The sequence below is a fragment of the Balaenoptera physalus genome (genome assembly GCF_965194825.1).
Source record: "Balaenoptera physalus genome assembly, chromosome: 5".
In the NCBI taxonomy this organism is placed as follows: domain Eukaryota; kingdom Metazoa; phylum Chordata; class Mammalia; order Artiodactyla; family Balaenopteridae; genus Balaenoptera; species Balaenoptera physalus.
This window is the reverse complement of record NC_138884.1, coordinates 63,552,614-63,679,015: the sequence shown is the minus strand read 5'-3', so window position 1 is coordinate 63,679,015 and position 126,402 is coordinate 63,552,614. Positions and strand designations below refer to the sequence as shown.

The 126,402-nt window shown below is 37.0% G+C and overlaps 2 protein-coding genes across 9 annotated transcripts; one reads left to right on the top strand and one right to left on the bottom strand.

The window, feature by feature from the left end:
- The first annotated feature begins 58,602 nt into the window (after window positions 1-58,602).
- Window positions 58,603-93,428, top strand: YTHDC1 (YTH N6-methyladenosine RNA binding protein C1). Of its 8 annotated transcripts, none has more exons than XM_082463765.1 (18): window positions 63,725-63,759; window positions 67,792-67,823; window positions 68,656-68,757; window positions 69,126-69,454; window positions 69,574-70,006; window positions 74,381-74,470; window positions 74,937-74,990; window positions 75,561-75,655; window positions 77,167-77,275; window positions 77,357-77,474; window positions 83,748-83,832; window positions 84,826-84,992; window positions 87,511-87,593; window positions 88,841-88,877; window positions 88,950-89,013; window positions 89,122-89,184; window positions 90,693-90,827; window positions 92,427-93,428. In XM_082463765.1, exons 1-18 carry the CDS (start codon window positions 63,740-63,742, stop codon window positions 92,649-92,651), a joined length of 2,241 nt encoding a protein of 746 aa, XP_082319891.1. In that variant the 5' UTR covers window positions 63,725-63,739; the 3' UTR covers window positions 92,652-93,428. The 8 variants fall into 8 exon arrangements, with proteins under 8 accessions (XP_082319894.1, XP_082319897.1, XP_082319896.1 ...); XM_082463764.1 differs by lacking the exon at window positions 63,725-63,759 and adding an exon at window positions 63,990-64,412; XM_082463766.1 differs by lacking the exon at window positions 63,725-63,759 and adding an exon at window positions 63,994-64,412 and having other exon boundaries at window positions 88,974-89,013.
- On the bottom strand, window positions 93,155-124,056 carry LOC309661817 (UDP-glucuronosyltransferase 2B4-like). The gene is given in 4 exon segments (XM_082463937.1): window positions 93,155-100,889; window positions 121,484-121,632; window positions 122,245-122,857; window positions 122,861-124,056. Coding segments are annotated over 3 exon segments (852 nt in total). The 5' UTR covers window positions 122,975-124,056; the 3' UTR covers window positions 93,155-100,889; window positions 121,484-121,507.
- Window positions 124,057-126,402: the final 2,346 nt, after the last annotated feature.

Below are 126,402 nucleotides of genomic sequence, written 5' to 3'. Positions count from 1 at the left end.
AAATAGGGCAGCATGCTAGAGGGCTGGTGACACTGAGAGGAACGAGGAGCACTCCTAACCCAGAAGACCTTCCTCAAGTCTTTCTGGTTGTAACCTCCAGGCATAACACCCTTCAGCAGATTTAGAGAGAATGTGGTAGAAGAAATATTTCAAGCGGTAACAACCTAGCATTCTCCAAACCTTTGCAGAGACAGGAGACTTCAAAAGGGCCACGAGTGCCACACAAAATTAGAAACACAAAGACTAGATGATGAAATCTTAGATATCAAGTTAAAGAGGCAAGTCTTGAGGCCACTAGAGAGAAAAGACAGATTCCTTACAGGATAATAGAAACAGATTTCATCAGCATACTGCTTGCAATGACACAACAGAACAAAACACTGAGTGAAAAAAACTTTGAACCTGAAATTCTATACCTGGTCCAATTAACGGGTAAGCAAAGCCATTTTCAGAGAAAACAGTAATTGAGAATTTGATGCTCTTGTTTTCCAATTCTGTATGAGTTTAGTTTAACCTTAAATATGTAAATAAGTTTATATATTTCAGATATAGTATATAGCTGATCCTACCGTTAGGCCTCCTGCCAATTGCCTACTATATGTGCATGTATATGTTTGTTTCTTTGCAACTAAATTGATTCTTTGGGAGCTACACTCAGTTTGTTCCTTCGGCTCATATGCTGATTTTCTACCCATTCCCCTGTGCCTCCCCACCAACTTACAAACAATGATCTAAGTTTTAACTTTACGTGAAGGCTAATGTCTCTGGCCTGAATCTCCTGTCTGTAAAGCCCATCCTTCTGCAATCTCACATGTCTGCCAGACTTGAGTCTCCACCTCTCCCAATTTGGTTCATTCAAATACCACTTAAACCTTGGTTAGGACAGATTGAAACTTTTAGTAAAACACACAAGATTATATGTTCTTTTAGAGTTTTAGGCTATAATGTGTCAATAATAAATCAGAAGAAATAAAAGAATCCTTAATTTCTTTAAATTTAAATGTTAACCTTGCAATTTATTAGTTGTGTGACTCAGGGCAAGTTTTACTAAACGTGCCTAACCTGTTTTTATAAAATGAGAAGAATACCTTTTTTTTTTTTTTTAATTTATTATTATTATTTTAAATTAATTTATTTAATTATTTTTGTCTGTGTTGGGTCTTCGTTTCTGTGCGAGGGCTTTCTCCAGTTGCGGCAAGCGGGGACCACTCTTCATCGCGGTGCGCGGGCCTCTCATTATCGCGGCCTCTCTTGTCGCGGAGCACAGGCTCCAGACGCGCAGGCTCAGTAGTTGTGGCTCACGGGCCTAGCTGCTCCGCGGCATGTGGGATCTTCCCAGACCAGGGCTCGAACCCGTGTCCCCTGCATTAGCAGGCAGATTCTCAACCATTGTGCCACCAGGGAAGCCCCAAGAATACCTTTTTTACCCAAGCGTTATTGTGCAGAATAAATGACATAATATACTTAATGACATAATATATTTAAGGAGCCAGACAATACTAGGCTGTCAATAAATGTGAATTTTCTCCAATTCCTCCCTCTTAACAGCAGTGCAAATTCTGCTCATAGAGAAATGTGAATTTATTTATCCTTGAAAAATAATTTGAGAAACAGAAATAAAATTTCATTTTTCAAGTCCATGAATAAAGAAAAGTTTAAAACGAATACACAAGATGATATTTAATTTACCCATGTTGCCATCTGTGAATGCCTATTTAAAATCAAATTATCAAATATTTGAGTATGTAACATACATAAAACACTCCCAATATGTTTATACATATAGTTATATAATATAGTTGTGTAACTAAAGTATTTAATCAGAACACTTGTTTGTTAATTTACAATGAGAAATATTGTCAATCTAGTTAAGTGGGACATATTTTTCAGTTTGGCCTGACCAGCACATTCTCTTCTGGGAGGCAAATCTACTGGGAAAATCAAAGTATCAGAATATTCTCTAGTGAGCCTGAAATCAGAACAAAAGGCATTAGTTATGGAGTTCCAATGTACCCAGTTTTTATCCCCTACAATAGATATCTATAGCTGGCTTATCCAAAAACTAGAGGCGACCTCTCACCTTCTCCTTAGCGTCATGCTGTGTTTTTACTATGGGAGGTCAACTTTGGGACTCTACTTGTTTCTGCTTCTGTGGCTGAATTGTTCTTTCTCTACTTTTGTTTTGCCTTCAATCAAGTTTCTGGAACTATCTAATGAAGAGTGAACTTTAAATTTTGAAGCAGGAGAAACTTCCAATTAGAAAGTGGCATTCTGATGTGGGAAGTTGGGTGGGCCCTTTACACTTGTACACAAGTAGCTTTCCAATATTCTTGAGGAGAGTCCTGAATGTGGGGAAGCAGCCCCCATCAGAGGTCTGACACTGGGCTTAAGTGTATATAAATATAAAGATAAAATTGTATAAATTTGGTTTACTAGCAAGACAGCTTCCGCAGAGCTGAAGATAGTTTCTCTTAAATCTGGATTCAGCCTATCCTCTACCAGAAAATTATTATTTTGGTCTTAGAAGTTGTGTTTATAATTTTTGTTTAAGAATTTGTTCCTGGGGACTTCCCTGGTGGTCCAGTGGCTAAGACTCCATGCTCCCAATTCAGGGGGCCTGGGTTCAATCCCTTGTCAGGGAACTAGATCCCACATGCGGCAACTAAGAGTTCGCATGCTGCAACTAAAGATTCCACATACCGCAACTAAAAGATCCTGCAAGCCACAGTGACGATCCTGCATGCCACAACTAAGACCCGGCATAGCCAAATAAATAAATAAATTTTTTTTTTTTAAATGAATTTGTTCCCACTCAGGCGGGTGATGAAATCATATTATATGTGCAGTTGAAACTTTCCTTTGCCTCACCTTGAGGGCAAGACTGGAAGCAAACTGTATTGAATTTGGTGCATTGACATCTGGACTATAATGCAGCCCTTTCACATAAAGTATTATTTGAGATGGAGTTGGGCAAACACCATGACTGTTTCAAGTAGTTGGTGGAACCAGATCCCATTAGTGTAAAGGATGTGGATTATCCCGTGTTAAGAACGGAATTCTCACTCACAGGCACTGTTTGTGTATATGTGTGTGTGTTGACACATGCCCCACGGAAGTCTGATGGTTGCAATGCAGGGACTTGGATGTATAGTTGGGCTTTGGGTTCTAAGAGTAGCTACTTATGATGGCAGCTGTTAGTAAATGATTATAAACTAGTGGCCCATAGTCCCATTGAAACCCATAAAAAAGTTTGATTTGGCCATGGCAGTGTCATTAAAAAAAAAAAAAAGAATCAGGTACCAGTGTTGAAAAATAAAGTTTCATTTAAAAATATGACTTTCAGACTTTTCTTGCAAAATCAGATCTGGCAAAACTAAGTCTGTTCCCACAGGTCAACAATCAGTTGGCTCTAAATAGCAGCTTCTCCCTTTAAATTGGGCGTGTACTAACCAGTTCACCACCACTCTCGCCCATATTATTCCTGATATTGCAGCCAAATGTCATGGCCACTTTTCTTACACCACACAGCCTTCACACCTTTCCATTACCAGCCAGACCTCTGTTGACATTTGAGTTCACAACTGCTACGCCACCCAAACCTTGCAAAGGTCCTAGCAGGGTCTCAACCATCTTATGGAGAATTACAAGAACAGTGTCCCCTCCTAGGAGCTGGGCAGTTAGGGGCAGAGTGGCAGTCTGATCAACTTCACTAGCAGCAAAGGTAACAAATATCCCCTTGGCCAGCAGGATGGGAAGGCTGCAGAGGTGGACCAGACTGCAGCAAAGCTCCTAGTCACATGCGAGGCAGGATCCTGGAAACTCTCCAAACAGTGTGGTAGATAAGTGGGTGCTAATATCTGGCAAGTGGATAGACAGTCTTTTCCCGTAATTATCTGGACACAAAAATAAAAGGTAACCTCAGTTTGTAGTGACAAGCTAATGAAGCGGCACAAGTTGGGGGAGGAGGTGGGGAGGTCATCTCACAGTCACCTCTTCACATTTACCTACAACCATTTTCTCACTTGTTTTTCACTCAGTCTTAACTTCTTGAGAAGGCATGTTGCCAGGCTTTGGCTTTAAAAAGAACAGAAATCAAGCAGTTTTCCTTTGGAGTCAGTACATAAGGAAAAAATAAAAACAGTAACAAAATTAATGGCTACAGGGTATCACCGATTCAGATATGGGTCACACCTTCTCACAGAGAACACATCTTAAAACTTATACTTTCCTCTGTTGTCATGAATGTTTAATCTGTATGAATATTTTGCACACATGTATAATAGAATTGTATAGAAGAGAATTCTGGGACTTCCCTGGCAGTCCAGTGGTTAAGACTCCGCTCTCCCAACGCAGGGGGCATGGATTTGATCCCTCGTCTGGGAAGATCCTGCATGCTGCATGGCGCAGCCAAAAAAGAAGAGAATTCTGTATGTTAAAAAATTGACAATGTATAAGTCTGTATGTTTGTATTTGCATTTGGAAGGATCTGCTGCCCTGCAGTTCCAGACTGAGCATTTTGACAGGAGGGGAAGTATCTGGATTGGCTGTAATGTGGAAGTGGGGTGGGTATCCTCTGTTTGGAAGGAACTGCTTAAACACAAGAGGTGAAGCTCCAGCTGAACATCATTATCCAAGGAGAAGTAGTATTTCAGTTTTGATGGAAAGTCACTAAAGAGTCATTGTGAACTCAAGCTGTGCAATGTCGTACAGACTACAACGTGTCAGAAAAGAACAAGCAAAGGATAACAAGGCTTCTGTGGGTTGGGTTATTTTTAATAAATTCATTCTATTGATGTGACTAGTTTTTAATTCATTTTATAATTATGAAAAGTACCTATACAAAATGTCTACTGATTATAAATTTTGTGTAATCTATAAGTATATGGTAAATGAAAGTGCAGCACATGCAGAGAAACAAGTACTTTTATAAGTGTAAACAGAAAGAGGAAATAGCTGGATAATAGAAAGTGTCCATGTGCAGCTTTACAAAATAGTGTCAAATTGCTCCCCAATGTACTTTATCAATTTACATTCCCATCAGTAGTATGTGAGAGTTCCTGTGTCCATCCATGGTTATTTCTGTCATTATATCTCAAGTACCTAGCACAATGCTGAACACATAGTAGGAGGATAAGTGATGTCTGATGAATGAATGAATGAATGAGGACTACGGTTTGTTTACCATTGGGATAGTCGAAAACACAGGTCCAGCACCAGCTCCAACAAAAGGCAAGTAGGGGCAGAGCCAGCATTACACAAGTGTCTGCTCAGAGAAGCAAAGTAGAACATACTACCTGGAAAGTATAGTGGCAAGAGAACAATCAAATCCCAGGTGAGAAAAATGTAACAGAAGATGGCCAAGGCATGACAGGCAGGCAGTCTGTCAGTATGCAATGTGCAGAGATCCAGGCAGCAATGTGACTACCTCTGTGAGTTCTTACCAGTGGGAACCTTAACTCTGAAGGCAAGACCCCAGTTTCTGGAAGGCAGTATCAGAGAAACTATGGGCTTTTAGGGGGGAAAGAGAGTAGGATGCAAAGGACTTTAAGGAGGATGGGGCATTGAGTGGAACCGGAAAAAATCCCAGAACTAGAATTCAGAGTGGGTCTGCCAGACCATCTATGCCTTTATTCTCAGCCTTAGACCCACAGTGTTCACAGATGTCAATATATTTCTGGCTGTAGTTCAAGATCCATGGTGTCAATCTTAAAATATTTCTTTCCTGTTCATAATTCATTTTACCCTGGCCACCTTCTCACTGATGGCCATCATTTGTATTCCATTCCTTTCTCTGTCTAATCTTTCCTGCTTTGTAATTCAGTCATGTACTCCTGGTTGCCATCTTTAATACCAAATTGTGGCTTCCCAATTTTAGCTCAATCCACCGATGTGGTTATTCCAAGTTAATCTGCTAGTATTTACTGTCCTCCTCACACACTTTATTGTCTATGGGATATTTCTGTATCACCTTCCTTGTATTACTCACTTCAGGAAGGATTATTTTCCAGTACAGTGGCAGGGGAAAGGGAAACCAAATGATGATCAGATATTGGGAACACAAAAGAATTCTAAATTTATCTAAAGTTCTGAGAGAAAGAATACCTACAGTAGTGGCTCGACATTCATTGACTTCAACAGTGCTAGGACTATGTTTTCCAAAGAAGTAGGCACACAGTATCAGGAAGTCAAAACACAGTCACAGAATATTATGATGGTGAAACAATGCAAATGATAACATTGTCCACAGTCTTCCGTCTTTGTTCTATGCGTCCTATAATAAGGATATAACATAACATTGTTTCTTTGTGTTTCCCTAGTGTCCCTATATAATGAAGAGATAGGGTTAAATTTTATTCTTTAATTGGATCACATTAATTTTTAATTTGATGGTTAAAAAGTTCAAAGAATGTGCAATGCATAACCATATTTAATAGGCACATAAATATCAATTAATGAAGGGAGAAATTTTACTTATGTCTGAAAGCATTGCTGATTTAACTGAGGGACTTGAACTTTAGCTATACTCAGAGATATGTACTTCATTGGTCTACTGTATGACTGGACACTATGAGCTCTTTCACAAATTTCCCTAAATCAATAGTTTCTTGGAATATTGACAAATGAAATATTCACTACCTTCACTCCTTTCCTGGCACTCATAGGGCATATCTGAAATATTGCACAAGCATTTGTACCACCAATACAATGTAACAGATCTCAAACATTAAGTACATAGAATGCAGAATTAAATTGAGAATTTTTGATCAGTCCTATTCTACAAAATCCAAGCTCATGCCTACTACCATGCAGTAGGCACTGGTTGGGGTTCAGGTCTCACAGTCTCTCCTTGGTCTGTAGAATCTATGAGCTGGGTCTCACCATGAGGTCAACAAGTGTCTCTTTAACACGCTACGTTTCCCATCCTTTTCACTGTTGGAACCCAATGAGATTATCCATTAAAAGAATGACACTGAACCTGGCACACAGTAAGCCATTGGTTCATTCCTTTTTTCATGCAACAAATATTTATTCCCACAAGTATTCCTAATGCGGGAACCTAACACTATGGTCTGTGCTGGAACTCAATCTAGAATATGTTATACATGTATCTTAAAAATTTGCGTGCTACCATGTGGATATACAGATCTATCTATTGAGAGAGAGAGAGACAGAGAGACAGAGACAGAGAGAGAGAGGGAGAGAGAGAGAGAATGTATATTCTTCTTAGTCAGGAGTAGAATATTTTGTAACTGCATAGCCTTGCCCTTGGATATCTTAGAAATTACTTAAAGGAAGGGAAAGAAGAAATATAAGGAGGAGGAGGAAGTGAGAAAAAGAAAGAGGAAGAGGATGAGGAGAAGAAAACACTAATCCAATGGTATTTTGAAATGCTTCCTTTCTGTTTTTATTTTCTTTACAGTCTGTTTTTTTTTTTTTTAACTAATTGATATACATTCTAGTTTTCTTGTTTTTATCTTCTCAAATTTTTCCAATTATCGTGTATAACTTTAGAGAGTATGCAAAAAATATATTTACACTGGAAAAACTGAAGAAACAAGATAACTTTGAAGTTACCAGTTATCACCAGAGCCCAGCTGGGCCCTTAGATACACTTGGTGTATGGGCCTAGAAGAGCCACCCTCTTTGGCAAACTGTAGTCTGCTGACCTTGGCAGCTGAAGTGAGGGTTGCTGCCTGAGGCACAGGCATTATGAGGTAATAACAACAGGTAAAATTAAATGAGGGTGATGACAACCAAGAAATAGATTAAAACCATCCCAGGATACTTTCAATCTACTAAAAAAGGAGTAGGATGACCGGAAAGCATTAATAGTCAAAGGCAAGATGTCCTCTGCTCTCAAATCAACCACAGCGAGGAACCAGACAAATAGTTCATAAATCTTGTCCAAAGAAAAGAAATAAGGAATTCAGATCTTCCTTATCTGAAAACTCTCATCTGTTCTCCACTATTTATTCATCAATTTACATCCTTACTTGGATTTTAAAATAATTTAAGATATCTCTTTCCTCTGGAAAGGGATATGCATTAATAATTTATGCCTTGCCTCCCTTTTTTTTGAAAAGCAGTATAGCAATGTTTTTAATGGATTAATTGCCAAATGGTCCTGACACAGCCACCTGTGTATACACAAGCTCACATTAGGCGTGACAAATGCAGAATGATATGTAGAAACTAACTTCGGCAAAAATCCTGACGTGTGACATGTGCCATTATAGGAAACTTGCCTAACACAGCACGTATGCAACTAGAGAGTTTGCCTTAAGAAAAGTGCTATAGGTACATATATTTTGCTATTTCTTCTGAAAAGTGCTTTGAAAATATTCATTTACGTCACACAACACAGACTTGTATCCAGAGAGGTATGTCAAAGTAAATTATGCATTAGAAATATTTGCCAAAATCATTGTTGCTTTTGTTGTGGTCATCCATGTACAATGCTTGGTGTCAGTCTATTTATCTCTTGTAAAAATAAAATACAGTGTGTGTGTGTGAAAAAAAAAAAAAAAAAAGAAATATTTGCCAAAAGAATAAATCACTTTTCTTAGATCAGCCTACTATCTAAAAGTTTCTCCCTCACATTGCAGAAGGATAAATATTACAAGGTGAAAAGGAATATATACTTTCTATAATGCTTGTATACAGTCTTCCTAGAAGAGAAAGCTGAGACATTTGGGGGATCTTTCTATAACCTTTTTTAATACTGGTTATATAAATGCATATATTTCAACTAAATTATGGCCAATGTTCAAACTAAGGATGAAATAATCAGTAAGATTTGTAACATTGTTTTTCTGCCTCCAAGTCTCAAAATTAAGTTTTCCCTTGATTAGACCTCTTAGTTCAATAAGTATTTATTGTTTTATTACTGAAAAATGATATATATAAGATCTTATGCTAAAAGGTAACACAGGAAATGCAAATACAAAAAATAAGCAGATGTCTTTCCTTGTAAACTAGCACTCAGTTGGAGTTTCTATAAATATTGCAAACCAGAGTGGCAGACTTTTCTATATTAATATCTCTCACGGGGGTGGGGGGAGTAGAGGGTTGGAAAGCCTTAGCTTAAACCATTTAAGTACTCCAAACAAGGCATGATTTTCCACTTAAGCAATACTTCATTTTCAATGGAGACAATGAAACCTGCTTAATCCATACTACCACCGGAGAGTTTTAAAAAAAGATGTTGTTTAAGAATCGGAACCTGCTGTATAAAAAAATAAATAAAATAAAATTCAAAAATTAAAAAAAAAAAAGAATTGGAGACAATCTGAAACAGAAAAATAGAATTGACTGATTCCTATAGAAAAGTTGTTATCTTGCCAGGGTTGCTTTTCTTAAAAGGAAATACATTTCCCTTACTTCTGTAAATGATATTTAGGGAAAGAGGGTTAGCAAATAGGCCCCCTAAACCTTGGAGCTCATAGCTGGCCTCTAGTTTTGCATTTCTGGTATTAAATTCCTCATTCTGAAAGCCGTACATATGTTCATAGGTTGTTGGTTGAATAATAGAAGGTGGAGAGGAAATCCTTCCTCCTCTTTTTAAAACTCTTCAATTCTAGAATTATTGTCTCTCCAACTACTCCTCTCTTTTCTACATGATGTCAAGGCCAAATGCTTTCCACCTGGAGGCCTTTGTTAACATCCTCATAATCCCAAGGAGAGGTTCCTCCTTATTCAAATCTCAGATGGCAAGGAAGAAGACAGAACTCCTGGTGACCCAACTCTATTGCAATTCAAGAGTAGAAATATAGGTCAAGAGGAAGACAGCATCCTGCCTTCAGATGCATCTTGCAGGGAGGCAAGGGTGTGGAGCACAGAGAAAAGCACCTCACCCACGTAAACAAAGCTGATGAGGGTGCGCTCAGCAGCTCAGGAACTTCCGCAGCCAACATCTGCTATGACACCTATGTTTATAGCTATAGCAATGGCACCATGTCAAAAAGAATTAGTTCACTGTCACAATTCATTAAAGGCCAGCCTTGTTATGAAAAAATGTAAGCTAGGACTTTTTTTTGCCACCTTTATTGAAGTGTAATATTTATCTTGCATAACTGAAAAACAAAGAACACTTGACAAATGTATGTGTCGTCCTTGGTATAGGCTATGCTAATCTCCGTCTGCTTCCAATTTTAGTATATTTGCTGTGGAAACAAGCACTAGGCTTGCTCAGATTTTTATTTGGGGTGTTTGTATTTTTTAAATTATTATTTTGATATTATTTAGATCTGAAAAATCATCAAGTCCCAAATTAACACACACACACACACACACACACACACACACACACACACACACACAGAGAGAGAAAAACAAAACAAAACACAAATAAGAATATAATAGTGGCTATCTTTACATGACTTCTAAATTTTTAACTTATTTTGATTATCAGTATTGTCTGAAGTTTCTGTAATGAGCATTTATTTACTATCTAGAGGTTAAGAACAAACACAAAATTTCTTTTTCCTCCAAAAAATTTGATTATCCCATATCAAGTGATTTTCTTCTTCTTTCTATTTTAATGTAATTTTTCAAATGTTTACAATAGATACATAGAATAAGAAAAAAGTGATAATTATTTTATTTCTAAAAAGACTTTGGTGATGAAATTGTTTATTTTTTTAGCCTGAATGCTGGGAGCATAAAAAGATGGAATTTAGGAGACCAGCACAATAAAAAGGCTTAAATACTCTATTAAAAATGATGAATCAGCAAAGGCAGAAGTATTACCTTACCAGTGTAGAAGGATGTTCTGGGCCCAGCTGGGTAAGCTATAGTTCACACTTAGGCAAATTCACCACTTGTACTAAAGTGAGCTGCTAGACCAAGTCCTACCCTCCATCTGGCCAGAAAGACGGACAGCTAGAAAGCATTTGAAATGGAGATAGCAAGCCCAATTTATTCGTAGTATCAAGCACTGTTCCATGAACTGTCTGATCACTTATATAATGTTAATTTGAGTTAGAAATTAAGGTAAAAGGCCCAGAAATAACTTAAGGAAATTTGCAGGCCCTACACCACCAGAATGTGCAAATCACTTCATCTCCTGGACCAAACTGTTTATTCATTAGTAAAATAAATATTTCTATGGTCTTTCTCAATTCTAATAGTCTATGATGTGTATTGTTTCATAATAAATGAACTTACTCATATGCAGGAAATTCCTGTCCTCTAATTTCATTCTGGGAAATATTTGACCAAAGTGAAATTGATTTCGGAGAGGCAGCAGTGAGCGGTGGCGTGAAGCGAGATCTTAGCTCCCTGCCCAGGAATTGAACCTGGGTGGCCTGGATGAAAACCAGGAATCCTAACCGCTAGACCAGCAAGGGCTAAAGGCTAGAAGCAAATTTTCCCTGGCTCTTGCCCCCCATGAAAAATGTATTTCTCGAGGATGCAAAAACTGTAAAAAATAGGTACAAAGTTTATTATTAGAGACAGTACAACAACAAGTGGGAGAGCACACAGAGAAACAGATGGTTTAGCTAAAACAGAAGCAAGGCAGAGATGCACACCCAGAGAGACAGAGTGTGTCTCATTTATACAGGGCAGTTCTTTCAGGTCTTTGTTTACCTTTGGCCAATTATCTGGTTTCTTTTTCCACACCTGACCTGCCCTAGGACCCTTCCCAACATGGGTGTGCCACTTTTTCCAAGATGGATTCCAGCCCAGATACCTATGGGGGGGCCCTTGGCATCACATATTATGGGATGGTGCCCCTTACTTTTTGACCCCCAAGGAGCCTTTCTGTGCATGTGTAGTGTCCCTTGCCCCAGGATGGGAAATATATGACCTCTTGATCCTTTACTCAAACAAGGTTTAGCCCCTCTCTGTTCCTGCCATGACTGTTATCTTAAAGTGTCATCAGAAGACAAAGCCTGGCTATTTACCCTGTTTCTGTTGTTACTTCTATTTCGAAGTGTAAACAAGAGGCTGGTTGTAAATATCTAACCTGGAGCCCACCTGTCTCCTGTCTCAGGAAATGCAAACAGGAGGCTAGTTGTAAGTGTCCGGCCTGAAGCCCACCTTTTTCTCGCCCCAAGAAATGTAAGCAGGAGGCCAGTTTTAAATGCCTAGCCAGAGCCCATGGATCTGCTGCCTCAAAATTAATAGAGAAAAACTTGTTGATGAATAGTTATCATATAGACATAATAAAGCAGCTATCAGAATGTAATTTTAGTTGTGGTTCTTAAAGGAAAAATTCTTTAATGTCCACCCAAAATACTGCACAATGTTCTTTATGAGGGAAAACCCCAAAGTAGGCATCATTCAGCTAAGGCAGCAACCCTTAGAAATTCCTTTATTTTTGTTCTGAAGTGCCAAGCCAATAACATCATGTTGATGAAATCTTCAAACTTTGTCCCTCGGTGCCATCATGACAACATGCAAACATTTTAACAGTGTGTACATTAATAACTGTTGTCACCTGCATAATTTCTCTAGGAGTTTGCCTACTAATCTTACCACTCACTTAAGCAGTTGTGAAACTGTTGATGTATGTAGTTATTTTTTAAAAGCCCCAAGAGAGTAATTATACTATAAGGGTAGGTGGATACATATAATTCGGAATTTTGACTCAGAGATCCCTACCTAGAAACTCCCTGACAATGAAACTTTGTCAGAGAGACAAATGCTCTTATATATACAGGAGAGACCACAGTGCCTGGAGAAGAGAGGGTGTAGTCACCCCAAAAAGAAGCGGTGGTGCTTTGGTTGCAAAGCCCTGGGGCAAATGCCAAAAGCTGGTGTTTTTCTGCAGCTTTCTTCCCTTTGCTTGTAGCCTTCCAAATGCTGCGCACACTCACCCACAATAAAGTCTGAAATTATGAAAATCCCTGGGAATGAAATTGAGAATTTAACAGTTTCTCATTTTCAAAGAGCAAAGAATCTTTTTTATAGAGAAAAGGCAGGCATTTTTCAGTGGATTAATAAATCCTTTCATTCTTATCTGGAAAAAGGCCTCTTAGAAGTTGTTTGATCTTTCATATTCTTTTAGCTAAACTAGTCAATTGAACGTTGATGTGTGATTTAGACATCTTTTTCTCCTGCCATTGGAGCTAATGCTGTTGACTCATTTTGTTGCCAAAGGTAAGTTCATATGCCTGATGCACAGTGAGGCCAAATAAACCCAAACGTCAGAATATGGAGCAGAGAAAGGACCATGCAAGGGGAACAGGTGGCTGGTGCTCAAAAGACCTGAACTCTCCTATGGGTTTCAGGGAAGAGTTTTTGTAAGCAGAATTTTGGGGGAGGGCTGCAGGGTGTGTGACTTTCTTCTGGTTGGTTGGTGGTGAGGTAACAGGGCAGTGTTCCCACAACCTCAATCATGAGCCTTCTGCTTCAAATTGGTCTGGAGTCTCTGCATGTACTTACCATCCTCCACCTGGATGGGGGGCCTTAGTTCTAGAAGAACTCAAATGTGTATTGTTATGTGCATTCCTTGAGGGGGGAACTAGGATTCTGCTTTCTTGCTGCACTATTGTTTCTTGACTGCTTTTCCTTTGTTTCTGCATTCTCTCATTTCCCTAATCACAAACTGTTTGAATCTGCCCTTTGGAGCTCAGGGAAGTTCTAGGAGGCTGAAGCCTTTCTCCTGCAAACAAGAAGTGGGGGGTAGGGGAGGTGGGGGCAATGACACAACAAGGCTTTTGTACCTGGGAGGGTCCCACAGGGTCCTGCTCAGTTTCAATTTAAGGAAACCACCATGAGACCCTCAGGGGAGGAACCACTGGTTGTTATTACTAAGTTGAGCAAGTTTTAAAACTAGTAACATGGAGAGAAAATGTCTAAAGTGTGAGTCAATCCTCTTCTTTTTCCTGAATAAGGACTTAAACTGTATAATAATTATAAGTGTGATCTAAAAAGGGGAGGGGATTATAAACCAAGTTGTAAGCATTAAGCTGGATATAATACAGCTGCTTCAAGTCAGATCTAGCTATTCATTTAAGACCCCAACAGGCATAAATATACTCATCTGGGAGGGAGTCATGCTCTGAATGATGAGTTCATGCTAAAGGATTCATCCAGATTATACACTCTAAAAACTGACACGTCAGTAAAGTTTCTCAAATATGATTTGATACACATATCTCCTCCTTGGTCTGCAAAGTCCAGCTCTTATGAGATTCTTCTCCAGTCTGAGACTAAATTAGCCTTTTCCTTCTCCTTGCCCCCATAGTACATCATAGATTTGAAATCAAGCAGGACCCTGTGGAGTCATCCTGGGTACAAAAGCCTTTCCTTTTCTAGTTTGTAGGAAAAAGGCTTCAGTCTCCTAGACCTTCCCTGAATTCCAAAGGGCAGTTTCAAACAGTTGCAAGTCAGGGAAGTAAGGGAATGCAGAAACAAAGGAAAAGCAGTCAAGAAACAATAGTGCAGCAAGAAAGCAGAATCTTAGTTCCTCCTCAAGGAATATACATAACAATATACCTTTGAGTTCGTCTACCGGAACTAAGGCCCCCACCCAGCTGGAGGATGGTAACTGGATGCTGAGACCCCAGACTGGTTGGAACCAGAAGGCTCAAGATTGAGATTCCTAGAACACTGCCCTGTTACCTCACCACCAACCAACCAGAAGAAAGTCACATACTCTGCAGCCCTCCCCCCAGATTTTGCCTATAAAATCTCTTCCCCAGGGGCTTCCCTGGTGGTGCAGTGGTTGAGAGTCTGCCTGCCAATGCAGGGGACACGGGTTCGAGCCCTGGTCTGGGAAGATCCCACCTGCCGCGGAGCAACTGGGCCCGTGAGCCACAACTACTGAGCCTGCGCGTCTGGAGCCTGTGCTCCGCAACAAGAGAGGCCGCGATGGTGAGAGGCCTGCGCACCGCGATGAAGAGTGGCCCCCGCTTGCCGCAACTAGAGAAAACCCTCGCACAGAAACGAGAACCCAGCACAGTCATAAATAAATAAATAAATAAATAAAATTAAAAAAAAAAATGCCACACAACATACTGTCCTTACAGAAATTGAACTATAAAAAAAAAAAGAAAAAAATCTCTTCCTCGACAATCATTAGGGAGTTTGGGTTTTTTGAGCATGAGCCACCTGTTCTCCTTGCTTGGCCCTGCAATATACCTTTCTCTGCTCCAAACTCCAATGTTTCCATTTGTCTGGCCTCCCTGTGCATTGGGCACACAAACTTGGGTTTGGTAACAGATTCTGTTGCCAAAATCTTGGCTTTCTGTGCACCGATGCCAAACAGAAATACGAGACAAAGTTATGGAGGAGAAAGAAAGAGTGGCTTTATTTCTTTACCAGGAAAAGAGGGAACACAACTAGCAACTCAAGAACTGTGCCCACTTCACTGAGGAATAGGGAGATGTTATAGAGTCAGGACTCGTGGTCAGAGGTATGTGATAAGGATCAAGGGAGTAAGAGTCTTGTGTTCGTCTTTCTTCCACAAAGTTTCAAAAGGGTGGGGTTGCTGGCAAGATTAGGGGGTGTGCAGGGTCTCAAGTGGTCGGGTCTTCTAATCTTGACGAGCTTCCCTGGTCCCTTTAATCTGACCTCAGGTGGTTTCCTGGCTGCTCCTCCCTTGATTAGCAACTGTTCGAATCCGCCCTTTGGAACTCAGGAAAAGTCATGGAAGCTGGAGTCTTGCCTACGAGAAAAGGGGGACAAAAAGGCCCCTGTGCCCAGGAGCCGCACAGGGCCCTGCTTGGCATCAATTCTTCTGTTATAATCATAGTTAATACATATAGTGTTTACTATGTGCTAGACATTGTTCTAGGTTCTTTAGATAAAAGAACCTATTAAATCACTTAAACTTCAAAGTAACTCTATGAGGAAGGTTCTATTATTTTCCCCATTGAGCAAATAAATGTTAAGTAACTCTTCAAAGGCCATGCACCCAGTAAATGAAATAACTGATTTGGAACCCAGGCAATTTGGATTAAAAGTCTATGCTCTTAACCACTATGCTAACTATTTCACTGGATTTTAACAGTCTCTTTACATTGTAGGTAATTGTGATATTATGATTTATAATAAGAAATATATAGTTGGTCTTCATCCCCATTTCTGGTACAGAGATCTTAAAACCCTAGGAATTTCCTAAGTGACTAGTGCCATAAAAGTGTCTTTTGTTATGTTAATGAGTGGCTTTTGGGAAGCCCTTAGATCACCTAAGGGTGGGGTCTGGTTGCCAGGGGAACCAACCACATGATTAGAAGTTTGGATCCTTTAATCCCACCTCCTGACTTCCAAGGAGAGGAGAGAGGCTGGAGATAGAGTTCAACCATCCTAGGCCGGCGATTTAATCATTCAAGCCTGTTGTGATGAAAAGGAAAGGGTTCCGAGAGCTTCCATGAACCAAAACACTTCCACATCGTCTGTGCCAGGTCCCAAACTCCATGAGGACAGAAGCTACTTTGTTTAGGACCTTGCCCTATGTATCTCTTCTTCTGGCTGTTACTGCATATTTTAAAAAATATCCTTTGTAACAAACTGGCAATCTAGTGAGTAAACTCATTTCCTGAGTTCTGTGAGCTGCTCTAACAAATCAGTCAAACCCAAGGGGGGTGGGCATGGAAACCTCTGATTTATAGCCAGCAGGTCAGAAGCACAGGGGACAACCTGGACTTGCAATTGGCATATGAAGTGGAGGGCAATCTTGTTGGACTGAACTGTTAATCTGATGCTATCTCTGGATAGATAGTGTCAGAATTGAATTGAATCATGGGATACCCAGCTGGTGACAGAAAATTGCTGGATGGTGTGGGGAAAAAACCCACACAATGGAATTGGGTAAAGAATAATAGTCCTCCTTAAGAACTGACTGTTCATTCCTTCAGGGTAGGTATTATAACTTTCTCATCCTTATATCTTCACTGCTGAGCTTAATAGATTTTGTTAAAATGAATTGCAAACTCCTTACAGACTAGGATCTTTATTCTTTTTACACTCAGAGTATTCAGTGTACTTTGAATGCTCTGCACACTAGGAATGATAAATAAACATAGATAAAGAAATGAACTTATCTCCTTATGAATAGGGTAAATTTTAAAGAGAAGGGTAGCAAGTGCTGTAAAATATAAAAATATAAATGGAATTTATTTCAGAAACTGTTAAGGATTAAAAAGTCAGCAAATCTGACTCCTTTCCAAAAATTCAATTCTTCTTTCTCCTTAACAAACTCTCCAATAATTCACTTCTCTTAAAACCATATTTCCATCATCTTATAAACTTTTTCCTTGGCGTTCTTAAACATTCATGGCTTAGATGAGCAATTCTGAGCCTTTTATCCTCCTGGGCACTGAAGCTGTTCCTTGGGTAAGGCGAACACATAATTCCCATCCATAGGGCTCACTAAAAGTACCTTAACCTCCACAAAAAATTTTTAAGTCACTTACGTGACTCCCCATCTCCTCCTCTCATCCCATCCCCAGTCCTGGGAATCACTATCTAAGACCACTTCGTATCTTCCCCTTGCTTGTTACTGGCTTTTATTCTGTTTTGAAGAGCTAATAACCTTTTTCCATTTTTCTATTCTGTTAATTGAAAAAACAATGTACAACCTTAAATTTGAGAGTTATGTTTTATTTGGGGACATTACTGAGGACTATAGCATGGGAAGGCAGCCACTCAGATAGCTCTGAGGAAACTGCTCCAAAGAGGTAAGGAAAGAGCCAGGATATATAGGAGTTTTTGCTGGAAAAAAATATGTAGTCAAACATCAAAAGATTACTGCTAATTACCAAAAAAACCACCTCAAGTTAATGATTTTAGTGCTTTTCCATATATGCGAAGATGAAAGAGTCTGGGCTTATTGAAATTATTCCTTTGATATGCATCTTAACTATGTAGCGCCAGTAGCCTGTTTTTCTCCATCCTGAATTCCCCTCAGCGTGCATTGTCGGGGGCAACTGCAGTGGCTTATGGCTTGATGGAGGGCAACATTCATTCTTTACCAGAATGGCAGGCAATATTCTTTGTCCATGTATCTACTTCTTCACTAACGATCCTTTCTGTGCTTAGAATATACTCTGCTATATTCCAAAGAATCCAAGAATTCCCTGTAATAAGATCCCCTTTCTTTTCTAACATTCCAACAGATAAAATTCAGACTTGTGCTTACATAATTTCTTCTGTATTGTATCTTTGAATGTGACAGTTACTGTATTTGCCATATCAAAATCTTAATGATTTGACAAAGCCACAATCCAAAGTTGGTCTGGCAGCTCTCTTCAGCAGCTATCTTCCAAATGTTGATTCAGGGAAGCTCCACTCTCTCAGAATCCTTCACTTACAGTCTTAGGGCAATGAAGAGAGTGCACAGAAAATTATGAAGGACATTTAAGGAGCCAGGTCTGGAAGTAGCACAAATGGCTTCTGTCCACAGTCTCTTTACCAGTCTGTCAACCTAAATAAAACTAGGAAACAATAATCAAGCAAAAAGTGTTTATTTGGGATCAAAGGATTACAATTCCCGGCACACAGATACACAGACTCAATTCAAACAGTGTCAGCCAGAGAGTAAAAGTCAGGAGCTTTTAAAGGCAAAGAAGGGAGGTTTGCATTACAAACAATTTTAATTGGAGCTAGAGACAGAAGCTAGTCTTGGCTAAACATGACTGAGCTCTCAGGCTATCCCTAGGGAGAAGGGAAAGTCTGTTACTGTGACAAGTTGCAAGTATTCTTGCTGGGTCCTTGGAATATTTGTGGTTTGGCCTAGTTCAAAAGTTCATGGCTGGGGGGAGGAGAGAAGATGGCGGAAGAGTAAGACGCGGAGATCACCTTCCTTCCCACAGATACAGTAGAAATACATCTACACATGGAACTGCTCCTACAGAACACCCACTGAACGCTGGCAGAAAACGTCCGACCTCCAAAAAGGCAAGAAACTCCCCCCGTACTTGGGTAGGGCAAAAGAAAAAAGAAATAACAGAGACAAAAGAATAGGGACGGCACCTGCACCAGTGGGAGGGAGCTGTGAAGGAGGAAAGATTTCCACGCACTAGGAAGCCCCTTCGCGGGCAGAGACTGCGGGTGGCAGAGGGGGGAAGCATTGGAGCCACGGAGGAGAGCGCAGCCACAGGGGTGCGGAGGGCAAAGCGGAGAGATTCCCGCACGGAGGATCAGTGCTGACCAGCACTCACCAGCCCGAGAGGCTTGTCTGCTCCCCCGCCGGGGTGGGCGGGGCTGGGAGCTGAGGCTCGGGCTTCGGAGGTTGGATCCCAGGGAGAGGACTGGGGTTGGCGGTGTGAACACAGCCTGAAGGGGTTAGTGCACCACAGCTAGCCGGGAGGGAGTCCGGGGAAAAAGTCTGCAGCTGCCAAAGAGGCAAGAGATTTTTTCTTGCCTCTTTGTTTCGCGGTGCGCAAGGAGAGGGGATTCAGAGCGCCGCCTAAATGAGCTCCAGAGACGGGCGCGAGCCGCGGCGATCAGCGCGGACCCCAGAGACCGGCGTGAGACGCTGGGGCTGCTGCTGCCGCCACCAAGAAGCCTGTGTGCGAGCACAGGTCACTCTCCACACCGCCCCTCCCGGTAGCCTGTGCAGCCCGCCACTGCCAGGGTCCCGTGATCCGGGGACAACTTCCCTGGGAGAATGCACTGCGCGCCTTGGGCTGGTGCAACGTCACGCTGGCCTCTGCTGCCGCAGGCTCGCCCCGCCTCCTCTGTACCCCTCCCTCCCCGCGGCCTGAGTGAGCCAGAGCCCCCGAAGCAGCTGCTTCTTTAACCCCGTCCTGTCTGGGCGGGGAATAGACGCCCTCAGGCGACCTACACGCAGAGGCGGGTCCAAATCCAAAGCTGAACCCCAGGAGCTGTGCGAACAGGGAAGAGAAGGGGAAATCTCTCCCAGCAGCCTCAGAAGCAGCGGATTAAAACTCCACAAACAACTTGATGTGCCTGCATCTGTTGAATACCTGAATAGACAACGAATCATCCCAAATTCAGGAGGAGGACTTTGGGAGCAGGATATATTAATTTTTCCCCTTTTCCTTTTTTTTGTGAGTGTATATGTATATGCTTCTGGGTGAGATTTTGTCTGTATAGCTTTGCTTTATAATAGCTTTATTTTACTTCACTATATTATAGCCTCTTTCTTTCTTTCTTTCTATTTTTTCTCCCTTTTACTCTGAGCCGTGTGGACGAAAGGCTCTTGGTGCTCCAGCCAGGCATCAGGGCCGTGCCTCTGAGGTGGGAGAGCCAACTTCAGGACACTGGTCCACAAGAGACCTCCCACCTCCACGTAATACCAAACGGCAAAAATCTCTCAGAGATTTCCATCTCAACATCAAGACCCAGCTTCACTCAACGACCAGCAAGCTACAGTGCTGGACACCCTATGCCAAACAACTAGCAAGACAGGAACACAGCCCCATCCATTAGCAGAGAGGCTGCCTAAAATCATAATAAGGCCACAGACACCCCAAAATACACCACCAGACGTGGACGTGCCCACCAGAAAGACAAGATCCAGCCTCATACACCAGAGCTCAGGCACTAGTTCCCTCCACCAGGAAGCCTACACAACCCACTGAACCAACCTTAGCCACTGGGGACAGATACCAAAAACAACGGGAACTACGAACCTGCAGCCTGTGAAAAGGAGACCCCAAACACAGTAAGAGAAGCAAAATGAGACGACAGAAAAACACACAGCAGATGAAGGAGCAGGGTCAAAACACACCAGACTTAACAAATGAAGAGGAAATAGGTAGTCTACCTGAAAAAGAATTCAGAATAATGATAGTAAGGATGATCCAAAATCTTGGAAATAGAATAGACAAAATGCAAGAAACATTTAACAAGGATGTAGAAGAACTAAAGAGGAACCAAGCAATGATGAAAAACACAATAAATGAAATTAAAAATACTCTAGATGGGATCAATAGCAGAATAACTGAGGCAGAAGAAAGGATAAGTGACCTGGAAGATAAAATGGTGGAAATAACTACTACAGAGCAGGATAAAGAAAAAAGAATGAAAAGAACTGAGGACAGTCTCAGAGACCTCTGGGACAACATTAAACGCACCAACATTCTAATTATAGGGGTCCCAGAAGAAGAAGAGAAAAAGGAAGGGACTGAGAAAATATTTGAAGAGATTATAGTTGAAAACTTCCCTAATATGGGAAAGGAAATAGTTAATCAAGTCCTGGAAGCACAGAGAGTCCCATACAGGATAAACCCAAGGAGAAACACGCCAAGACACATATTAATCAAACTGTCAAAAATTAAATATAAGGAAAACATATTAAAGGCAGCAAGGGAAAAACAGCAAATAACACACAAGGGAATCCCCATAAGGTTAACATCTGATCTTTCAGCAGAAACTCTGCAAGCCAGAAGGGAGTGGCAGGATATACTTAAAGTGATGAAGGAGAAAAACCTACAACCAAGATTACTCTACCCAGCAAGGATCTCATTCAGATTCGATGGAGAAATTAAAACCTTTACAGACAAGCAAAAGCTGAGAGAGTTCAGCACCACCAAACCAGCTTTACAACAAATGCTAAAGGAACTTCTCTAGGCAAGAAACACAAGAGAAGGAAAACACCTACAATAACAAACCCAAAACATTTAAGAAAATGGGAATAGGAACATACATATCGATAATTACCTTGAATGTAAATGGATTAAATGCTCCCACCAAAAGACACAGGCTGGCTGAATGGATACAAAAACAAGACCCATATATATGCTGTCTACAAGAGACCCACTTCAGACCTAGAGACACATACAGACTGAAAGTGAGGGGATGGAAAAAGATATTCCATGCAAATGGAAATCAAAAGAAAGCTGGAGTAGCAATTCTCATATCAGACAAAATAGACTTTAAAATAAAGACTATTACAAGAGACAAAGAAGGACACTATATAATGATCAAGGGATCGATCCAAGAGGAAGGTATAACAATTGTAAATATTTATGCACCCAACATAGGAGCACCTGAATACATAAGGCAAATACTAACAGCCATAAAAGGGGAAATCGACAGCAACACAATCATAGTAGGGGACTTTAACACCCCACTTTCACCAATGGACAGATCATCCAAAATGAAAATAAATAAGGAAACACAAGCTTTAAATGATACATTAAACAATATGGACTTAATGGATATTTATAGGACATTCCACCCAAAAACAACAGAATACACATTTTTCTCAAGTGCTCATGGAACATTCTCCAGGATAGATCATATCTTGGGTCACAAATCAAGCCTTGGTAAATTTAAGAAAATTGAAATCGTATCAAGTATCTTTTCCGACCACAACGCTATGAGACTAGATATCAATTACAGGAAAAGATCTGTAAAAAATACAAACACATGGAGGCTACACAATACATTACTTAATAACGAAGTGATTACTGAAGAAATCAAAGGGGAAATCAAAAAATACCTAGAAACAAATGACAATGGAGATACGACGACCCAAAACCTATGGGACGCAGCAAAAGCAGTGCTAAGAGGGAAGTTTATAGCAATACAAGCCTACCTCAAGAAACAGGAAACATCTCGAATAAACAACCTAACCTTGCACCTAAAGCAATTAGAGAAAGAAGAACAAAAAAACCCCAAAGCCAGCAGAAGGAAAGAAATTATAAAGATCAGGTCAGAAATAAATGAAAAAGAAATGAAGGAAACAAAAGCAAAAATCAATGAAACTAAAAGCTGGTTCTTTGAGAAGATAAACAAAATTGATAAACCATTAGCCAGACTCATCAAGAGAAAAAGGGAGAAGACTCAGATCAATAGAATTAGAAATGAAAAAGGAGAAGTAACCACTGACACTGCAGAAATACAAAATATCATGAGAGATTACCACAAGCAACTCTATGCCAATAAAATGGACAACCTGGAAGAAATGGACAGATTCTTAGAAATGCACAAACTGCCGAGACTGAACCAGGAAGAAATAGAAAATATGAACAGACCAATCACAAGCACTGAAATTGAAACTGTGATTAAAAACCTTCCAACAAACAAAAGCCCAGGACCAGATGGCTTCACAGGTGAATTCTATCAAACATTTAGAGAAGAGCTAACACCTATCCTTCTCAAACTCTTCCAAAATATTGCAGAGGGAGGAACACTCCCAAACTCATTCTATGAGGCCACCATCACCCTGATACCAAAACCAGACAAAGATGTCACAAAGAAAGAAAACTACAGGCCAATATCACTGATGAACATAGATGCAAAAATCCTCAACAAAATACTAGCAAACAGAATCCAACAGCACATTAAAAGGATCATACACCATGATCAAGTGGGGTTTATCCCAGGAATGCAAGGATTCTTCAATATACGCAAATCAATCAATGTGATACACCATATTAACAAATTGAAGGAGAAAAACTATATGATCATCTCAATAGATGCAGAGAAAGCTTTCGACAAAATTCAACACCCATTTATGATAAAAGCCCTGCAGAAAGTAGGCATAGAGGGAACTTTCCTCAACATAATAAAGGCCATATATGACAAACCCACAGCCAACATTGTCCTCAATGGTGAAAAACTGAAACCATTTCCACTAAGATCAGGAACAAGACAAGGTTGCCCACTCTCACCACTATTATTCAACATAGTTTTGGAAGTGTTAGCCACAGCAATCAGAGAAGACAAAGAAATAAAAGGAATCCAAATCGGAAAAGAAGAAGTAAAGCTGTCACTATTTGCAGATGACATGATACTATACATAGAGAATCCTAAAGATGCTACCAGAAAACTCCTAGAGCTAATCAATGAATTTGGTAAAGTAGCAGGATACAAAATTAATGCACAGAAATCTCTTGCATTTCTATACACTAATGACGAAAAATCTGAAAGTGAAATTAAGAAAACACTCCCCTTTACCATTGCAACAAAAAGAATAAAATATCTAGGAATAAACCTACCTAAGGAGACAAAAGACCTGTATGCAGAAAATTATAAGACACTGATGAAAGAAATTAAAGATGATACAAATAGATGGAGAGATATACCATGTTCCTGGATTGGAAGAATCAACATTGTGAAAATGACTCTACTACCCAAAGCAATCTACAGATTCAATGCAATCCCTATCAAACTACCACTGGCATTTTTCACAGAACTAGAACAAAAAATTTCACAATTTGTATGGAAACACAAAAGACCCCGAATAGCCAAAGCAATCTTGAGAACGAAAAATGGAGCTGGGGGAATCAGGCTCCCTGACTTCAGACTATATTACAAAGCTACAGTAATCAAGACAGTTTGGTACTGGCACAAAAACAGAAATATAGATCAATGGAACAGGATAGAAAGCCCAGAGATAAACCCACACACATATGGTCACCTTATCTTTGATAAAGGAGGCAAGCATATACAGTGGAGAAAAGACAGGCTCTTCAATAAGTGGTGCTGGGAAAATTGGACAGATATATGTAAAAGTATGAAATTAGAACACTCCCTGACACCATGCACAAAAATAAACTCAAAATGGATTAAAGACCTAAGTGTAAGGCCAGACACTATCAAACTCTTAGAGGAAAACATAGGCAGAACACTCTATGTCATACATCACAGCAAGATTCTTTTTGACCCAGCTCCCAGAGAAATGGAAATAAGAACACAAATAAACAAATGGGACCTAATGAAACTTAAAAGCTTTTGCACAGCAAAGGAAACCATAAACAAGACCAAAAGACAACCCTCAGAATGGGAGAAAATATTTGCAAATGAAGCAACTGACAAAGGATTAATCTCCAAGATCTACAAGCAGCTCATGCAGCTCAATAACAAAAAAACGAACAACCCAATCCAAAAATGGGCAGAAGACCTAAATGGACATTTCTCCAAAGAAGATATACAGATTGCCAACGGACACATGAAAGAATGCTCAACATCATTAATCATTAGAGAAATGCAAATCAAAACTACAATGAGATATCATCTCACACCGGTCAGAATGGCCATCATCAAAAAATCTAGAAACAATAAATGCTGGAGAGGGTGTGGAGGAAAGGGAACCCTCTTGCACTGTTGGTGGGAATGTGAATTGATACAGCCACTATGGAGAACGGTATGGAGGTTCCTTAAAAAACTACAAATAGAACTACCATACGACCCAGCAATCCCACTACTGGGCATATACCCTGAGAAAACCATACTTCAAAAAGAGTCATGTACCAAAATGTTCATTGCAGCTCTATTTACAATAGCCAGGACATGGAAGCAACCTAAATGTCCATCAACAGATGAATGGCTAAAGAAGATGTGGCACATATATACAATGGAATATTACTCAGCCATAAAAAGAAATGAAATGGAGGTATTTGTAATGAGGTGGATGGAGGTAGAGTCTGTCATACAGAATGAAGTAAGTCAGAAAGAGAAAAACAAATACAGTATGCTAACACATATATACGGAATCTAAGGAAAAAAAAAAAAAAAAAAGGCCATGAAGAACCTAGTGGCAAGACGGGAATAAAGACACAGACCTACTAGAGAATGGACTTGAGGATATGGGGAGGAGGTGGGGTGAGATGTGACAGGGTAAGAGAGTGTCATGGACATATATACACTACCAAATGTAAAATAGATAGCTAGTGGGAAGCAGCCACATAGCACAGGGAGATCAGCTCGCTGCTTTGTGACCACCTAGAGGGGTGGGACGGGGAGGGTGGGAAGGAGGGAGATGCAAGAGGGAAGAGAGATGGGAACATATTGTATGTGTATAACTGATTCACTTTGTTATAAAGCAGAAGCTAACACACCATTGTTAGGCAATTATACTTCAATAAAGATGTTTAAAAAAAAAAAAAAAGTTCATGGCTCCACCCAATGAGGACCTGTGTAAGGTCCACCTCCTTAATGGCCTACCAGCTCCATTTTAAAACCCCTTGAAGTAAGTGACTCCATTTTGTTTCACATTTCACAAGTCCTATGGCTTCAATCTAGTTGATCTAACTGCAAGAGGCACTTTAAACTATAGCATTCCCATATTCCCTAGAGGAGGGAATAAGATTAGAGAGCATCTAGTCAGTCTCTGCCACAATCCTCCTTTCTGGCCACTCATTATCCCTTTTATTCATCCTCCCACACAGGAAACACCTTCACCCCCACCACTAACCCAAAACATTTAATCACTAACTGTATCAACTCAAAATCCAGGCTCTCCAGTTGACATGCAGTCCTTCTCATCTAATTAAGATGTGAGGCCCTAGGCTCTGGAGACCAATGAACCAAAGAGACAAGTAAGTGATCTTCACCCAAACGCATATCTAATTACAGTGGTGGAGTAGGGATGAGATAACCACAGTAAATACTCCATTTCAAAGGAGAATAAGAAACAGCAGTCGCTGGTTTGAACCAATTTTGAGATCCCGTTGGCCAGACATGGCCCTTGAGGCAGGGACAATTCTTGATTAGGCTCCGATTATGTTTTCCGGGGAGAACTCCATTATCCAATGCTCTCAACCTCTGGAAGGCTCCTCCTTGTCTGTTATCCTCCTCGACTGCAAATGGACAGATCAGGGCCTGCAGGCGAGAGGGGCAGAGAGGGGTCAGAGGGCTCTGGGGCCTCAGCAAGCAGGGGCAGTGGGGAGCTCCTGGACCCTGATGGGAGTGGGGCCCCTAATATCGAAACCAAGGAGGGTCAGAGGGCCCCAGGGTGGGAGTGCTGATAATCATAGCCCATTTCATGCGTGGGGGAATCCGGAGGCCCAAAAATGCCAGAGTGCCCCAGGAGCCTGTAGTCCCCCTGGGGCGGTGGTGGATGGTGGCAGAGGCTCACTCATTCAGGGCCTCTTCCAGGTCCTAGAGGCACCACCTAAGCCTCCTTTAGGTCCTCCTGCACCCGCAGCTCACACTGCCTTTGCAGGTCCTCTGGCAGGGCCTGTAGCCCTGCGGATGCAGCACCACCTGCGGGCAGGGCACCGAGCTGAGAGGCAGGCAGGTGCTTTGCTCTTCAAGCAGTCCTGGCTCCAGCTCCACTCCCCCCCACCCCGCCCCCACTCACTTGGACAGCCACTCACTTTTGGCAACCAGACACCATATGCCGTACCGGTTCTACTTTCACTGGTGCCCTGCCACAGGTTGTTGCTTACATACTGCTACCACTATCAGAGTAGATTCTCCACTAGCTCCCGATGCAAAGTCGAGTGGGTTCAGCAGATTGGTTGAGCCCTGGTCATGTTCCTGCGCCCTAGCTGAAAAGGAAGTTGGGATACAGAGCATATGGCCTCTGGGGCTTCTGTCAAAGATGCTTACGGTGGAGAATTCCCCAAATATACAGAGAGTTTGTACTCTGGGCAAAAAGAACAACAAAAGACAAACATTTACTTCAGACGCTTACTGAGCTATGCCCAGTAATATTTGGGTTCCAGGGAAAGAAGTCAATGAAATAGTTCTTGCCTCTAAAAAGCTATAAAAGAAAGTATTTTACCTGACTCTATTCAAAGATATAGGAGCCTAGATATCTGACCTCATATGCACAATATCATTTTTAACCAATAGCTTTTGATGAATATCAGCAGATAGCAACTCCAAAATTACAAAAATACAGTACTTGTGGATGAGTTTCTATGATTTCTCTTTAACTACTGAAGCTCTGGTTCCTGATCTAGCAGAAGGATCACCTGTTTTCATATAGAGTCATGTCAAACAATTTTAGAAAAAAGGGTAAATGAAATAAAGACTAATGTTATTCATTTTCCATTAAATAGAGACGGGAATTTCAGATGTTTCATAAAAGAATATATTACCTTTTCTACATTATGATATAAAAGAACTGTGGATCTCTGAAGAATATATCTTCCTACAGAGAATAACAAAGGAAATGTCCCTCTCCAGGGTTAAATTAGTAATTAACATTCAGTGAGTTGAATGATTGATCATCTGAAAGAAAGTACTATAGGTCATTCTCAGTTACCCTGCTTATTGCGGCAATGAACCAGGGAGTTTGTGACTTAGCCTGTTTTGTAGGGATGGATCAAAATCAGAAGCGGAGGAACCAGGTCTCACAGATCCTGCTTCTTTGGGGAGCAAATCATGAGGAACGGTAACAATAATCAGCAACCAGAAGACAAATGCTAAGAAAAATAAGCGGGACCTTATAGTTCCAACACAGTCAGATCCCAAAGGGTTAGCTTGTTCATCTGTCTTTAGATTTCAAAATAGTCATTTTTGCAACTACAAAATCATTTTGAAATGCAATATGTATAAACATTCGCATGAAATAACCAGAAAAGAAAGCATAATTATGATGAAAATAAAGAGGAAAGCCACATCACCACCCATTTACAGAGTGAATATAGATCAATTTACCACAATTATCAGTTTCCTTAGGTAATCTTTCTGAACCTATGCCTTCTCAATTCACCTAGTCAAAGAAATAAGTAACCTAACCTTCACTAGTTAGATGAAAAAAACAGATGACAGCTGAATTGTAGTCATCAACTCTGAGTGATATAATAAGCTTTTTCTTTCTCAAATGGTAAAGTCTATCATTCCTCACCACAAAAAACAAACACACACACTCTTCTTTTTAAACTTTTTGAAGCATTTTAATCAGCAAGCAAGGACATTCTTCAGATTCCCTGAGATGTAAAGTTGGCATTTTTCCACATGACAAACCTTCCCTACACCATCAACTAAGAAGCAGTCAGTGATGTTAAAACACACAGAATATAATTAAATGTTCTACATGGAAGCATAATATCCTCTTAATATTCACATTCAACAGTTAAGAAACTATTATTTCAGGGGCTTCCCTGGTGGCGCAGTGGTTGAGAGTCTGCCTGCCAATGCAGGGGACACGGGTTCGAGCCCTGGTCTGGGACGATCCCACATGCCATGGAGCAACTGGGCCCGTGAGCCACAATTACTGAGCCTGCACGTCTGGAGCCTGTGCTCCGCAACAAGAGAGGCCGCGATGGTGAGAGGCCTGCGCACCGCGATGAAGAGTGGTCCCCACTTGCCGCAACTAGAGAAAGTCCTCACACAGAAACGAAGACTCAACACAGTCATAAATAAATAAATAAAAGAACGTGAATTTCTTTAAAAAAAAAAAAAAAAAGAAACTATTATTTCAGTTATTTCCTCTAACAGGCTGTGCTGTATACTCCACTGCCTTCTTTTCCTTTTGTGATTGTTCAAAGGAAGCAAGACAATAAATAGAATATAGAGCAGAGGGTAAGTGCAAGACAAATAATTTTTAGAGGCACTGAGTTCCAAAGATATTCCTCATTCAAGGTCATGAATGATAACTAAAGAAAGATAAAATGGTAGCTTCAATTGAAGTAATTTCTAATGATAACATATTAAAATCTGAGAATGCAATTTAAGCCTCACATTATACCAGTTAACGAGACAATTGCAAAAGAATTCCCACTATGAAAAAAATCACCATATTTGTCACATGGAAAGGTGAAGTTTTTGATGATCGTGGTAATCATCTTCTTTTTAAATATATTTTCTACATTTATGTTTGCTAGTATACATAGATGCGTCAATTAGAGCTTTATAGCTTATCTCATTATTATCATTTGCCAAAACAGAATTAAAGCATAACTGCTATGATATTTATTATCTTTCCCTTACCCCAGAAAGAATATAAGAGAAGGGAATCATCAGAAGCCTGAGAATTCAACATGCTCATGCTCAGATAACACTGACTTTCATATGCCCTCAAATTACCCCAGACCCCATATTACAGGTTCTACTATGTATTATTACTTTTAGATGATCAAGTGCACAAAATTGAATTGATCACTCTCTCCCATGTCACTGTACATTATCAGCATCTGTCCAATTTCTCTTATTTTTCCTCCTTTCATTTCACTATTTTTTCCATGCATCCACCATCCTCATCTCTCTTCCACCCTTGTGTATAAATACATATATTAAAATATATGCTCTTCCATGTTTATTTAGCTACACATGTATCCTTAGAAATAAGTGTAGGGTTGTTTTCTGAGTATGTGTGTTTAATCTCCTTGAAAGATATTCTTTTATAAATCTCATATTGTTTCTTTTTTTTGTACTTGCCAAAATATTTTAAGATCCACCTAGCTATATATTAATCTAGAACATTAATTCTGATTACTGCATATAACTTTATTATGTGTCTGTCTCTCACTTTACTTCTCATTTCTCTCCTGATGGGCATCTAGGCTTCTTCCATTCTTATTACCACACCCAGTGCTGTAAAAAATATTCTTAGGGACATGTGCAAAAGACCTAGGATATAATTGCTACATCCTATAGAGAATATAAGTAGAGTTAATGTACCAAGTACTTGCAGGTTGCTTTCTGGAATGGTTGCACTTTCTTTTAAGCTTTATGGGAGATTTCTTTTTTTTTTAAATTTAATTAATTAATTAATTTATTTATTTATTTTGTGGCTGCATTGCGTCTTCATTGCTGTACGTGGGCTTTCTCTAGTTGCGGCAAGCGGGGGTTACTCTTCCTTGCAGTGCGCGGGCTTCTCATTGTGGTGGCTTCTTTTGTTGTGGAGGACGGGTTCTAGGCGTGTGGGCTTCAGTAGTTGTGGCACGTGGGCTCAGTAGTTGTGGCTCATGGGCTCTAGAGTGCAGGCTCAGTAGTTGTGGCACACAGGCTTAGTTGCTCTGCAGCATGTGGGATCTTCCCGGACCAGGGCTCGAACGCATGTCCCCTGCATTGGCAGGCGGATTCTTAAACACTGTGCCATCAGGGAAGCCCCTGGGAGACTTCTTATTTCCCAAAATTCTCACCTCTACTTGATATAAGACTTTCTAATTGATGCTTTAATTCGCATTTCTCTGATTACTAGTAATGGTAAATAACTCTTCATTTGCTTATCAGCCATTTGGGTTTCCATGTTTAGTTGTGTATTTTCTGTTTCAATAGCAGAATGCAAACATCATGGGTGCTGTTATTTATTGCATCTTCTTCCCTTTTTCCTCATTAGTTTTATCAGAAACTGGCCTAATCAATCTTTTACAAGAAAAACCAGCTTTAGATTTTTACAGCAATACCTAGCACATAGGAATGATGAATACATTAATAAGTGACAAAGGAATGTCTTTTGCTATGTAACAAACAACTGAACAATTCAATGAATAAACGACGTTTATTTCTCACTCATGGGTGTGCAGACTGGTCTGAAGGAAGTTGTGACTCTGCTCAGATCTCCTGGGCTTGGCACTAGCCTGCAGTTTGGTTTAGGTATGCAATGAGAGGAAACTATCCTAAAGGCTTTTTTAAAAACTTTGCTTAATAGGTTTCATGTCTTAAGTCACCTTTCTTTAAAATATAGGAAAGAAAATGGCATATCATATTTATAACCCAGAAAAACTTAGTGAAAACCCAAGCAAGCTGTCAGGAGAATATCTTGAGTAAGATTATTTGATTATTCTCTCTTCTTTATTATAACTTAATATCCCCTATTTATTTTTTCTGACTTGCCATGTAAAGAAGATAAGGCACTCCAATATGCCAAATCGTTTTACTTCAGGGACTGTCTTCATCTCTCAGGAATATAACATCTACCCAAGGTTTGTTTTAAAAAACAAGTAACGTGTGTTTTAGAAAACTGCATGAGATCATCAAACATGAAGGCACATTGCTATTCTGCCAGTATACGTGACCATACCAATTGTTAAAATTTTGAACAATTCTATACCTGTTCGTAAATAGAAGCTACGCTGAGCCCCATCCTTGTGCCTCCCACTGCCCCAGTCTGTCCCAAATGTACTCCTAATCCCCAGGTGAAGGACCAAGCAGGAGCCTCCCGGAATCTACTCTAGCCCTTTGACTGATGTCTGCTCTGACGGGTCAGTGCCCCATGCTGTCCTACATGTTATATATTTTAAATATCACCTCTGATTATAGGAAATAGTACATATTCACATGTACAGCTTGTAAATAAACTCATGGGAGGTTTTGTTGGCCTTTGTTCCTCCTGCAAATATACACACGTACCAATGACGTATGTCACACATATGTATGCTCTATGAAATCTCTGGGGTAAAGGAAGCAGTCCAATCTTGTCTCTCCCTGAAGCTGTTTGAATTAAAGATGCTCTAGCAGCTTCTGATCCAAGCACAAGTTCTTCTCCCACACTTTCCACATCTCCTAGTTACCTCTTGGATTCATTCCTTTTCTTGCTCAGACACTTCATCCCACAATGTTTTCAAATAGGAGCTTTCTGTGTCAGCCTTCTCAGGCCTTGTGCACCTTACAATAATTATTTGGGCCTTACATATAATTCATTAGATTTTAAAATGCTAGCTTGAAATTTCTCCTATTTCAACACTTTCTCTGCACTCTTTCCATCTAGATACTAATATTCTTTAATCTTGCAAAATTCTGTCACTATGTCTTAACTTTTCTCTCAGTTGCTCCGCAGCATGTGGGATCTTCCCAGACCAGGGCTCGAACCCATTTCCCCTGCATTGGCAGGCAGATTCTTAACCACTGCGCTACCAGGGAAGCTCCTACGTAAAGTTTTTATTTATATCAAAATTTAACAGAACAGGGGTGAGGTTTATTCCATGCTATAATACTTACTGTTCTATTTTTAAATATGTGGCTCTAGTACTCAAGCGTTAGAATTTCTCTTGCTTTCAGGTAACCTATCTTGCCACTAGATGGAGAGTAATGACAGTTTATGGTCTTGTGGTAAACTCAGCTTTTAAAGATAGCTGTTTAAGTATAATGCATATGTATGGGGTCTTAATCTGGTGAAGAATCAATATTCTAGTTTCAAAGGTGAATTTAGAACAAGTTGTTTCTCCTCTAAATCACTAAATATGATTTATTTCCCTAAATCTCCCTATGCTTATTTTGGGAAGAAAAGAGAGGATCTTTAACCTCAAGAATAGTAAAAAATCAATCAATCAATCAATCAATCAGTCTCACCATTTCAGAATAGATGCTTCACATGCTGCCTACTAGAAGAAAATGATGTGGGAACTGTTGTCCTGACAGCCCAGGGGTTCCCTGGGAATTCATGGAGCCGCATTAAATCAAGGAGGCCTAGTGATTCTGTCAGTGGATTCAAGCAGATGTAATGACAGCTCTATGTTTGGACCTTTCAGACCTCCCTGAGCTATAGAGCTCTTCCTCACAGAGCAGCTTTCCTTCCATGGCTCTTACTGTGAGTGGCAAGAAATTCAGAACCTGGACCTGTGCACATGTAACCCACAGATCTCATAAAATTATACCCATAGATATTCAGATGCTTACGATTCAAGTCTAGTATTTGCACCTAAATTAAAGTGATGGCATCATAATCAAGTTACATAATCTTACTTCTAAGTTATGGTCTACAGGCTTTAATTAAGTTTAATTCATTTTTTAATTAATTTAATTTTGGAGACAGTAAAAGAAGAAAGTTTCCTTGGTGTTTACTTGAAAGACCTAAAGAGGATGGTTTACCTACCAACACAGGGCTGTAGTAAGGGGTCACTAGATCTTAAAGTTATTTATTTAACTAATAGTAATTATATATGGATGATTACCATCATTTGAGATAATGTATGAATGCATTGCTGAGAAATACTGGGGAAATGGGTAGTCTAAGGACTTGATGGTACTTCACCTACAGTGAGAATTAAACTGTTCAAATTTACTAGCAAAAGACATTAGAAGTTTTTAAATGATGTGTCATTTTTCCTTTTGAAAAGTATGAGCAAATGCATTAATCATGATTGACGATATGGAACAGGATGGCCAGAAAGAATATAAACTGGTATAAGTTTTCAAGAGGGGAATTTTGCAATAATTATTAAAAACTTGAAAAGTATTCATACTGTTTGAGATTCCACTTTTAGGAATTTATTTTATTTATTTATCATAGAGAAAAATATGTAACAACCTAAAAATCTAAAATCTAACAAATGGTTAGGTAAATTATAACAATGTGCTACTTGCATTCCAGTCGGCTTCTAGTATTCTTTCTGTGCCTTTGAGGTTGGAAAGTAAAAACTACATTTCCCAGATGCCCTAGCTGTTAAGGTTGAGAGTGGGTTCCACCACACAGGGACAAGAGATCCGTGGACACGGGACCGCAGCAGAGGCGGGTTTTGATGCTGTGAACGCAGGCGGAACCAGTATTGTTCTGTCCGCCGAAACCTCTTGGTTTGATGACTTCCTAGTGGCAGTGCTGCTTCGGGAGTGAGGGTTGGGGGTGTGATTTTGGCGAGTGGAAGTCGTTCCCGGAAGCTCCTTAGCGCCTGCCATTACAAGGAGTTCAAGCCATCTAATACCGGGTAATAAATTCCTTCCTGCTGGAGCTAGATACAATGGTGTGCAACTGAACCGTAGCCAATAGCTCATTCATACGATGGAATACGACACATCAATTTAAAAATCACATGGTCAAAATTAATATATAATGATATAGGAGTAAATTCTGTAACTTTATTTTTACTGGCTCATTTTTTCACTGATTTATAATTTAATCATTTACACCAAAAACTGTTTTCTTAAAGAGCCTCTATATCTTTAAGAGCTAACAATTGAACACGTGAGTAGTTCAACCTGGTTGTAGGGAAAATTAAAAATGATGTTTTCACACAGCACTTAAAAAGATTTCCCTTATACACTAATATGTATAAAATAGATAACCAATAAGAACCTACTGTATAAAAAAATAAATTAAATTAAATTAAAAAAATTTAGCTTCAGATTTTGAGATTAAAAAAAAAAAAGATTTTCCTTCTGCTCTTCAGATAAGCCACGATTCTGTTGCTACACTACCCAGTTTCCCTCAAAAGCATTTGTTTTTAGGTGTAATACAGTTATCAACTAAAGTAGTCTGTTCTGTATTGTTTAAATTTGGCTCAAACCCACATAAATGGTAGAAATCCTGCACTCCTCCGTTTCTATTCCTCAGCTAATTCTTGGTAAAGAGGGGGAAGGTGGGAGGGTAGGTTTGACTTTTTTCTGAACAATTAATCTAGTGGTTTTCTGCTTGTTCCCTTAGTTGTGTTAAATTAATTAAACAAGGAGGCCATTAGACTGAGGTGGCTCTAAATGCCATGTCAGTCTATGTAAGCAAACCAAAACCTAAGCCAGTAAATGCCAAGGTTACCAAATCAAAACCTAAGGACAGTCAGTCACAAATAGCCAATTAGGCCTTAAGCTATAGCCAATCAGTTATTTCCTTACTTTGCACTCAGCTTTCACTGTCTTTCCCCCCAGCTCGTGTGGATGGAGCTCTCCTAACTACTTCTGGATTGGTACTGCCTGATTTGATTTTTGCAGAAATAAACTCTTAAAATGTTTACTATGCCTCAGTTTATCTTTTAACAGAACATAAATGCAGAAGAGTCAATTTTAATTTTAAATGATTTTTTCTACTTCCATTCTGCAAGACTTCTAAATCACCATATTTTCACTTGCAAACACTTTTGTGAACCTGAGGATACACCCATATGTTCTGCATATGTACTGTCCTCATAGGGTGATTATGAAGAATCAGTAAGATAATGTATGCAATTAAATTTAGCATTTAAGAATATAAGACCCTAGGTATATGTAAGTGGTGAAGAAATTGACCCAAACTGAACTTATCTTCTTTACAATCCTGATTCTTCTTTTATATTCCTTATCTCTGTTAATGACATCTTTTAGGTGTGTGTCAAGAGCAGATGATATTTCCTTCTCTGGGCTAGGTATAATTTCAGTTCTTTTAAATTAAACAATGAGAAGAAAATTTCAGAGCAGCAGTAATGGTAGAAAATACTATCCAGGGATTTAATAAGTAAATACGTGGAAAGTGTAAGATAAAATTCTTGCTAACACAATGATCTCTGCCTTATTTCTAGATAATAGAATCAGTCAGAACCATTTTCTCTTTTGAAGCAATCATCTGTCTAGTTATGCCCCAGGAGCCCAACTAATTATTGGGGCAAAAATTGTATGTCCTACTATTCTTCCCTCTTAAAAAATAAAGCTGTGGTAAAACTACTATCAATAACAACAACGATAATGACTTCCATTTTTTAAGTGCCCACTGCTATATACCAGGTGGCATACATGCTTTACTTGCTAAATCTGCAAGATAACTCTTTGAGGCAGCTATTCTGATTCCCTCATACCCTCAGATTAGGATGCAGAGCAGACAGAGGTTAATTTGATCAATAGCTTCTAAGTGGCAGAGTCTGGATTAGAACAGAGAGCCTGATTCCAGAGTTCTTAAAGAGAGACAAAAACTTGCAGAGTCAGGCTTGTCACAAATCAAATTACTAGATGCATAGGGAACTTGACAGAGTTATATCGTATTAAAATGATCCAGTCATGTTATTCCCTCCAGTCACTCAAGATGCCTATTAAAATAGCAGGTTTGGGACTTCCAGGGTGGCGCAGTGGTTAAGAATCCACCTGCCAGTGCAAGGGACATGGGTTTGAGCCCTGGTCCGGGAAGATCCCACATGCCGCGGAGCAACTAAGCCCGTGTGCCACAACTACTGAGGCTGTGTGCCACAACTACTGAGCTGGTGTCCCTAGAGCCCGTTCTCTTGCTGTGCAACAAGAGAAGTCACCGCAGTGAGAAGCCCGTGCATCGCACCGCTCTCTGTAACTAGAGAAAGCCCGGGCACAGCAACAAAAGACCCAACGCAGCCAAAAATAAATATGTAAATAAATTTATTTTAAAAAAATTAGCAGGTTCCCAGCCTTATAACAAACCACTGAATCTGATTTCTGGGTTCAAGACCAGGAATCTACATTTTCAGTAAATTTTCCTTATGAATCTTATGCACAGTATACTTTGAGAACTCCAGATCAAGAGGGTCAAGTTCAGACTCCTTATTTTGGCACAAAAAACAGTGTCTTGGGCAGTATGTACCATGTAATAGATGTACAATAAATACTTGTGGGAAAAAACCCAAAGAGGCAAGAAGGGGAGGAAGGTGAGGAAGTAGGTTCGGCTACTTAAGTTTTGGATAAAATTAAGGCTTAAGATGGAGATAAGGAAGATAGACTAGATTCTTTACAGAAATCCTGCACATATTAATTCCAACATTCAATCTGTTTTCTGCCTTGTTTTTCTTTCTCCAAAAGATAGTAGCCCTTGAAAAACAAATGCAATGATTAACTAAGTGTAATTTTAACTATTCAACTTTTAAATGCCTTTCATTCTTTTCCTCTTTTTATTATACCTTTCTCTCCTTGCACTGGCACGTGAACTTGTTGTTCTGGTCAAATGAGTCAGTTTAGATGGAAGCACTGATGTATAGGAGCACAGCTTTTGTTGACGTCCTAGCCACACATTCACAAAAGTAGTGGCTGCACATCTGTGTTCCACTTAGCCCACAGAATTTCTAGAATGTTCCTGGAAATTTGACCTGAAAGCTGTTTCAGAAAGTCCGGAACAATTTAAGTCCAAACTTACCCAAGTAGAAAGTGTCCTAATGATATTAAGACTTTATTTATGTTTTTAGAGTAGTATTAGGTTCATAGCAAAATTGAGAGGAAGATATAGAGATTTCCCATATAAACCTTGCCCACACATATGCATAGGCTTTCCCATTATCAGCATTCCCCACTAAAGTGGTACATTTGTTATAATCGATGAACCTATATTGATGCATCATAATCACCCAAAGTCCACAGTTTATCTTAGATTAAACCTTTGGTGTTGTACATTCTTTGGGTTTGGACAAATGTATAATGACATGTATCCATCATTACAGTTTCATACAGAGTAGTTTCACTGCCCTAAAAATACTCTGTGATCCACCTACTCATCCTTTCCCCACTTTCAACCCATGACAACCACTGATCTTTTTACTGTCTCCACAGTTTTCTTTTCCTGAATATATTTGGGGTCACACAGTATGTAGCCTTTTCGGATTAGCTTCTTTTACTTACTAAGATGCATTTAAGATTCCTCTGCATCTTTTCATGCTTAATAGCTCATCTCTTTGTAATGCTGATTAATAGTCCATTGTCTGGATGCACCACAGTTTATTTATTCATTTACTTACTGAGGAATATCTTGGTTGCTTTCAAACTTTGGCAATTATGAATAAAGCTACTATAACATCCATGTGCAGGTTTTTCTGTGGGCATAAATTCTCAACTCCTTTGGGTAAAAACCAAGAAGGATGATTGGTGGATCCTGCAGTAAGAGTATGTCTAATTTGTAAGAAATAGCCAAACTGCCTTCTAATGGCTGTACCATTTTGCATTGTCACCAGTGTCAAAAGATAAACTGAGGTATATTAAAATTTTTTAGTTTATTTGAGCAAAAATGGATTCAAACTGGAAGTGGTTAGGAGCACTCTGCTGACAAGAGTCAGGGGAAAGACGTTATATAAGAAAGCGTAGAAGCAAAGAAAGGAATATATTTGACTGGCTATAGCTTAAAGCCTAGTTGGCTATTTGTGATGGGCTGTCATTAGTAGTTTGATTTCATAGCCTTGAGGCATTTACAGGCTTAGATTTTGGTTTTCTTACATCAGCCACCGTGGCATTAGAGCCATCTCAGTATAATGGCCTCCTTGATTAATTAATTTCACAGAAGGTAAGGTTATCTGTCCAAATCCAGGGATAAAATGCAGCCAAGTCTCAGAAAAAATTGCAGCTGAAAACTATTGACAATAGAATACTGTAAGAAAACCAAGATTGGTGTTTTCCTTTGCTTTCCCTTTGCATTTCTTCTTCTTTACTGGAAGATCAATCTTATCTGCTACTCAGTCCACATTATGGTCGAAAAGTGATTAGCTCAAATATTCACGTGTTAGTTATAGCTTCAGTCACACATAGAAAATGATTCTCGGTCTCAATTCACATCTCAATTCTGCATTACTCTCATTAGCTGTGGCCAGGAAAGACAATGATGTTATACAGATTTGGCCACTGGGAGCAGTGTATCTGAGGGCAGTGGTTTGCTGGAAGTGGCTTATAATGACTTATGAGAGTCAATTGTGAGATTTTTAGAAATTTTGCAAACTGGTTGTTAAACACAGGGATTATTAAAAATTAGATTACATGAAACTGTAGTTAAGTGAATTATATTAAAAACAAAAGTAATAAATTTCAAAACTCACCACTTTCTAATTCTTTCAACTAAAATTTAATATTATCTTTGTTCTTTTCTAAAACTTTAATTAAATTAATTTATTTATACAGCAGGTTCCTTTTTAAATAAATTTATTTATTTATTTATTTACTTACTTTATTTTTGACTGAGTTGGGTCATTGTTGCTGTGCTCGGGCTTCCGCTAGCTGCGGTGAGCTGGGGCTGCTCTTCATTGCAGAGCACAGGCTCTAAGCGTGCGGGTTTCAGTACCTGTGGCACACAGGCTTAGTTGCTCTGTGGCATGTGGGATCTTCCCGGATCAGGGATTGAACCTGCAAACCCTATTTTGGCAGGTGGATTCTTAACCACTGCACCACCAGGGAAGTCCCAACAGCAGGTTCTTATTAGTTATCTGTTTTATACATATTAGTGAATATATGTCAATGACAATCTCCCAATTCATCCCACCACCACCACCACCCTCTGCCCCCAGCTTTTCCCCTTTGATGCCAATACGTTTGTTCTCTACTTCTGTGTCTCTATTCTTGCCTTACAAATCGGTTCATCTGTACCATTTTTCTAGATTCCACATATATGCATGAGTATATATTTGTTTTTCTGACTTACTTCACTCTGTATGACAGTCTATAAGTCCATCCCCGTCTCTACAAATGACCCAATTTTGTTCCTTTTTATGGCTGAGTAATATTCCATTTATATATGTACCAAATCTTCTTTATCCATTTGTCTGTCAGTGGGCACTTAGGTTGCTTCCATGACCTGGCTATTATAAATAGTGCTGCAATGAACATTGGGGTGCATGTGTCTTTTTGAATTATGGTTTTCTCTGAGTATATGCCCAGTAGTGGGATTGCTGGGTCATATGGTAATTCTATTTTTAGTTTTTTAAGGGACATCCATATTGTTCTCCATAGTGGCTGTATCAATCTACATTCCCACCAAAAGTGCAAGAGGGTCCCCTTTTCTCCACACCCTCTCCAGCATTTGTTGTTTGTATATTTTCTGATGATGCCTATTCAAATTGGTGTTAGGTGATACCTCATTGTAGGTTTGATTTGCATTTCTCTAATAATTAGTGATGTTGAGCAGCTTTTCATGTGCCTCTTGGCCATCTGCATGTCTTCTTTGGAGAAATGTCTATTTAGATCTTCCGCCCATTTTTTGATTGGGTTGTTTGTTTTTTTGATATTGAGTTGCATGAGCTGTTTATATATTTTGGAGATTAATCCTTTGTCCGTTAATTCATTTGCAAATATTCTCTCCTATTCAGATGGTTGTCTTTTTGTCTTGTTTATAGTTTCCTTTGCTGTGCAAAAGCTTTTAAGTTTCATTTGGTCCCATTTGTTTATTTTTGTTTTTATTTCCATTGCTCTAGGAGGTGGATCCAAAAAGATCTTGCTGTGATTTATGTCAAAGAGTGTTCTTCCTATGTTTTCCTCTAAGAGTTTTACAGTGTCTGGTGTTACATTTAGGTCTTTAATCTGTTTTGAGTCTATTTTTGTGTATGGTGTTAGGGAGCGTTCTAATTTCATTCTTTTACATGTAGCTTTCCAGTTTTCCCAGCACCACTTATTGAAGAGACTGTCTTTTGTCCATTGTATATCCTTGCCTCCTTTGTCATAGATTAGCTGACCATAGGTGTGTGGGTTTATCTCTGGGCTTTCTATCCTGTTCCATTGATCTATATTTCTGTTTTTGTGCCAGTACCATATTGTCTTGATTACTGTAGCTTTGTAGTATACTCTGAGGTCAGGGAGTCTACTTCCTCTGGCTCTATTTTTTTTCCCTCAAGATTGCTTTGGCTATTCAGGATCTTTTGTGTCTCCATATAAATTTTAAGATTTTTTTGTTCTAGTTCTGTAAAAAATGCCATTGGAAATTTGATAGGGATTGCATTGAAACTGTAGATTGCTTTGGGCAGAATAGTCGTTTTCACAACAGTGATTCTTCCATTCCAAGAACATGTTATGTCTCTCCATCTGTTTGTGTCATCTTTGATTTCTTTCATCAGTGTCTTATAGTTTTCTGCATACAGGTTTTTTACCTCCTTACGTAGGTTTATTCCTAGGTATTTTATTCTTTTTGTTGCAATGGTGAATGGAATTGTTTCCTTAATTTCTCTTTCTGATATTTCATTGTTAGTGTATAGGAATGCAAGAGAGTCCTGTGCAGTAATTTTGTATCCTGCAACTTTACCAAATTCATTGATTAGCTCTAGTAGTTTTCTGGTGGCATCTTTAGGATTCTCTATGTATAGTATCATGTCATCTGCAAACAGTGACAGTTTTACTTCTCCTTTTCCAGTTTGTATTCCTTTTATTTCTTTTTCTTCTCTGTTTGCCATGGCTAGGACTTCCAAAACTATGTTGAATAATAGTGGTGAGAGTGGACATCTTTGTCTTTTTCCTGATCTTAGAGGAAATGTTTTCATTTTTTCACCATTGAGAATGATGTTTGCTGTGGGTTTGTCATATATGGCCTTTATTATGTTGAGGTAGGTTCCCTCTATGCCCACTTTCTGGAGAATTTTTGTCATAGATGGGTGTTGAATTTTGTCAAAAGCTTTTTCTGCATCTATTGAGACGATCATATGGTTTTGATTGTTCAATTTGTTAATACGGTGTATCACATTGATTGATTTGCGTATATTGAAGAATCCTTGCATCCCTGGGATAAATCCCACTTGATCATGGTGTATGATCCTTTTAATGTGTTGTTGGATTCTGTTTGCAAGTATTTTGTTGAGGATTTTTGCATGCATGTTCATCAGTGATATTGGTCTGTAATTTTCTTTTTTTGTAGTATCTTTGTCTGGTTTTGGTATCAGGGTGATGGTGGCCTCATAGAATGGGTTTGGGAGTGTTCCTTCTTCTGCAATTTTTTGGAAGAGTTTGAGAAGGATGGGTGTTGGCTCTTCTCTAAATGTTTGGTAGGATTCGCCTGTGAAGCCATCTGGTCCCAGACTTCTGTTTGTTGGAAGATTTTTAACCACAGTTTCAATTTCATTACTTGTGATTCTCTGTTCATATTTTCTATTTCTTCCTGGTTTAACCTTGGAAGTTTATACCTTTCTACGAATTTGTCCATTTCTTCCAAGTTGTCCCCTTTATTGGCATAGAGTTGCTTGTAGTAGTCTCTTAGGATGCTTTGTATTTCTGTGGTGTCCGTTGTGACTTCTCCTTTTTCATTTCTAATTTTATTGATTTGAGTCCTCTCCCTCTTTTTCTTGATGAGTCTGGCTAATGGTTTATCAATTTTGTTTATCTTCTCAAAGAACCAGCTTTTAGCTTTATTGATCTTTGGTATTTTTTCTTTGTTTCTATTTCATTTACTTCTCTTCCGATCTTTAAGATTTCTTTCTTTCTACTAACTTTGGGTTTTGTTTGTTCTTCTTTCTCTAGTTCCTTTACGTGTAAGGTTAGATAATTTATTTAAGATTTTTCTTGTTTCTTGAGGTAGGATTGTATTGCTATAAACTTCCCTCTTAAAACTGCTTTTGCTGCATCCCATAGGTTTTGGGTCATCGTGTTTTTGTTGTCATTTGTTTCTAGGTATTTTTTGATTTCCACTTTGATTTCTTCAGTGATCTCTTAGTTATTTAGTAACATATCGTTTAGCCTCCATGTGTTTGTGTTTTTTACATTTTTTCCCTGTAATTTATTTCTAATCTCATAGCGTTATTGTCAGAAAAGATGCTTGATATGATTTCAAATTTCTTAAATTTACTGAGGCTTGATTTGTGACCCAAGATGTGATCTATCCTGGAAAATGTTCCATACGCACTTGAGAAAAAAGTGTAATCTGCTGTTTTTGGATGGAATGTCCTATAAATATCAATTAAATCTATCTGGTCTATTGTGTCATTTAAAGCTTCTGTTTCCTTATTAATTTTCTGTCTGGATGATCTGTCCATTGGTGTAAGTGAGGTGTTAAAGTCCCCCACTATTATTGTGTCACTGTTGATTTCTTCTTTTATAGCTTTTAGTATTTTCCTTATGTATTGAGGTTTTCCTATGTTGGGTGCATATATATTTGTAATTGTTATATCTTCTTCTTGGAATAATCCCTTGATCATTATGTAGTGTCCTTCCTTATCTCTTGTAATATTCTTTATTTTAAAGTCTATTTTATCTGATTTGAGTATTGTTACTCCAGCTTTCTTTTGATTTCCATTTGCATGCAATATCTTTTTCCATCCCCTCACTTTCAGTCTGTATGTGTTTCTAGGTCTGATGTGGGTCTCTTATGGATAGCGTATATATGGGTCTTGTTTTGTATCCATTCAACCAGCCTGTGTCTTTTGGTTGGAGCATTTAATCCATTCACATTTAAGGTAATTATTGATATGTAAGTTCCTATTACCATTTTTTAAATTGTTTTGGGTTTGTTTTTGTAGGTCCTTTTCTTCTCTTGTGCTTCTCACTTAGAGAAGTTCCTTTAGCATTTGTTGTACAGCTGGTTTTGGTGGTGCTGAATCTCTCAGCTTTTGTTTGTCTGTAAAACTTTTGATTTCTCTGTTGAAACTGAATGAGATCCTTGCCGTGTATAGTATCCTTGGTTGTAGGTTCTTCCCTTTCATCACTTTAAATATATCATGCCACTCCCTTCTGGGTTGTAGAGTTTCTGCTGAGAAATCAGCTGTTAACCTTATGGGAGTTCCCTTGTATATTATTTGTTGTTTTTCCCTTGTTGCTTGTAATAATTTTTCTTTGTCTTTAATTTTTGTCAATTTGATTACTATGTGTCTCGGCGTGTTTCTCCTTGGGTTTATCCTGTATGGGACTCTCTGTGCTTCCTGGACTTGGGTGGCTATTTCCTTTCCCTTGTTAGGGAAATTTTCGACTGTAATCTCTTCAAATATTTTCTCAGGTCCTTTCTCTCTCTCTTCTCCTTCTGGGACCCCTATAATGTGAATGTTGTTGCATTTAATGTTGCCCCAGAGGTCTCTTAGGCTGTCTTCATTTCTTTTCAATCTTTTTTCTTTATTCCCTTCTGCAGCAGTGAATTCCCCCATTCTGTCTTCCAGGTCACTTATCCATTCTTCTGCCTCAGTTATTCTGCTGTTGACTCCTTGTAGTGTATTTTTCATTTCAGTTATTGTATTGTTCATCTCTGTTTGTTGTTTAATTCTTCTAGGTCTTTGTTGAACATTTCTTGCATCTTGTCTATCTTTGCCTCCATTCTTTTTCAGAGGTCCTGGATCATCTTCACACCACTATTCTGAATTCTTTTACTGGAAGGTTGCCTATCTCCACTTCATTTAGTTGTTTTTTTGGTGTTTTATCTTGTTCCTTTATCTGGTATATAGTCCTCTGCCTTTTCATTTTGTTTTTGTTTCTGTGAATGTGGTTTTTGTTCCACAGGCTACAGGATTGTAGTTCTTCTTGCTTCTGCTGTCTGCCCTCTGGTGGATGAGGCTATCTAAAAGGCTTGTGCAAGCTTCCTGATGGGAGGGACTGGTGGTGGGTAGAGCTGGGTGTTGGTCTAGTGGGCAGAGGTCAGTAAAACTTTAATCCGCTTGTCTGCTGATGGGCGTGGCTGAGTTCCCTCCCTGTTGGTTGTTTGGCCTGAGTTGACCCAGCCCTGGAGCCTACAGGGCCTTTGGTGGGGCTAATGGCAGACTCCAGGAGGGCCCACATGAAGGAGTACTTCCCAGAATTTCTGCTGCCAGTGTCCTTGTCCCTGTGGTGAGCCAGAGCCACCCATCACCTTCCCAGGAGCCCCTCCAACACTAGCAGGTAGGTCTGGCTTAGTCTCCTATGGGGTCACTGCTCCTTCCCCCTGGGTCCTTATGAGCACACGTCTTTGTGTGTGCCCTCTAAGAGTGGAGTCTCTGTTTCCCCCAGTCCTGTCAAAGTCCTGCAATCAAATCCCTCTAGCCTTCAAAGTCTGATTCTCTGGGAATTCCTCCACCCGCTGCCGGACCCCCGGGTTGGGAAGCCTGACATGGGACTCAGAACCTTCAGTCCAGTGGGTGGACTTCTGTGGTATAATTTTTCTCCAGTTTTTGAGTCACCCACCCAGCGATTATGGGATTTGATTTTATTGTGATTGTGCCCCTCGTACCGTCTCATTGCGGCTTCTCCTTTGTCTCTGTATGTGGGGTATGTTTTTTGGTGAGTTCCAGTGTCTTCCTGTCATTGATTGTTCAGCAGTTAGTAGTGATTCCAGTGCTCTCACAAGAGGGAGTGAGTGCACATTCTTCTACTCTGCCATCCTGAGCCAATCCAATATTATCTATGTTCTTGAGGTTACTTACATTTACATCTATTGCATCTGTGTGGTGAAAATACTATATAATTGTGTGTTACTGCACACTTCTCAACTTTGTTCAGTGATATGGTGTCATATTGGTAGCTTGAAATAGGTCATGATAATATGGAAGTACTTATACCATAGAAATTGTCGAACACTACAAAGACGGTTTTTCCTTCTGGAGTGCTGGTTGTTAAATATCTATCAGCTCACTATCAATTAAAGGAGTCGAAATAGGCTTTTCTCTACTATCTATTACTTCTACTGTACTAGAAGATAGGTTCCTTTAAACTAGCTATAACACAATTAATAACAATACAGTTGCTTCTTCTACAATTTTTTAAATTATTTACTTTTAAAATTGAAGTATAGTTGGTTCAAAAAATAGGATGGCAGTTTTAAGGATAAGTGACTGCTAAGAGATGACTGTGAGTTTGGATAGCTACATAGCAGTTTGGATAGCCATGTTCACAAGTAACCACAGTGAGAACAGCAAGTGTCATGGGACTACAGAGCAGGGAGTGGTTACCAGAGGCAGGCTGGATGATATCTCAAAAAAAAAAAAAAAGAAATATACAAATACATAGTTTTCCTTTATATAAGGTGTACACACTTATAGAACATCGATTAAAATTAAATTCTATTAAAGGAAAGTAGAAAGAAAACATTACATTTGGGAAGTATGTTGGACTCCTTGTAAGGAGTAGCCATTTTCCCAATTCACAGCCTTTTAGGTAAGTGCCACAAAAAATAAACAACTGGAAGATAATTTAGGATACAAAAATAGCTCTAATTGTTTCACAAGTTATACTGATCTAATAACAATGCTAACAAATACGTCTCAGAAGTGGGAATTTCTTATTTCCTTCTCCTGCAATCAGTCCATGATTACAGTGAGTTAGCTTTGATTCATTTTTGCCCTTTATGCCACTAACAGCATACTGTAGTCTTCTGCTCTTGACCCTATGGTTTTTTAAAATTCATGGCCTCTGGCTTCTCTTCCTGTTTCTCTCCACTTCTGCCTACCTTACTATTGTTGTTGTTGTTTTTTAATTGAGACATAATTGACATATAACATTGTATTAGTATTAGGTGTACAACATTATGATTTGATGTATGTATGTATTGTGAAACAATTGTCACATTAAGTTTAGTTAACATCTCTCACCACATATAGTTACAAATTTTTTTTCTTGTGATGAAAACTTTTAAACTTTGCTTTCTTAGCAACTTTCAAATATACAGTACAGTATTATTAACAATAGTCACTATGCTGTACATTACATCCCCATGACCTACTCTTTTTATAACTGGAAGTTTGTACTTTTTGACCCCCTTCACCCATGTTGCCCACTCCACACCCCCCTCCCTACCTCATATCCATGACCTCAGTTTCTTTGGTTTTGGTTTTGGTTCTGGGTTTTGGGTTTCTTTTTTTTTTTTTTTTTAGATTCCACATATAAGTGAGATCTTATCGTATTTGTCTTTCTCTGTCTGACTTATTTCACTTAGCATAATGTTCTCAAGGTCCCTACATATTGTTGCCAATGGCAAAATTTCCTTCTTTTTTTATACCACATTTTCTTTATCCATTCATCCATTGATGGATGCTTCAGTTGTTTCCATGTTTTGGCTATTGTAAATAATGCTGCAATGAACATGGGGGTGCAGATATCTTTTCAAGATAGTGTTTTTGTTTCCTTTGGATAAATACCCAGAAGTGGAATTGCTGGATTATATGGTAGTTCTGTTTTTAATTTTTTCAGGCCCCTCCCTACTCTTCTCTTTTCCATAATGATTGCACCAATTTACATTTCCACCAACAGTGCACCAGGGTTCCCTTTTCTCCGCATCCTCTCTAACACATGCTGTTTCTTGTCTTTTTGATAATAGTTACTCTAACAGATTTGAGGTATCTCATTGTGGTTTTGACCTTCTTTCCCTTGATGATTAGCAATGTTGAGTATTTTTCATGTACCTATTGGCCCTTTGTAAATCCTCTTTTGGAAAAATGTCTATTCATTTCCTTTATCTATTTTTAATTGAATCGTTTGAGTTTTTTGCTATTGACTTTTGTGAGTTTGTAAAATATGTTTTGAATATTAACCCCTTATCAGATAGATGATTCTCTCATTCCATAGTTTACCTTTTCATTTGTTGATGGTTTCCTTTGCTGTTTGATGTAGTCCCATTTGCTTAGTTTTGCTTTAGTTGCCAAATCCAAAAAATCATTGCCAAGACCAATGTCAAGAAGCTTACCCCCTATGTTTTCTGCTAGGAGCTTTATGGTTCAGGTCTTATGTTCAAGACTTCAATCTATTTTGAGTTGATTTTTGTGTATTATGTGAGATAGGGATCCAGTTTCATTCTTTTGTATGTGGATATCCAGTTTTCCCAACACCGTATATCCTTTTCCCCCTTTTTTTTAGGAGTAACAAATATTTATTCAGAAGTGGATAAGTAACACATAGTCTCCTCCATCCGTTAATGCTGCTTCCTCTCCTTTTGAACAGAAGAGCCACAGATGGGGAATGAATTATAGAAGAGAGGGAGTGGAGAGAGAGATAAGGGTCGGCTCACCACCTTCTCTTCCCTGATTTCCACAACATCCTGTAGAGCAGGGGAGGCGAACAGGCTCCACCCTCCAGTGTATCATATGGCTATGCAGCAGACAGCATCCAGATGGCCAGGCAGCTGCAGCTGGGTTCAGTAAAACTCTGTGATAACGAGAGCAGTTCACCATGGGAACAGGAGGGGAGAAGGAAAGGGAAAGCCACTCAGGCAGGATATTTACCACCCCTACTCAAAGCAGAGTCCAAGCAGTGATCTGACTGTCCTCAGCACCTGAGAAACCAGGTGCTACTGTCTTGTGGGTACTTTCTTGGGCCAAGAAGGGAAAAGCGTAGGAGGAATGTCTTCCAGCTGCTGAAGAGAACTAAGTTTGTACCCATTCAAACAGGGAGAAGGGAAAAAAAGCAGCATTCTTTAAAGAACCAGACAGTAGAGCACCATCAGGCGCATTCCTTGGACTTCTCAGACCTGAAGGACTGAGCTGGTTTCAAACCCTGGGTTCTTCCTGCTTGACAGATTTAACTCTGTAAACATGAGTTTCTAAGTTTTTCTTCTTCACTGGGCTAGCCCTAAGCAGGTCAGAGAGGTACTCAGTGCCTCATGTTCCCTTTACCTTTTTGGCTTGTGCCTTTCACAGCACTTGCTACTGATTTTGTAGAGCTCCCAGAATCCTCCTCAACTTGCTCCAGGTCTGTCAGCCTGGATTCCCATTACAGTCCCCCCAAAAGAGCAGAAGACTAAGAGTGACACTGGAACAACTCTGTCTTGGTATTCAGGGGCTGTCCCTGGGTTCTACAGGATCTATCTCCAAATACAGTCACATTGGGAGTTTGGGCTTCAACATAAGGGTCCTGGGGAGACACAGTTCAGTCCAGAGTACTACCCTAAGCCAGGATGAGCAAATGAAGGCTGGAGTTACTAGAGCCCAGTTAGGATAACTGTACAGATAGTGTTGACTGCTAGGAACTGGGGCCATGGATAGAAGGACAGAGCCAACCTCTGGTAACCCTGCATGGGGGTAGTCACAAAAATAAATGTTTCAACACTTACTCTACTCTCAGGTCTTCTGTTTGTGCCTTCCGTCGACTGCACTCAAACAAAACCAAGGAAGGGAGCCGACTGGCCAGTTTCTGTGGATCAGCTTTCTAAGGTACAGAGCAGGATAGAGTGTATGAAAAATGGGTCAGGGAAGCCAGAGAGATCCAGCACACCCCCGTGCCAAGATGCTACCAAGAAAAGAGAAGAGGAAAAGAAGGAAAACCCTGAAAGCTTAAGCGTTTACTCAAAAGAAATTTACCTCCTCAGTAAAATAAATATAACAATAAGGTCTCATGGGGGTGTTAGATGGATTAAGGGAAGTAAAACACAGGCAGAGTTCAGAGCAGACTCCGTATAGTCAGTACTCAGTAAATGTCAGCTATCAACATTGTTAAAAAGTAAGCAGAACAACTTTGAAATTCTAGAATTCTTTAAATATCCCAGGATTAGATACTTTTTTAAAAAGCCGAGCAAAATTCTATTCTTTTTTGGAAGTACTTATATTTTGAAACTTTATTTCCTATTAAAAGGCTTAAACCAATAGAATTTCTGTTAAAGAATGCAAGGCTGCCTACTGTGGTACACATAAAAACTAAATGAGGGACTTCCCTGGTGGTCCAGTGGTTAAGACTCCGTGCTTCCAATGCAGGGGGCACGGGTTTGATGCCTGGTCAAGGAACTAAGATCCCACATGCTGCACAGTGCGGCCAAAAAAAAAAAAAAAAACTAAATGAAAACTTGACATTAACATCTTGTTGTAGAAGAACAGTTTCAGGTACCTGGTTTCAAATCAAAAGATTAATACATTTCCAAATTTAAAAATACCCTGTAATATTTAAACAGGCCTATTTTTATTGATTTCTTAAATTAAAAATATAATTGGTGTTAGGATAAATGTTTATTGAATCTAACTAAGAAGCTGGTTGTGAAGTTTAAATGGGATAAGATATGTGAAAAAGAAGTTCTCAGTAAATGTGCTAGTCAAATGTTAGTTATTTTAAGACTACATAATATACTAAATTGTGCAGGCAGCAGTTCAGTGCTATATCAAGGACTCTGCTGCATTATACTCAATAGTTCAGCAATGTTTACTGTGGTATATTTAATGTAACTTTTCCTCATGTTTGGGAAGTTCTGGAAGAGCTTCAGGCAAGTCCAGTACCAGAAAGGACCAAGTCCTTACTAGGAGCCAAACATGAATTCAGTCAGACTCCAGAAGATGGTGCAAAATACATATTTAAATATTTTAAATGATTCCTATCGGGGTATCTTTAAGTCTTTATAAACCTATTTCAAGTGGGTTCAGGAAGTTCCCTTCTCTAAGGCTTTCCTTCAGACTCTCTTTTCTAGGCTTCTGCTCTCCTCCTCAGGATTTTGAGTGCTTTGGCCTCTTTTTTTCTCCTGTCAGCCCAGAGAGACCCACTTGCCCTTAAAAGGCCTAGGTCCTTCACGAATGTTTTTTTCAGAGTGGAGCAGCTACAGTACAAACAACTCCTCTCCTTTTTTTTTTCTACTTTATTGTTTTCCCAGCTCTATTGAGGTATCATTGACAAATAAAAATTGTATATGTTTAAGATCTAAAATGTACTTTAGAAATACAAAGTATTTGTATTTGTACATGTATTTGTACATGTACAAAGTACATGTACTTTGTGAAATGATTCCCACAATCAAGTTAATATACACATCCGTCACTTCACATAGTTATAATTACCTTTCTTTTTTTTTCCTTTGGTGTGGTGAGAACATTTAAGATCTACTCTCTAAGCAATGGCAAGCATGGTTACAATACAGTACTGTTTACTATAGTCACCGTGCTGTACGTTAGATCCTAGCATTTAGTCATCTTAAAGCTGAAAGTCTGTAGCTCTCTTAATAATGTATTCCGTTATTATGTTAAACTTCTTGATGTGCTATTTTATAAAAACACCTCATCCTTACAAGGCATGGGTGAAGATGGGAAAATATAGTGTCAGGAGCAGCAAATCAGGCCCTAGCACATTAGCTCACACAGCAGCTTACAGAGGCACTCAGGCAGGCAGTAAATAGAAGAGAGGCTGGGCTGTGAAGGCAAGCTAGGCTTTATGCATCTGGAGATCCAGATAACCATTTCAGTAAAGGATACGAGTCCTGTCTTGTGCTCTCCTCTCACCTACACACACTTGGTTAGGAATAGGAAATGCTGTCAAGTCTGCACCAAGCTAGAATGAGCAGAAACAAGGACTCTAGTGGAGAAGGCCAAGAGACAAAGGAGGCTCAGTTTCTCTACAGCTTTGAGCAACTATTTTAAACACAATTGCATAATGCAACAAGTTCCATTTAAAAATTTGCCTAAAATTCTCATGTGTAATTTTTTTTAATGAAATATTTCAGACACTGATGACAATAATGTAATCCTCATGTGCTCACTAATGTTATTGCTTTGCCATATATTTCAGGTCTTTCTTGTCTTTAAATAAATAAAGCATATCTGATGAGCATTTAATCCTCCTTGTACCCCTTCTCAGTTCTATTCCTTCCTCCCTTCCTAGAAATAAACACTGTTTTGAAGATTACTTCTGGTCTATAATTTTGTATTTTTCATGCATGTATCTATTTCTATAAAAGAATACATAGTATTTTTTGTGTGTGTTTTTAACATTTAAACAATATTACCATAGCAATCTGAAAGCTCCTTTTTCACTTAACATTATGTTTTTGAAATCTAACCATGTTGGTACATGTAGCTCTTGTTCATTTTTAATGCTGTATTATGTAACTGTATTTGAATATAACAAATTATCTCTACATTTAATTCTGTATTCCATGCCTAGGTATGATTATATCATACTTTATTGATTTATTGATCTATCTGTCTTACTTTAATAAGTACCACACTGTCTTGATTACTATGGCTTTATGATAAGTCTTGAAATCAGGTAATGCTGATGCTCCAAAATTGTTGTTTTCCAAAATTGTTTTGACTATTCTAGGTCCTTTTCATTTCCCTACAAATTTAAATTCACCTTGTCAATTTCTTTTGAGAAAATCCATTGGGATTTTGAATGAGATTGCTTTGAATCTATAGATCAATTCAGGGAGAATTGACATCAGTATTGAGTCCTTCAATGCATGATGAGTATTTTTTCATTTTTTTAGGTCTTCTTTAATTTCTGTCAACACTGTTTTATAGTTTTCAGTATTGCTAAGTATTTTGTTTTTAATGCTATTGTAAATGTTTTAAAATTTCATTTTCCAATTGTTTGTTGCTATATTTAGAAATATAATTGATTTTTACATATGACATTGTGTATTACTTATCTAGTGCCATGAAACATCACACTCCCAAGTTTAGTGGCTTAAAAATAACCTTTATTATCTTTTGCCATTTCGGTGGGTCAGGTATTTCAGAACCACTCAGCTGGGCAGTTCTGGCTCATGAAGTTGAAGTCAGATTAAGGCTGCAGTCATATGAAGGCTTATCACCTTGAACTTGTGTAGATTGTATGTTTATGCTTTATAGGAACAACTCAAGTTTTTAAATCCTTTCTAATATGCAAGATGCAACTTCCACATTTTGTTTCCCCTGTGGGTTTTCCTGAGCCTTGGTTTTAGTCTTTGTCTGAGTAGGTCATGATTAGACTTTACTTTAGGCTAAAGTCCTTATTCTTATGGTGTGGCCCTTCTGGTGTCTCAGGTGGATACCTGGGGTATTAGGAGGTATGAATGAGATTTCTACCTCAGAAGGGCTAGATCTCCAAAGTTCCCTCCCACTGCTCCTCCTCTAGCTTTGCTTGTCCCCTAGTATCTCTGTTCCGATATTAACCCAATAGTAAATGAAATCTGGTAATCAATCCTATCATGATTTTCTCTCCATATGTATAGCTCTGGGCACTTTACTGCTATCTAAATTCTGTTAATTTCAATTCACAATTCATTACCATCAGTTTAAAAGGAACTTCCCCCTTTAGAAGCTGTATTGTATTTTTTAAATAATATTTTGATGATCCCTGAGATCTAAAGAGAAGTTTTGGCTGTATGTTTTTAGTTTACTGATCTTTACTCAGGAAATCATATGTATCCATAGATAGCTAAGCCAAAAATCTATTTAGAGTCATTTGGTGCTACATTTTCTGATTAAGTTCACCAACAACAATTGATAAAACAATCCATCATCCCTGAACAACAGAAATGATAAAAATAACAGTAGTTCCAGCTTATTGAACATTTAACTGCCCTTTTCTAACCATTTTAAACATTACAGCAACTCTGAAAATGATTTCTAAGTTTTCATTCATAAAGACACTAACGATTAGAGGTTAATTTCTCCTAGATCTCATGCTAGTGAATGGCAGAGCCAGAATTTGTACCAGCTTATTATGACTGCAAAATCTGTGCTTTTAATAAGTACACAATAGTTTACTTGAATGTTCAACAAATCTAGAGTTCAGTCCTTTATAACCCCTATAACTTTTCCTTTTTATCAACATGACTGAAATGAAAACTGCATTTTTTAAACAGTTGTACCTTTGTTCTCACATAAACTTTTTTTTTTATTTTTAAAATTTTTATTTTATATTGTATAGTTGATTAACAATGTTGTGTTAGTTTCAGGTGTAAAGCAAAATGACTCAGCTATACACATACATGTATCTATTCTTTTTAAAATTCTTTTCCCATTTAGGTTATTACAGAGTATTGAGCAGAGTTCCCTGTGCCACACAGTAGGTCCTTGTTGTCAATGATCACATAACCTTATTTTAATAGCAAATATTTAAATATAGAATTCTAATTACATTAAAGATTATTTTCAATTACTTCTTAGTTCTGATAGGATAAATATGGATTAGGGAAAATGGCATTTTGATATCACCTTAACTTTCTTGGCTGGTTTCTCTTGCTCTGCCTTTCTTTAAAATTATTAAAGAAAATCTAAAATACTAAAAAAAAAAAGGTAGAGAGGAGAGTATGTTTTTCTACAAATGTATACATATCTGCAGCTCATGAGCTGATTTGTATGATGCCACCCAAACCCCCTTGCCCTATACAAGTTTATTTTGAAATAAATCTCAGATAACGTCATTTCATCTACAGATATTTTAGTATATATCATGAAATTATGAGAACTATTGTTTAAACATAACTTATTAAACTAAAAATATTAATAGCAATTCTTTCAAAATCATCATTCACTCAATATTAAGTTTGCTGATATGTCTATGTGTATGACTCTGTGTGTGTGTGTGTATGCAAGTGTATTCACGTATTCAAATCAATATCTAAATAAGATCCATGGCATTAGTTTCCTGGGCTGCTGTAACAAAGTACCAGAAACTGGGTGGCTTAAAACAACAGAAATTTATTGTTTCACAGTTCTGGAGGCTAGAAGTCTGAAATCAAGATGTCACTAGGGCCATACTCCCTCAGAAATATGCAGGGGAGAGTCTTTTATTTGCTTCTCGTAGCTTCTGGTTTTTGCCTGTAACCCTTGGGATTCCTTAGCTGTGTCACTCCAACCTCTGCCTCCATTTGTCACATGGCCAAATTTTCCTTGTGTACTTCTGTCTCTGTGTCTCTTTTCCTCTCTTATAAGGACACCAGTCATTGGATTAAGGGCCCACCTTACTCCAGTATACCCGTATCTTAATTAGTTACATATGAAACAAGCCTATATCCAAATAAGGTTGCAATCTGAGGTACTGCAGGTTATGTCTTCAACATATTATTTGGGGGAACACAATTCAACCCATAACATCCACGTACTACAATTGGTTTACACTTTTTATATTTCCTGTAAGTTTATTTTAGTGTATAGATTACTTACTCCTCTCTATTTCTTTCCTCCTTCATTGCAACTTATTTTTGAAGACATCTGCTTGTTTGTCCTGTAGAGTTTCCTACTGTCTGGATTTTGCTAATAGTATTTGTGGGGGATAGCTTAACACAGTCACCTGTGCTTTGTCTGTGTCCCAGAGCACGATTTCTCAGCACAAGCACTGTTGGCATTTGGGTCAGATAGTTCTTTGTTAAAATGGGAGGCTTTCCAGTGCCTTACAGGATGTTTAAAACCATCCCTGGCCTCCATTCATTATATTCTAGCAGCACACTCTCTGTTGTGGCAACCACACAGTTCTCCAAATATTGCCAAATGTCCCCTGTGGGCAGAATCACCCCCCTGCTAGAGAACCACTGACAAAAGTCTCGATGAGATCCAGGTTTAGTTTTTTGGCAAGACTGCTTCATAGACAGAATTAGGTACTTCCATCAGGAGGCACATAACATCTGATTGTCTTTCTGTTACACAAATTAGCAGCCATTAATAACCATTGTCTTGATCTGTTTATTTCATTAATGGTTATAAAATGGTGATGTCCTACTTCTATCATTGCTTTGCCCTGGCCACATAGTAGCTGGAATACTTCCCTGAAGAGAAACTTCCCTTCATCAACTATTTGTTTGGTAACCCTGAGATACAGTTCTAATTGGAAAGACAGGATAAATGATGATTTCTCTTTACCAGTTTTCAAAATAATGAACTGGTTCCCTAGCACCACCCAAAGGGGAATGATGAATTTTTTTGAACTATTATGAGTTCAAGGATTTAAACATATTTGATATGTTTCAGTCCAATGCAATTTTGTCTTTACAGCTGCTCAAAATGCCCCCATAGTTTGATAGGTCTCTGGCATTCTCTAATTACTACTTTCTAATATGAGAAGATGTTCTAGGTTCATATTGCATATTCTCTTCATTGACATTCTCTAAGAGTCTGGACTGAGTCTCCTTTACTCTTCACTCTACATAACCTTCCCGGGGCAACAGAATACAACTATCAATTTTTTTTTTTTTTTTCTGTATCCACACACTTCACTGATACATACTTCAATCAGTAATATTGGTCAAAGGTAGGGCAATTGAGAGGGATGGTGGAGGAAATCTTATTGGAAAGTGCATGCCCTGATTAAAGGCATTAAGCTTCAATAAAAGCACACAAACACTGATGGTTCCAGGAAAGTCTTAGGTCAGCAGGCACCAGTTTGCAACCTGTGCTATATAACCTGGCCCTAGCCTGATTTGATATTAAATATTGTGAAACGTATGTTCCAGAGATTTTAGATTTTGTTGTCTTCCTCTGAGGAGTGCTCATCATCTTGAACTTGTGTTGGCTTATTTTCACATTTTACAGGTGTGGCTCTGTGGAAAGCCAAAGGTGTTTTCCTTCCTCACGCTCCAGTGGGCTCACCTTTGAAATTCAGTTTCTCTGTAGACCTTATACTGCTTTTGTTTAGGGTTGGGTCCTGATTAGGCCCTTACTCGTAAGATGTGGCCTGTCCCTCAAACATGATCTCAGCCACTTGCTCTCTCACTCATTCTCTGGGTGGCAACTCATTGGTGTTCTCCTTAGACCCTGGACCACACCAAGGCCTCTTTCTCCCTCAGAGCCTTTGGGTGTGCTGTCCTCTGCCTGGAAGACCCTTATCTCCACCTTTTACTGGGTATCAGTCTCAACTTCACCTCCTCAAAGAGGACTTTACTAGTTTTTCTATATAAAAAGCCTCCACCCATTCCCCCCCACCCTTTGCCATATTAGCCTCTTGTTTCTTTCATAGAATTCGTCATGACTTTTAATTTGTTTACTTTTGCTTTGTCTCCCTCACTAGAACATAAACTTGAACTCTTTGAAGAGAGAAACCAGATTCTATACCATGTATATTTTTAAACTCTGGAGCCTATTACAACATTTGGGGCAGGATAAGAATTTAATAAATACAAGTTGACTGAAATAATAAATGAGTAGAACATATATAATGCTTTTCTTGATTCAGCTTCTTACATAACCATTGAATAGCAACCTGAATTGAACCATGGGCAATTTTGCCACCTAGGACCTTTTTTTTTTTTTAACATGAACACCATTTTTCTGCCCACCACCCTTGTCTTTTCTCCTCTTTACCTAGGTTAGGAGGCTTTTAGATCTCAACTAGGCTTTATTTTCCCTTCTCCAGAAAGCTTTCCTTTACTCTATTCTGTACTCTCCAGCAGTCTGAGTGACATGCCCCTAGAAGTTCCAATAACATTCTGAGCTTACTCCACATAAGGCAGTGTTAGGTGGTGGCTGGATCCAAATTGCCTGAATTTGAGCCATGTTACTTACTACTACTCATAACTTTGGGCACTTTAATTTCATATTACTTCACTTTCTTTTCATGTAAAATAGAGCTAGTAATATACTAATCTAATTGTGTTTTTGGAAGATGAAATCAGATCGTGTAGGTCAAGTGCTCAGAACAGTTCCTGCCACACAGTAAGAACACACAGTTTTTAGCTATTATTTTTACACAGTAACTTCCTGTTAACTTGTCTCTTCCTTATACATACTGAAAATTCCTGAAAGGCAAAAATACTGTCCTATTCACTCTTGATTCCTAAGCAACTGATACAAAGCTGGGTTTTATATTTACTGAATTGATTTCCTTCCCTCTTCTCCCTTCAAGCCCTCCAGATGGCTCCAAACGAATCTCTATTCGTGTTTTCCCACTACTTAAAATCTTCCTGTTGCCTTCATTTTGGTCTCTACGTTAAAAGGGCAATCAAAGACCAAGACACCATAGATCTGTCCTTCTCTAAACTTGCCATAAGTTTGTAGTTTGTTTTTATGTTTTTATGTCTATAACACTGTTACTTTTTTTGTTTTTTTGTTCTTCAAATTTTCTTTCCCTTGTAAACTCAGTTATGGAGCAGTGAAACAAAATTATATTTTCATTCGTTGGACAATGAACTTTAAGCAAGTTTCCTCGCAGATCTTACCATATCATGTAAAATAATTTTTCATCACTTCCGCAGTTTTAATTTCTTTTTTTAAACAGCTTAAATTTTATTTATTTATTTATTTATTTTTGGCTGTGTCGGGTCTTCGTTTCTGTGCGAGGGCTTTCTCTAGTTGCGGCGAGCGGGGGCCACTCTTCATCGCGGTGCGCGGGCTTCTCACTATCGCCGCCTCTCTTGTTGCGGAGCACAGGCTCCAGGCGCGCAGGCTCAGTAATTGTGGCTCATGGGCCCAGTTGCTCCGCGGCATGTGGGATCTTCCCAGACCAGGGCTCGAACCCGTGTTCCCTGCATTGGCAGGCAGATTCTCAACCAATGCGCCACCAGGGAAGCCCTGTAGTTTTAATTTCTCAATAGTCTGTTTAAATCAATTGTGTACCCCATGACCTCGATAAATGTTTCAATCAAATTTATGTGAATTACAAAGCTATTTTAAAATACAGTGTAATTCCCTTCCCCAGTTAAAAACGAAACTAGTAGGCTTTTGTGACAAGTGAGCTGGTTGTGTCCTGTGCTGCCTTTGGGTAAGCCTGTAGCACCAAATAAGAAAGTACATCCGGTACCTAGGGTAGAAAGTGGTGGCTGCAAAGCGACTGGCCCAGACTTGTCCTAAATAAGTCTCCAATTTCCAGAACTGAATCAGGTGTCCCGCGGAGCGACAGAAAGCATCTTTGCCTTGAGGCTGGAAGCTCCGTTAATAGGCGCTTCAGGTGAGAAACCTGAGCCACCTGGGAATACCCAGCGCGGCAGCCTCCCCATAAACTTGGGAGACTTTTATCACTAGAAATAAAACTCATTCCAGGGACTTCCGGGCTGCAGGGGGCGGGGCGACGTGCTGACGTTACGTCACGTTCTTGCCTGACCTGCCACCCCGCCCCTCTCCGCACTGTGACGTTCCCAGGGAGGAACGAAGCGTAAACAGCGCAGGGCATTTTGGGAGGGGGATTGTTTCACGCAGGAAGCAGGCTCCATTTTAGCGCCGCCCGCTGTCGCCATCTGTTTCCCTTCCCTCCCCGTTACCGCCTCCCGTTCCTAAGCCCCAACGGGAAGGCTGGGCCTACGGTGGGGGAGGCAGGAGTGAAAAGAGGGAAGGGGAAAAGGGAGAAAGGGAAGAAGTGGGGAGAAAGGGTGAGTCGGGAAGGGTGAGTGGTAGAGGCTAACGTGCGAAGCGCGCAAGCCCAGCGGACGGACTGACGGACGCGCCTGTGCTTCTGCTGCCGCGGCTGCGGCGCCCGCGCGAGTCGCGTCGAAGCGACGGCGGCGGCGGCAGCAGCGGAAACAAGAGGGGAGCAATGGCGGCCGACAGCCGAGAGGAGAAAGGTTAGTGCGGAGAAAGGTGGTGGGCGGAGGCGGGGCTCTGGAGTGGGTCGACGGAGCCGTGGTCGTGGTTGTGGGTAGGGGAGGTTAGCTTGCTCCGCGCGGAGCCGGCCTCCCCGTCGAGACGCTTGGACTCATTGGAAAAGACCAGGCCTGCCCTTTCGTCCTCGGTCTCCATATGACCCAACACTTCATCTAGCCTTGGATTTTTCTTTGGTCCTAATTCCCTTCTTCATTTAACGTTTATCTGTCCTGGGCGCGGCTGAGAGAAGGCCTGTTCTGAGTTGCAGGCCCTTAGGTTTATTTCCTGGTAGTGGTATGCGGATGTAATGCGTATGTTCAGAACAGACTTTTCTGTTAGGCTGAATTTCGAAAACCCTTAATGCCCTTAAAACTGGTAATCTACTAAGTAAGCATATTTAAGAAGTGGTATAGGTAGATAATCTCGCGAAATGTCTACAAGTAACTTCTGGCTGTTCTGTTAAATAGGCAAAGTGGCAAGAATGGCCTGTTTGGTTCCTCAGATACTTATTTTGGAAAACGTGATGTTTGAAAAGATGATTATGTGATTTAGGCCAGGCAGAAAAAATCCTGGCCGCTATTGTGATAGACACACGTTGTGCGTAGTTCCTAGAGGGTACAACCAGGAACAAATTTGTAGAGAGTCGGAGGGCTACGGTTACTTTGAAATATGGGAAGAACTGATGTTGCCAGAATGAAATGTCATGTCTTTTTAAATACCGACCTTCCAAGCCCTGGAAATGTTAATGTAGATCCTGAATCAGTACAAGTCTGGAGAGTGGTCTAGATTGGATGGTGCGTTAAGGTTTTTTACAACCCTAAAATTACCATGATAGATTTGGAAAGGTTATAGTTGATAAAAATCTGGCCAGCTGCTGTCCAGTATTTTGCGGATCTACTCTTTTGTGTGGCTAATTGATTTCGGGGAGGGGGGTTTGTTAAGTGGGCTGTAGAGTCAAGTTCCATTAGACTTGTGACCTCTAATTTTTTTCCTTAAAAAAGTAGAGTCTTCATGAATCAGCGAGCTGCTCAATAATAGGGACAAGCTTGGGAAATGGAGTGGGTGGGAATATGTTTGATATGGCTCCTATCTCAAAGCAGCTCGGTGATTAGGTTTTAGTAGTTTAATTTTCCTTCCTTAAACGAATCCTAAAAATGCTCTCCCTTCCTTTTGAGAAGTCCAGAAGGAATGTGATCATAGGATTGCATGGTGTTAGTGAATAAAAGAAACTGCTTTTAATTAGTAGTAAAGTAGTATTAAGTAGATGATTTTAATCAGGAAGAATTAATTCAGTAAACATTTGATTGTTTCAGAATGTAATCTATGATCTGTGTGTATGGGAGTGGGTGGTGGTTGTGGTGGGTGAGATGAACTAGGTAAAAAATGAGTAAAAGCTCAGTACTTCTCAAGAGTTCAGTGTCTGTTAAGTTGTAAGTCAGTTATGGAGTAGACACAATATTGTACCCGGAGGAAAAAAAGTAGGTGATGTTTTAAAAATTTTGTTTTAGAAATGGATTTGGTGATGAAAACGTCTAAATGCATAAACTTTGTAACTATTATTGGGAAGTAGTAATGCCACTTATTAGCAATACTTAAGATAAATTGTCCAGCTTCTGAAAGGTCTCACATTTGTGTAGTTTTTTAAAAATTAATTTTCATAATTCAGCTTCATTTTAAAATTTATGATGTAAGTACTTATAGTTTAAGATTGTCTCTAGTTTACTGGGAAAGCTAGCAGATACATACCTACTGGAATTGCTTATTTAATTTTGGAATGAGAGGATTTCTAGAATAACCCACTTTGCATGTATGGAAACTGAGGCCTAGGGTATCTCACTTTCTTGATCTTTGTCAAACAGCTAGAATAATAGCCAGAATTAGAATTAATGCTTGACTCTTTCTTTTCATGTTGAACAAGGAAAAATGGGAACCTAAGTACTTATTGCCATCAGTTATGTTATATGAAACACTAGGAAATTATAAAGATAAGCCCTGTCACAGATCTTAGACATGTCACAGATCTTAGACATGTCAGAAACCTTAGGTCCTTTCTTGAAAGATTCCGTAAGTGGTGTAAAATCTTGATAAGAAATGAGTTTAATTTGCAGAAATTTGCTGTAAATCACAGAGCAGTTACAAAACTTTCAGTCATAAAATCCTTGGATTATTGGGCTTTGCACGTTAGCTGTGTAATAAGCAGACATTACCTTCTATAAATGCTTTTGTAATACCCATACCTAGAAAGTGAAGCCTATAACTGGAGAATTTGCCAGTTTCCTGATTCCTGTGGTGATTGTCCAAAAAGTGGATGTGGAAGATGTTGGAATATTGGTGGTATTAACTAGTGTTAATTGCCATTTTTCTATGTTTTCTATTATAAACACCTGGTTTATATTTTATTTCTTAAGCTCTTAAAAATTTCTCTCTGAAGAACAATTATACAAGTTTAATGTATCTAAAATGTGGATAATGAGGAACCACTTTTGAAAGTAACATGTTTTCTGCATTACCAGACTGGAAGCTCCATGAAGGCCAGGAGTATGTCTGTCTTGTTTACCAGGTTCCTGGTGTACAGTAATTATGTCTCAGTGCCTCGAATAAATGATTTAGAAGATTGTAAATCTTTAGCTCAAGGTTGGACTTCATTAATGACTGACTATGACTAGTTACGTGATATTTGCTATTGATGTCCAAAGTTAAGAGTTTCCCAGTTTAAATTATATACGTACACACATTCATGCAGGCAAATACATATGAATATGTACGCATGGTTATATATACACACATATATGTATATACACACTGTAGCCCTCACTATAGTAAGTCCTTAGGGTTAGATTGACTTGGTCCACTTTAGTTAGGGCTTTGTAAAGCATAGAGTATGTATTTGATATTCTCATATATTTGTTTTACCCATAATAGAAGTAGGACAAAAAATTACAAATGCCCTCCTTAGACTTCAATTGTATGCATTTTGGAAGACAGGAAATTTGGATGGGATAGGAAGTCCAAGTATCTACACTTGTTGAAGAATGACGGTTTTGAATGACAAAAAAGTAACTGAGAGACTGGTCTAATGTAAAACACAACAGAAGGGGAGGCTCCAGGAAATCTTGCTACATTGCCAAACCCGACTAAAACTATATTAAGTGAATTAAAATAAAAACTGTAATATATTTTGGTGCCCTGTATTGGAAAACAAAATACGTAGTATATTTAAGTACCCAGTTTTTGTTTTTGTTTTCTTCTTTAAATATTTCAGGTCTTAGTCTGATGCTGGATCCTGAAATAAATAGTCCTTTGTATCTCCTGACCCAGAAGCTTCCAGGGTCAAAAAAATGAACTGTGTCTCAGATAAAGGTTAATTTTCTACACTGAAAGCCCTGGAGTTAAGGTTTGTGGCCTTCCTGGGCCAGGAATTTCAAGGTTGAGGTGTAATTCTGGTAGCGTGGAAAGAACATTAAATTTGGATTCAGAACTGTGAGATTTAAGTCACAGTGCTTTAATTCTTTGGGCTTCATTTGGGATATTTTTTATTTCCTTGTTTTGCTTCCTATACCCATGGATCTATACCTCTTTCCCAAAACTCAGTTTGTTAATAATATTGATAGTTTGTGATGAAAACTAAGATTATGCTTGCTTAACAAGTGATGATAATGAAGTCTGTATAAAAACATATATTGTGAATGCAAAACGTTCACAGATTATTGCATTTCCATAGAGGAATCAAGCTAGCAGCAGCCTGCTTTGTTTTGTTTTTAACTGAGTCAGCATTTAAAAGTCAGACAATTTCAAATAAAAATCTGAATTTGGGAATCCTCTTGAAAAATTTGTAAGATCCGACATGGTACTTGCATTCTGTCAAGGCAGTTAATCCACTGGAGTTGAGTAGGCTTGTCCCCTTTAGCATTCCTACTCTTCCACAAAGTATCATATATACTAAAACTGAAGTTTGGTGTCCCTGTGCCTCAGTGTCTTGAACCTTAAACTTTTTTGCAGTTATTTAACATCAGTGTTGTTCAGGAGTTGTGGGTTTATATGCATTCTAGGGTCAGGCAGATAAAGTACTTAGTACAGTAGGTAATAGTGAGTGTTAGGTTATAGAGAATAAAGGAGTAAGCATGGTATATGTTCAGGCAATATTAGTAAATACACTGATGTATGGGGCATAAACCCAGATTGTCTCATGCAAAACTTTGACATAAGTTACCTTCTCTGTGTCTTAACAGAAGACTATCAGGACTGCTCCATCTGGTTTTTTTCAGATGGGAGTCTGGGCCCCTAGTGATCAAATAGTCTTTTTTTAAAAATGTAGGGTCTGGATTTTTATATTAAATCCTTGGTGCTTTCAAAAACAAAGCATCCAAGAGCTAGATTCATCCTACAGGCTGTTAGTGTATAACTTTGAATGGATTTGAACTTGAGCTGTAAATGGAAATACTGTTTATTTGTGTTTCATTTGAGTTAATTTGTTGCACTGACATATTGTGGAAAAATTCGTTTTGTTGTGGCATCTAAAACACAATATTCAGGGTTTTAAAAGGATTTTTTAAAAAAGACTGTATAGTTCTTTATATAGACTTCTCAAAAAAAAATGAAGTGCTTTAACTGATAGAAATACTGCATTTGAGTTATTTTTTATATAGAATTTTTAACCTGGCATTTGCTAACCTTTGTTCATTTTATTGCTAATATTCTTAAGGTGCTGCTGTCAAACTACTGTGAAGAAATTGAATATGTACATATCACTATACAGAATAATAATGCTAAATTTCAGGATAAAGTGAGTGGTTTAAAACATTAAAGTAGTTTAAAGAAAGTCACCCTAGAGAACTGGTAGATGTTACTTTATCTCTTAAGACATAGTTATTTCTTTCTAAAAAGGATATGCCAGTGATAGATTAGTCTTTAATAGTAGTAGCTTCTGAGACTACTAAAATAATCTTTCTTTCTTTATAACTAATCCATTTTAAATTGAAAATGAATTAAAATATATACAAACTACTTTCTCTAGCCAATGAATGAAGTGGTCAGAGGAAGCAGCTTGTTAGCTTTATAACCCAATACTATGAATTCTCTCACCTTTTTAAACCAGATTTTGGTTTTTAAGAGTACACCTTACATTTATAATTAAAATCCTTAAGTTTAAGCAAAACTAAGCAGGTGGTGGTAGTTTTGAAAACATCTGTCAAGTATTTAACATTTCAACCAACAATAGGTCGAGTCCATGGCTCCTCTCTTTGAACCTGAGTAGACTTTTGTGATTGTCTCTGAATAAAATACTGTGGCAGTGTTGCTGAGCTTCTGCCTAAACCACCATGAAAGCTCTAAACCACCATGAAAGAGGTCGGCCTAAGCTGAAGCTGTCATGGGGGAGAGTGACCATAGAAAGGAGTGCCCTAGGAACCCCAACTGTTTTGAGTCTTCCCAGCCAAGGTATGTGAATAAGCAAGCCTTCAGATGATTCTAGCTAACCCTTAACTGCAGCCACATGAGAGACCCTAGTTGAGCCTTAGAACCATGAGCAATTATAGTAAATGATTGTATTGTTTTAAGTCACCAAGTTTTTGGGGTAGCATGTTAAATTTACAGCAGTAGATAGTAGGAACATTTATGTATTTGTCTTATTGAGAAAAGAGGATTTTGTTTTATGTGCTGGACCAGATTTTGTGTATCATGTGCCCTAGTCATTAACAAAAGGTTCAGGAGCATCAAATAACTGCCCCATCCACCACCTTCCCTTCCCCAAACACTGATCTTTTTATTCTAAATGCCTCCTTTCAGAGGTGAAGAAACTGGAGCTCAGATTGGGACTTTGCTAAAGATACCTAGCTCTTAAATGACGACCTGGATTTTCTTGCTTCCAAATACAAATGTCTTTCTCCTATGTATCATATTTCAGCAAATATATAAGCGATTTCAGTGGTGGAGAGAAGTAAATTAAAATGTGATCTTTTATATCAGGGGTCAGATAGAAAATAATATTTTAGGCTTTGTGGGCCACACAAGGTCTTTGTCATATATTCTTTCCTTTTTTTTTAAACACAACCTTAAAAATGCAGAAACCATTCATATCTTGCCAGTCAAAAATAGGCCATGGGCTGAATTTGTCCTGCAGGTCTTATTAGTTGGCCAATATTGTGATAAAACCACAGTTAGGTTTTTGATGTCATAGAGTATAATATGGATAAAAATTTGTAGATCGTCAAGTGAGGATGTTATGGTTGATCTTAAAGTAAATTTAAGGTGCTGTAATGTTGGTAATATGGAGCTTTCTGGTGCACTAATTTGGAATTAATCTACTAGTGCACATGATCTTTCAGTGATACTTTGTAGTTTTGTTTTCTTATACTTTGTTTAAAGATGCTTATTTTATAATAGCCAGGACATGGAAGCAACCTAAGTGTCCATCAACAGATAAATGGATAAAGAAGATGTGGCACATATATACAATGGAATATTACTCAGCCATAAAAAGAAATGAAATTGAGTTATTTGTAGTGAGGTGGATGGACCTAGAGTCTGTCATACAGAGTGAAGTAAGTCAGAAAGAGAAAAACAAATACTGTGTGCTAACACATATATATATGGAATCTAAAGAAAAAAACGGGTTCTGATGAACCTAGGGGCAAAACAGGAATAAAGACACAGACATAGAGAATGGACTTGAGGATATGGGGAGGGGAAAGGGGTAAGCTGAGACAAAGTGAGAGAGTGGCATTGACATATATACACTACCAAATGTAAAATAGCTAGTGGGAAGCAGCCGCATAGCACTGGGAGATCAGCTAGGTGCTTTGTGACCACCTAGAAGGGTGGGAGGGAGACGCAAGAGGGAGGGGATATGGGGATATATGTATATGTATAGCTTATTCACTTTCTTATACAGTAGCAACTAACACAAAATGTAAAGCAGTTATACCTCAATAAAGATGTTAAAAAAAAAAAGATGCTTTTAATGTCCCCCATCTAATTTAACCGTAAATTTAGAAAGCCTGAACTCTAGACGAATGAATTTGCTCAACTTGAATTTCTGCAGAGTATTGGATCTAAAACATACCTTGTGTGTGTCATGTATGATATGTGTGAAAGTGATAAAATGTTAGAAAAGTATTGATTAATATTTTAAAATTTTGTGGATGCTTTCTAAAACTGCAACCAATCTTTGAATTTGACTAATAAAATTATTTGTTAAAGCTTTTTAAGACAGTAATACCCTTTTTATAGGGAAACCATGATTTAGGCATGTCTGAAATTTAAATTGATTTAATTAACCTGCACAGTTATTTCATTCTGTGTTTAGCATGTCTAGATTTAGCATGTATAAAAGTTCATGTGAATGTTCAGGCTTTTGAAGTGGATATTTCTAATCAGGAACTAGTGATTTCATGAAAAGATTTGTGTAGCACTGTATTTACTTAATTGCCTATTTTGCTGTCATAGTTCTATTTTTTTTTCTTTTGCTTCTGCAGATATCTTATTTTTCAAGATCTGTTGGACCCACTTTTTACTGACTAGAGAGCTTTGACTTAAGAATCATTGAATATCTGAAAAACTTGGGTTTTTAAAAATCAAATTGTATGTTTTTATTTTTTATTTACAATATAGCGTCCAAAAATTGTGTTTGCCACCATTCAGGTCTTGAGGGAATTTCCTCAGTGAAAACATGAACCCAGAGGATGAGAGAAGCCTTTTTGGTTGGCATATCTTGAATTTCAGTACCATTTAAAAGAATAAGTAAACAAAAATGATAACAGTCTGTATAGTATATATTCATTTTAGAAAAATGGTAAAGTACAGAAAAGCATTCTTACCACTCAAAGAAATCAGTTACGATGCTATTCCAAGCATAGGTGATTTTCAGTGGTTTTTTAAAAATTTTTATTGAGGTATAATTGATTTACAATGTTGTGTTAGTTTCAGGTGTACAGCAAAGTGAATCTGTTATACAAATACATGTATCCACTCTTTTTTAGATTCTTTTCCCATATAGGCCATTACAGAGTGTTGAGTAGAGTTCCCTGTGCTATACAGTAGGTCCTTATTAGTTATCTATTTTATATATAGTAGTGTGTATGTGTCAGTGTTATTAAGTAGCAGCAGTGACTCCAAGCACAGAGGAAGATGCATTGTCACCTTTTCCATATCCTGTGTAACCTTGCTTTCCTTCTTATTATGCCTACATTATCTGTTTTAGTTTTCTTGAGTCACTGATTTCTTTCCCTCTTGGGGGATATTTGAACTCCATCTAACCTGTTCATAGACCTCAGGTTAATAATCTTTGCTATACTTTTAGTTGGCTTTGCTTTTTGGCTGGAGCTGTAATACAATTGTCCTATCTCATCAGTTTTTATGATTTTATACCTCTCCTTACGGCACCTTAAATTTGGAAAGATATATTTTGATGCCAGGATATTTAGTGTTCAAAACATTTACCGTTAGCTTTAGTGCCTTATTTGAAAAAAAAAAAATATCAGTTTAAAGTAGTAAATACATAGTTGCATGTATTTCGAAGACTTATTTTGTCCAGTTGGACAGGGTTGGGGGTAGGGAAGGTGATGGGGTGATACAACCGAGTTCTAAATTTTCACGATCATTGACTGTATCAATTACAGTCAATAGTTTCCTTGTCTGAACAAGTTATACTTTTATAGTCCATGCCAGCAGCCTCAAATGTTTTTGATTGTGTACCCAGTCAGTAATTTTCTGACTGGATAGTACAAAGAATTCTTTTGCTTTTCAGCCACATTCCACAAATGTTAACATTTTTACCACATTTGTCTTTCTAATTCATTCTTTCTCCCTCTTTTGTCAGTTGCAGACATGATGCTTCTTTGCCCCTAAATAGTTAAGTATGTATTTCCTAAAAAGTAGAATTCTCTTTTACTTAACTGTAGTACTAGCAAAATCAGGAAATTGACATTGATACTTGTAATCTACAGACCTTGTTTAGATTTCACTAGTTTTTCAGTTGTCTCAGATCATGTGCTGTGTCAGTTATTGTATCTTTTAGTCTCCTTTAATCTGAAGTATTTCCTTAGTGTGTGTATTTCATGAATGAACTGTGACATTTTTGGATGCCTCTAAATTTGGGTTGGTTTGATGTTTACTCATGTATAGGTTTAGGTTTTGCATAGGAATATCACAGAATTTTTCTATTCATAGTGCATCATTCCAGGGGGTCCATGTTGTTGATTTGACTCACTGCTGGTGATGTTAACCTTGATTACTTGGTTAAGCTGGAGTCTGCCAGACTTCTCGACTGTAAAATGGTAATAAATATTCTGCCCGGAGTACACAATCTTTGATAAATGTATGTTTATTTAAAAAATTATACACATCTATTTTTATTATTGTGCACATTTTAAAGCAGTTACAAAAATTAGACATTAAAGGATGAGCTACAAATACAGAAGGTCTCAGTTTTTCTTTTTGTACCCCAGTATATCCTTTCATATCCTATGGGATATATACTCCTGGTTTTGTAGACCAGAGCTCTGCATCATATTCTTTACTTTATATCGTTTTATAGGAATTATTCTTGTGTCTTGATCCTGAAATAAAAGCTCCTTGAAGGTTATGTTCTCATACTTCTGTAGCCTCAGTACAGTAAGTACTCAAAAATAAATGCTTAATGTTAATGATTTTTCCCTTTTACTTTTTAATCTTTTGCTTCCAGATGGAGAACTTAATGTTCTAGATGATATTTTGACTGAAGTACCAGAACAGGATGATGAACTTTATAATCCAGAGAGTGAACAAGATAAAAATGAGAAAAAAGGTATGTAAGATTTCTATTTTCGTTAAAATAGCAAAATAGAGATCAGTTTCTTAAGAAAGAGTCTTTACTTTTGTACTTGTTCCTTGAGGCACTTACCACCAAAAGCACAATCATAAGAAGCAGTGGTACCCAATTCCACATGAATGAGAGTAATATATTTTTTCCAAACGTGTGAAATGTCTCAGATGAATTTATTCCAGTATGTGAAAGCTGTGTTTTCTTTATGATTAACTTTGGAGTAAAGGTATTTCAGAAGACATTTTAAAGAAATGAGGCTTTTTTTCTCTGATATATTTACCTGTTAAACTTTGGTGAAATAAGTCTAATACCCAAATTCTTATATATATTTTTTTCATCGTATTTTTAAGGTTCAAAAAGAAAAAGTGACCGAATGGAATCTACAGACACAAAGCGACAAAAGCCTTCTGTTCATTCAAGACAATTGATTTCTAAGCCACTGAGCTCATCAGTTAGCAATAACAAAAGAATGGTTAGTACAAAAGGAAAGTCAGTCACAGAGTATAAAAATGAGGAATATCAAAGATCTGAAAGAAACAAACGTCTAGAAGCTGATCGGAAGATTCGTTTGTCAAGTAGTGCCTCCAGAGAACCTTATAAGAGTCAACCTGAAAAAACATGTCTGCGGAAAAGGGATCCTGAAAGGAGGGTCAAATCCCCTACACCAGATGGTTCTGAGGTAGTAAATATTATTGCAGATATAATACAGAAAGCAATTCTTTTTGAGGCTAGAACTATTTATTCACTCTGACCTTGTCTGTTGTATGACTGCTGATTCCCTTTTTCTTTAAACATCAGAGAATTGGGCTTGAAGTGGATAGACGTGCAAGCAGATCCAGCCAGTCTTCTAAGGAGGAAGTGAACTCTGAAGAATATGGCTCTGACCATGAGACTGGCAGCAGTGGTTCTTCTGATGAGCAAGGCAACAACACTGAGAATGAGGAGGAAGGGGTGGAAGATGTGGAGGAAGATGAAGAAGTAGAAGAAGATGCAGAGGAAGATGAAGAGGTGGATGACGATGGAGAGGAGGAAGAGGAGGAAGAAGAAGAGGAAGAGGAGGAGGAGGAGGAAGAGGAGGAGGAAGAAGAAGAAGAATATGAACAGGATGAGAGAGACCAGAAGGAAGAGGGAAATGATTATGACACCCGAAGTGAGGCTAGCGACTCTGATTCTGAATCTGTTTCCTTCACGGATGGGTCTGTCAGATCTGGTTCAGGAACAGATGCATCAGGTACTAATTTTTATATGTAAAGGTTTGTCATTTTTTTTTTTTAATTGACCTGATTGGTTTTTTTCTTGAACATGTTTAAATTGAATTATAAAATTTTTGAGGCAATGGGGGGGGATGTTAGTAAGACTGTCCTGTGATTTTTTTTTTTTTAATAGTGTGTGCTTTTGAGTATTATAAATGCATTTGAGTAAGATTTACATATCTTAGTAAAGGTATTTTCCAGCTACAAATTGATTGTATTATAAATACAGTGGTCTGATTGTTTCTGTATAAGGAAATGTATTTGAGGTTTTAACGTTACAAATTCTTAGATATCCATAGTAGTCAACAACAGCTTATTTAAACACTGATGTACTTGAAGTATATTCATATGGAAACTGTCTGCTAGGTATTACAATATTTTCATGTTAAATGCCTCTAGATTTCCACCATGTGGCAACAGAAACCAAAATAACTTTCTTTTTCTCTTGGGAGCACAGATTTTTCTTTCATTTTTGTATCTGTGGGTTGACTAACTGGGGCAGGGTCTCCAGAGGGCTGGGTGTGAAGGTACCAGATGGAAAATAAGAGTATAAAATTATTATGGAGAGACTGGGTAAGAGGCATGTTGGGTCATTCCTTCAATACTACATGCCCTGCCACTTTATCTGACCCATGAGACTTGAATATGAGAATGGTAGATAGTTGCAGTCATTAGGCTGAGGGAGCCCTCTTTTGGGGGGAAATTCAGAGGGTAGAGCAACAAGAGGCCAGGGTACTTGGAGACTGCTGGTCACTCTGATGATTATAGTCTCATGGCTGTCTTATGTAAAGATGCAGCCAGATCTCCTACATAGGCCAAATGTACTAAATATTGGAATACAAGAAAAATTCTATTCTTTTGATATATATGATAGTTAAATGTCATTATTATAGAATTTTATCATTTTAGTGTAGTACATTGTTAGTAAATCATATTTTTGATATAGTGTAAATGATTAGAGCAAATGACCAGGTATTTTCTAATTGGCAGCTGAAGTGCTTCTAGCCTTTTGCTCACTAGAGTTCTAGGTTTGGGAGTTCAGACAGGTTTTGAAGGGGGCTAAAGAGTTAAACTGAATAGATGAGTAGTTGGGTTTGATATTAAAAAAACAACTTGTGGAATCTTTAATTCTACTATCCCATCATACTTTTTGCAAACTGATGGGACATGTTTTATAATTTATGATAATGGATAGAGAACAAAAATTGCATTGGCAATATGAATGAATGTTCATTTATTGTGGAGAATGTGTGAAACCTGTAAAAGTAGGGAACATTTTATTATAGGAATCTTCTTTTTGGTGTCCATGTTAAGAATGATATTTCTTAGACTTGAATGTTTATCCTGTATAAGTCAAACGAGGGAGACTTACATAAATACGTAGGGCCTGAAATAATGTGTATTTTTAATAAGTTCCTAGATGCTGATACTTAGCAAGATACTTATTCATACTTTATGTTTTTTGTGGATTAGACATTTCAGATTGAATGGTAGCCAGTAGTTTTATAAAACTTGGATATTAAAACTGTTAAGAGACTTACTGTTGTAAAAGAGATACCTGCCTGGAACTCTTTCCATATTAAAGGAAAATTTGTGGCTTTTCTTTGGAAGAGCTCTTATGTGGAACATGTTTTAAAGACTGTATCTAGTATGCAGGACATTATTATTTTTATTTTGGAGTGGTTTCTCTTTATAATAATGTGTGAGAGAAAAATGGGGTGGATCTGGAACTCCACTAGAGGTAAAAAATGTTTTTAAAGATTTTTAAACACAAGGGATCACAGTTTAGTTTTTGTGTCATGAATTTTCTAGATTCCAGTTTATTTTACCTTATTTTTCAAAATTTCTCAAAATTTCAGTAATTTCCTTATAAAAGTGACACACTTGGTGGTTGTTAAAGGTTTATTTGTTAGATGACTTACAATTGTTTTTTTGACCTGAGAATAATAGGCGGGAGAGGAGATCGTAAACTTAAGAGCAATGAAAGTTATTTATACAAAAACGATAAAAAAATCCTTGGAGATTTTTCATGGTAATGCTATATTTAACATTACATAAAAATTGTTGGGCGAGATCTTACTTCTGCTTCTATTTCCTGCATCTTTTTTTTTTTTTTTAAATAAATTTATTTATTTTTGGCTGTGTTGGGTCTTCATTGCTGTGCGTGGGCTTTCTCTAGTTGCTACGAGCAGGGACTACTCTTCGGTGCGGTGCACGGGCTTCTCGTTGTGGTGACTTCTCCTTTTGTGGGGCACGAGCTCTAGGCGAGTGGGCTCAGTAGTTGTGGCGCGCGGGCTCTAGAGCGCAGGCTCAGTGGTTGTGGCGAATGGGCTTAGTTGCTCTGCGGCATGTGGGATCTTCCCGGACCAGGGCTCAAACCCGTGTCCCCTGAACTGGCAGGAGGATTATTAACCACTCCGCCACCAGGGAAGTCCCTGCATCATCTTGGTTAGACATTCTTTTAGTACTTAGAACCATGAAGTATTATTTTTAAACAGCAGCAAGAGATGTATTACCTTTGTGATCAATTTATAATGCTTAGATCCCTGACCAAAGAGGAAAAGAATAAAAGAAACATGCTAGAATTTTTGAAAGAAATTAAAAAAAATTTTTTTTAACAGTTTTATTTTTCTAATCTCTTTCATGCACATGTCATACTCATTGATTCAATGAATTCAGTTCCTTCTGTGTGCCAAACACTATATAAGAATGTGTAGTCAGTGAACAAAACAGACATAGATGAGAAAGAGATTTGGGATATGACAAAAACTCCTGTTTCTTATCTGTTGGGTGAGATTCTCAGTCATTTTATACTAAAAGGCGTCAGTCTCTTCTCTTGAAGTCTTATAGTTTACCTTGAGGGAGAGGATTTTAAAACTTAAAGGTCAGGTATCATTCAAAGCCAACAAACCTGTAAATAAATGCTTTTCTCTATAGCTAGTTATATAAATTTCATTATGTTCCCAAGTTGCTAACTTTAAATGGGCCTGACTTTGTAGTTGTGCCAATATGTACCGCTTTGCCCCTTTCCTTTTTGCTTTAAGTTAGCAAAATCAGCATCATTTACAAGCTTCTTGTTAACATCTATTTGGAGAAGGAATTAGTAGTAAATTACAAAGGGAAAAGTGCTTAAACTAAAAGAAAAGGAACTTTTGTCCTTGGAGTTTTCCATCTTTAAGCTAGTTTAAACCTAGAATCCCCTTTCAAGAATAGAAGTAAAATATCTTTTCTATTCTCTTGCTCATGGCTTGTACTTTCAAGTTAGAAACTAGGTTCTGCCACTCAGGAACTGTGGGACCCTAGCCAAGTTGCCTAACCACACCACTAAGTTGAGGTTTCCTTTTCTGTAAATGAGAATAATGGGTATTATGTATCTCATGAGTTTGTTATGAGGATTAAGGGAAATAATTTATTTAAAGCTTTTAAAATAGGAGTTTGTATGAAAGATCATTGATTATTATTTTTCAACATTCTGTTAACTTCTATAAAAATAAGTATATGCGTTTTCTCCCATCATATTCCTTCTTTTAGCTGAAAAGTAAAGGTGCTTATAGTGGTGTAATTAAAATACCAACAGAGACAGGAGAGTCTAATTCCATTTTAGGCCCTCATTTATATGCTTCCAGATTAAGCCTGAAATGGTTCTTATAGGTAATGCAAATCTCTTCTGTCTACTGAAGAGTCCCAGCTTTCTAATAGAAATACATAGACTATTGCTGAGATTTTAGAGTTAAATTTTAAATTGAATTTGAAAATACGCAGTTATTCAGGAAGGACGTGGTCAGGAAGAATGGAATTGAAGATACAAAAGCAAGCAATGGCAACCAGAAGGGAGTCACTAATTTACTATAGTGTAATTAAAAAAAAAAAAAACAAAAAACAGTTGAAAGGCTTTGGGTTCTGGGGTTCATCAGACATCTAAGAATCAGAGTTGGAATTGTGATGAAGAATGATAGTATACTTTTTAAAAAGAGGACTTAAAACAGACAGTGGTACTTGGTTCATAGAAGGGAGCACTGTAAATTTAATTGAAAGAAAAGTTGTGTTTGCTTTGCAGAATTTTTTTCCCTTTTAAAACTTTTAAGACCTTTTATATATAGGATAAGTAGTTCTTAATTATAGCTGTGTATTTTTATTTGATTAAAATTGGTGGGAGAAATAACAAAATGTCCTTAGTTTTTGAACAGTGTCTGAATTGGAACATCTTCAGAAATTGAGGGGGTCAGGAAGGATTAATAATGAATAATACTTAGGGATTATGCAAAATCCAGACGCATGATGATACATTCTTATTTGATTAACTGTACCTATATTGTAATGTTTTTAAAAATCTTGTCTGAATTCTTTTTTAGATGAGAAAAAGAAGGAAAGGAAGAGAGCTAGAGGCATATCTCCTATTGTTTTTGATAGAAGTGGAAGCTCTGCATCGGAGTCATATGCAGGTATTCTCATTTTACTTTTATTTGTGATCATATCTGACTGATTCTAATGTAATCTGCTATAAAAAGTGTGTGGAGGCTGTAGTTTAGCGTGAACTCGTTAATATTCATTAGTATTGATTTCTGGCATGTTCAGTGTAATAAATCTAGAGGAAACTAAGCTTTTTCTTGTTATTTTAATCCTGTTCTGTTACTGCTTAAGTGGAATTTCACTTTTTTTTTTTCTTGGAAGATGATGATTCAGTGACTAGTTTTCTGAGTGAGAAACTGTTCAAATATTTTTAAAAACATCCAAACAACCCAAAAAGCAAAACACTCGTACACATTGAGAAGTATTTTTTTTGTGTGTGTGGGTGCGCCAGGAAGAATAATTTGTCTTGAATGAGAACTTTATGTGACAAGACTGTAGAAATTTTGTCTTATCTCTATTAAAGCTCAATCTGAACAAATGTACTTTGGCTAAATACAGGTTCAGAAAAGAAGCATGAGAAATTATCATCTTCCGTTCGTGCTGTCCGAAAAGGTATCATTTAAATTTGAAATTGTTTTCATTGCATGCTTCCTTAAAAGTCATTATTTTGCCTTATTGGTTGTCCATTAATAGTTGGTTTTAATGTAGTAATGTTCTGATATATTACATTAAGGTGAAGAAAATAATTTAGTCTTACACGGAGCTCCGTGTTCACTTCTTACTGGGTATCTTTTAGAACAGTAGCAAATATTTTAGGACATCTTAACAGTTTTTGGACGGAGTGGATGGTATATATATTTTAGTAGCATAATGGTCTATTAGCAAATTTTAAATGATTAATGTGATAAAGATCTATAAAATTTATAGCCATTTTCACACTTAAAAAATATGGATCTGATATATTAGAACATTACTATATTAGGTTTGCCTTCTTGCAAAATGCTGGTGTCTTTCTTAGCTTTGCTTTATTATGTGTTGTGGCTTAGCTTTCTAGGTTGAATGGGTGATTATGAATTTTAAAAGTTTAGCTGGGTTTTGGAGGGCTAATTTCAGTTAGTACAACTTATATCCCTCTGTGTGATAATGGCCTCTGTTTAATCAAGTTGGATTTCTTTTTTTCAGATCAAACCAGTAAACTCAAATATGTCCTACAGGATGCGAGATTTTTTCTCATAAAGAGTAACAACCATGAGAATGTGTCCCTTGCCAAAGCTAAGGTATTAGCATCAGTTCTGTTGAAATGTCCTAATCTTGAAAATTTAAATGTGAAGGTGGACTTGAGTATCACTTGAGTACATGACATACTGTAATTTTCATTAAAGCTTTAAAGATCCATAGTCCAGTTGCCATGTAGGGTCTGCTTTTTTGACTGGTTAGGCAACCTAGTCATTTGAGTTTTCTTTTGAATCTTTTGAAGATGAGTTTAGAAGTAAAAATATTCAATATCTGAAGAATATGTAATTATACATTGTACTGCAAAAGACGTGTTTCTTTGGATTTTTGTGTTTCTATACTCAATTGCTAGTTTATTATACTAATACATTTTATAAAGTTTTTTTAGTTAACCAGTTTTGTTTTTTATTGCTGCTTGTTTTACACCTTGAGATTTTCTTGAAAAGAAATCATTCTTTTACAGAGAGTTTCTTTTACTTTTAGAAGTAAGATCACTTGGATTTAGAAGAAAAGGGAAGAGTTAGTTTTAGTTTAAAGCCCCACCCTGGGCTTTACAAAAGGGATATGCCCAGTTGCTGTAGGATGTCGTAAGGTTAATTTTTTTAAAAATGTTTTTGTTACAAAAATGCATCTACTTTTTATACCAACTATTCTAATATTTTTGTATTTTTGTTTTGAGACAGTTTCTACTGTGAGAAAGTTAAAACAAAAGTTAAGCATTTTGTAAACTGTATTTCTGTCAATATTAATAATCCTATATTTCTAACTTAAGTTGAGGGTTACCCACTAAATTTTACAGATGGAAGGAATAGTACACTAAAATAGTGGAAGTTTATTCTGTTCTTTAGCTGGAGTGGATTTAGGCAGAAGTAGTTAAGCACCTAGTGAGAATGAGGTCTAGTATGTATCAGCAGATTAAACTGAATTAGAGGTGCTGGTTTACATTACCATTCCTGCCTTCTTAATCTTTCATGATCAAAGAATTGATTAAAATGCTTTGGAAATAATAACTATGTTCCAGCTCTACATAAAACACAGGTCTCTTCAGTCAAACTATTGATACGTGAAAATTTGAACTTAAATAGAAATAAGAGAGAAATGCTAGAAACTTGACAGAAATTCTTCACTTACGGATTTACTAACATGATCATTTTTAATTATTTGGTTAGGCACAGTTTTTAAAGAAAAAATGTACACATTGTGATTCACCTTCAAGCAAAATGTTTTTACCACAGTAAATGGTTCTGATTTCAAATTGTAGGTGATTGTTTTTATTATCTAAAATTCTAGCCCATATGATTTGATTGCCCCGTCCCCATGTGTTTACTAGTTTTAATGATTTTGTTAAGGTTGGTAATTTTCTCCATATTTTTCCCAAGTTTTTAATAGATTATTCCATTATTTTGACATATGACATTATTCATAAATGTTCTACGAATACATAGGACATTTATTCATTATAGCTTACTGGTAACCTTGGTCTTCTGTAAATGTAATTGGAAACATAAAAGATTTACATTAATTTCAATCTTTGATCTTTACATCATTTATATAGGGTGTATGGTCTACACTGCCAGTAAACGAGAAGAAATTAAATGCTGCATTCAGATCTGCAAGGAGTGTTATCTTAATATTTTCTGTGAGAGAGAGTGGAAAATTTCAAGGTAAGAGTAAAAATAATTTGGATATGTAAAAACATTAATTATATTTGCATCTATATATTATGTTGTGATTTATTCCCCTAGGATTTGCAAGACTTTCTTCAGAATCACACCATGGAGGATCTCCTATACATTGGGTACTTCCAGCAGGAATGAATGCTAAAATGCTGGGAGGTGTCTTTAAAATTGACTGGATTTGCAGGTAAATTACACACTTCAGTGTAGACAATTAAAGTTGCTCTTGTTTTGAATGGGCTACCAGTTGAGAATAATGTTAAAACTCTACAGTTATTTAGTTTTAATTTATTATTCTAATTATTGTCCCCCTTTTTTTGGTGTCATTCCTAGGCTGATTGGGATCTATAGAGGTTATTTAACAATGTTAAAAGTAAAAACATTAATATGCTTAGATTGTATTGTTCACCACCTTTATAATCTAATATAGAATGCATAGGGCAAAGATTTATTTAGTCCAGAGTTTTATGTATTTCATTTGTTCTCTGCATTAGTATTATGGCAGTAAATTTACAAATCAGACAGTTGCTTATGTTATTTAGTACATGTTTATGTTTAGTGATTTAACATGCCATTTTATTACTGTGGAGTGGGAAAATAGTCACCCTTTGACTTCGCTAGTATAACATTTTGGAGGTGACTAATTTAGTTGTGAACAAGTAGTGTTTTTTAAGGAAGTTAGCAAATCATGTTAGTTGGCATTGTGACCTTTTGAAATTGCAGTAGTTAAGATTTAAATGTTTGTTAGAAAAGTAGACTTACTTTGAAATCTGAGTTATTTACCACTTTTTTTGTCCTTACTGAACGATTGTACATTGTTTTAAAACAATGATTAAAGAAGTCAATTTAGATGATACAGAGAGACTTAACACTTCAGCAAATGGATAGTCTCTTGTCGAGAACTGCAAAATGGGGCAGAAGGCAGAAAGCTTTTATAGGATAAATAGTAAAGAATAAGAAAGAGACAAATAAGAAAATATCTGATTGGATGGGGCCACACAGAACCTTGTTTGGGATGAGGAAGCCCAGAGTTGGCTTGGCGTTTGGGGATTGACTGTGACAATATATTGCATTTCTGGTCAAGTGGAGCATTTACAGGGACATGAAAGTTATCTAAGTTTCAGTTTGCTGGCTTAGCACCTTGGGCAGGAGTGGCTCCATCTTGGGCTTAGAAAGCTATTTCAACAATATGAAAAGCTAATTATTTAAGTGAACTTTATATGGCATGCACAAATCTACTACCTGTAAAATTAATTTTAGCTAAATAAGGATTACCTGAAAGGGACCATATGGATTTTTTTGTATCATTAAGTCGGCTTAGGTGGATTTTTGATGAGGATAGAGGAATTGGATAAGAAAGAAAAATGCTGTTCATATTCAGGAAGGCAAACTAGCACAAAGAAGAGACATGAAATCAGAAACCATGGGGTGGGGGGTGTGAGTGGGGTGTGTGGATGGGATAGGGAACCACCTTTTTAATAAAGCAGTCAGTAAAGAGAAGAACAAAAGGCAAAGATGGGTAGTAATGTGGGCCAGCCTAAGGAGTTAATAAACCTTTGCTGTGGGACAGTGAGGAACTATGAAAATGGGCAGTGATACAGCAGAGATAGTGTATTAGGTTGATGTTTAATAGAGTAGCAAAAAGCTATATGCGCATATAAATATATCACCATTATTCATCCCGTCATTACTTTTTTGTTTTTTTTATAAATTTATTTATTTTTATTTTTGGCTGCGTTGGGTCTTTGTTGCTGCGCGCGGGCTCTTTAGTTGCGGTGAGCGGGGGCTACTCTTCGTTGCGGTGCACGGGCTCCTCATTGCGGTGGCTTCTCTTGTTGCGGAGCATGGGCTCTAGGCATGTGGGCTTCAGTAGTCGTGGCACGTGGGCTCAGTAGTTGTGGCTTGCAGGCTCTAGAGCACAGGCTTAGTAGTTGTGGCGCATGGGCTCAGTTTCTCCGCGGCATGTGGGATCTTCCCAGACCAGGGCTCAAACCCATGTCCCCTGCATCAGCAGGTGGACTCTCAACCGCTGCACCACTAGGGAAGCCCCCCGTCATTACTTTCTATAGGGAAAAATTAGAAGCAATCTAAATTCTCTCATATAGGAAATTGGTTAAGTAGATTATGGTTTGTCACTTAAATGTAATACACAAAAATAATTGTCCATGTAATAACATGGAAAGATACAACAAATGAAAGGATACATAATTATAATGTTGGAATGCATTGTTAGGGTGGTGAGACTATAGATGATATTCCCATACTCCATTGTACCCAGGGTTTTTTTTTTTTTTTTTTTTTAATTTATTTTATTTATGGCTGTGTTGGGTCTTCGTTTCTGTGCAAGGGCTTTCTCCAGTTGCGGCAAGCGGGGGCCACTCTTCATCGCGGTGCACGGGCCTCTCGCTATCGCGGCCTCTCTTGTTGCGGAGCACAGGCTCCAGACGCGCAGGCTCAGCAATTGTGGCTCACGGGCCCAGCCGCTCCGCGGCATGTGGGATCTTCCCAGACCAGGGCTCGAACCCGTGTCCCCTGCACTGGCAGGCGGATTCCCAGCCACTGCGCCACCAGAGAAACCCCGTACGCAGGGTTTTAAAATATAGATTTATAGTTCTTAATTTCTAAAGTTAAATCATAATCAAAATTATAAAATTTAAAAATCTGGTGGCAGTTTATAGGGAAGACAAGGTGTCAATTATTTCTTAGCAGAGATAGACATTTTTACTTATTTTTTTGGATGGATAACTGTAAAGGCCAAAGGAGAGGTTTGTTAAGTCTATAGTTTTATGACTAGAAGCATTATTGGTGTCACTGGAAAATATTTGGAGGTGATGCTTTCTTAGGAGAAAAATAATTACCCAGTTTTAGATTGGTGGTAGCAAATTTTATTTTGAATGTTACTTGTTTTATGAACCTTCATTTTCAGATTATTGATAAGGAAATTTGTTTCTTAATTTTAGAAGATGAGTTTAATTTATTCACAGATTATCGTCTTCATTTTCTTCTTCATTGACTTTCTGGCTCTTTTACTAACTCGTTTGAAATATTTATAGCTAGCATCAGGAGAGGTACAAACCCAAATAGTCCATTCTGCTAAGATTTTGTGTAAAATTTTGGGTAGTAATGTTTTTTATTACTTTTAAGTAAGTTTTAGGTTTACCTGGAAAGAATATTCTTTTTTTTTTTTTTTTAGAATATTCTTAATTAAAAAAAAATTAACTTTTTTTTAAATACTCATAAGTGCGTTAAAGAGTAATATTAAAATACTTAAAAGAGTTCTGAGGGGGCACGTGTTCTTATTACATTGACATTTCTTTGAGTAAGTCACTTGAACTCTAAATTTTCTGTGTGAAATGAGAATTACATTTGACCTTCAGTGTTAAAAGGATTAAACTTTAATAAATATAAACCCTGAAGGCTTTGCTATCAGTAATAGTAACTGCTATTAATATATTTTCTTTTCAGATATGATAGTTATCAGAGTTTTATTTAAGCACCTTTTGGATTTAATAACTAGCCTTAAGTTTTTTGAGGTGTAGTCCCTGGATCACCTGCATCAGTAGTATCTGATTATTAAAATGCAGAATCCTTACATGCACTTCAAACCTATAGGCACACTGGAGTTTAAAACTAGATGGTGCATGGTAGCAGATAGGAAAGGAGGCATTAAAAAGTGACTTAAGTTGCCGCTGGGAGTTAGATCAAAATAAGGCTAAAATCTATAGAATGTCATTCAACCAGAATTAAATCTACTGACTATATTGTATTTTAACCTCACCCCTTTCATGTCCATTCCAGGTAACCCATTTCTCTTTTCTTTCATGGTTTCTCGATATTATTCCTTTTAGTTTTAATGACCAAAACAGCTATCCAGCACATAAGAGCCTCTGTACAGTTTCATGTTCTTTTGTTAAATATGCCCCATTTTCTAAGCTCCTTAATTCAGAGAATCACTGCCATGTTACCTAGGGTACTCACAGTAAAGATAATCATCTGTAGGCTTTTTCATTACATGTCTGCTCAAAAGCTGATTTTTAGGATGCCTGCTCTGTAATTGTGATGACCACAGATGTGCAATTTCTCTTAGTCTTAATCTAAGTCCTGTTTTTCCTAAGGCCTCATAGATCTCTGTGCTTTTCAGTCTGGGATTAACTACGGTGTCGAAACAGTGGGCAGAGGTCTCTAGAATCTAGTTAGAACCAGTGCCACCAAAGAATTTTAACCCTCAGTGACTCAAACAGCTCAACCAACATATATGCCTTTTTTTTGGACCTAGGGTATTCCATTGCTAATGTTTAAATAACAGTGGTAACTCTGTGCGATAATAATTTGTAACCGTCCTGCACTTTCGTAGTTGTAGGTTATTTATTCCTTTCCGAAACCTTTTTTTAACTGGCAATTGAGAGGAAAAATCTGAGAAGCTATTAAAGTACAGTTTTAACTATAGATCTGCATCTGGATATTCTAGACTTTTGGTATGGACTTATTCTAGCTTAATGATAGTCTCTTTCCCCCTGCCCTCCCTGTAAAGGGTGTGTGTGTGTGTGTGTGTGTATGTAGATATATATACATACACACATATTTTTATGTATGTATATACACTCTTGAACTACTCTCAATGTGTGAGGTAAGATGTCTTTTAGATGAGGAATCTAGTAGGCAGTTCTGTCACACTGTGCCCACTTCTCCCATACATTCACATCACCACCACCACAGATCATGCCACCTTGATACTTTAATTTTAGATATACTTCTCTTTTCCTGTAAATGTCGAAATATTTTCTGAGGTGTAAAAAGTGTAAAATTTGGGCGTTTAATATTCATCTTTAAGAAAATTCACGTAAGGTTAGAATAAATGGTTATATAGCTTGTCCACTGGACCAGGTTATTTGCTTATATTTTTTCTTCTCCATTATGTCTTTGCTCAGGTCCTTTTCATTGCTTCAAATGTAACCCTGCCTTACCTCTCTACATACGGCTTTTCCTGAGTCACTTTTCTTTCAGACTTTTCCCATATGCCACCTTTTCCAGGAAGCATTTTCTGATTGTTTTTTCTTTCTTTCCAAAATAGATATGACCATTCACATTAAAAACAAAACTTTAGGGTACCCATTCTTTTACAAAATAATTGTGTGTGCTTGTTTACTCTCTGATAAAAGCTGTGGAAGAAAGGTTAGGAATGCAAGCTCTTTATTTTATTCATCTTTGTATGTCCTTTGAGCAGTTTCATTTGTATTGTGTATATATATATAATAGATCTTTAATTAAAGCATTTATTTAATTTGGCATTACTTTATGCACAAATAGATGAAACCTTATTGAATGATGTTAATTTTCGATTATTTTTTTTGACAAGTACTTATCATGTGTCATGTTTGTGTTCAGTGTTGTGCTGGGTTGTTAAAGAACTATAAAAATACAGGGTATCTTTTTTTAACTTGGTGAGACCATTTTGCCCTATGGCTCAGAGAGCTTAGAGCCAGAGTTTGTTTAAATTATTTAGGTATAGCACTGTAGTGTAAGTGGAGGGCATAATTAATACATGCAAATATAGGAATTTATGAATAAAAACATTTGTATTGTCAAGAGCCATTCCATGTGTAGTGGGGAGTATTGCCTTATCAAAAGGAGGGAGGATATTTGAATCTGGGAAAGCAGCCCTGAACCAAGGATAGGGGGCATGTATTTTCATTTGGTATTAACTGCCTAGTTAAGCTTCATCTCTTTGTTGGTCAGTTATTTAAAAATGCAAGATTTTTAGGGGCTTCCCTGGTGGCGCAGTGGTTGAGAATCTGCCTGCCGATGCAGGGGACACGGGTTCAAGCCCTGGACCGGGAAGATCCCACATGCCGCGGAGCAACTAAGCCCGTGCGCCACAATTACTGAAGCCTGCGTGCCTAGAGCCTGTGCTCCACAACAGGAGAGGCCACCGCAATGAGAAGCCCGCGCACGGCAATGAACAGTAGCCCCTGCTCACCATAACTAGAGAAAAGCCCACGCGCAGCAACAAAGACCCAACGCAGCCCAAAAAAAATAAATAAATTTATTAAAAAAAAAAAATACAAGATTTTTAGTACACAGAAACAAGAAATATGCTAAACATTTGATATGTTATTTCATATGCAAACTGCTTAAAACAAGTATGAAGAAGGTGGTGATATCCTTGTTTATAAGATGAAGAAACTCAGGCTCAGAGAAGTGAGAGAGAGCTGGGATTAAACCCCAAACTGTCTTGGTTTTAAGCTCATTATCTTAAGCGTATTATTTAGCTTTTTTTAATTTTGAGAACACGTGAGAATGTGGAAAGAGTGTGTCTCTGAAGGGGGCTCCCTTTCTGGGGAATAAGCTCTATCAGTCTTAAATTTTAGTCATATTTAAATCATGATTAACATAGGAATTCACTACTAAAGTAGTATAAGGATTCTGCAAAGTAATATAATTAATATTACTTTGTATTTAGGCGTGAATTACCCTTCACTAAGTCGGCTCATCTCACCAATCCTTGGAATGAACATAAGCCAGTAAAGATCGGACGTGATGGACAGGTTTGTTAACTTTAATTGATTCTTTAAAAAACATATAATCAACCCTTTTAAAGATCTTTATTGAAGGATATTTTAAAACCATTTTTGATTGAATTTGTGGGAAAGATTAAGGGAAAATAGTCTTATTTGGAGTTTGTGATTACTGTGATTTTGATTGATTAATCTGACCTCCGTTAATGTTGAAAGATAGGTAGCTTTATATGGTACTTCATTAATACAGTTGAAGGAAAAGTTTTCAAAGAGAATTGGCATGATTTTTACATGCTTTTTCATTATGTTATTACTGTTTAACAGATTCTGAACTTTGTATAATATATTTTAGAAATGCCATTTAATGTCTTTGCTGAAGTTTTCTGAGTAGAAGGAAGCTTTACGAAAAGGAGATAAGTATGTGTAGTCAGGTTTTCAAGTCTGCAAATGAAATCAAAAGTGTGCTGTGACTTAAACCCAAACCTGTGAACCTTACAGTTTCTACATGTAATTTTGAACCAGGTTTTCATTGCTCATAAGTGAAAATATTGGTAACTGAAAATAAAACTTAATTTTAAAGAGTCTGTAGATTAGTCTGTTTTTCTAGTTAATATAATGTATTTAAGTGCATTTAGCAATTTATGATTATGAAAATTGTTGCCACACTAATGTATGTTTTTCCTCCACTGTATTAAGATGGATGACTTTGTCCTGATACTTCCGTATTTTGCACAAAGAAATATTCCTTTGTTGCAGAGGGTGATTGTCACAGAGTTTTTTGTGTAGTTAACTTTGAAGATTCTACACTTTTAATTTTTCCCCTTATATAAATACGTGAAACACTTTTAAAAGGTTTTTTAAAAACCTTTCAAGGAAATTTATCGGAATCGCATATGATCATCAGCCTTGGGAAGGAAGTCTCCAAGTCAATCTGTTTTTGTTCTTGTACATCAGGAAAATACAAGTCTATTGAAAGTTTCTCCTTTTTTTTTCATCTTGTAAATTACTACTTTCCTATTCTAGGAAATTGAACTTGAATGTGGAACCCAGCTTTGTCTTCTATTTCCCCCTGATGAAAGTATTGACTTGTATCAGGTCATTCATAAAATGCGTCACAAGAGAAGAATGCATTCTCAGCCCCGGTCAAGAGGACGTCCATCCCGTCGAGAACCAGTCCGGGATGTGGGAAGGTTAGAAACGTTCTTTGGACTGATAATAGGCACATGTATCAGAATAACATGATGGAGGAATGTGATTCGTCAAAAGTTTGTCCTGCGGTAAAGAAGAAAGAGAAAATCCTCAAATCAAGCTGCATGGACTAGTTTGTGGCTTCATTGAGGATTTCACATGGTCACCTTGGTCTCAGTCATTTTTCAAGAGGAAAATGGGGATCTTTCCTTATGCAGAAAAGATTATCTGCTAAAGAGTGATAACCAGTTTAGATTAGATAATAATCTGATAATACAATGTATACCATTGAAATGAGGTAGGCCTTTGTTGCTAAGAACAGGCTAGAAAGGAGGAAGAGGAGGAAGTCTTTATTTGCAAAAATTGTTAATATTTTGTAAAAAGCCTTTTCTTTCAGGTGTGTCTCTGGATAAGCCTTATCAGATATGGGACTTTTATAAAGGATCACTAATATTTTTTCAGAAGATGACGCCTCATTTAGAGGATAAAATATTTTAAGTTATTTTGATATTCAAGAGGAGCATTATTGGGACTATTTCAGATTTTGCCATCGTGATGTGTTAACCCCATTGTCAAATATTGTCTAACTTGTACCCAGTGAATTCACACATCTTGCTGAGCTTCTGAAAACAATAGGTTCTCTCCAAAGGGGATCAAGTGGCCCTGGGAGACCCGGCAACAAACCAAAAAGAAGGGCTGTTGCTGTGTCTGTTTACAGCTTTTCCAGATGCTGGCAGTACCTGTGGACTTAAAGTGTTTTTTAGAGGATCGCCATGGTTATTGATCACTACTTACGAACTAAACAGCATTTTCCAGGAAAAGGGGGTTTAACTTGTTGCAGAATTGGAGAAGTCTTTGCAAAGGACTGATTTATGCCCTTCTACCCAACACCTTCCCCTGTATAGATTTGCATACAGCTAAATCTAAAATATTCTGCTAAAGACTGTTGGATGTGTGGTTGATGGGATGAAACCTTTGGTTAAGTTTCCTTTTGGTGGAAACATCCTGTGGTAGGTACAGATAATCCAACAAGAGTCCCCATTTCTTTGAGCTTAAGAAGGACACTGTCAAGTAGGTAGGAGGAAACCTGGCAGAGCCCCCTTATTTTTGGCCTAAAAGGACTGAGCACCGAGATGTCTTTTGAAGTTTTAAGCTAAGAGGTTTCCAGTGCAATACAGTACATACAAGTGAAGTTTTTACCTCAGTTTTGCAATGGACTGTAAACTATACTTACACTACACCTTCTCTCAAGCCTGCCAGGGCCTCCATATTTGTATGTGGCTTACAGCTTAAAGTCAGTAGTTGGACTACTTTATGAACTGTTACTATCATGTTTTATACCGGTCGTAAATGCACTCCCCAAACTACAAGAAAGCGGTATGTTTATTTTTTTAAACCAGCTTTTAATTTTCTTAGTCTTATTTATTGTAGATGCAACTGTTTTTATTCTGTTGGGGGGTTTGGGTTTATTGCAGCTTCGTAGTTTGAGTGAACTTGTGTTGCAAAAGTTAATGAAAGCAGTTGATAATTCAGAGAAATAGCTGGAAAACTGGTGATACCAGGTTATTATGGAGTTTTTTACATTAAGGGTAAAAAGGTGTATTTATTATTACCTTAAAAACTTGGATTTTTGTTTTTCTTTTGTGTAGCTCTTTATTAAATGCTAAGTAAAATGAAGTGTATTTAATGATGTATTTACATTAACCATTGAGATTTATGGAAGATAGTGAAGAGCAGCCCTCTGCAGATAGTAAAGTTGTCACCTTCTAAAGAATACACTTTGAACTCATTTTATGAACTCTGTTAAAACTCTGCCCCATTACGTGCCAGTTTTATTTTAAGGCATTGTCTCTAGAAAAAATTCCCATAATTCCTAAATGTTATTAACTTTAGAAATTGGTTTTTCAAAGTATTAAGATTTTCAAAACTTTTCTGTAAAGTCACTTTTAATAAGTATCAAATTTTCTGTATGATCATGTGAAAAGTGTAATTTTGTGCAAAGCAGGAGAAAAATATTTAAGAAATTCTTAATTTTCTTTAGACTTAGCCTAAAATGACATTAATACCTTTACATATATAGATTTTAGAGTTACCTGTTGTGTAATGATGATAGTTTTTTTCCCCTTCTTTTACCTGAATGGAGACTTTATTTGGGAAAGTGTTTTAATTGTTAAACTGGATATTTATATTAGTTTGAGGGCAGCTCATTTACTTTTGTTTAGATTACTAAAATGTGATTTACGTATTTTGAGCAGATTACTCTTTGCAAGTGTCTCATCATAGTATGAGGATTACAGAGAATATCTATTCCAGCAATACATCTAAGGATTGGTGTATAGTAATTACTTTGAGGAGTTAAAATTTAGAAATTTTAAGATATTTGCTCACCAAAAATTAGGGTGTTATTTTAAAGGAAATAATGAGCTTTTTTGTGTGCTTATTTCTGTCAGAAACACTTGCTTTGCTGTTTGTTCTCCCAGCAGTTTTTGGTTTAATTTCTAATGTGTCTAATTTGTGTAGGCGTCGACCAGAAGATTATGATATTCATAACAGCAGAAAGAAACCAAGGATTGACTATGCCCCTGAGTTTCATCAGAGACCAGGTTAATATTTTATAATCCTGCGGATATTTGACTTGAAATTATTAAAAACAACAACAACAACACAAACTTCTATCATGACCCTATAGTTTTAAAAATGAGAAAACTTTAGGATGTGACTACTTAAACCTTAGGAAATTATTAATCACGTAGTAATTCCTCTACTTTGTTAAGGTTGTTTATTCTAGTGTGACTCATTATCATAGTCTGTTAATTACCTGAAATTACTAATTTATCATTATTGCACAAATGGAAACTGCACTTGTGCTTTTAAGATTAAATGTAGTTAGGGAAAGCAGTGATCTTACACTCTATTAAGCTTTTTATTCCCTTTGATACTTAGTATTTTATGTGTATACAGCTTTAAATGGAAGCTGAAATTATGCTATATTTTTCTAAATAAAAATACCTTTGACATTATTTTTTTAGAGAGGAATGGGGAATGCTTGGTTTAATCTAAAAGCAGCTTTTCAGTTAGTCTTTCCCTTACTGGAATTGAAAAAGGCAAAGTGTATTTAAGAGAAGATATTTATTTAAAACAGTCAGTGATACACTTATAAAAATTAGGCAGTTTGGAAGTTGGTGTTAGCATTACAGCACTGTATGTGACAAGTGGCTTGATAAGCCTCATTCTTCTCCAAAATGGAATATTCCAGAGAGTAAAATTAAATTTTTCCCCAGTAACTTGGCCCCTCAGATTTTTTTACATTTTTAATTTACTGAGTACTTAGGAAAAGAAGGAGGGAGAATATTTCTCTTATTACCATGGTTCTTTCACTTATTGATAAAATGTATATATCTTCATTTCTGCAACTTTTGTTAATTTTGCTTTTCTCCCTGTACATTTGCATTTTTTAAAACTATGATTGACTTAGCAAGGCTTGTGTATACTCAAGGTAGAGGTAAACATTTGTTTTAAGGAAGACCTATTACAGTGTCCTCAAGATAATTCCTCTGCCCTTACCTTCCTTATGGTGCAGCATGAAGAAATTTCTGTCTAGCAAGAATTGGGGTGTGAATTTAGAAGATCCATATGAAAATCTCTCTAGCAGTTTATAATTCTGTGGTATCAGTAAGTTATTTAGTTACTTTTATCATGTAATCTGAGAAGAAAATCTGAAAGTGGAATAATACAATAATAGCATCACTATTATTTCATGGGAAGAATTGAATTGAGTGGTAAGGTTTAATTATAATGCCATAATAAAAAACATATATTTGATATACTAAAATGCTTGATGTTTAAACAGGGTATTTAAAGGATCCACGATACCAGGAAGTAGATAGGTAAGTTGGGTTCACTCTTGCTAAGTTTTGAATTACATTCTTGGAACTAGTTTATGAATTACCTGAATTTAGTTTCACAAATCTTATTCCCAACAGACGGTTTTCAGGAGTTCGCCGAGATGTGTTTTTAAATGGGGTAAGCATCTCACTTTTTAAATTTAATGTACATAAAATCTGTATCTGATTTATTTTGTAACTTCTGGGCTTTTTATTTATTTATTAACATTATCATCTTTCATTTTAGTCCTACAATGACTATGTGAGGGAATTTCATAACATGGGACCACCACCACCTTGGCAAGGAATGGTTTGTATTATTCTATTTTTGCAAGTTATTTAACTTCATTTGCAGTTCCATACATGTTGAGGGCCTACTTGGAATATGTTACAGTTACCCATTAGGAGACTTAAAATACGTATCTTTGGTGATATATACTTGCATGCTGTTTTTAAAACTAAAGGCTAATGAATGATTTGATTTTTATTAATAGTACTGGCTTAATTGATGAGTATTATGATTTATTATTGTAGTGGCTAGTAGTGCAAACTCTTCGGGGTTCAAATACCTTCCCTTCTCAACTCTGACCTTGGACAAGTTTCATAATGTATTTTTTTCTTATAGTTTTCCTTATCTGTAAAACTCGATAAGCATCCATTCATTCTTTGGCTCATCAAACTAATATTTAGTACCTACTCTTTGCAAGCACTGTGCTTGCTCTGGGTATATGTTGGTGAATAAATTGGACATTATGTCTATCCTTTTATGGCTTAAAATTTAATAGAATAGTCATTAATGTCATTTAATGTCAACCTCAGGATTGTCAAGAAGCTAAATATACAAAATACATGTTAAGTTTAGCATAGTGCCTGACCCTAATATTCAGTAAATTCTCTATATTAAATAAGGTTAATTAAACCCTGTTCCTAAACTTTAATTTTTTTTCCTTTCTTTAAGAAAACTGGATATTCTTAGAATATATCTTAAGGTATTGAGGATAGCTGAAGCATTAATCCCTAAAAAATAAAAAACTTGGAAGTTTAAGTAGTTCTGATTGTTTCTTACCTTTTTTATCTTAAATGCTGCCTGTAATGTGGCATTTCCATCTGACTTTTGTTTCACTTAGGTACTCTGTACAGATACATGAATTATGAGATTTCTTTCCTTTAGATTCTAGGAAATTAAAGAAAATATTTAATAATATTATCTTGGCACTAATTAGGGGGAGAAGTACCTTTGATTTTCCATTATTCATTTTATAATGGCATTTAAAAGTTCATTAGCCCCTGAGTTTTTTTTTTTTTTAAGAATACATTTGTGCATAGTGGTTAAGATGACTGATTCTAGAGCCAGAATGCCTGATGTTGTGTCTAACTTCCACCCCTTTACTAGCAGTGTGATCTTAAGCAGGTTACGTAACCATTTGGTGCCTCAGTTTCCCTTTTGTAAACTAGGATTACGTAATAGTACCTATCTGTAGGGTTGCTGTGAGAATTAGCCATGTAAAGTGCTTAGGACAGTGCCTGGTCCATAGTAATCACTGTGTAGTGAGGGCTCGCTATTTTTATTAGTATGTAAATGGTATGTATAAAAGTATAAATGTTAAATTTTGGAAGATATGTAATTAGGGAGTTTATTACACACATTTTCAACAAGCAAATAGGGTATTTTGAAGAATCCTAATGCCATCAAAGTAAATGGCTTGTATAGAGTAAATTATTTGTTTGGGATGGGTGGTTTGGGTAGGGGAATTCTAAGAATGGTTTGTTTACAAGGATGTTTGGTAGATGCTTATGAAAGTGGTTTTCTTTTTTTAGACTCCTTATCCTGGAATGGAACAACCTCCACACCATCCTTACTATCAGCACCACGCTCCACCTCCTCAAGCTCATCCCCCCTACTCAGGACATCACCCAGTACCACATGAAGCAAGATACAGAGATAAACGAGTAGTAAGTGAATGAGAAGGCAAAAGTATGAGGGAACTACTTAGAATTCTGTAGATAATTTGAATGTGAGGGATACCAGATTATGTTGAGCGGTAGACGGTTTCATATTCTTATTGAAGGCTGTTTTTGAAATAATTCACAACTTGTTTTTATTAAAAATGGCTAGTCCCTTTGATTATTTAAGCAGACTATAGTTGAGGTTGAGATTTCTGGGTCTTCAGTATAGTAGTTGGGCCGAGTTTATTAAATGTTACACACACACACACAATGGGCTGAGTTTATTAAATGTTACACACACACACACACACACACACACACACACACAAATGACTGTGCTGGGCCACATAAACATCCTTTTATCTTCCCACATGATGAAGAGCATGCATATCTGAGAGGACCAGTCAGAGCAGTAGTTTCCTAGCCTATCTTTGAGATACTTTTCATCTGTCATTTATTTCCTTATCCTCATAAAGATACTAATCCTTCAAAATAAAGTCATACTAGGATCTTTAATGTTCGGTTAAACAATTTGAGAATCCTAATTGACTAATAGACTTTTAATTTAGTAGTGGTTTTTTTGGTTTGTTTTTTCAGTCACAGAAGAAGGAATATGCAGTCTATGATGAAATCTTAGTTGACTAGCTGGGTTGTGTTTTTAAAAATGCCTTTTGTAAATGATCACATTTTCAAAAAAGGAAGTTCTTAGATTCTTTTATCAAAATGTACTTTTAAACAAGTTCTGTTTCTGTTGTAGCTTTTTTGTTAGTATATATGTATATATTTCATACTTAGGTAATATTCACATATTTATTATATGTGAAAGGTAGTGTGGAATTGTTTTTGAACCTTATATTCTATATATATTTAAGCTGACTTTTGAAGAGACCAAGTTCAGTAAGTAAAGAAGAATTGAGAACTAAGAGTAGAAATCTAGAGCAGGGGTCAAGCTTAGAAAAAAATATCCACGGTAACAGCCTTGCACCTCAGTTGCTTACCTTACCCTTTGTTGTCCTCCTCAACCTTTTGTGTATTATTAGCTCTGTGTGGAATAGACTGTACAATCTTACTGCAGTACATATTTTCTTAAAATTCTGTCAAATTCCGTAAATTGTCATTAACAGTGATTTAGTTTGAAAAAAAATCAGGAATGGAAGAATTCTTAATTTCACCTTTAGAGGGCAGAGTTGGTTTGGTTTAGTTTGTAGACTCAAAGGAGGAAAAATAAGTATAGCTCACCTGTTGCAGAAAAACATTGATGACATTTAGCGTAGTTGACAGCATGTATTGATGTATTGATCATGTGGTTGATGGTCATCATTTGGTGATTATTTTCGCATAAATCTTAATAAAGGGATTGGATGGAGAAATCATTAAAGTTAAATAGAAAACTGCATGAAGTGATTTTTTTAATGAGATTTGAATAATCCTCTGTTGTAGGTGTCTAATTAGTAAGACATCAAAATCCTTTTTCTAAACAATGTCAGAATTACATTCTGTGAATTAATGAATAGGGCATTTCTTTTTATTCTTTCTCTACAATAAAGGGACACATAAATTCCATTTGATTTTTGACATACCTTACCCATTTTTTACCTTTTCTAGCATGATTATGATATGAGGGTGGATGATTTCCTTCGTCGAACACAAGCTGTTGTCAGTGGTCGGAGAAGTAGACCTCGTGAAAGAGATCGGGAGCGAGAGCGAGACCGCCCTAGAGATAACAGAAGAGACAGAGAACGAGATAGAGGACGTGATAGAGAAAGAGAAAGAGAGCGATTATGTGATCGGGACAGAGACCGAGGGGAGAGAGGTCGATATAGAAGATAATGTGCTTTTGGAAGCACTGATTGTTTAAAGATAAAAAGAATCTTGTATTTTTCTTTTTGTGTGTGTTTACAACTAGTAAATTTATTTTCAACTGTCTACTTAAAGTTCATTGTGTAGAAGGATTTATTATGACCCTCTTTGTTCCAAGCATGCAGTATAATAAGAACTGGAAAAACTCAAATCCTCCAAAAAATGCACAGTTGACAATTTGAGTTGAGACTTTTATTGGGGCAGAATGGAACAGTCCAAGAATGTAGATATTGATTCAGTCTCCATAAATGTTCATCTACATATAGTATGTTCATCCTAGAGTTATTTTTTGTTTGTTTTCTTTCTTTTGGATCTTGATTGATGACTGCCACAATATCTTGCTTTGATGTATTTCTAAATGTAGGTGCACACGGTTCGGTAAAAATAATGCTGCTATCAAGTATGCAAATATTGAAATATGATGGTTTGACTGTATGGCAGTGTTGTAGCAGCCTCTTGGTTTCTCCTTTTCCTTCTTTTTTTTAATCTTAAAAAAGGTCACTTTTTATGTTTCTTCCGTCTTCAATGATGAGAGCAATATTAAGAAGACATTGCTATCTAATTTTTAATCTTTTTAGATAAAAAATTCCTATGTTCAGTAGCATGGTTGATGCTATTGTTTAGCCTTCCCCTCCAAACTGTATACATTGGCTTGGAATGTTCACAACTTGCGTGTGTGGCAGCGGAAGATAATTCCCATATTCTACATTGCTACTGTTTTGTATAAAATAAATTGGTAAAGATTGACACTTATGTCTTGTATTTCTTTCTTGTCTGGATGCAAGTTTGTTTCCTTATATATTAGTGGACATAAAAGAATGCTTTGTGTTCAGGAATTGTGGGAACCCCATTTGTCTTTTTTTGCATATTTTATCAGAAATGATTAACGTAGGTCAATTATATTAAAGGCTTATTACTTCTATTTCTAATATAAGAACTAACGGTACACAGTGGAGTTTCGTTAGTATTTTGGTTAAGTATTCATCTGATAACATTTTTGTATCTACTCTGGTTATAGGATTGTTTTCTTTTTTCAGGTTTTGTGTTGGTTTGTGTGTAACTTTGATAAGTTAGCTACTTTAGGTATTTTCTATTTTACTTTTAGAATACACTTTTAAAATTTAACCCTCTTATAGTTACTTATTTTAAGTTAATCAAGTTAATCATCAATCCCTCTCAGTAGTAACAAGCTGTATAAAATACAGTTTATGAGAGTTTTTTTGTACTTTATTTTGAGTTATACCTATAGTTTTGGCCTTTGTTATGTTGAATATTTATTTGGGATATTTGAATATTTGACCACATTTTTTTGTTTTCATACATTGTCATAATTGTGTTCTGTACCAGATCATGATTACAGTTTTATATTTATATTAGTGTCAAAAGAACACAGGAACTTCACTGTTGAAGGATATTTAAAACTATCAGTTTACTGCTTTCATATTCTCACTGATATTTAGAATATTTTTCCATTCACTTACAATTAGTAGGTATATTTACCTATTTCAAAAATAAAGCATAAGGATTTATTTTAAATCTGTGCAGTGTGGTTGAGAAGAAAGAACATTTAACTGTATTAGGAAACCTGGGTTCTAGTTTCAGCATTGCCTTTGATTAAACCAGTTGGTAATGTGTGGTAAGTCATTTCACTGACATTTTGTTTGTATTCATCAATATGTTTTGCAAGTTGATATCTAAGGTTTTCTTTTCAAGTTCTTAAACTCTGAAGAATTTCTAAAATGTAGAGGAATCACCAAAAATGTTACTTTATGAGATAAGTAGGTAATATTAAAGTCATCTTTCTGAAATAATCATAGTAATAATAAAATATACATCATGTTGAGCACTTTGTATTTAAAGTCACTTTGTGCTTTCATGTACTGACTTCATCTTCATATAGCATCTCACTCTATTTTTATACATGGAGAGACAGGCCCAAAGAGGTTAATAATTTGTTCAAGATTATAAAGGTGGTAATTGATGGAGCCAAGATTCCATCCATATATTTCATCCAGTTTGGTGTTTTTGAAGAAACCATCTCATCATTTGGAAAAAGTAGAAAATAAATATTTTAAATGATGGTGCTGCGTTCTACTAAGGATATGAAACATATTTCAAGCTTCCTTATTAAAAGTGTCCAATCACATGTTAACGTGTGCTTTGTATTTTAGGTGTTAAGATGCTTAGTATCTAGTTAATCTATTCTAAAAAGCTAACATTTATTGATTTCTTACTATGTTATCACGTATTATTCTGTATACTTAATGTTAGCTGATTTAATCCTCACAATAACTGGTTTTTCTCCTCCTGATTTTTTTGAATGAAAAAACTGACAGAGGAATGTGGTGTGAAAGATTGAATGATAATTTGTTTTCCTATGCAAAGAAATCAAAATAATAGAAGTGTAAAATGGAAATTTTGATTAGGTATTTGAAGACATTTATGACAGCCTTCCTTATTGTGAGAAGCATAGTTTCTTCCATGTATTCAAATATTGACTGTAAAAATCTATACATCAGCAACATGTTCAAGTCAAAATTCAGTTATTCAGACTGGTTTTCTTTTTTTGTTTGTTTTGGCAGCATGGGATCTTAGTTCCCTGACCAGGGATTGAACCTGGCCACTGCAGTGAAAGCACCAAATCTTAATTAACCACTGGACACCAGGGAATTCCCTATTCAGAGTTTAGAAATTCAGGGTTTTTATTAGGTGGAGTAAAAATTCAAGGGAGGGAAATTTAATTCAGGTATGTCACTTCTCTTTTGGCTTTGCTTTCCTGTATGATGACTTTATTCTCAGGCATAGTCTTAAGTATTCCAAAAATGGCCATTACCATCTCCAGGCTTCTATTATCCATACAGTTCTCAGTGTCAGAAGGAGAGAGACCATTTTTTTCCAACAAGTTTCCATATCAATTCCACAAAAGAACTCTGAATAGCCATGCTGGTTTCATGGAGCCAGCTCTGATCCAATGTGTGTGTCCAGGGAAATGGTGTTCTTTGACTAGCCAGCGTTGGAGGCAAGAGAAGCTGGGGATATTGTCAGTGCCACTGGAATTACATCAGGAGGGACCGTTGCCAAATGACGTGGACAAGTAGATAGCTGTTAAATGCATGTTCTCTCATAGAACTAGCATCTCTACGTCTGACTTTTCACTCAATGTTTTGTCGTCGTAGGCATAGCTTCCTTCTGTTCCTGGATGTCTCTTTTCATCCTGCTGTAGAATTCCTTGGTCACTCACCTGAAAGACGTAGATCCTGCTTTGTCATATCACTAAAATTATGATCTTAAGGCATCGATGTATATAATAATAAGAAGGAAATAGGAGTTGTTGCCAGCATTTGACTGACTATGCTAGTAGAGTTCCCTGACCCCAAGGTAAGGGTGACTGCTCACACATGGGTCATTTTATCTCAACTTTTAAAATTTTGTTTGATTTGGATAGAAAACATTCCAAATGTAATTTGATGTACATATTAAAAATTGAGGCACATGTGACACTATTCATCCAAACCTTTAGACTTCAAATTCCTTGTACTAGGAATAGGTATCTTAGAACTTAAACAATTCATAGTATTCTATCCTCTGTATTATGGGTCATCTAAGTTTTTTCTCCTTTTCATGCTTTTAAGTCTTATACTTTGTGTTGCCCTTTCAGTTTCTTCTCTATGTCCTAAACTTGTCTATGACATCTGAAAGACTATTCAATCCTACAAATGATATTCAGGGTATAACAGGTCAGAAAACTGTTGCAGATCTTGGCGTCCACTGAACTCACTCAAAGGAGCTTTGTTTTTAAATTACGTGGCAAAAGACAGGAGGCTGCAGTTAGCCTCAAATAGTTTTCAAAGGACTCAGTGATTTTGGAATGTGAGCTCAGTACTTTTGGTTGGAAATATTCAATCAATTGGCAAACAACTGGCTTATAAGAATGCAGAAATTCCTACTACCCACTTCATCTGTAGTGGTTTTCAGAAGTGGATGAGAATTTTGATACAAAATTAGGAAATGTAAGTGGTTTTTATGGGAACATACTATTTAGATTAAAAGTATTTCTTTTACTATGAGTGTAATTGTATTTTTCCTCTGTAACTTCTGAGAGTTTTTAACTGAAGTCTATGGAGATAGAATATTATTGGGATTAATTTTAAGCTCAAAATAATTTGTTTTTTATTTTTGTTTTCAAAGCTAAATGCACATAAAATATATACTATATATAAACTTCCTTTTGGGATTTTGGATAAGGTTAAATCTCCATTTGTGTCATTTCTTGTTTCAAAATCATCCATATTCTGTAGTAGAAAAACTTGTACAAGAACTGCTTACTTTGTAAGCAGACCTCTTTAGAAACATACATTATCTGTACTATAGCAGCTGTTTTTCATCACTGCAGTGAGGTCATATAGCTTGAGAGAAAATTTGAGAACAGATCCACTGACTCATTAATAAATTCTAAATAATTGTTATAGTGAATGGTACTGATTTCTTTTATAGCCTCCATTCATTGTTTTATCCATCCTAACAGTTCTTCAATTATCACTCAAGTATCCCACCCTGCTAGAACCCATGTGATTCAGGATTAGTTGGCCCCATCCTCAGAGAGTGGACTTGATTGGCCAGGGTTATCCCATTCCTTTAGGAACTCATGGATCAGGGCATGGCATTCCTTTTGCCAGGACTTGGCTTAAAATTAGGCAGTTTACCATACTTAGGCCAATGAAATGCCATGGGAGTTTTTCTGAGAATTTCTGGGAAACGTTCACCTGCTCTTCGGAGAGAGTGACTGAAATAGATACTTTTTCATCTCACGGGACTAAATTATGTGAATGTGAAGTGTGGAAATGTTTTAACTATTTTGCCAGCTTCAGGGAACTGGTTTAAGGATAAATCCAACAAACAATAGGACAACCCATTCTGTCTTGCATCATAGAATAGGGTAGAAATTTCTGTAATCTTTGAGGAACTTTTCTACTTCACTGGGCCTTGAACCAAAGATGCTGTAAGTACAGTCAAGGATTTACAGAAATAAGGAAAAATCATTGGGAAGAGGTCATAGATCTGAGTAAAGCAGAGGGTGAGTGAGGGTGCAGGATCAATATGGGCAAACAGATCTTGATAAAGTACATTTCAGCTCATGAAAAAGTGACACCGGGTTATGCTTTGCACTTGAACTCATCTGACCCAAATGCTGGTGTGGGGAAGAGGTGCTCAGAGCACACCGGAGTTTATAGTAAAAATCTGGTGAAGGGAGAAAAGGGAAGGGAGAAATTTAATGATGTTACATTTAATCTTTACATCATCTCTCTCCGGTAGGCGCTTCAGACTTTATTGCTAGTATGCAATAAAGTCAGGCTTTGAGCCACATTGTTTTAACTCAGTAGCCCACAATCTTCTGAGAGGAGGAAGGAAGAGCTTATTTCTCCTCTGTTTGGGAATGTGTTTCCTGGTGCAATCTGGCAAAAGAGTCGAGATATGTTGATTAGGAATGAAGGAAAAAAATATCAAAATATTTTTTAAAACATTTAAAAATTTTAAATTCATTTTAATTTGTTCTTTAATTGAAGCATAATTGAAATGTAACATTATATTAGTTTGAGGTGTACAACATGATTTGGTATTTATGTATTGTGAAATTATCACCACAGTAAGTTTAGTTAACACCCATCACCACGTAATTTTTTTTCTTGTGATGAGGACTTTTAAGATTTACTCTCAGCAGTTTCCGCATATGCAATATGATGTTAGCTATAGTCACCATGCTGTTAAAATTACATCTCCATGACTTGCTTATTTTGTAACGGGATGTTTGTACCTTTTTACCCCTTTCAGCCATTTTGCCCACCTCCACCACCCGCCACCTTTGGTAACCACCAACCTATTTTCTGTATAAAATTTTTGAGCTTTATAAAATTTTTACTTAAAAATTTTTTCTTTTAGATTCCATCCACATTTAAGTGAGATTGTACAGTATTTGTCTTTGACTTGTTTCACTTGGCATAATGCCCTCAAGGTCATCTGTGTTGTCAGAAATAGCAAGATTTCATTCTTTCTTTATGGCTGTATAATATTCCATAGTGTGTATGCCACACTTTCTTTATTCATTCAGACATCAGTGGACACTCAGGTTATGTCTGCATCTTGGCTATTGTAAATTTGCAATGAACATGGACGTGCATATATCTTCTTGAATTAGTGCTTTCGTTTTCTTTGGGTAAGTACCCAGAAGTAAAATTGCTGGATAGTATGGTAGTTCTGTTGTTTAGTTTTTTGAAGAAACTACATACTGTTCTGCATAGTGGTTGCACCAGTTTACAATCTCACCAACAGTATAGGAGGGTTCCCTTTTCTTCATATCCTCACCAACACTTGTTATTTCTTGTCTTTTTGATAATAGCCATTCTAACAGGTGTGAGGTGATATTTTGATTTGCATTTTCCTGATAATTAGTGATCATGAGCACTTTTTCATGAACGTGTTGGCCATCTGTTTCTCTTCTTCGGAAAATAGCTATTCAGATCTTCTACCATTTTTTAATTGGATTTTTTTGGGGTTTTGTTTTTTTTGCTATTGAATTGTATGAGTTTTTTTAATATATTTTGGATATTAACACCTTATCAGATACATGATTTGCAAATATTTTCTCCCATTCTGTAGGCTGCCTTTTCATTTTGTTGATGATTTCCTTTGCTGTGCAGAGGCTTTTTAGTTTGATGTACAGGCATACTATGGAGATAATTGCAGGTTCAATTCTAGACCACTGTAATAAAGCAAATATCTCAGTAAAACTAGTCACATGAATTTTTTGGTTTCCTGGTGCATTTAAGTTATGTTTACACTATATTATAGTCTATTAAGTGTGCAATAGCAATACGTCTAAAAAAACAATGTATGTACCTTAGTTAAAAGAACTTTATTGCTAAAAAATGGTAACCATCATCTAGCAATGCAAGGTTGCCATAAACCTTCAATTTGTAAAAAAAAAAAATGCAGTATCAGTAAAGCATATTAAAGGGTAGTGCAATAAAACAAAGTTGCTTGTAGTCTCACTTGTTTATTTTACTTTTATTGCCTTTGCTTTCGGAATCAGAGTCAAAAAACCATCGCCAAGATGAATGTCAAGGAGCTTACTGCCTATTTTTTTCCTCTAGGAGTTTTATTGTTTCAGGTCTTAAGTTTAAGTCTTTAACCCATTTTGAGTTAACTTTTGCATATGGTGTAAGACATCCACTTTCATTCTTTTGCATGTGGCTGTCTCGTTTTCCCAACGTCATTTATTGAAGCGACTGCCCTACTCCCATTGTATATTCTTGTCTCTTTTGTTGTAAATTAGTTGACCATATATGTGTGGTTTATTTCTCAACTCTATTCTGTTCCATTGATCTATGTCTGTTTTTATGCCAGTACCATACTGTTTTGATTACTATAGATTTGTAGGATAGTTTGAAATCAGGGTGTGTGATGCCTCCAGCTTTGTTCTTTATTCTCAAGATTGCTTTGGCTATTTGGGGGTCTTTTGTGGTTCCATACAAACTTTAGGATCGTTTGTTACATTTTTGTGAAAAATGCCATTGGAATTTTGATAAGAACTGCATTAAATCTGTAGATCACTATGGTTAGTATGGACATTTTAACAGTATTATTTCTTCCAATCCGTGATCACGGGATATCTTCTCATTTATTTGTGTCTTCTTCAGTTTCTTTCATCAATGTCTCACAGTGTTCAGTGTACAGATCTTTCACCTTGGTTAAATTTATTGCTAGATATTTTCTTTTTGATGCAATTATAAATGGATTGTTTTCTTAATTTCTCTTTCTGATAGTTTGTTGTTAGAGTATTGAAATGCAACAGATTTTTGTATATTAATTTTATATCCTACACTTTTACTGAATTTATTAGTTCTAACAGCTCCCTGAGAGCATCTCTGTATGCCTTTGGAAGTGTGCCAGACCAGAAGCCTGCCCCTCAGGCCAAAGCTTCTGGACAAACAGGCCTCTTTCTCAGGAAGATTGGAGGTGTGTTTCTGTCTACTGTCTGTGCAGCACCCTGGGGGTGGTAGTCTGCCAAGAACTTTTCTGTGATTGTTACAGTGCCATGGGAGCAAGCCCTGTAAGCCCCTCTGGCCTTCAGAGACAAGCGATTAGGGGTGTCCCCTGCATGGCAACCACAAAAATCGGGGCAGCAGCAGAGGGAGAGCATGAAGATGGCTCCTGTCAAGAAAAGAGGAAAGAAAAAAAGATGGTGAAAATGGTGCCTGCCAGCCTCTGTCTCTGGAAATTATCTCAGGAAGCACGGGTAGCATGTTATCAGTTTGATGTTTATTCCACACTTTTTTCTATGTTTATGTAATTCTTTGCGTGCATTGTTTAAAATTATTTTAGAAAATATTTCTGCAAATAGCTTTTTTTCACTTAACAATGTATCATGAACATACTTCTGAGTTAGAGCATATTGACTGCCTTTTTTCTTTTCAGTGGCTCCATCTTTTCTAATGTATGGATGTACCAAAATGTCTTTATCCATTAACCTACTCTTAGACAATTAGAGAACTCCTAAATGTTGCTATTACAACTGTGCTGTATTGAGTATTCTAGTACATATACCTTAACACTTATACTCTTTTTTGTAAGATAAGGAGGGATCTTGATACGGTTTAGTCATTTTACATTTTGATAGGTATTGTCAAATCATTCGCCAAGTAGTTGTACAGTTTACTTAAAACAGTTTATGAGACTTGCCCATTTACTATATACTCTTTTCAGCACTGAAAACTATAAAGCCCTTAAATTCCTGCAGTCTGACAGGAGAAAAACACTATTTCATTTTTATGCTGACTGATATTTCCTTAATTATTTATAAATTTGAGCATCTTTTCATAAATTTGTTGAACATTTATATTTCTTTTCCTAGAAATTGCCTTTTCATATTCTCTGCTTATATATGAGTTTACCTTTATATTTATATTTTATACATATTAATAATATACATACAAATATTAATTATGTATTATCAGTGTTATCAGCTAATGATAGGTTTTCTTTTTATTTTGTTGATGGTATCTTCCTCCATTTAAAAGTTTAAATCTTTCATACAGTTAAACATGTAAATTACTTATGGATTCTTGAGTTTATGCTGTTTTCATTCCAAGTTTCTGAAAAGGGTTCTATGTATTTTAAAATTTAGAAGTTTTTTTAATATTTAAATCTTTAATTCAATCTGCAGAGTGTGAGAATATGACATGGGGGGGTCTCATTGTACAGTTGTCCCAACACCATTTATAATTGAGTAATCATGTCTGAATGATTTTCAAAGCCCCCATTATTATACACTGAATTTCTACATACATGTGTGTCTGCTTTGGACTCTAGACTGTTCATTGATCTACTTATCTCTGTCTGCTTGCAGCAGGGCCACAGTTTTTTAATAACTATCATCCACTCTAGTGTGTATTGTTCACTTTCAATTTTTTTCTTATTTTTGTGCATTTAATATTCCATAATAACAGTGTAACATTTCTGGGCCTTTTAAAAATATTTTCAGGATTTTGAAATAAATGCATTGATGTTATACAACAATTTGGAGAGAATAATTTAACTGCTGAGGTTACCCATCTGGGTACACGGTAGTTCTTTCCATTTTTTTCATATTCTTAAATAGACCTTGATATTTTTCTTCCAATATGTATTACATATTTCTTGTTAGGATTATTTTTATTTATGCTTTCTGTTGCTACTGTGGTAAATTCTACAATATTTTATATTTGATTTTTTTCCCCTGAACTTAGGAAGTCTATTTATTTTTAATATTAGTCTTATTTTTGGCCATCTTACAGAACTTATAGTAACCTATGATAATTTTTCAATTGTTTGATTTTTCTCAACACACCATATTACCTACAAATGATGTCCAATTCTCCTCCTGTGTTCCAAATTTTATTACTTTTACATATTTTTCTTATTGAACTGTCCAGGACTTCCAGTACAGTACTGAATAGTTAAAGATTAACAACTAAACATTCTTGTCTGGTTCTTGATTTTCATGATAGTACTTCATTTGGGAAAGGAAAAAAAAGCTTAGCAAAAACCTAAGAATTCATATACGTGGTTAAGTAGATCAAATAGTGTACATGGGCTTATATTATAAAAGAAGTATCTCCTGACCATTATCCTACTTAACTAAGTTTTGGTTTCTTCTGATGGTTATCATATCGCTAAATAATATTTAGCTGTTTTTAGGTTTATCAAGTTTAGAAAATGTGTATTTAATTCATTTATCCAAACCTGATAAAATTTGTTGCCTGTTTTCAAACCAGCCACATTTTTAATTTCAATTCCTCCACTGAGGCACTGCTACCACTATCTTTTTCTTTAGAGAAAGCTTCACTTGTTTCTTCATCTTCCTCCTCTACTACAAATTCTGTTTCCCTCTCTCTGGGCCAGCAGTTAGGGTGTTCTAAATTGCTAGTCTGATGGGATGGCGTGAGCCTTCATCCTCAAACTACCTTACCCTTGTTGGGTCATGGTTGCTGCAAGTACACTCTTAGAGTTATCAGTAGTTAACTAAATTAGTTAACTAAACACATTAGTTAACTAAACACACACACACATACAAACACACACCAGAATAAACACAGTGAACAAATGAGTTCCATTCCTCTAAACTTTAGGCACCCGTCTGCATCCAGAGTTTCTGGTAAATCCCTTCCTTCCCTATCATGGAACTGTGATCCTATCTCCTGACTAGAATCAGGGTCAATTGTCCCCACTAATAGTTACTATTTTCTTTGCCCACTGTGTCACTGATATGAGGAGTCCAAAATGTGATAGCCATAGCTTTAAGTTCAGTGGTAACTTTACTGTGACCCCTGATAGAACTGTCTTCACTACCCTACCCCCGGAAGCAGAACCCAAAAGAATCTGGGGATTGAGGATTTTCGGGCTCGCTCCCCCATCCCAGTTCTCAAGAGTCCCATTCTTTTTCTATCTAGGCCCTGACTTTGGTATAGGAAAATTGTTGACGTGAGTTGAGTCTCTGTTGTATCTCTGCTCTCTTTGCAATTAAATTCTAAGTCTGTTTTGGTGCTGTTGCAGAAGAGTCTCTAAACACTGCCAAGGAGAACTTCTGACTTTTGCAGTGTATTTTGATTTGATATTTACTTAAACTTAGCTTGTCATTTACTTTTTACAAGGTTTCTAAAACTGTTAAAAAATCCATTTCACTCTGTAAACTGTGTAATTACCATTGTCCCCATACTCTCCATAAGTCAATACTTTATCTTCCCCATGAACCTCACCCCAATTCTTGCTCCCCCGTTGTGTGAATCTTATAAATTGTGATTTTATCGAATGCTAGGAGCTATCACTGTTGCACATGTCATCAGCAGTGAGATTGTTATTGCCAGTTATTAGTGAATTAGCCAATTTCCAAGTTTCATCGTGCAGGTCTGCTTTTTAGAGCCAGTTCTTGTACAAACTGCCTCAGTCTATTTTCAGAAAACAGAGCCTGAGATAAGGATCACAAAGTAGTAGTTTATTTTGAGAACTCCTAGGATGCAGGAGTAGGGGACAGGGAAGGGTGAAACAGGAAGGGAGGAAAGTTTGTACAAGTATATTACCAAGCTAATCATCACTGTGAGCAACTGGAACTTAAGCCCACTGGGACCCAGTAAAAAGTCATGTAGAATATAATCACAAATGACCACCTGAAGGGTGGGAGAGGGCTCCTATTCAATATACTGCTAGATTATGCATGTGTGAGTGTTAGGTGAGTTCCTTCAGCAGTTCCATGCAGTGGTGTCAAAGAAGCCCTAATGTAGAAAGTGAGAGATCTGTGCTATCAAATTATAACTGTGCAGAAGCTTCTTGGTACAGCAAAAACTAATGAACAAAATAGGTTAAAAAGGTATGAGACAGGGCATAAGAGGTGTGAAATATACAAGAGCTTTCCCTTTTTTCTCATTTCATTTTGTAGTATATTATTCTTCCTGAATGAAATATTTTTGACTACCTCTGTGGTTACTAAATAAGGTTAAACTTTTTATTTTTAAAATTCTCATTTGTTCACTATGTTTATGTGTGTGTGTATGTGTGTGTGTGTGTGTTTATGTTGGCCTTAATCTGCCATTTTATTAGCTATCCCTAAATGTTTCCTGATCTTTGTTCATATTAAAGAATGAGACAACTGATCAAAGGGATCACTGGGATTTCTTTGTACTTGTGAAGGATTTATTAACTGCCTGGCTTTGACTTTTATGCTGAGTGTGTATTACTACACATTACCTAAGGGACTCATACATGTCAGAATGAGAAGGGCTTTACTTTGATGTGTTACATCGATTTTAGTTAATTTTTTTCACTCTCTGGACAATTTCTTTAAAAAAGGACCCTAAGTTTCTGGGGGTGGGGGTGGGGAATGAGAGTAGGTAGGGTGTAGGAACCACAGTGTACGGATCTAGCTTCAGGTTTTTCTATTCTTTCAGTAACTTTTTCTGCACCAGGATCCAATCCAGGTTCATATGTTGCATGTAGTTGTCATATCTCCCTAGTCTCTTTTAATCTTGGATAGTCCCTTGGTTTTTTTTTTTTTTTGGTCTTTCTTAATTTTGGCACTTTTGATAAATTATTGGCCAGTTATTTTATAGGATGACCCTCAATTTAGGTTTGCTTGATATTTACTTATGATTCAATTCAAATTATGCACTTTTGGCAATAATACTGCAGAAGTGATGTGCTCTTCTCAGTACATCATTTTCAGGAGACATGATATTAATGTGTCTCATTAATGGTGATACTATCTTTGATCACTTGGTTAAGATGATGTCTACAGGTTCTGTACTGTAAAGTTACAATTTTTTAAATTTAAAATGAAATAAATAATACAAATTACCTAGAATTGTTATATACACACACACACACTCTAATACTAACTAAATGAAAACTGATGTAATAGTATCAAACAAGTAGGATGAAAGATGGAAAGTATAAAATGTGATAAACATTTCTATGGGTAGAAGTAATTGACTAAGAATTAACAAGTAAGAAAAATTTGTGAGATTTTAATGTACCCTTGGAAACTGATCGATCAAGCAAACAAAAATTAGTATGAAATTTGATTGTTTTGGGAAAAAAATTAACAAGATTCATCTATTGAATTCCACGGTTACATATAGAGTATATCCATTCTTTTCAAGAGCACACACATGAAACATTTTACAAAATTGACCTTACGCAAGGTCACAAATGAAATCTCAACAAATTCTAAAGTATTTATGTGAGACGTCTCTGACTACAATAAAATTTAAAAAATAATTAAAAGGGAATGTCGTATCCCCAAACATACACATTTAAGAGTTCCATTCAGTGTAGTGGACTGAGCTGATCATAAATGACTCAACCCTTTTGTACTTCTTCTGCTTCAGTTGCATATACATACTGAAGAAAAGACAACATAGAACAACATACACAGCGAAGTATGAAACCAAGAAAGGATATCCACGAATTGTTAGCATAAGAGGAAATCCCATGAATACATGCTTACAGGAGCTATACAACAGTGGCTTTGGGGAGGAATTTTAAAAAGATAAGGACCTTAACAATAGGGATCAAAATTTACTCTGTCTATAGAACGCAGTGGCTTTAGGCTAAAAATAAATAAATAAATTGTAATGGAACTGGTCATCCCCTTAGGCTGCAGCAGAGGCAATCAAAAAACATTCTGAAGGGATGCTTTTACAATACAGGACATGTGGAATGTTTGCAGAAATAAACACCTGTTGAAGATAAATTCATGAAAACCACATGAGGAAATAACCAACCATACAAAATAGGATGATTTGCACCCAAGGATTATAGATAGAGGAAAAAATCATGATGAGATTTTAAAGTAAGCATGCTTATAGGCAAAACATTCTGTGACATAAATCCTAGCAATATTTTCTTAGGTCAGTCTCCCAAGACAATAGAAATAAAAGCAAAAATAAATGAGACCAATCAAACTTACAAGATTTTGCACAGGAGAGAAAACCATAAACAAAACGAAAAGACAACCTATGAACTGGGAGAAAATATTTACTAACATGATCGACAAGGGCTTCATTTCCAAAATATACAAACAGCTCATAAAACTTAATAACAAAAAAATCCCAATCAAAAAATGGGCAGAAGACCTAAATAGACATATCTCCAAAGAAGACATACAGATGGCCAATAGGCACATGAAAAGATCCTTAGCATTGCTAATTATTAGAGAAATGCGAATCCAAACTATAATGAGGTATCACCTCACACTGGTCAGAATGGCCATCATTAAAAAGTCTATAATAGATGCTGGAGAGGGTGTGGAGAAAAGGGAAACTTCCTACACTGTTGGTGGGAATGTAAACTGGTGTGCAGTCACTATGGAGAGCAGTATGGAGGTTCCTTAAAAAACTAAAAATAGAACTACCATATGATCCAACAATCCCAATCCTGGGCATATATCTGGAAAAGACGAAAACTCTAATTCGAAAAGATACATGCACCCCAGTGTTGGTCATAGTGGCACTGTTTAGCAAAGGCAAGGAAGCAACATAAATGTCCATTGGCAGATAAATGGATAAAGAAGATGTGGTATATTTATACAATGGAATATTACTCAACCATAAAAAGAATGAAATAATGCCATTTGCAGCAACATGAATGGATCTAGAGATAATCATTCTAAGTGAAGTAAGTCAGACAAAAACAAATGTCATGTGATATCACTTATATGTGGAATCTAAAAAGTGATACAATTTTATTTACAAAACAGAAACAGACTCACATAGAAAACAAACTTATGGTTACCAAAGGGGGAGGAGGGGTGAGGAATAAATCAGGAGTTTGGGATTAACAGATACAAACTATTACATATAAAATAGATAAACAACAAGGTCCTACTGTATAGCACAGGGGATGATATTCAATATCTTGTAATAAACTATAATGGAAAATAATACAAAAAAGAATATATATATATATAACTGAATCACTTTGCTGTACACCAGAAACTAAACATTGTAAATCAACTATACTTTCAATAAAAACTTATTTTAAAAAAAGGATGTTTAGACTGTTCAGAGATGAAAGCAGTTAAGAATGGGTTGGGGTGGGAAGGTTGAATATAAAAAGAACCATTTAGAAATTCTAGAAATCAGAAATACATTCATTGATTATATGAAATAAATGGAACTGAATGGACGAACAGAAGAATGAACATGATCAGCTGTAGAGAGAATTACTGAATTTTCTGTTTTCCTGACTGAACCTTGACTGATAGAGCCCCCTAGACCTAAAGGCTCTATGAATTTTCAGTAAACTGATTAGAATATGTGTTATTTGCTAATACATTGCATCAGAGCCCTCCTGATTATCTATTGTGCTTTTAAAGCTCTCTTGTTTCTAATTGCTTTCCTGGCCTTACTTACCCGTCCTGCGCTGCATTGCAGTATTTGTGATCTGATTCAATGTGTTTGCCTCCCTTTTTATTTCATTCCATCCTGACTCTTGCAACCTGCATGTCGTCATTATGATTGATCAACCCAGCTCCAAAGTTCATCTTCTCTGACCTTGAATTTCTGATTAATTTTTACCAGTTTATCTGTCTTTCATGAATCTTGTTTCTGTGCCAATCACTCTCAGCCATTTTTTGCAAATGACAAATTGATCTTTTGTAACTTCTCTAAACCAAACAAGAGTCAGTAGAAAAAGCACAATGGAAAAAGTGTGCAATATATGCAAAAAAGAGCCTGGAATGGATGCGCACACACACACACACACACACACAAATACACACACACACACACACACACACAAAGATGGCTAATCATATACACACACACAAAGATGGCTAATCATATTAATAATTAGAGATTTGCCAGTTAAATCAATGAAATACTATATTTCCATATATTTTGGATTGTTAGACTTAATATTTATTATAGAAGAGGCACCAAATATCTGGTCACTCTAGTGCTAGTTTGATGACTGTTTGAACAGATTGTTTGAACAGATCGGGTTCAGAGATGAATGCTACATGTGGGCCTGTAGGGGAGGAAAACTTTTTCCTTCTCTCCCTGGTTCATTGACTGATCTAATAATTGAATTGACATATGAGAGATTAACAGGAAAAAAACAAATTTAATTTTGTACATAAGTGATCCCATAAAAATATGAGACTCAAAGAAATGACCAAAACAGGCACATTTTATACCTTTTAAACAAAGAAAGAATACATTTTTGGGGCTTCCCTTGTGGCGCAGTGGTTAAGAATCCGCCTGCCAATGCAGGGGACAGGGGTTCCAGCCCTGGTTCAGGAAGATTCCACATGCAGCAGAGCAACTAAGCCCGTGTTCCACAACTACTGAGCCCACGTGCCACAACTACTGAAGCCCGTGCACCTAGAGCCCATGCTCTGCAACAAGAGAAGCCACCTCAATGAGAAGCCCGCGTACTGCAACGAAGAGGAGCCCTCGCTTACCGCAACTAAAGAAAGCCACACGCAGCAATGAAGACCCAACACAGCCAAAAATAAATAAATAAATACATTGAATAAATTTTTTAAGAAAATGAAGAGTAATCCACATCTCTGTGAAATTGGTAGCCAGACCTGTGGTACAGATAAGGAAGCTGAGGCCCAGGGAGGAGAAATGACTTATTAAAAAAAAAAAAAAGAATACATTTGTGAAGAATAGACAAGATAAAGGGGTTTGGGCTTGGGGTAGCAAATTCATGAAGGAGTAACAAGGTTTGTTTAAATAGCCTTCTCAGCCCTAAATTCCTTATCTCTGTTGATAAGGATGCCTTCTACTCTCCTGGTCATAGAGAGGGTAGCTTCACATGGGAGATTTATTTCCTGCTTTCGGGGAGGATAAGGAGGGTCAGAGTATCCTTGCACCAGCTGTTTCCTAAGTAACTTTAATTCAAAATAATATGCCAAAGTGACATATTTTGGGGTGGCATATTCTGTTCCCCTTCAGGCCCAACATAATGGATTCCCTGTAACCAAGACTGAGCTAGCTATTACTTAAGTCAAGAATCTAGTCTGCTAGTATGTCTATTCTACTATTATATTTGCACATCAGGGAAGTAACCACCAGTGGGGCTGCAGACCCAAAGGGGCCTACTCTTAAGTTCACCTTTGGCAGGAGCTCTATATATTGCCACTTGTACAAACTTCATTTTAAAGGAAAGTCATGCCTCTGATTCACCTGAATTTTTCTATGATGCAGTGCCCAAGGATGCAAAAACATTTGGGACACTAACAAATGAGAAATTTTAAATACTGTTATTGTCTGCTATACCAGTTTTCAATTTATTGTGTCTCAACTCCAAATACAGCTTTGTGATACAGACATATCTCATTTTATTGTGCTTTGCTTTATTATGCTTCACAGGTATTGCTTTTTATTTTTTTACAAAATGAAGGTTTGTGGCAACCCTGTGTCAAGCAGGTCTATCAACACCATTTTCCTAACAGCATTGGCTCGCTTTGTGTCTCTATGTCTGTCACATTTTGGTAATTCTTGCACTATTTCCAACTTTTTCATTATTATTATGTTTGTTATGGTGATATGGGATCAATGAACTTTTTAAAAATATTTTTTAATTTTGAAATTTTATTTATCTTTTAATTGAAGTATACTTGATTTACAACATTGTGTTAGTTTCAGGTGTACAGCATAGTGATTCAGTATATTTGCAGATTATACTCCATTATAGGTTATTACAAGATAATGTGTATACTTCCCTATGCTATATAGTATATCCTTGTTGTGTATCTACATAGTAGTTTATATATCTGTTAATCCCATATCCCGAATTTGTCCATTCTCCCATCCCTCTCCCCTTTGGTAACCACAAAATTGTTTTCTGTATCTATGAGTCTATTTCTGTTTTGCATATACCTTCATTTGTATTATTTTTTATATTCCACATATATGATATCATATGGTGTTTATCTTTGTCTGACTTATTTCACTAAACATAATATTCTCTAAGTCCATCCACGTTGCTGCAAATGGAAGTATTTCATATTTTTTATGGTTGAGTTATATTCCATTGTACAATATATATATATATTTATCTATATATACCACATCTTCTTAATCCAATCATCTGTTAATGGGCACTAAGATTGCTTCCATGTCTTGGCTATTGTAAATAGTGCTGTTATGAACATTGGGCTGCATGTATCTTTTCGAATTAGTGTTTTTATTTTTTTCAGGTATGTACCCAGGAGAGGAATTGCTGGATCATATTTTTAGTTTTTTGAGGAAGCTCCATACTGTTTTCCATAGTGGCCGCACCAATTTACATTCCCACCAACAATTTACAAGTGTTCCCTTTTCTCCACATCCTCTCCAACATTTGTTATTCGTAGACTTTTTGATGCTAGCCATTCTGGCAGGTGTGAGGTGATACATCATTATAATTTTGATTTGCATTTCTCTAATAGTTAGCAATGTTGAGTATATTTTTGAATGCCTGTTAGCCATCTGTACATCTTCTTTGGAAAAAATGTCTATTTGAGACTTGTGTCCATTCTTTGATTGTGTTATTTGTTTTCTTTGATAATGAATTGTATGAGCTGTTTGTGTATTTTGGATATTAACCCCTTGTCAGTCAGATCATTTACAAATATTTTCTCCCATTCTGTAGATTGTATTTTTGTTCTGCCAATGGTTTCCTTTCCTGTGGAAAAGGTTTTACATTAATTAGGTCTCATTTGTTTATTGCTGCTTTTATTTCTTTTGCCTTAGGAGACTGATCCAAGAAAATATTGCTGTGATTTATGTCGAAGAGTGTTCTGCCCTATGTTCCCTTCTAGGAGTTTTATAGTTTCAGGTCTTATATTTAAATCTTTAAACCATTTTGAGTTTATTTTTGTATAATGTTGTAAAGGAATGGTCTAACCTCATTGTTTTTAATGTGGCTGTCCAGTTTTCCCAACACCACCTGTTGAAGAGACTCTTTTCTCTGTTGCATATTCTTGCTGACTTTCTCAGAGATTGATTGACCATAGGTGTGTGGGATTATTTCCGGGCTCTCTATTCTGTTCCATTGATCTATGTGTCTGTTTTTGTGCCAGTACCACACTGTTTTCATTACTGTAGCTTTGTCGTATATGTAGTCTGAAGTCTGGAAGAATTATACCTCCAGCTTTGTTCTTTATCCTCAGGATTGCTATGGCAATTTGGGGTCTTTTGGGGTTCCATATAAATTTTAGTATTATTTGTTCTAGTTCTGTGAAAAATGTTCTGGGTATTTTGATCAGGACTGCACTAAATCTGTAGATAGCTTTGGGTACTAAGGCAGTTTTAATAATACTAATTCTTCCAAACCAAGAGCACAGGATATCTTTCCATTTCTTTGAATCATCTTCAATTTCTTTCATCAATGTTTTATAGTTTTCAGCCTGTAGGTCTTTCACCTCCTTGATTAAGTCTATTCCTAGGTATTTTATTATTTTTTATGTGATTTTAAACAGGATTTTTATTTTACTTTCTTGTTCTGACATTTCATTATTAGTTTATAGAAATGCAACAGATTTCTTTGTATTGATCTTGTATCCTGCATCCTTGCTGAAATTATTTATTAGTTCTAATAGTTTTTGTGTGGAGACTTTAGTGTTCTCTATATAGAGTATCATGTCATCTGCAAATAGTGACAGTTTTACCTCTTCCCTTCCAATCTGGATACTTTTCATTTCCTTTTTGTATCTGATTGTTGTGGTTAGGACTTCACATGCTATGTTAAATAGAGGCCGTGAGAGTGGCATCCTTGTCTTGTTCCTGAATTTAGAGATAAGGTTTTCAGCTTATCACTGTTGAGTAATATGTTTGTTGTGGGTTTGTCATAAATGGCCCTTATTATGTTGAAATATGTTCCCTCTATACCCACTTTGATGAAAGTTTTGTCATGAATGGATGATGAATTTTATCAATTGCTTTTTGTGCATCTATTGAGATATTCATGTGATTTTTATCTTTCCCTTTGTTAATGTGGTATATTACATTGATTGATTTGCATATGTTGAATCATCCTTGTGACCCTGGAATGAATCCAACTTGATCATGGTGTGTGATTCTTTTTATGTATTGTTGGATTCAGTTTGCTAATATTTTTCGTTAGCTAATATATTTTTAAGGATTTTTGCATCTATATTTATTAATGATATCCACCTATAATTTTCTTTTTTTTGTCTTTGACTGGTTTTGGTATCAGGGTAATTGTGGTCTTGTAGAATGAATTTGGGAGTGTTCCCTTCTTTTCACTTTTTTGAAATAGTTTGAGAAGGATAGGTATAAATTCTTTTTTATATGTTTGGTAGAATTTCCCAGTGAAGCCATCTGGTCCTGGACTTTTGTTTCCTGGGAGTCTTTTTAAATTTCAAATTCAATTTCACTTCTAGTGATCAGTCTGTTCAAATTGTCTGTTTCTTTTTGACTCAGTCTTGGCAGGCTATATGCTCCTAGAAACTTGTCCATTTCTTCTAGGTTGTCCAATTTGTTGGCATGTAATTGTTCATAGTATTCTCTTATGATTTTTTGAATTTCTGTGGAATTGGTTGTTATTTCTCCTCTTTTATTTCTTCTTTTGTTTTTTTGGGTCCTCTCTTTCTTCTTGGTGGGCTTGGCTAAAGATTAATCAATTTTGTTTAACTTTTCAAAAAACCAGTTCTTGGTTTCATTGATTTTTCTATTTTTTTTTTGATGTCTATTTCATTTGTTTCCTCTCTGATCATTATTATTTCCTTCCTTCTGCCAACTTTCAGCTTTCTCTCTTCTTCTTCTAATTCCTTTAGTTGATAGATTAGGTTGTTTGAGATTTTTCTTATTTCTTGAGGAAGGCCTGCATCACTATGAACTTCCCTCTTAGAACTGCTTTTTGTTGCAACCCCTAGATTTTGGAAAGTTGTATTTCCATTCTTATTTGTCTTGAGGTGTTTTCCTTTTTCCTCTTTGATTTCATTGTTGACCCACATTTTTGGTAGTAACATGCGGTTTAGTCTCCATATGTTTGTTCTTTTCCCGATTTTCTTTCTTTAGCTGATTTCTAGTTTCATACTACTGTGGTCAGAAAAATGCTTGGTAGAGTCTCTATCCTCATAATTTTGTTGATGCTTGTTTTGTGACCTAGTATGTGATCTATATTGGAGAGCATTCCATGTGCATTGGAAAAGAATGTGTATTTATTATTTTTTTTTGGAAGTAATGTCCTCTAGATACCAAGTAAGTTCGTCTGGTCTATTGTGCCATTTAAGACCACTGTTGCTTTATTGATATTTGTCTGGATGATCGGCCCATTGATGTCAGAGGGGTTTTAAAGTCTCCTGCTACTATAGTACTATTGTGAAGTCTTCCCTTTGTGTCTGTTAGTATTTGCTATATATATTTAGGTGCTCCTGTATTGGGTGTGTATATGTTAACAAGTGTAATATCCTCTTCTTGTTTTCCCTTTATTATTCTATAATGACCTTCTTTGTCTTTCATTATGGCCTTTCAAAGTTTATTTTGTCTGATATGAGTATTGCTACCTCTGCTTTCTTGTTGTTTTCATTTACATGAAATATCTTTTTCTACCTCCTTACTTTCAGTCTGTGTATGTCTTTTGCCCTGAAGTGAGTCTCTTGTAAGGCAGCATACTGAAGGTTCTTGTTCTTTTTTATCCAATCAGCTTCCCTATGTCTTTTGGTTGGAGCATTTAGTCCATTGACATGTAAAGGAATTTTTGATAGTTATTAATGACTTATTGCCATTCTACAACTCTTTTCCAGTTGTTTTTGTAGTTTTTTTCTGTTCATTTCTTCTTTTTGTTTTTCTGTTGTGGTTTGATGATTTTATTTCATAGTATGCTTGGGATCCATCTTTTTGATTTTTGTGTATCTATTATACATTTTTGATTTGTGGTTATCGTGGGGTTCATATATGTTAACCCATAATTATATCTACTTTCTTTAAACTAATAGTCATTTAAGTTTAAACACATTCTAAGAGATATTAATTTTTTATTCCTCTCCCTCATATTTTGTGTTTTTGATATTATATTTTACATCTTCATGCTTATCCCTTTACTGTTTATTGTAGTTATAATTGCTTTTGCAATATTTTTTTGTCTTTTAATGTATATACTGGCTTATTTAAGTGCTCTTCAGGAAAAAAAGTGATCTTCAATCCTTACTTTATATTTGCTGTTTCTACTGTGATTATCGCTCTCCTATAGATTCTTACTTCTTTTTCATTTAGAGAAGACCCATCAACATTTCTTTTTGGGTAGGTTTATTATTGCCAAATTTTTTTAGTTATTGCTTGTCTGAGAAGTTCTTTATCTCTCCTATTTTAAATGACAATCTTGCTGGGTAGAGTATCCTAGCTTGCAAATTTTTCCCTTTCAGGAATTTGAATAGATCATGCTGCCCCCCTTCTGGCCTGAAAGTTTCTGCGGAGAAATCAGATAATAGCCTTATAGTGATTCTTTTGTATATGACTCTTTGTCTTTCTCTTTCTGTCTTTAGAATTCTCTCTTTATTTTTAACTCTTGTCATTAATTATGATATGTCTTATTCTGGGTCTGTCTGGGTTCATGTTGTTTCAGATCCTCTGTGCTTTCTATACCTGGATGTCTGTTTCCTTCTTTAGATTTGGGAATTTTTCAGCCATAATTTCTTCAAATACATCTCGATACCCTTTTCTCTCTCTTTCGCCTTCTGGAACCCCTAAAATGCAAATGTTGGCATGTTTTATGTTATCCCATAGATCTCATATGTTACTTTATTTTTATTTATTTGTTTTTTGTTCTGATTGGGTGATTTTCATTCTATTTTCTAGATTACTTATGCATTCTTCTATGTCATTTAGTATTCTATTCATTGCTTCTAGAGTGCTTTTTATCTCAGATATAGAATTATCTATTTTTTTGTGTGTCTTCTTTATATTTTCTAGTTCTCTGTTAAAATGATCTGTGCTTAGATGAATTCTCTTTCCTAATTCAGTTAGCATTTTTATTATCAACAGTTTGAATGCATTGTCTGGTAGACTGATTATCTCTGTTTCATTATTTTTTTTTCAGGGGTTTTGTCTTGCTCTTTCAATTGAGAATAGTTCTCTGCCTTTTCATTTTACTTGCTCTGTCTCTGTGAATATAGGTGAAACAGTTATCTCTTGTGGTCCTGAAGTGGTGTTCTTATGTGGAAGCATCCTTATGTAGACCTTGTGTGCCTTTGGTGGGAGGGCTGTGTTTAATGTGGATGCCAGTCACACATTTCCTTAGGGTGTGCTGATAGCTATCACCTTGGTGTAGTGGTTGTGGCTGGTGATGGAGAAGCCTGAGCCTGTGCAGGGTGTGAGGTGGGACTTCCGCTCTGCTCAGTGGCCATCTCCACCCTTTCACAGGTGGAGTCTGCTCCCAAGGTGCTGGAGCAGAAGGTTGAGAATCTGGCTTGAGCTGGTTGTGTGTTCCATTTAAGTGTGTGTTTTTCCTCCTCCCTGCACTGGGGTCTTTTCCCCAAAGCAGGGGAGTGCTGAAGCAAGTGAGGCTCCTGTGCTTACAGTGGTCTGATGCACTGCTTGTGTAGGCATCTGTGGCTAGCTCAGACACAGCTCACATTCACATCTCTTCCCCTGTTGTGGTCACTCCAGATCTAGTGCTAGGTTGTGGCATCAAGTGGGCAGGGCTGGAGCATTTGCTCATCTGGGATTGCGTACTTGTGGTCACAGGAGTTCAAGCAGCTGTGCTGCCATCAGAAGTCTGGGCTGCTTATGGGGTGCTGTCTTAGTAAGCACCAACAACGGCCTCCACCATCCCACCTGCAAACACCCCGGGCCCCGGGTCACCTCTGTGTCCCAAGATTGAATCTTTTCCCAGTTTGTGGGAAATCTCCCTAGATCCAGGGCCAAGCTGTGGTGTGGAGTGGGTGGGGTAGGAGTGTTTGCTTGGCTTGGACTGGGGAGCCCAGTGAAGCAGCAGCCACTAGGGCTGACCTCTCTCTGCCCTGTCTGTTGGCAAGCCAGCACCCTTGCATTCCACATGAGTGGAGTCTAGGCTTCTCCAGACTTTCTATCTGTCCCAGCAGTTCTCCAAGCAGCCAAGGGAACTTGTTTCCTGCCTGTAGGACCCCAGGACTGGGATGCCCAGTCTGTGACTTGACCCACTCACTTCCCAGAGTGAGTGTCCACCTGTGCAATCTCTCTTTTCCTCTTAGTACCCTCCCAGGGACGTTGGTCCCAGACCAGTGCTTTTTATCGTGTCCTACTCAATTATGTGTGTATCTTACTTACAGCTTTGGTTTGTAGGAGTTCTGCCACTTTCCAGTTAGTTTTCCATGAGAATTGTTCCACCTGTAGATGTATTTTTGATGTGTTTGTGGGGGGAGGTGAGCTCCACATCATCTTGCTCAACCACCATTTGATCCTCCTCTGATCAGAGATCTTTGACGTCACTATTGCAAAAAGATTGTGACTCACTGAAGGCTCAATATGATTAGTATTTATTACCAATAAGGTGTTTTTAGTACATTTTAAAGATGAAATATATTTGACATAAAACATTATGTAATTTAAGGTGTATAATGTATTGATTTGATACATTTATATTCAATATATTGTAATAGGATTGTCATTTTTCATGATAGTTTGCACCTCTATCATGTCACATAATTATTATTTCTTTTTGTGGTTGGAATAATTAAGATGTAGTCTCTTAGCAAGTTTGATGATTATAATATAATATGGCTGTCCATATTCACTGTACTGTACCTTAGATCTCTAGGACTAATTTTTCTATGAGATTCAAATCTGTACCCTTAAAAGACATCTCTCCTATTCTCCTACCCCTCAGCTCCCGGTAACCACCATATTACTCTCTGCTTTTACAAGTTTGACTTTTTTATATTCCATATAAAATGGATATCATATAGTATTTGTCTTTCTCTGTCTTTAAAAAAAATAAACAAAATGACAATCTTTAGCTAGATTAACTAAGGAAGGAAGAAGACATAAATAAAATTAGAAATGAAAGTGGAGACATTACAACTGATGCTACAGAAATACATAAGCTCGTAAGAGACTACTGTGTAGAATTATATGCCAAAAAATTACATTACCAAGAAGAATGAATAAATTCCTAGAAACACGCAATCTATCAAGACTGAATCAGGAAGAATTAGAAAATCTGGACAGTCATAATAAGTAAAGGTATTGAATCAGTTTCAAAAACCTCTCAACAGAAAACCCTAGGACCAGATGGCTTCACTGACAAATTCTATGAAATATTTAAAGAATAATTAACACCAGTTCTTCAAAAACTCTTCCAAAAAAATTAAAGAGGAGAGAGGGAACACTTCCAAACTCATTCTACAAGGCCAGTGTTATCTTGAATATAAGCCATTATCCAGGATGAATATAGATGCAAAAATTCTCATTCATATATCAGCAAGTCAAATTCAAGAACACATTAAAAGGATTATATACCATGACCAAATGGGATTTATCCCTGGGATGTAAGGATGGTTCAAAGTACCCAAATCAATAAGTGTAATACATTGCATTAATAGAATGAAATTTAAAATAACTTGATCATCTCAATAGATGTAGAATAACATTTGGCAAGATACAACATCCTTTCCTGATAAAAACCCTCAACATATTGGCTGTAGAAGGAACATACTTCAACATGATAAAGATGTGATATATATAATACACACACACACATGCACACACACACAGAGAACTGAATGTTATTCATCCATGAGAGAGAAGGACATCCTGCCATTTTTTGACAACATGGATGGACTTTGATGGCATTATGCTAAAATTTGTGCTTTCATTCTAATCTTATTTACTCCTATAACTAAATATACATTGTGACATATATTTTGAAAATTGTAATTCTAATTTATATTTTTTATCCTACAAGAAAACTGTGATCTTATTATAGCTGTTATTTTCCAACTAAACCTCATACTATAGTTGATTTAGTGTAATAAGAAATTCTTTGAGAAAACGATTGTAATGGTGTGATGTGCACATGATAATTTATTTAATTATTGCTTAATTTTGAATATTTACATTACATCCAGTGTTGGCTTTTATGAATTACTGCCCATAATATTGTTTTTGCACATCTTGATTAATTTTCTCTGTATGGTTTCTTAGGAGTATACTATGAAGTCAATGGCTATAGCATTTTTAAGATTCTTGAAGCATTTTGCCAAATGTCTTAATTCTTTAAAAATTACAGAAATTTTCTGAGAACCTAATAATGAATGGAAAAGTTAGTAGATTGAAGGAATAGTTTCTTTATATAATGAAATCTTCACAATCATTGACGGATTTAAATCTTGTTTTGCAACTTAATAGCAACATTTACTATTACTAATTATTATCATTATCCTACTATTCATCTTTTCTTTGTCCTTATTCCTCTCCTCTTAACCTCCCTTCTTACTAACACTATCACTTTCCTGCAATAAGAACGGGGAAATCTTTCAAAGACTAGGGTTAGGTAGCATAGAACTTTCACTAATCTTATCTCAGCTTTTGTTGGTGCAAATGGCATTATTTTGTTCTTTTTTATGGCTAAGTAATATTCCATTGTATATATGTACCACATCTTCTTTTATTTATTTTTGGCTGCATTGGTTCTTCCTTGCTGTGCACGGGCTTTCTCTAGTTGCAGTGAGTGGGGCTACTCTTTGCAGTGCACGGGCTTCTCATTGCGATGGCTTCTCTTGTTGTGGAGCATGGGCTCTGGGCATGCGGGCTTCAGTACTTGTGGCTCACAGGCTCTAGAGCACAGGCTCAGTAGTTGTGGTGCACGGGCTTAGTTGCTCCGCGGTATGTGGGATCTTCCCGGACCAGGGCTTGAACCCATGTCCCCGCATTGGCAGGCAGATTCTTAACCACTGTGCCACCAAGGAAGCCCTTAAGTCAATTTAAAAGAGATCATATCAATTTAAAACAGATTAGATTCTTGCTTTCCTTCATGAGGAATAGCATCCTATAAACTGTTGAGAATTCTTTGTATTTTTAAACTACGGGAAGTTTTCAGATTGAAGTGGTACAAATTATTTGCTGTTTAGTGTATGTGCAGAGTTTATGGTTCTTATATATGCAGTGTATATTTTCCCTGTGCTCATTCTGTTAGGCAGCTATGATGTTGAGATGTACATCCCTAAGGGAGCTTTACTGAGGTTTTCTATAGGGTTGGTATAGGCAGAAAACACCTATCCTACTAAACTAAGTTATCTCTTTTATTCTGCAAGTTGTAAAACCCAGGGATTTCAAATGAGGAATGGTTTAAATGCTGATGTGAAAGCTAGGAAATGCTGAATTTGGCTCCAAAAATTGTTAGGTCATACATTTATATTGTTCAAGAATGGTCTTCTTTTTGGCTAGTGCAGCAGTGAAGATTCTCAATCCTTAGAAAAGAATTTTATCATTTCATCTTGCTGATCAGACAGTCAAACCTTAAAAAATTCTTAAAATTAAAAATACTTTAAATTAAATGTATTAAATTATATTTTATTTAACGTAAGTTTTATTAAACATATTAAAATTTTAATTACCTTTATTTTTCATTTAAAAACTTTTAAAATTTACTTTTAAACAACTCCTTGGGATAGCTACTCTTTAGGGCTTTGTTAGATTATATAATCTTGATATATTGGAAAACCAGTTTCTAGTAATTTAGAAATTAGATCCATGTGACTGGTACACATTGGGTTATTGACAGTATGGAATAGCAACAAAATAACAATAAAGACAATAGGTAATATTTTTTCTGGATCGCTAAGTATGTTCCAGAGACATTTTGGGTGTTTCATACGTACTAACAGATTTTTTCCCCACAACGATATGAGGTTGGTACTATTATTATAAGAGTTAGTGCGGACATAACTCTATGAACATTGCATTCTAGTTTTCCATCATTGTTGCCTGTATCTTGCAGCAACCAGCTAAATGGTGTCCCTTTTCACTCTTGCCCCTTTACAGTCCAACCCAGTGACTACATCCTGTGTGTGTTTTCTTTAATGTGAACATCTCTCTCCCTTTCTTTACCCTTTTAATTTTCTCCCTAATGCTCCTACTAGATGTTTCAAACTCCTTATAATTATCTGTCTCCAACTTACCTCTCCAGTATCATCTGCCTCTTTACTCAGCCTCTTCCTTTTCAGGTTAAACTTAGACTTCTTGGAAACTGTCATTACTACTCTACCTGCTTTTCTTTTGTGCCTTCCTCTACCCTTGCCCTATCCTGAACATCTTTCAGATCTTGTCTTAATTATCAATGCCTCAGGGATAATATCTGATTCCTGCTGGATGTTTCCTTAGTGTTGTGGTCTTTCCTTATTATAAAAATTTCACACAGTTTTTACTACTTGCTGGTATTCTATCTTTCCAGGTAGAGTGTCAGACGGCAGAAACTGTGTCTATACCATTTCTCTGCATATTAGCACTTACTTCTGGAATATGCTAGTCATTTTATAATTATTTTTAAAATTTTTTATAATAATTCTTTTAATGAAGTCTGATGCTTTATTATGTATTGAATAATGAAAGTAATAATTTTACTGACATATTCTCAAAGTCTTCCACTTTATTCTGTTTGATAATGAAATTCTGATACTTGCGTTGGTATAGAAATAAATATATGAATTTCTAATTTGCAAGTCACTTTATCTAGCATCCCACATCTCTCTCACTGTAATTAAATATTCTAAATAAAGAACACAGGATTATTCCTATTGAAAATGCAATGTAAACAAAACAAAATAAATAGGAATAGGTAACCTTAGGCAGGGGTTTGGCTGGTTTTCAGTGGAGGTCTCCAACAAATTCAAAATTTGGTAGCAGTGGGAGAGGAAGTTCAAAATCCCAGTATGTTCGAACGAGCCACATTTCAGCTTTCCCCATTGCCTTTAATAATGTAATCGGTCTTCCTGGAAGGAAAAACCAAAACAACAAGTTAGATCAAATAAGAGTATTGCCATGTGAATATATTAGGTAATTTTTGGAAAGGAGATTGGAATGATGTAGCCAAAGATGTTTGAATGTGTTCTCTAATAAAGCAAATATATATGTATGTGTATAGTGTATATCATATTGTATCATATATCATATAATATAATACAGAAACCGAGCTACACAAGTAGAAACAATTTCTAAATGCTACCTAGATACTTGTGCTACAAATATGTGTGTAACTCTTCAATCTACCTGTCTTCATTTATCAAGGCATTTTATGAGGTTTCTAGTGACTTTTTTTAAGTTAAAAATAGAAGTTTAGTAATATGGATATATAATTGCTTGGAGAAGTCCTAAGTGCTTCAGTTTTTGTTTTATGACTTCCTGGAGAATCTGTATGAGTAATGGGAAACAGGGTTATCCTTACCCTATAATTTAATATTTTGATAATATTTATGAAATCATTTTATATTTTCATTTCATTGTTTCACTTATAAGAGACAAAATTCTGTTACTTTATACAAACTCACCTTCCAAGGCACTAGGAAAGTTAGGGCTTCATGCTACCAACTAAAAATATGACTTACCTAGTACTTTGCTGTAAAACTGATTCCATTTCTTCTCATTAAATGTCTGGAACCAAAAGTCAAAATAAAGTGCATACATCATATTTTTGACCCGCTCCACGAATGTCATGTGATCACTTAATTTTGAAAACATAGCAGATACATAGGATGGTGGGAATGGAAGTCTTCCACTATACTTTTCAACTGAATAACCAGGAGAGAAGCGGAGACTGTACACCAAAGGTACTTTACGTACCTCAGCCAGCAGCTCACCACAGGGTCCAACAGCATCTGCAAGAACAACATCAAACCTTGATTCATGTAGTTTTGTCATAAGCTTCTTGTTCGAAACAACATTTTTACAGATATTCATAAGCATGTCAGAAAGTTCCCAAAATAAACTTCTCAATGATGAAAAATATGTCCACAATGGACTTTTTGCCAGATATGTCCATTTCTCTATCAAATGCTTGATGGCATTCTTCAAATTATCTTTAGTTAAAGACATAGGTAAAGTCTCAAACTTAATAGCAGGTGGTTTGTTGGGATCAATAAGAATGGAAGCTGAAGATGTCAGAACAGTCACCTTATGACCCCTCATGACAAGTTCATCCAGGATTGTCTTCATATTCATTCAATGACTGTATTTCATTGGCCGTGCCAACACCTTTCCACAACTTCCAGAGTTAAAGTAGCAAGTCAGCTGTAGTAGCAGCAGAAGTGAGAGCCATTTCACAGACATCTTGTTCATATGCAGTACTTTTCAAAAATTACATTATCCTTTTGCCATTGCTCATGCTTATATCCAAGGAGAAATCAATCAGGATGTTAAATTATAACTCCTATGCCTCAAATAACTACATTATATGAATAATCACAGCTGTGGAAATCAAGTGAAAGGGCAAAGTGTAGAACACTTCATGTTTATACTGGTGTTTAATATTGTTTCATCAGTGCTATCACCCATCTAAAAGTCGATGACCTTGCACATGCCAATCAGTTATTATGTAAGAGAGGAAAATAGTGTAACAACAGTGGCAAGTGAGAGGCTCTTGTGTCTGCCGTCCCCTTGACACAGAATTAGAGCTAATGTGACATCAACAGGATAGAGGGTTAGGAGGTCCCAACGCTTGTATCCCCCACAAAAGCAACAAAAACAATAAATGAGCAACTACAAACCAATGTAAATTACTTTGGGAAAGCTCTGGACTACAATGAAGCAGCAGCAGAAACCCTGCAGATTGCAAAAACTGAGGATGGCCCTGTAAAAAAGCTTGGGAAAGATTTTTACCTCCATCACCTCATCCTCCAGTTCAGAGCAACTTGGCACCCACAGAAATTCCTTCAAATGGATTTCACCCCATGGGGAGAAGAGGAGCAGGAGAATCCCAGCAAGCTTCACCATCATAGAGGTTTGCAGCATTTGCTACTGAGGACTTCCACAGTCTTCACCAACACTGATTACAGCAGACAGAGCTGCCCAGAGTCCCTGCTTCTGTGTCTTTCCTGAGGCTGGAAATGTTGCTGTGGTGAGATCTGACACTTGGGGCCCCATCACTCTGGTACCTGGCTTTCCCTGGTTGAGTTGCCACAATGCCTGACTATCTATGAGAATGGAGCTCCTGCTCTGTGCCCTGCCCACAGGTATTAAGTCAGTACTTTGTCTTGCCATAACTGGAGCAATGCTGTTATTGCTTGGACTTCACTGTGTATTCCTAGTTGTGGCTTTGACTGGTCATTACCTAGGCTGAGCTGCTGAGCTACACACCATTCCTGGAGCCTAAGTCATGGCTTTAACCTATCATTGCTGGGGCTAAAATGCTGCTACTTTGTACCGCAGCTGCTCTGTGACTTTCACTAGGGTCAGAATTGGAATCTTGGCCCACCATTTCCAGGCTGTGCAGCTACAGGACCCTGGACCCCTGGACCTAAGCCATTGTAGAACCCTGTCATCTCAGGGCCTGTAACACTGCTGCATCCCACTCACCGCCCCCTCAAATATATTAACTATATGTCAAATGCCTAGGACTACAACTATATACATGTTTTACATGCTTGCTTTTTATATTTATTAAGAGAAGAAAGAAGATATATGCATTTATACTGTCATATAATTACTTATCTCACCAGTTCTCTCTGTTTTATCATGGTGATTAGAATTGCAATCTGGGTTTACTTCCTTCAGTTTGAAGACTTTCTTTTAGTTTTTCCTATAAGGCAGATTTCCTAGCAATGAATTTTTTGGGGGGGAGTGGAGGGAGAGGAATATCTGTATTTTGCCCTCATTTTTGAAAGATAGTTTTGTTTGATATAGAACTTTTGGTTGACAGTTTTGTCTTTCAGTGCTTCGAATATGTCATCCCACTGCCATAGGGCTTCCATTGTTTCTGATGAGATATAACTGATGCCTTATTGGAGTTCCCTTGTATGGATAAATTACTTTTCTTTTAGTGCTTCAAGATTTTCTGTCTTTAGCTTTCAACATTTCATTAGGTCTGTGTATGACTCTCTTATGTTTATCGTACTTGGACTTGGTTGAACAATTGGGATACGTACGTTAATGCTTTTCATCATATTTGGGATGTTTTCAGTCATTATTTTAAAAAATATTTTGCTCTGCTCCTTTTTCTTCTGACACACTCCCATTTTGTGTATGTTACTGTGCTTAATTATGTCCCACAATTCTCAACCCCTCAGTTCATTTTTCTTCATTCTTTTTTCTCTCTGTTCTTTGAGTTGTATTATCTTATTGATCTATCTTCAAGTTTGCAGGTTTTTTTTTTTAAATTTATTTTTGTCTGTGTTGGATCTTTGTTGCAGTGCATGGGCTCTCTCTAGTTGCAGTCAGTGGGGGCTATTCTTCATTGTGGTGCACGGGCTTTTCACTGTGGTGGCTTCTCCTGTTGCAGAGCACAGGCTCTAAGTGCGTGGCTTCAGGAGTTGTGGTGTGCAGGCTCAGTAGTTGTCATGCACGGGCTTGTTGTTCCATGGCATGTGGGATCTTCCTGGACCAGGGCTCAAACCCATGTCCCCTGTATTGGCAGGTGGATTCTTAACTACTGCGCCACCAGGGAAGTCCCTTGCAGGCTTTTGCTTTGTTTTTTTTTTTAAAGTTCAGCAAGATTTTATTATTTTTTTTGGATAGACCTTGATGATCTGACTTTTAAATTCATATGGAAAGGAAAAGGACCTAGAATAGCCAAAGTTGTATATCAAACTTTAAAAAGGAAAACAAAGTTGAAGGACTAACATAACCTGATTTCAGGAGTTATTGTAAAGCTAAGTAATCAAGAGAGTATGGTACTGGTACAAAGACAGACAAATAGATCAGCGGAATAGAATAGCAAGTCCAGAAACTAACCCACACACATATGGCACACATATATGGACAATTGATTTTTGACAAAGGTGTAAAGACAATTTAGTGGAGAAAGGATAACCTTTTCAACAAGTGGTGCTGGCATAACAGGATAGGCATGTGCCAAAAAAACAAAAAAATAAACAAACCAAAAAAAGAACTTCAAACCATACCTTGTATCATATACAAAAATTAACTTAAAATGGATCATGAAATCAAATGCAAAATCTACAACTATAAAACTCTTAGGAGAAAAACTTAGGAGAAAACTTTCATGACCCTGAGTTAGGCAAAAATTTCTTAAATATGACACCAAAAGCATGGTCCAGAAAAGACAAAACTGATCAACTGGATTTTATCAAAGTTAAAACTTCTCTTTGAAAGACACTTTTAAAAGAATGAAAGACAAGCCACAGACTGAGAGAAAATATTTGCAAATCATATGTCTGATAAAGGACTTGTATCAAGAATATGTAAAGAACTCTCTTAGAACACAATTAAAAAACAGAAATATCATTTGTAAAACAGGCAGAGGAGTTGAACAAATACATCAGTAAGGAAGATATATGGTGGTAAATAAAGCACAAGAAATGATGCTTAACATTATTAGTCATTAGGGAAATGCAAATTAAAACCATGAGGTACCACTATACACCTATTTTTTTTTCTTTCGTAGTTACATGTTTTATTATTCACGTCTGAGAAAAGTCACTGATTTTCATTTTGTACAGCATTATCTTGTAAGGACAAGATACAGTGACAACTTCCAAGCTTTTTGCATATCAGAGCTGAAACTGAAAACATCTCCATAATTGAATTTT

Excerpts from the sequence above, each read along its gene's own strand:
- YTHDC1 (XM_082463764.1), top strand. The coding sequence starts at position 64,345 with ATGGGGGAGAGTGACCATAGAAAGGAGTGCCCTAGGAACCCCAACTGT. Across the intron at positions 68,758-69,125 it reads AGATAAAAATGAGAAAAAAG|GTTCAAAAAGAAAAAGTGAC; the intron begins GTATGTAAGATT and ends CGTATTTTTAAG. Across the intron at positions 69,455-69,573 it reads CTACACCAGATGGTTCTGAG|AGAATTGGGCTTGAAGTGGA; the intron begins GTAGTAAATATT and ends TTTAAACATCAG.